Source organism: Cucurbita pepo, chromosome 14 (genome assembly GCF_057944985.1).
Source record: "Cucurbita pepo subsp. pepo isolate OVF chromosome 14, ASM5794498v1, whole genome shotgun sequence".
NCBI classification, from domain to species: domain Eukaryota; kingdom Viridiplantae; phylum Streptophyta; class Magnoliopsida; order Cucurbitales; family Cucurbitaceae; genus Cucurbita; species Cucurbita pepo.
Window position 1 is genome coordinate 11,374,553 of NC_141811.1, and position 140,273 is coordinate 11,514,825.

The following is a 140,273-nucleotide window of genomic DNA, read 5'->3' on the forward strand; positions in this document are numbered from 1 at the left end:
CCTGAAAGGGGTAGACACGAGGCGGTGTGCTAGTAAGGACATTGGGCCCTGAAAGGGGGTGGATTTGGTGAGGGTCCCACATCAATTGGTGGACTAGGCTAAGACACTAGGCCCTGAAGAGGGTGGATTGTGAGATCCCACATCGGTTGGGGAGGAGAACGAAACACTATTTATAAAGGTGTGAAAACCTCTCCCTAACAGACGCGTTTTAAAAACTTTAAGGGGAAACTCAAAAGACAATATCTACTAACGGTGGGTTTGGGCCGTTATACGTTCTCCTATCCAATTGATGTGAGATCTTACACAGACATTGTCTCGATTCATTCAGACGATATTCTTCCGTCACTCGACCATTACAATTATCATCATTATGAATATTATAAAGATTTTGTGGGAGAAAAAATTGGCCATGATGGTGCATGCATGCGTAAGAAAATCCACAAATGCAATTGAGAGTGAGGTGGGTTGTGGGCTACACTGCGCTTTGATAAGGCAGTGTTTGGACAAGAAAATACGTGCAATTACTTTTCACCATATAAGAAAAGGTTAGGTTTTTGTTTTCTTACTAACCCACAATAACTTAAAACTAACCATTTTTCTAATGTCCGAATAAATGAGGGATACATAAGTGAATTGAGACCACATACGACTGAGAATAATCGTGAGACCATGATAGTTAAGAAATACTTAAAAGAACCAATAATTTATTGTCTATACCGACAAAAACTTCATAACTAAACATACTTTACGTGAAGTAATCTTACCTGATCGTCTAGAAATTTTTCATAGAAGCATGAGTGAAGAAAAACATGTTAAAATGACTCATATTGATCTGTGAGGATAATTGTGACACTCGAGTAAAGGAGGAGTACATGAATGAATTGTGACTACGTCTGAATGAAAGTGATCCTAAGGGTAGGATGACTAAGAAAGACTTAAAAGAATTGAAAGTTACTACTTATACTAATAAGGTGCACCTTAGTTTTCGGTGGCTCAATTATAGAAACTTCAATGTTAAGTATGCTTTGCTTAGAGCAATTCTATATTGGTGACATCATATGAAATTTCGTACGATGCATGTGAGTGAAAACAAAATATGCTGGAATGAGTCAGGTTGGTCTGTCACACCGGTGCTATTGACCTCTTAATCGATGACACATGTCTTTATCAATTGAATTATGTTTAGATTAATATCCGTAAACAATTTTTTTTAATTTCTTATAAATTTTTCCATCTACAATATTGAATTGATTACTAATCTTATAAGGTTATACTTTCTTTTTTTTTTTTTTTTTTAATAATTAAAACAAAGTGTTGGTAAGGAAAAATTATTAATTAAGCTAAATAAGATTCTCAAGAATAAAGTAAAATACTTTAATGATTTGGTGTGAAAAGTCATTACACTTTAAATGAAAAAAAAAAAAAAAAAGTTTATTTTTATTGGTAAATAAAATATTGATTGGATTCTTTTCTTTATAATAATAATAATTATTATTATTATTTTGTTCTTTATTTTAGATAATTCTTTTGTTCATTCTTCTTCCTTTCCATCGAGTTTCCTTTCACTCTAAAAAAATAAAAATAAATAAATTTATAAATTCTTGATTGTTTTATTTATTTTATTATTTAAATTTTAAAATTAAAAAAAAAACTTAGGTTTAAAAGTAAAAAATAAATGTAAAAATTAGTTAAAAACCAAATGTTTATCTGAAAAAATGAAAATTATTGTAAAGAAATTGTGAAAAACAGCTATACGTAACGGACCAAAGTGGACAATATTTGTTAGAAGTTGCTTTGGCTACTACAAATGATATCAAAGTCAGTCATCGAGCAGTGTGCTAGCGAGGACACTGGCCCTCAAGGGAGTGGATTGTGAGATCTCACATAGACTGGAGAGGGAAACGAATCATTTCTTATAAGGGTGTGAAAATTTCTTTCTCGTAGATGCGTTTTAAAAACCATGAGGTTGACAGCGATATGTAACGAGTTAAGACGAGGAATATGAGTACAAGTTGAGAGTGTGAAACTCAAACACCTAAAAAGCATATCGCAAATAGGCAAAATTCCATTGGGTTTTATTATATAAATGTGTGGAAGTAATGATTATGACACTATTGGATTAGACCAATTAGCATCCACATTATGATCTTAATATTGTTGATTTTGTTAGGTTTTTGTCAACTTTTTTGGATTAAATGATGTTAAACCTAATACATAGTTATATAAGACAAATCTAAGTGCCTTTTGGAAAATATGGGTAATGCCTCAACATGTCTTAATAATCCAAGATTGCTTACTCATAATGTGCACTTAAATAGTTTATAATGTATCATTTTGATCTCTTCGATAAAAGGGTCGTTAAATATTTGAATGTTTCGACCTTTCAGAACATTTTCTTCGATTTAAAATGTTCGAGTTGTGCTCAAGTTGTTTGAAAAGGAAATATGTACGTTGGTATTGTTTTCGAAGAACAATTATAATTATAATTTTTTATTTTAGGTAAAGAACGTTTTTATTCTCGAATTAATGTGACACTCGAGTAAATAAGGGAAACGTGAATAAAACGAAGACCAGGTTTGAATGAGAACGTTCTGAAGATAGGATGGATGATGCATGTGAGTGAGGACACAAGCATGCTAGAAGTAACATGACCGTGCGATAATTACTATTCATGTAACAGACTAAACCCACTGCTAGTAGATATTGTCCTCTTTCGGACTTTCCCTTTCGAGCTTCCTCTCAAGCTCTTTGCTCTCCTCTCCAACCGATGTGGAATCTCACAATTCATCCCCCTTCAGGGCCCAGCGTTCTCGTTGGCACTTGTTCTCTTCTCCAATCAATGTGGGATCCCTCATTTCACCGCCCTTTCAAGCCCAGTGTCCTTGCTGGCACACCACCTCTTTTCCACCCCCTTCAAGATTCACCCTTCACAATGGCACATCGCACAATGTCTAGCTGTGATACCGTTTGTAACGGTCAAAATCCACTTCTAGCCGATATTGTCCTCTTTGGACTTTCTTTTACGGGTTTTCTCTCAAGGTTTTTAAAATGTGTCCGTTAGGGAGAAGTTTTCACATCATTATAAAAAATGTTTCGGTCTCGAAGTAGGATCGCACAATTTATACTGAAATGAATGGTTATCTTGATTCATCAGAAATTAGACAAGTAAGTTTACGTCCTTACCCCCTTTAAAAGAAGCTATTTAGGAACAAGTTATCTTAATTCATTAGAAATTATAAGTCTTTTGAAAGTAGCCACTTACTTACTTACGCCCTTTTGAAAGAAGCTATTCACGAACCAAAAAGCTGCTCATGAACACATGGAACATTCTCTAGACCAATTATAAAAGAAAATAAGTAAAGTATATACAATTAAGAATTTTTTTTAATAAAATAGTTAAAAGTGAAAATTATATTATACTTCTACATAGGGAACGTAGGGGAATGTCGAGACCATTAGGTGTCAAATCTAGATTTAAAATCCTAGGTGCGGGTTGTTACAAATAGTATTACAACGATACCTCTCTTAATAAGATATGGTTTGGAGACGAATCAAGGCGGAAGCTTGTAGGCACACCCAAGTAAAAAAGGAGTACATGAATAAATCGAAAACCACATCCGAATAAGAATGATACTAAGGATAAGATAGCTAATAAATGTTTAAAAGAATTGAACGTTACTAACTTTACCAACAACAAGGTATATATTTCTCTTAAGTAACTCAATCTATAGGAATAGATTTCACTCTTAGAAACGAAGAGTAAGTAACATGGCATGTTTTATGGGATGCAGACGAATGTTTGAGCTATCAAGTACAAAATCCAAAATTTCGAATCCTAATTTGAATTCTCGACACATGTCATTAAATTCGAATTCTCGGGTTCCCTCACCCGCACCATCAACTCTCCCTCCCTCACTCTCCCTTTGATAGCTTTCTCTTATGAATTTGACTAGAAGGAGTCATTCCAACAATGAACGTACCCCATCAATTGTGCCTTGTTGATCATCTCTACGCGATCATACGGTTGCAATGTTTGTTGCCAAAATTCCTATCATCCACTTGCAACATTGTATGTTTGATATTGTTCGTCTGATCATGTTGTTGTCGTGTTGCAATCCTCGTCGATACATTTTCAATGAGAAGTCGTTATCTTCTTATGCAACGAGTCATTGTGTGTAATAATCCAAAATTAAAAAAGAATAAATAAAATAAAAGTTGTCCAATATTTATTAAGTTGAAAAAGTGGGGACTTGGAATTCATTACAAAAGGGAGGTCGTTCGGTTTACTAAGTTACAACAATTCTTCCCTTTCATCTTACTCGAGTGGTACGTGACTAGTCAGAGAATATATTTTCTAATAGCTCCAAGTCGGCTTCTCGAATGATCTACCTCAAAACTGACACGCTTGAATCCTTCCCAAAGTTGTTCATGTTATGTTATACTATGCCCTGTTGTGCTATATTATGTCATGTTATGTCTGGTTGTGCAATGTTATACCATGTTGTGTCACGTCATACTATGATAAGTTATGTCATGTAATAAAGCTATACTATTTCATGATCATGTTATAAAATTGTTATAAAATTGTTATAAAATCGTTATAAAATCGATAATCTATGATACATAAACCTCCATAGACATCATGAAAGTTATGCTATGTATTACAAAATGTACGGGATGTAAGCATAATTTGCAGATTTATTATGTTATAGTTAAATTGAGGTTTGTCTTGCATCATACATTATATCATGATTATAAGCTACGGGGACCTCATGCATATTTGTGTGTCATGTGTATCGGGATACTTTTTCAATATAATGAGTACGGACGCATACGTTACGACTTCTGATTTTTTGACATTTATGTTCGTCATGATGTTAGTAGGCTCTTTCCCTTTGTGGTATTCAACAAAAGCTCGTTAGTAAGTGCTAGCCCGATGAACCAGGCCTAGAGAGTGTGTGAGCTTGCTTGGTGGGTCCATGCTCGCACGTGTGGGGTCAGGTGTAGAAAACTACTACATATCCAACCTTCTTCGAACTAGAAAGCTGCCAAAGGCCATGCTATGATACATTAAAATGATAGATCCCACCATGTTGAATGTGTTTGCATTTTTCGACTCCAACAGTGGGGTTACGGCGTATTTCTTAAAATACTCCTATCAAGATAAGACACCCTTGTATCTTGTATGGATGATGGTGTCACGACCAAGACCATGGGACTAATGTTAGGTTAGGGCATTATGTCTTTTATAGCCCTTACGTTGGATTAGGGTATTGTTTTATTCCTTTCTTTATTTTATTTAAATTTCACGTTCTTTTTTCTCTCTCTATAGCGCAATCTCGTGCACCTCCGTCATCGAACGATGTCATTTTAAGTCATTGTCACGTCTTCATTCTCGATATGATGTTGATGGTGCAAGGAGAAACACACGACTCACAACGAAGGGTGAGACGATTTCTCCTTGGTGTCGGTAGTGTATGGCGGTGGCCGATTTACCTATAGATACTTGGAAAATTTGGAACATTGTAAGTTCTTTAATATCCATTTGATCAAACCATTGTAAGTTCTTTAATATATTAAGAGGTAGGGTCTATCCGAGTAATGATTTTCATTTATTATTGTATAACTTTGTAATTAGTTTTCATTCCTTGTAGTGAAGCTTAGTCAAATTATTTTTGAACTAATGAAATATAAAGAATTTGCACCAATTTGAGATAAAAAAAAAAAGCTTAATTAAAGAAAGTTTTAACGGATCTAAACAATGGTTCTAGAAGGGAACGAAACATTTTTTATTACGGTGTGGAAACCTCTCTCTAATAGACGTGTTTTAAAATCTTGAGGCTGACGGCAATACGTAACGAGTCAAAGCAGACAATGTCTACTAGCGGTGAGTTTTGCTTGTTACAAATGGTATTAGAGCCAAACACTGGACAATGCGCCAACGAGGACGATGGGCCACTTAGGGGAGTGGATTGTGAGGTCTCACATTGGTTGGAGAGGGAAACGAAACATTCCTTATGAGGGTGTGGAAATCTCTCCCTGGTAGACGTGTTTTAAAATCGTGAGGCTGACGGCGATACGTAACAAGTCAAAAGGGACAATGTCTACGGCTGTGAGTTTCTCCTGTTACAAATGGTATCAGAGTCAAACACTGGACAATGTGCCAACAAGGATGCTAGGTCACTGGGGGAGTGGTTGTGAGGTCTCACATTGGTTCGAGAGGGAAACAAAACATTCCTTATGAGGGTGTGGAAATCTCTCCCTGGTAGACGTGTTTTAAAATCGTGAGGCTGACGGCGATACGTAACAAGTCAAAAGGGACAATGTCTACTGGTTGTGAGTTTCGCCTGTTACAAATGGTATCAGAGTCAAACACCGGACAATTTGCCAACAAGGATGCTGGGTCACTGAGCGAGTGGTTGTGAGGTCTCACATTGGTTGGAGGGAGAAACGAAACATTCGTTGCAAAAGTGTGAAAATCTCTCCCTAGTAGATGCGTTTTAAAACCGTGAGGCTGACGGTGATACGTAACCGGACATAACTAATAATATCTACTAGTGGTGGGTTTGGGTTGTTACAATTATGCACGTCGAGTTATTGAAATTACAAGACTTTTTTTTTTTTTTTTTTTTTTTTTTACAAAAAATCTTGATGCACGATCTTTTATTTATTTTATTGTTTTAAGTTCAACGTGTAGGAAGGAAGATTCGAACTTCAAAATTCTTGATCAACGATATATCGATCTAACAATTCGTGCTTCGAATTTTAGATCATAATTTGGAATTCAAGTTCAGCCACCTGACGGCACTAACCGTCATTCCTCTCTTTCTCACTCGTACGTCTCCTAAGAAAATTCTCAAGAGGTCGCCTAACATAAGATTGTTCCGGACAAAAAATGCTTAACTTTTTAGTTCCTATGATTGAGCGGAAAACGAATGTACATCTTATTAGTATATATAGTAATTTTCAGTTGTCCTAAATTTTTCTTAATCATCCTATCATAGATCACTCTCATTCGAATGTGATTACCATTCATTTATGGATCCCTCTTTTTACTCGGATGCCATAATTGAACTATATTTGAGTTGATTTTTGATTCTTCTACTTAAACAAGTAACTAAACAACATTCAATGAATGACTACCGAAATATAGATAGTATGACCGAACGAGCACGTTAATTCTTGACCTAAACATTGAAGCTTTATTAATGATCTATTAAATGTTTGACTTAGTTCTTATGTTTTTTTTATGTGGCTTTTAGATTTCATAGCTACAACTTTTAAGTGATTCATTAATTTCTTCGTATTTGTCAAGTTGGCTAGTTGATCTGATTTCACTTGAGTTTTCATCCTAGATTTTTTTGTTCGTTACGTTAACTGATATTATCTGCTTTAGTCCATTATGTATCGTTATCGCTTCACGATTTTAAAACATGTCTACGAGAGAGAGGTTTCCATGTCTATATAATGAATGTTTTGTTCCTCTCGCCAATCGATGTGAGATCTCACAAAAAAAATCTTTAACTCGTTCTCATTGATTGTAATAATTCTGTGTTAGTCCATAAGTAGGAGTCTGAAAGAATTTACCTCAACTTATAAAAATTGGCACCCAGTCTGGGAGGTCGAGTTTCACCAATCATAACGCCTCGTTATCACGATATAAAATAACTAATCATCACCATACTTATTATGATAATACATGCATGGAGATCCCATAACGAAATTTGTTTCATGATAAGCTACTCGGTCCACTTCTCTCTCTCTCTCTTGTCATTTTAACTGCTCGAGGAAGAATATGTCATTGCTCACGTGTTGGTCATGTGTTTCATCGTGCAAGGGTATCGTCACCAATGGTTTGAGGAGTCGTCGATGTCGTGGTCAGGGTAGACAACCACAGTTGCATGTAAGATAGGGAGGAAGAGAGAAGAGAAAAGCTCGAGACTTAACGATCCAATGAATGCTTAAATTTTTAAATTATGAATTTACCAAAAAATCTCGTAAAAGTTTATCTTCATAACAATATGCAGAGTGAGAGATTTGAATCTCGAACCTCTTGATCAATGGTATATACTATGTCAATTGAGCTATACTCGTATCACTAAATTCACTCAAACCTCTTAACCAAGGGTAAGATTTTATTTTAGTTGAGCTAGTCTCGTATCAGCAATATTCACTCGAACCCCTTAATCAATGGTATATATTTTATGTCAATTGAACTGTACTCATATCAGCTAATTCACTCGAACATCTTAACCAATGGAATAGATTGTATTTCAATTGGGCTAGACCCATATGGGCGAAATTCACTCGAACCTCTTAACCAATGGTACAAGTTTTTATTTTAATTGAACTGTACTCATATCAGCTAATTCACTCGAACATCTTTACCAATGGAATAGATTCTATTTCAATTGGGCTAGACCCATATGAACGAAATTCACTCGAACCTCTTAACAAATGCTACAAGTTTTTATTTTAATTGAACTATACTCATATCAGCTAATTCACTCGAACATCTTAACCAACGGAATAGATTTTTTTTTTCAATTGGGCTAGACCCATCTGAGCAAAATTACACTCGAACCTCTTAACCAATAATACAAGTTTTATTTCAATTGAACGAGACTCATATCCATGAAATTCACTCGAACCACTTAATCAACGGTACACATTTTATATCAGTTAAACTATACTCATATATCAGCAAAATTCATATGAAAGGTTTAATGAGTTTAGAATTTTTATGACGGAAAATATCAACGAGTTAGGTATGGACTCATCAGTCAATATTTTAACAAAATATATATATATATAAATTAATTAATTAATTAATTATGACGTTAAAGACCACTTCAATATATTACCACTTTATAACTAAATTTAAAAAAATAATAATAATAAAAAGCAATAACCAATCACAATATTATAATTATTTTTTTTCTTTTTTGCAATAATTTATGGATATTTTTTAATTTATAATTCATGGATTATTTGCGTAGCTGGAATGGGAGGGATGGCCCTTTAGACTTCTTAATAGTGAACCCAACTTCTTTTTTTTTTTTTTTTTTTTTTTTTTTTTTGAAAAAGAATAGTAAACCCAACTTTATACGCCAAATAAAATACCTAATTAAATTCCATTAATATTATTTATAGATGGAATTAAAATTAATAAAGAGAGTGGAAAAAGTTTTCTCGAGTTTTAACTTTGTCTAACCTAATCATGTCATTAAAGCTCGTAACGAAAGTACAGACACTCTAATCTACTAAACGGATGTTAATTCAATTAAAATATGTACTTTCGGTCAAGCGGTAGAAGATTCAAGATTCAAATCGTAAGTGACTAATTGAACTAAAATTTATAATCTCGATCCAGAGGTCAGAGATTCAAATCTGCTAGAAATAGAGACCAATCAAACTAAAATATGTAGTTTTGATCAGATTTAGATCTTAATCGGACTAAAATCAGTATTTGGATTAAGAGGTCAGAGATTCAAATTTCTGGACTCGGCTTAACAACGAGGAAGAAATAAAATTCTTTAATTTTTTTTTTAATAAATTATATCCCACACAAATTAAATGATGACCTTATATTAATCATTTTAACTTTTAAAATTAATGTTATTTACACTCATAGTTCCTAGTGGATTTCGAGGGACCCAATAGAAAATTTTGAATAGTAACCCAACTAAAAATGTAACGAGAAAAATAACTCGAAAACGGTGAGCTTGTGAATGTGGCGGTTATATCGTGGCAGTCTCTTCTAATAATTTTGAAGAATAAATTATTAAAAATATTATTATTATACTAACATAATTTCTTCACCACGGAGAGGGTTCCCGGAAGATCAAGTTGGTGAGAGGTGACAAGATTCCTATGACCCTCGGCTCTTCAGGCTTTACAATATGCTTCAGTTAGGAAACCGCATGGATCAATCACGCGGTTCTGCAGGGTCCTCCAACTTGTTGCCCACTCCCCCCTTCACTTTATTTATTGTACACGAAAATGCGAATAACAAAGGCCTTCCTACCGAGCGAAGTTCAAACCTCACCGGAGAGAGAAGCAAATTGAAAGTCGGTCTGAAATCCCTTCACAATCGAAGGTGAAAGTGGGAAAATGACGACGAAACCCTTTTTCCTTGCTTGTCTCTAGTAACCGATCGAGTTTCCTCGTCCGTCTCCCACGTATTGATTAGGGAGAGGAATGAGTGCTAAAGGACTCAAGGGACGAAGAAACTCGATCGGCTACTAGAAACGAGCAAGAGGTGAGCTACTCAAGATATGTAGCAGAAGGCCGGAATAGAAAAACAACTTAGCTTATGGCACAAGGTGAGCAGCCCCTTTCCTTCCTGGGCTCACCGTGGTACAACAACTCTTTATTTTGGCTCGTTTTATAGTTAATCTTCATCTGTTTTCTTAAAATCGAAAGGTTGTCGATTGATAGGAAACCTCCGATAGGGGTTAATTTAAAATTTATTAAAAATAGAGGGACTAAACAGCAATTTTTATAGAAAGAGAGAGGGACAAATATTCATATAATTGTTTAATCCAAACATGTATTAGATGATGATTTAGGCCAAGTGGGTTGTCCCACCTTTTATTACCCACAAAATCTCCACCGTTGGATCAATCCTTCTTGTGCTTATTTATACTCTCTTCTCCCTCTCCTTCTCCTCTCAAACACTTCCTCCCCTCCACTTTTTTGGTGATTTCCAACATCATTTTGCATTATACTTCCATCCATGGCTTCCCTTCCATCGTTCGAGGATCAGGTGCGTTCGATCTCGTCCATCGTTACCCAAAACCCGTCTCTTCGTCCTCTTTCCTAAGCTTCCTTCTTGTTTTTTGTGAACGTGACGGTCTTTCATAAAACAAAATGAATAACAGTTTCGTTTTGTAATTGTTAGGGTAAGTTGAAGGAAGAGATTGCTGCAGTAGAAGAGTTCACTCTAGACGGAACGGTCGATTATCATGGTCGTCCTGCAGTTCGATCAAAATCCGGCTCGTGGGTTGCAGGAATTATAATTCTTCGTGAGTTACCTCTTATCATTTGATACTTTTTTTCGTTTAGTATAATGATAGTAGGAGGTGGGAATCGAGAATCAACGACTTTAGGAATGATTTTTTAAATTATACTTAAAAAGATGTGACAAGATACGAAGATATAACCAATAGAAAGAATCAATAATGTCCCGAACCTTAGGTTAGATCGATGTATTTAATTTACGTGTTTATGTTTACGTGTGAAAAAGGTCACGTAATGAAATTGAAGGCTGAAATTTGGCGACCAGATTGATTGAATATTTTTTAAATTAAAAAAAAAAAAAAAAAACATTTATGATATTGAAAAGAGACTCAACAAACAAAGTCTTGTCTTGAAAGTGTGTTTTTTTGAGAGTGATTCATTCTCTTTTGGACAAAGCCATAAATGCCAATTATTATATTAAATATTTTTTATTATTTATTTTTTAATTAAAAAATAAAATTTAAATTTTGGGCTAAATTTATTATTATTATTATTATTTCATTTTTAATGCTATATAATATTTGAAAATATATTATTAAATAAGATAATTATATAAATAATTATAAGGTTTAAATTAAATAAATTTGTTTTTGTCCTATTGTACGGACTGAAAGCAGAGGGCTAAATTTTTCTCTTGGTCCAAAACGCTGCCACGTGGCAGCATTGGATGGTGGGGAAAAGACTTGAGCCCTAAATTTTGGGCCTAAAGGGAAATGGGCCCCAGCCCACATTATTTGACGTTGAGTTTCGGATGAAAAGGGTATTTAGGTGGCAGCTTGTGAGTGGTGGGTGACGGCTTTTTAATGACAGCCTGATCAAGTTGTTAAATACAAGAAAAATTAAATAAAAATTAAAAAAATATTGATAAACTGTACCATCCATTTTGAACCACAGTGCACTTGCCTGTCCTAGCTTGGAATCTCAACTTGGGCAATGGAAAATAGACTATTTGATACGTTCACGTTCACGTCTACGTCCACGTTTTTTTTTAACCGAACACAGTTGTCTGGTGCTATGACAAGACGTTTCGTGTTTACGACGTCTTTGCTTTTCCTTTTTCTCGAGTGATCTAAGTATTCAGAGAACTGATAAAAGTCGTGTAAAATTTAAGGCTGTCTTGTTGTTCGAATATCTGACTTTGTTTAAACCAATTGAAATACGTCCACGTTTTTTTTTATCTGGGCTGGGCTTGGTTGACTTTATCTCGTGTAAAGCCCAATGATACTTCAATTGTTTATCTTGTGCATAAATTACGATTATATTGATTATATAAAGTTTTCTAACTATGGTTCGTTCATGCCAGTGAACCAAGGGTTGGCAACGTTGGCATTTTTTGGAGTTGGAGTAAACTTGGTGCTATTTCTAACTCGGGTTTTGCAACAAAGCAACGTTGATGCGGCTAATAACGTCAGCAAATGGACTGGAACTGTTTATATCTTCTCTCTCGTTGGAGCATTCCTCAGTGATTCTTATTGGGGCAGATACAAAACCTGTGCCATCTTTCAGATCATTTTCGTCATCGTGAGTTTTTCTTAAAACCAATTTGAGCATAATTCAACCAACCGATATAGCCCGTTTTTTAAAATTTTTGTGCTAACTTGGTCCGAAAATGGCAGGGCCTAGTGTCATTATCGCTCTCCTCCTACCTCTTCTTGATCAGACCCAAAGGCTGTGGCGATGAACATACGCCCTGTGGAAGTCATTCCAAGACCGAAATTTCCCTCTTCTACCTTTCCATATACCTCACAGCTCTTGGCAATGGCGGCTATCAGCCCAACATCGCCACCTTTGGCGCCGATCAGTTCGACGAAGAGGATCAGAAAGAGGGCCACTATAAGGTCGCTTTCTTCAGCTACTTCTACCTTGCTCTAAACCTTGGATCGCTCTTCTCCAACACAATTTTAGGGTTTTTTGAAGATGAGGGCATGTGGGCTCTTGGGTTCTGGGTCTCCGCCGGATCCGCCATTGCTGCTCTGCTCTTGTTTCTTGCCGGAACTCCACGGTACAGGCATTTCAAACCCTCTGGAAACCCTCTTACGAGGGTTTGTCAAGTCGTTGTCTCCGCCGCGAAGAAATGGCGGGTTAGGGTTCCGTCTGGAGGAGAGGGGTTGTTTGAGGATAATGAGAAGCAAAACCCTAACAATGGCTGCCGGAAGATTCTACACACTAATGGATTCAAGTAAGTGAGAGATTTTTCCATTGCTGAAGTGAAATTTGTGTTTCTGTCCAATTCATATCAGATTTTTAATAAGCATTCCATTAAAAATGTGAATATAATATGAAATCTATCTAAACATAGGTTGGGGATAGTATAGCTTAACTTGGCTTTAGCTGAACTTTGGATCCTGAGTTTTAAGCACTCTGTTTTGTGTTCTTGTTCTGTTGTTTTGCAAAAGCTTTTCTGAAGATAACAAAACAGAACAATCTCTTAAGAATTGTATTTCCTTAGTTTGTTGTCATAGCATTTTGGGGACGTAAATTGTAACCGTCCAGGCCACCGCCAGTAGATATTGTCCTCTTTAGGTTCTCCTTCAAGGTTGTAAAAACCCCACACCCCAATCCACTCTCCTTTGGAGCTCAGTGTTCTTGCTAGCACACCGCCCCATGTCCACCCCCTTCGAGACTGAGCCTCCTCGCTGGCACATCGCTCGGTGTCTGGCTTTGATACCATTTGTAGCCGTCCAAGCCCACCGCTAGCAAATATTGTCACCCCCTTTGGGGCTAGTGTCCCCACTGGCACTCGTTCGCTTCTCCAACTAATGTGGGACACCCCAATCCACCCTCTGGAGCCCAGTGTTCTTGCTGGCACACTACCCCATGTCCACCCCCTTCGAGACTGAGCCTCCTCGTTGGCACATCGAACCGGTGTCTAGCTTTGATACCATTTGTAACCGTCCAAGCCCACCGCTAGCAAATATTGTCCTCTTTGGGCTTCCCTTCAAAGTTTTTAAAACGCGTCTGCTAGGGAGAGGTTTCCACACCCTTATAAAGAATGTTTCGTTCTCCTACCCAACTGAATTGGGATTTCACATAAATAGGTCTTCCTCCTTGTTCTTAACTACTGCAAAAATCACAGGTTCTTGGATAAAGCAGCCTACATTTCCTCAAGGGATTCAAGTGATAAAGAGCAAGGAATGATCAACCCATGGCGCCTCTGCCCAATCACACAAGTAGAAGAAGTAAAATGCATTCTAAAACTGATGCCAATCTGGCTCTGCACCATCATCTACTCAGTTGTCTTCACCCAAATGGCCTCTCTCTTCGTCGAGCAAGGAGCAGCCATGAAAACCACCATCTCGAACTTCCACATCCCACCTGCAAGCATGTCAAGCTTCGACATTCTCAGTGTCGCCCTCTTCATCTTCCTCTACCGTCGTGTCCTCGACCCATTTGTTGGAAAACTGAAAAAATCCAGCTCCAAAGGCCTGACCGAGCTGCAACGGATGGGGGTCGGACTAATCATAGCTGTAATGGCAATGGTCTCAGCAGGCATTGTCGAGTGCTATAGACTCAAATATGCCCAAGCTGACTGCACACACTGTGAAGGATCAAGCTCCTTGAGCATCTTTTGGCAAGTTCCACAATATGCACTGATTGGAGCCTCTGAAGTTTTCATGTATGTGGGTCAGCTTGAATTCTTCAATGCACAAGCTCCTGATGGCCTCAAGAGCTTTGGGAGTGCGCTATGCATGACATCAATCTCTTTAGGGAACTATGTGAGCAGCTTGTTGGTAACAATGGTGATGAAGATTTCAACAGAGGATGACATGCCTGGTTGGATCCCTGGCAACCTCAACAAGGGTCATTTGGACAGGTTCTACTTTCTTCTAGCTGCCTTGACTGTCATTGATTTTGTGATTTACGTTGCCTGTGCTAAATGGTATAAATGCATCAAATTGGAAGACAAATATGAACAAAATGAAGAACTAGAAAGCTTCAAAGTCTGAATATGAACTTTTAAGGGGGGGGGGGGGGGGGGGGGGGGCTTCACTGCTTCCATTTTGGCTTGTTCTTCTGCTATAGCTCTGTTAAAATGCCTTGATGGAGAATTGATTGGCTTGTGAAAAGTGTTGGGGGTTTCCTTACTGTTCATTAACTAATTCTTGTATAGGGTTTCCTTCTTTTCTTGATTGAAAAGGCTATTTCTATACGATAATCTCATATGTTGTGCGATCTGAAGTGTATGGTGTTTATTTTGTTGTTATTGCTTATGAGAATATGTGAGATTGGCATTGTATGGGGTTTGAACGCCATGTCTTAATCTTTTTTTTCCTTCGGTTCAACGAGAGATTCGAATCTTTGATTTCTTGGTCGATGATGTATATGTGACGCTCTGAACTTTAGAAAAGTATGTGTAACGCCCTCCTAGAGGTGAGATCCCACCAGTTGGAGAAGGGACCAAAGCATTCTTTATAAGGGTGTGGAAACATGTTTTAAAAACTTTGAGGGGTAGCCCGAAAGGGAAAACCCAAGGTGGACAATATCTGTTAGAGAGGGAATGCCAACAAGAACATTGGGCTGTTACAAATAGTATCAGAGCCAGACACTGGGTGGTGTGCCAGCGAGAACGTTGGGCCCTAAAGGGGGTGGATTTTGAGATCCTACATCGATTGGAGAGGGAATGAGTGTCAACGAGGACGTTGGGCCCAGAAGGGAGGTGGATTGTGAGATCCCACATTAGTTGGAGAGAAGAACACACATTCTGTATAAAGGTGTAGAAACCTCTCCCTAGCATATGCGTTTTAAAAACCACGAACGGAAGCCCAAAACGAAAAGCCCAAAAAGGATCATATCTACTAGCAATGGACTTGAGCTGTTACAGTATGTCTTAACAATAAAGATTTTTGTAATATTATATCAATAATGGAAATGGTTATAAAAAGATTAGTAAAATATAATCAAGGTTAAAATTATTATAGGCGTGAATAGAACGAGCATGAATGTTTGAAGACTACTATAGCATTTAGATCTACGGTTCAAACATTAAAAATTTATTAAAATAATTAAAAAAATGACAGAGTCTCACTTTCTCTTTTCTCGTGAGAAATATATATTTAAGGTTCATGTTTGCAAAGTTTTAAGATCGAATCATCTGAATTTGATTAATAGTAAATAGAGATGTTCATTTAACCCGTGGAAACGCACCGTAAACAGAAACAGCATCGAGAGAGGGGAGTGAGGGACCCACCTTAAACAAGGTGAGGAATCCTCATTTAAACGGGAACGAGAGAGGTTAAAGACAGATTATATCTCCGCCCCCACCCAAATTCCCGTCCCACCTTAAAATTTGAATTTTTAAAAATGATGTTTAATATTATATTATATTTTTGTTTTTGAATAAAAATTGAAAAAAAAATTGAAATAAAACCCTAATAGTAAATGTGAAGGAAAAGGAATAGGCTTGCATTCAACGGTCCAATTGAAACGGATAAAGAAGGGGAAAAAATAAATATAAATAGCAGACAAAAAAAGCACTCAGAAATTCTGCACCATTCCTTCACTTCCTTTCAATGGCTTCCCTATTTCTCAACACGAGCCCAGAAATTCATCATCCCCTTTGATCATATCTTCTTCAAATTCCCCGATTCTTCTTCATCTTCTTCCTTTTCTGGTCATCAATCATGAAATTCTCTCTGAAACTCCCCGATAATCAAGACCACAAATCCCCAATCGTGAAGGGGAAACTCCCCATCACCATGTTCAATCAACCCTTCACTTCCTCCTTCACTTCCGCCATTAATTCCTCTTCCGACCTCTCCTTTTCCCTTTCCACTAATTTCCCTTCCGGCCCTTGTTTGAAGCTCACTTACTCTCCTCTACCGCCCTCTCCTTCCGCCGCCGCCGCCTCCACGACTTGTCCGTTTACTCTCTCTCTCAAATCTGGGTTAGGGCTTTTTGGCTCACCGGAGGATTCTCCTCTTGTGTTTTCGTCTCGATTTTCTCTTTCCCTTACGAAACCCTTTGTTCCCACTTTCTCTCTTCTCTTCAAACCCCAATTTGGTCATTTTTGTCTCAAGAAGAGTACTGTTTCGAGCGTTAATGATCGGTTTTCTGTGTTGCAACCCAACGATGGGGTTCGATTGGATTCTGGGTCGGATTCGAATCCGAAATTTGGTAATGGGTTTGCTGTAGATGAATCGATGGGATGGCAGGAGCTGAAGCTTGAGAGTAGTAGTAGTAGCCATGGTTCTCAGGAGGAGTTTGGAGGAATTCAGAAACGTTTGGCTGAGACGAAAAGCATTAGTGATAGTGTTTTGTCTGGTGTTGCTGTAATGGCAAGAACGGCCATTCCTGTTTCTAACCGGATAGCTGTGAATTTCCGGTGGGGGATGAATTTTCCGACGAATCCGGTGCTGAAAATGCCATTTCTGACTGTGAATAAGATATCAGTGGAGAGAGTGGAGGAGGAGAAGGAAGAGAAGAAGAAGAAGAAAACAGGGGAGGACCAAGGGGGAGATGTGGAATTGTTGAAGGGTATGTTGTTTTGGATGAAAAATGATGTGGAAAGTTTGGAGAAAGAGAATAGAGAGATGAAGCAACTTCTAGAGGAGATAAAGCTTGGAAGTGTGGCTAATAGGGCTGCAACATCTTCTGGTTCGAGCTACGGCGAGGTCGTCGAGCCATGGAGGAGGGAAGAAAACAAGCCCAAGAACAGTAGGAATGGTGGACAGGAAAATGATTGGAGGAAAAAGAAGAGTTCTGAAGAAGAGAATGAGGGTAAGAACAGCAGGAAAGGCCATCGTTCCACGAATCGAGTGAACGAAGTTGAATCGGAATTGGAGAGAGCTATCAAGGCTGCTTCCCAAGCCAAGGCTTGAAGTAGTGTTTGCAGTATATGATGTTCTTGGAATGTATATAGTTCCATTTCATTTAACGACCGACCCTCTGGTGTTCGAGGACGATAACACGGAAGGTTAGCAAGAATATTGCAGTTTCTTTACATTCTCCATTGTTTCTTGATGGTAAACTGTTTGAAAATGTGGATATGAATTGCTTTTTTACATGCTTAATATACCTATGCAGTTTTACTTTGAAGTATGAGTGTGCATTTGATTAGATATGCATTTGGATTCATGAACTGTACTGGAGTTTAGCGAATTGTAGAATACGTACTTCGTCGAGTCTCGTGTATACGGGACTTTGCTGGATAGGAAACTATTTCATTGATGGTATGAAGTATATACGAGAAGGGAAGGAGAAGACGGCCTCGTCTTCGGCTAAGGATGTTACATAAGAGAACACTTTATCATTTCTCTTTAGGTGAAAGGGTAAAAGGAAAGCTATGGTAACTTAACTTAACGAGTCTTGTTCGGGAGAAGAATAGTTAGGGAGAAGCCCACGTCCTCTAGGTGTATACCATTGTTGTAACAGCCCAAGCCTCCCACTAGTAGATATTGTCCTTTTTAGGTTTTCCCTTTTGGGCTTTCCTTCGAGGTTGTAAAATGTGTAAGGGAGAGGTTTCCACACCCGTATAAAGAATGTTTCATTATCCTCTCCAACTGATGTGGGATCTCACAATCCACCCCCTTTAGAGCCCAGCGTCCTTGCTAGCACACCTGGCCGGTGTCTTGCTCTGATACCATTTGTAACAGCCCAAGCCCACCGCTTGTAAATATTGTCCTGTTTCGGCTTTCCCTCAAGGTTTTAAAACGTGTATGATAGGGAGAGGTTTCCACACCCTTATAAAGAATACTTTGTTCTCCTCTCCAACCGATGTGGGATCTCACAATCCACCCCCCTTAGTGGCCCAGTGTCCTTGTTGGCATACCACCCGGTGTCCACCCCCCTTCGGGCTCAGTGTCCTCGTTGGCACACCGCCCGGTGTCTTGCTCTGATACCGTTTGTAACAACCCAAGTTCACCGCTTGCAGATATTGTCCTCTTTGGACTTTTTCTTCCAAGCTTCTCCTCAAGATTTTAAAATGTGTATGCTAGGAAGAGGTTTCCACACTCCTATAAGACACAATTGTGAGATCCCACATCGGTTGGAGAGGAGAACGGACCTAAACCAAGACGTTTTTATTGGATTTGGCATACACCAATGCATGCCAAAAGAACAATGGGAAACCCATCCTGTCCCACTGTCCTTTGATTTTAGTTTATGAATACCTAGAATAGAAGTCTGTATTCAATTTGAAGCTGCGATAGACAAGTTCTCTAAGGTTATGCTGGTTTCCCATTATAAGCAGAGGTTATTAAAAAATTCGTAAATTTGGTTCGTATCACTTTTCTGTAATTGGAACGAGCTAGACCCTCCACCTCAACCGAGACATCCACCAACTATGCTAAGGAAATGTCGTTGGTTAACTAGGTTCCCTAACTTTTCCGGAACTAAAAGCAACTCCCCCAACTTACCGATGAAAAGGGTTCCTATAAGTGGTGTCGAAAAAGATATCCAAAAGGCTAAAGGAAGAACCAGTCGCTTTATGGAGAAATAGGATAGGAAGATCTCGAGTAAAGCTGGCACAACTCCGTGAAACTCAAGTAAGATAGATTCACTCTCACCATCCTTCTGTGCTTGATTCTTCCGTTCGTCTAGTGTACGCCCGAGCTGTATTTAAAGAGAGGCGTGATAAGTGGAATTGTCGGAAAGGAGGTGGATTGGGTTCAGTATTTCCAAGGCTCTATGTTTTACAATTTAGCTCTCGATCGTTATAAACATGGGTCGATATATGGCGACATTACCAAAACTGAGCCTCCCCTCACTATTATTAGCCTTCGGTTTTCGTCTCCCATTTGCCACGACTCGGCCGAACCAACCTTTAGGATTGCTTCAACGCCCCCTGTCATGACACTAAGTCCAACCGTCACTCAGGCCAGCAACTTTGCTTTGCATCGTCTATTGAGTGTCGACTTGTTTAGTTAACCTCGGAGAATTCCGAACACCGAGCATAGCATGTTTGTTCTTGTCGGAGTCGACAGGTCGACTCCATTGATTAAGAAGAAGCTTGTGACTGCATCAGTGAATTTGTGGTTCCTGCTTTTCTTGTTTTATCTTGTTCATGATTTCTGGAGTAACCTTGTATTGTTGGCGGCTGATTTTTGGTTCAAAGTAGAATGTATGATATCTGCAGTTCGATATTGTCAACGTCGAATGAGGAAAAATATTTATTATGCTCGGTTACCTGTTTCCTCTCGGACCGAGCATAATTCATCTCCAATCGACCATCATAAAACACACGAATCGACTGTTAGCAGCGAGACGAATCCAAGGGGAGGTAATATACATCCAATGAACTACGAAATTCAGGGTAATATACATCAAGTTAGATGGGGTCGGGTTTAGGTTAGTTGGATTGTCGGTTTATTTTTTTTTAATGATTTAAAAAATCCTACCGGACATTTATATCAATAACTAAAATCTTATAGAGCTCAAATATCAAATATTCACAAATCACAACGCATCTTTAATACATCAGTTACAAACTTCACATTAGGGTTTAGTTGTCAAAATTTTTTATTTTTTAAAAATTTAACCCGACCCAAACTGAGGAAAAAAAAAATCTAACCGAACCCAACACTCGTAGTTTGGGCCGGATAGTCTAGATCGGTGAGAACACTCTTACTTTTCAAAACCTTTTAAAATTCGACCATAAATTTAAATAGAATTTAATGAAAATTAAAATAAGAAATACAATGTTGTGCCCAAGCACTGTCATATCGAACCGACCTAAAATTAAAATTATTATTCTTTTAAAGCTGCATTATTAAAAGAATTGGAACCCGAAACTATGACGGTGACCTAAAACGAAAATTGGGACCTAAACACCGTCACATCGTGCTAGAACACTATTACATCAGTTTCGAGTCTGAATTTTCATTTTTTTTATTTTTTTTATTTTTTAATTTGGTAATATAGTCACCATTTTTACCCTCAAATATTTATCATCGACTTCGAACTCTCAATCAGAGGTGTGTTAATGGCGGAGGATCATCGCCATAGATAATCACCTCGAGCTCGATCTCAAACTCCATCAACTCCTTACTCACTCCCTTCTCTTCCATCTAATCTGCCAATTCCTTCGCCCTACCTCCCTTTGCCGGTGGACATGGCCGCCTACCTCGTTATTCCCTCCTGTCCCTCCTCTTCTTACTCCTCTATGTCCTCGCGCCGCACCTCCTTCCTCACCCGCAGAGATTCTTTCTCCGACTACTCTCGCTCTAGAAATTGCATTCGTTACAGCTTCGTACGTCTCTCTTTCTCTCTACCTCTCATTGCATTCATTTCTCACTGGGGTTTATTTCGAACTACAATTTGTGCAACGTTTTGATTCTGGATGTTTGAGAATTCCGACATGCGTGGTGGATGGATCGAATTTCTAATTTCTTCGATTAGCTGTTTTTTGCAATTAATTTGTGCTGCTTTTATCTGATTTTTTTTAATGAAATTCTGCTGCGACTTCCTTGTTGTGATTGGGCTAATTGTGTTTATGTGCGGTTTTCATGTTGTGTAGAAGAGTAGTCTGCCTGAACCGAGCAGATTTGGTAATGGGAAACCAATTGTTCCTATTCTTAATGAGCGCAGTCTGCCGGAGTTCTTGGAATCCGCTAGAATGGGGAAACCAGTCAACAGAAGCAGTAACCGTTTGAAGTTGTTTTCTGGGACGGCGAATCTTGCACTGTCTCAGGTAAGTAGAACTATATCCCGGCTCGCTTCTAAGTATTGTATTCAAACGATTTATGGTTTTATTTTTGGCTAGCATGCAGACATACGTTTATATCATCAATGATGCTCAAAATTCACACCTCTAAACTTCCTTTTGAAGAAAATCATGAGCACAAAGAACTTGTTCTAATTAACACATGTTATGCGCATGCCATGATCTTTTCACTCTCCTAGATTGCTTATGCTTTTGCTTGTATAGGATCCCATCTACCCGTTCATTGAATTTTGGCAGCCATTTTCTAAAGGAAGCCGTTCTATTGGAACAATAATCTATGGTGTACGAGTTTCGATTTCTATGGCACGTAAAAGAAATCCTCTTCAGAATTTCAATACATGATATAGGAAAATATATTTGTGGATAAATTACTTAGTCTTGATTTTCTGTCAACTTGTTTTGGATTGTTGGTCTTATTTTGTTGCACTTCGGTATTTGAAACTTGATTAATCCTCTTTGAAGTTTTCAATTTCCTCGATTATTTGTTTCTGTTCTTCCATTCCCCTATACTTCTCTTGGAAGTTTGAATTATGTATGCCTGTGCTTTCTAATCTCTTGGTTTTTATTTTTAGGAAATTTCTAGGTATATGGGCTTGGAACTTTCAAAGATTAACATCAAGCGATTTGCTGATGGAGAAATATATGTCCAGTTGAAAGAGAGTGTGAGAGGATGTGATGTTTACCTAATACAGCCCACTTGTCCCCCTGCAAATGAGAATCTCATGGAGCTTCTTGTTATGGTAGATGCATGTCGGAGAGCGTCTGCCAAAAATATCACTGCAGTTATCCCATATTTTGGATACGCCAGAGCCGATAGAAAGGCAAGTTCAATCTTCAGAATAGTTAGTTGAACCTATTAATTAAATTACATGGCTTGGATATGCCTACTAGAGAATTTTGATGATACAAAGTGACATGCTGAAATCTCAACATCGTCTAGTGATGTTCTTGATTGAATTTCAACTTAAATGCGAACCATGAAAATGTAGAGTACAATGTAAGATTTTATTGAATATTGAAACTGAACTTTTTTGTCTTTTTTTTTTTTATTCTGATCTGGGAGCATATAATTCAAGGTGTAGTTTATCTGGTTGTAAAATTATCTCTCTTGGAACTGTTTTGCCTTCCAGACTCAAGGTCGTGAGTCAATTGCAGCCAAACTTGTCGCTAATCTTATAACAGAGGCAGGTGCCAATCGTGTTCTTGCTTGTGACCTCCATTCTGGACAGTCAATGGGCTACTTTGATATACCAGTTGATCACGTGTACTGTGAGGTATTTAATACTTAACTCGCTTCTTCCATTCGTTACGCTGGGTTTTTAATAGCATTAATTTTGTATATGGACACCAGCCTGTGATTCTAGATTATCTTGCCAGCAAGACAATTTCTTACAATGATCTGGTTGTGGTCTCTCCTGATGTTGGTGGTGTGGCAAGAGCTCGTGCTTTTGCCAAAAAGTTATCTGATGCTCCTTTAGCAATCGTGGACAAAAGGCGCCAAGCTCACAACGTTGCTGAGGTAAACACCCACAGAATCCCTCTCCCGTCCTCATAATCTTGGTGGTCTATTCGAAATTTGGATAAGAATGTAGTTGTTTACATTTGAATCACTAATAATAATCTTAAGAAGCTTTAGAAGGCTGTCATTTTTTAGATGCTTATAATGCAGAACAGAAAATAATCAAGATATAGTTTTTAGATTGGCAAATCGGCACAATGGATTCTTTCTTCTAAAATTGGATGTGGCGGTTTTCGGGTCCTTGGTGATTGATATCCAGACCAAGTATTAAATATGCTTTCAAAGTTCTATAAGGGCATTCTCAGATTTAAAGACTCTGCGTATTACTTCTATGACATCCCAATACCAATGATTGTCATTTACCTTGCAGGTGATGAACCTTATTGGTGACGTTAAAGGAAAAGTTGCTGTCATGGTAGATGACATGATTGACACTGCCGGTAAGAAGTCATGGATACATTTGGATGTTATGTTGTTTAATAGTTTCTTTTAGTATGCAATGTTTGAAAATGTTTAAAACATAACTAGAAAGAACACAGATCGAAACTAGGCATTGAAGTTTCATGAAGAATGAAGTAAAAAAAAAAAAAAAAAAAAAGTTTTTCTTGACCCAGAATGAGAGTGGCCCAAATCCACCGCTAACAGATATTGTCCTTTTTGGGCTTTCCCTTCCGGGTTTCCCCTCAAGGTTTTAAAACGCGTCTACTAGAGAAAGGTTTCCACACCCTTATAAAGAATGTTTCCTTCTCCTCCCCAACCGATGTTGGATCTCACAATCCACCCCCCTTCGGGGCCCAGCGTCCTCGCTAGCACTCGTTCCTTTCTCTAATCGATGTGAGACCCCTCAATCCACCCCCTTTGAGGCTGAGCCCGAAGGGGGTGGACACGAGCCTCAAAAGGGGTGGACACGAGGCGGTGTGCCAGTAAGGATGCTGGACCTCCTAATCCACCCCCTTCGAGGTCCAACGTCCTTGCTGGCACATCGCCTCGAATCCCCCCTTCGGGGTCAACCTCCTCATTGGCACATCTTTCGATGTTTGGCTCTGATACCATTTGTAATGTCTCAAGCCTACCGTTAGCAGATATTGTCCTCTTTAGGCTTTTCCTTTCGGGCTTCCCCTCAAGGTTTTTAAAACGTGTCTACTAGGGAGAGGTTTCCACAGTTTTATAAAGAATGTTCCGTTCCTCCCCAACCGTCGTGGGATCTCACATAAAACTTCCATGTTCCATGAAAAATGCTTGGTCCCCATGAATCTTTCTATCTGGTTGAAGTTTGAAGTTCTCTCTTGTTTTACACTCTGATTCAGAAAAGTTGTGTATACCTTGTATATATCTTTTGCATTTTTGGTTTTCTGGGTGCAGGGACTATTTCAAAAGGTGCAGCTCTTCTACATCAAGAGGGTGCCAGAGAAGTTTATGCTTGCTGCACTCATGCTGTATTTAGGTAATAGTCTCTATGCTTTGGCTTTCTATAAAGTTTTGTGCTTCATATTTTTAATTATAACAACTTAGTCCTACTCTTAGAAATGTAATGGTTAAAGCTTGAGGAAAAATGTTAAAAACAATACAACCTAGGCATTAAATATGGGCAAGTCAATGAAGCTAACAGAAGTTAATACAGTCCAAAATTAAAGGTGGTTCAATTATTCGTCCATTCAAATGACTCGATTACAATAAATTTCTTAACATTGGGAACTTTAGGTTATCATTACATTTTTTCTAACACAGACTAAATCATTACAAAAAGCATGTACAAGTTCAAACATGTTACAGAAGCAAAAGTACAAAGATTAAAAATATGTTTTAACCTTAAAACTTCGATATAAAGTTCTTTTCTGTCTAGAATTTGGATGATCAGGATCATGGAAAACTTTCTTCTTAACCTAAGTCCACCGCTATCAGATATTGTCCTCTTTAGGTTTTTCTTTTTAGACTTTCCCTCAACGTTTTTAAAATGCATCTGCTAGGGAGAGCTTTTCACACCCTTATAAAGAATGTTATGTTCTCCTCCCCAACCGATGTGAGATCTCACAATCCACCCCCTTCGGGGCCCAGCATCCTCGCTGACACTCATTCCCTTCTCCAATCGATGTAGGACCACCCCATTCCACCCCCTTTGCGGCTCAGCCTCCTTGCTGGCACATCGCCCGGTGTTTGGCTTTGACCATTTGTAATAGTCCAAGCTCACCGCTAGTAGATATTGTGCTCTTTGGGCTTTTCCTTTCAAGCTTCCCTTCAAAGTTTTTAAAACGCGTTTGCTAGGGAGAGGTTTCTACGCTCTTATAAAGAAGAATGCTACGTTCTTCTCCCCAACCGATGTGGGATCTCATACATAATTGGGTCATTTCACTTTTTTGAAATGTAAGTTAGTTTCGAAACTGTTTGATTTCTCCACTTCTTTTATGTTCATCACCCTGCAGCCCCCCGGCGATCGAGAGGTTATCGAGCGGCCTATTTCAAGAGGTGATAGTTACAAACACGATCCCAGCAATAACAGAGAACTACTTCCCTCAGTTGACTGTTCTTTCAGTAGCAAATCTGTTGGGTGAAACCATTTGGCGAGTTCACGACGATTGCTCTGTAAGTAGCATTTTTAAATAACTCCAAATTGAAGTAATCCTTAGAACACAGCCTTCTGAAACAATTCTAAAGGATTCTTACTGCTTTTGTTTTGTTAGTTTGATATTCTTAGATCATCCATTCTTAATTATTCCTCCTACTTCACTATTAGAATAATTTCTTTCAGTAATTCCCACTGGGAGTTTCACTCTGACTTTATAAAATTTTGTAATTTTACATTTATAACAATTTCATATCATTCATAGAATATAGTATAATGTTTCATTGTTTTGGTACATCATATGTGATGTATTATTTTGGGTTCTTTCCAAAAAATTAAGGGAAAGCAGTAATACACCTGGTTCTATTGATCCTTGTGCACATAACTTGAATGATTTCATGTCATATGACATATGGCTGACACGACCTCTTTAATAACTCAATTCTAGGACGTATATGGACCTTGTCAATCAAGACAATTCACTACTAGGAATTGGCTCTTTCGTAAACCCATATAATTATAATCACGTGGGTGTGTAAACCTGCTAACTATCTTCATATTGTGTGGACTCCTGTCCCTCGATATGTTTATTACTAGAGAATAACATGATGATACCAATAACGATTAGGGAGCAACCCTGCAACAAACTATACTAATTAGGGAGCAACCTACAATACAATATAACACTTAGGGTTCGACCCAACAATACGATACAACAAGTAGGGTCACGACCCTATTATATGGTATAATAATTAGGGCACGACCTTACAATACAACATAACAATTAGATTACAAACCTACAATTCAATATAACAACTAGGATTCAATCTTACAATATGATATAACAATTAGGGCTCGACCATACAATACGATATAACAGTAAGGCTGCAAACCTACAATTCGATATAACAATTAGGACTCGACCCTACAATATGATATAACAATTCGGGTACAAATCTACCATTCGAAATAACAATTAGGCGCTACCCTATTAGAATCCGCAAATACCGGGAGTGACCCTATATTAAAAAAAATATTAAAAATATAGAATAAAAAAAGTGAGATTTGAAACATAAATAGAAACTAAATTCAAAATTAAAGAAATTTAGTAAAAATGTTTTTTTTTTTTCCTAAATTAAACTATTTATTTGGAATTAAAAGCTGAGGACCGAGATGCAATAAGTACAGAAGTTAGGGGCAAAAGAATAATATTATTGAAATATTTTAAATTTCAAAACTAATTAGGGTTTTGTATTGGGAGCCTATAAAAACCCCTCTTTCTCTCATTCATTCATCGCTTCAAATTCCCCTTAGGGTTTCCGTTTTGCACTGCATCGTTCTTCTGCCGCGCTTTATCAATTTGTTTTTCGTTTCAAGAAATTGTTTCTTCAATCGTCTTCTTCTCTTTGATACTGAAGCTGTGATGAAAATCTTCTGTTCTATAGCCGGCCTCTCACGAGCGGTCGTCGGTGATGGCTACACAACCCTCTAAGAAGTTCTGAGCTTTGTTTACTTTACATTTGATTTCGCTAATGAATGTTTCTTCTGCGATTTCTGTGGCTGTTTTTGTTTGAATTTGTTTTGGTGTTCTGATACTGGAAATGCGAGGTGACGATAGAAATTCATGTCTGTCAATCCACTGACTAATTACAGTGTGATGTTAATGTGAATCCCGACAGGTTCCGATCGCTTTTGAATCTTCTCATCTGTTTTCCTTCCTACATATTTCTTTTCAACTCTTTTTCGTTGGATTTCTTATGAACTATGGTTTAGAAAACGATTACACTTGAATTGTTTTTTTGGATTGGGATGACTGATTTTTGGGCATATGATGAATCTCATATAATCAAATGGGTAATTTGCGTCTGAAGCATTCATTGATGCTATATCACCTTGGAGAACTGATGCCTCTTTCATGTTTGTTCCGAATTTATGTAATTTCAAATGGGATTTTGACCATATTTGCTTTCATTGTTCTAAAATTCCATTCCTGAATTTGAATTGGAATTTTAGTATATTTAGCCTGAAAACCTTTTAAAAAATAATTTGGTGTTATCTTTGATATTTATGTATTTTGATAGTTTGTTTTTTTATCGAAACTTGTTAAATTTAAAATATAATTACATGTTTGTAGTATAATGAGGATTTAACTGAGGAAGTAGTAGAGTGGTCGGTCTAACTCCACTTGAAGCTGATTTAATGCGTAAAAAGCTTGATATCAAAGATCTTCTATTCAATGGTGTTCATAACATCTCCTGTTCAAGTATTTAATGATACATTTGAAGAATTTAAAAGAACTTCGAATGAAATCGAAGTTGTTTTGGTAGGAAATGGAGCTGTTTTGGGTTGAAGAAATTCTATGCCAACTTAATGGATCTGTAATGAATATACACTTATCTTATATTGGTTTAGGTTTAGAGATTTTTATTCTCATGGATCATGATTTCAGAGTTTAATATATGATGATTACAAAGCATATTTAGAGCTTGTTTGACTAAACATCTTCTAGAGCATTTTAGAACATTTAATCGTTGTAATCTTTTAGAGCATTTTATAACTTTTTATCTTTGTAATCTCTATGAATATTTACACCTTTGTAGGCATTGATATGTGATAACTCCTCTTTATCAATAGTTATATACTGAGTGAGGTTGTTACTGCTTTCATATGAGGTGTGGTTACTCTCTTGCTTTCAAATTTAAAATCTCTTTTTAAAAAATCTCTCTATCCTCTTCTATAACCTTCTTAAATTGAAATTGAGGTAAAAAATTTGAGCATACGTTGCTTGGCTGTAGTTGCTGTAAGTCCAACAACAAATGAACTAAGCCAATTTGTTGCTAAAGCAAATTCGTTCTTACGTAGCCTAAAGCCAATTCGTTCTTACGTAGCCTAAAGCCAATTCGTTCTTACGTAGCCTAAAGCCAATTCGTTCTTACGTAGCCTACGGCCAATTCGTTCTTACGTAGCCTACGGCCAATTCGTTCTTACGTAGCCTACGGCCAATTCGTTCTTACGTAGCCTACGGCCAATTCGTTCTTACGTAGCCTACGGCCAATTCGTTCTTACGTAGCCTACGGCCAATTCGTTCTTACGTAGCCTACGGCCAATTCGTTCTTACCTCGCCTACGGCCAATTCGTTCTTAGGTCGCCTACGGCCAATTCGTTCTTATTTATATCTTAGTACAAAAGAGTTGAGATAAAATAGTTGGACTCTTATTATGTATGTAAATTTTGTTACAAAATGGTTAATAATTGTTGAAAAACACCACCAATGAACTTTGAACACTATATATTACCTTGATAAGGATATTATTTCAGGGAAAGAAACCAACCAGTAGAAATTTTGGTTGTTGCTGTTGCTGCTGCTGCTAGAAGTCTAAGTCATACTCCCCATTTTCATCGGCAAAAATCTCAGGATGAATAGCAGCAGTGTTGGTGTAATTCAGAGCTCTCTGCAGTTTCCTATGGTCCAAAACTTCAACTTCTACTTGGAACACAGAGCTCACAGGCCTATGATCCGACATCCTTATATCCGCGTTCTTATAACACATTTGCTTTATCCCTTTTCCCATCCATAATATCCGATCACACCTGTTCATGTTAATTCAGTCAATAACTCTACAATCTCCTTCTCTACACCTTAATGGTGGATTCTATCTAACAACTTACCATGCTGGAGACCTTTTCTTCTCTCCTTCTTTCGGGGTTTCGCCGATGTATCTATCCGAGTTGAATTCGTATTTATACGTTGGCGGGAAGTCTAATACCCCTTCTCTCCATCCATCAAATACGTGCCCCGTGTGCAGCTCTCTCGTAAGCTGTCACAATACATCCATCCATTCATTACTTGATCTTAAGTCATTCATTCATCTTAAAACATATAGAACTCGATATCTATCAGTTGTTCGTGTTCTAGACAGACGAGCTTTTTAAAAATTTTGGTCAAATTAGTCACCTGATCATAGTTGCTGAGTTCCTCCCACTTTTTTTGAGCTACAAGCCTCCTTACAACCGACTCCGACGTATTCAGACGATAATTCAAATCGCCAAACCAGAATACTTGACTGCTCGTAAAAACATTTCGTCACAATCATACTCCAAATGATATCAGACTAACAAAATTAAGACAGAGCGAGCAAAAATAGTCTCTTGATCCTTGAAATGCTCGGTTAGTATGAACAAAAATAGCAAACAGATTACTCGACAGCTCTCCGATTCGATATGAATTTTTTCCAGTTTCCAAAATCAATGGTTAAATGCACATGTTATGAATGGTCAAGCAAAGCATGTTTAAAGATCAGAGTGCTTACTCATGCGAAGGTATTGTCTGTGGCTGTCCTGAATCAAACACGGACGAAAAACGTGTTCGTCGTATGATTTCGTTCACGTCTGCATTGCGCTTGTGTTCTTTTCCATCCTTCTGACCCGAGGTCAAATGAGAACAAACGAAACATAACCGCGACTGATAAAGAGTCATGCTGACAGAAACAGACCCCTGCATTCAAATTGGTAAACAACATGAGCCTACTAACAGACCCCTGCATTCAAATTGGTAAACAACATGAGCCTACTAACAGCAACACTGTAAGCGTATGAACAAGAAAAGACTTCCAAAATCTGTTCATGGTTTGATATTCTGGTGTCCTAGATGTATAAAAGTATTACCTTGTTTCCCATGTAGCCCATAAGACCAACACCAACCGGAGACACTTTCAAATTGTTAACGTGTCTCCGTAATCTCTTACGAACCCAAATCGACACATATATTCCTACCATCTGCTTGCTGACAATTCTCACGTATTTCGGATAAGATTTCGTGCTCTCCATTGGATCCCCGTCGACTTCTTGTTCTATAAGTTCTTCTGGGAAACCATCTTCTTCTTCTTCTTCAACAGAAATGTCAGATACATCAGAAAGGTTGTCCAGGACTTCTGAAGTTTCCTGTGTCGCTTTCCAGGCCGAGATCAGATTCCCAGAACTACAGAATGTCCTCTTCAACCCGTTTCCGTTTATCGAAAAACTCTGCGGAGGGAATATTAGAGGATTCTCCAAGCACCGGAAGCCAATTCGAGCAGAACTGCTAACTACTCGACGCAACTTCGTATTAGAAGAAACAACTTGAGGAGTTGCATCCAATGAATGTTCAGGCCAGTCTAGTCTATGGTCACAGTCAATGCCATAGATTCTACTTAACTGAAAATTCGAGTTCACTCGGTTTAACTTGTTGAGGGGATGTTGATCCAATTCAAACCCGACATTCCCAGAAAATTCATTGTCTATCAGTTCTAACTGTTCATCATTAACCTCACTTGCAAGTACATCAGCTAAGGACGAAGTCCTCAATACTGGGGACGGCGGGGCGCTATAGCTTTTATGTTTGTTCTCGGGTTCGGAAGACTTGTTCAGCGTTCTTCGAATGATTGCCTCCCATTTCGGAATTGGTTTGTTATCCTCTGCTCCCAGCACATTCCCAGCATTCAAAGGGACTACTTCTTGGAAACTGCAAGGATCAAATTTGACAAGCTTTTATCAACATCACAAGATATGTACTAATGGAACTATGAGCATAAGGACCTTCACTCACCCTATAATATAGATATCTCCTGGGTCTTCTGTACATAGCCAGTCATCTATCTCAAGGCTTTCATCTGGAACTCTTCCCGCAACGTTCCATGTAGCTATCGTCACCCTACAGATATCATATTTCCAAAAATCAGTGTGAATGAAAGTAATGTCTCCGGGATCATGATTCAAATAGTCGTCGTAGTTCACAGCCGAACCTCAGATCTTTCGTGTTTATGTACTGAACTCTAAGAGTTTCCGATTTCCCTCGTCGGTGTCTTAACTGGTTGCTACTAGGAATGTCTGGATCATTAAAATAAGTAATCATAAACTTTTAACCAGCTCAACAGATAAATGCAGGTTGAAACAATTCCTTGAAAAACAAGCCCATATTCAGCATTCCATTCGTAAGGAACCTTTGGCCTATATAATCCTAGCTAAGATGTCCTCTAGAACAGAATGAGCATTGGCAATACTTGATCCACGGTCAAGAGTTCGGAACATTTTAGTCCAATTCCAGCTTAATTAGAACACGATCCTCCCGGCAAAACTTTAATAGTTCGGGTGAGATAGGATTATTATCAAATACTAAACTTGTAACAGCCTAAGCCCACCGCTAGCAGATATTGTTCTCTTTGGGTTTTCCCTTTCGAGCTTCCTCTCGAGGTTTTTAAAACGCATTTGCTAGGGAGAGGTTTCTACACCCTTATAAAGAATGTTTTGTTCTCCTCCCCAACTACTTATAGACGAGGAAGTGGGTGATTTCTAAAAACATCAGAATACTGACATGGAGGTAGTACCTGAAATTCGATTTGAACATGTCGATAAATTCCTTTGTGCTCTACTAGCACGATCCTCTTGTTTATGCGTTCTTTCGTTCTTGAGAGAGCAAACTGAAAGGAAATCGTATAAAAAAAAGGTGAAATCGAAGAAAACGAAATGAAAATAGACAATTTTAGCAGTAACCCAATGACACATACCATCATCTTCACTCTCAGTTTCAGTATCAACTTCATCCTCACTAAAATCATACACCTTTGGCTTGATATTCAACCATTTCTTCATCACAATGGAAGGCCAAAAAGCCTGGAAAGAATTGCAAGATTAAGTTGGAATCCATCCTTGATGAACACAACAAGCTGTTCAAAAACTGTACACGAATTCGTTAAAACATACCTCGGAGCGTTTTTCTCTCCTTGTCCGCATAGCCTTTGCTTGAAACTATTCAACAGAAGATTGATGAGTTCAACGTCGATTTCTGGGAGGCGGGCAATTGTTTAATATGTGGCTTGTCAGAAATCAGGAGAACTACAAAACCAGGTTTGTGTTAGAAATCTATGTCGCCATTTATATGGAAGAAGAGCCAAATTGGGACCAAATAGGAAAGGACAGAATGTGTAGAAGCCATCCACAAACCCAACTTGTACAAAGAATGATCAATGGTCCATCTCCACACGTTCATATTGTTCAATATATTTTTATATTGGAAAAGTAAACAAGCTGAAAGCGAGATCCATTAAAATAAAATACAATCATTTTCATCATAAGAAATTTGCAGCACTATGAAGTAATTTATGCTACACTTAAAGATAAACCACCGTCGAAGCCCGTCTATTAGAGGTTTTCACACCCTTATAAGGAATGTTTCGTTTCCCTCTCTAACCGATGTGGGAGGGGGTAGACCCAGCATCCTCGCTGACACACCGTCCGGTGTCTGCCTTTGATACCATTTGTAACAGCCCAAGCCCACCGCTAGCAAATATTATCCTCTTTGGGCTTTCCCTTTCGAGCTTCCCCTCAAGATTTTTAAACTACGTCTACTAGGAAAGGTTTCCATACCCTTATAAGGAATATTTTGTTCTCCTCTCCAACCGATGTGGGATCTCACAATCCACCCCCCCTTGGAGACCCATCGTCCTGACTGACCCACTGACCCATCGCTAGCAAATATTATCCTCTTTGAGCTTTCCCCTTTGAGCTTCCCCTCAAGATTTTTAAACTACGTCTACTAGGAAAGCTTTCCACACCCTTGAAAGGAATATTTCATTCTCCTCTCCAACCGATGTGGGATCTCACAATCCACCTTCCCTGGAGACCCAGCGTCCTCGCTGACCCACCGCTCGGTGTCTACCTCTAATACCATCTGTAAGAGCTCAAGCCCACCACTAGCAAATACCTCTACCTCTTTGGGCTTTCCCTCAAGATCTTTAAAACGAGAATGTTTCGTTCCCCTCTCTAACCGATGTGGGATCTAACCCTTCAAAAAATTACAAAATCACCACAACAAAGTGATCAGATCCAAATCAAACTGTTCATATCACAAAAAAACAAATCAACTCAGTTAATCATGAAGAATGTTGAACAGGGTATTCTTTCACTAATCAAAATCTTCCAAAATTTCATCCATAAAAGAAGAATCAAGAACACTGAACTGGGAATGCCCTGTAAACCAAATTCCCCCACCAGCCTGCATTTTCTTTTTCCTCAAATCCAAAGCTCCATATGATAGAAACCCAACAATAGCAGACTTACCCCACCACAAACCAAACACCCAAATAGATCAGATCACATTAACCCAAACTCCAGACGCAAACACAGATTAAGACCTAGCCATTACCATATAAAGAATAAATTAAATTAGCATACCCATCAACGCCAAGATTTCCAGTGAGCCCACCTCAGGCAAAGTCGGCAGTGACATGAAAACAGACAAATCGTCAAAGGATGCTCCAGCCTAGAGTTGACATCATAATATAAAATCAAGTCAAACAAAGCGAACTAATCGGTTAAGTTAATATCCTTTTACAGCCAAATCCAAGACTCCCAGATCAAGTTCGAAGCATCGCTTACCGTAATCAAATAGTTAGGCGGATATGTAGGGCTACGAAGAACATCAATGGCGGATAAGAAATTGAAGGCCCCACGGCAATGGGACTCAGATCGCACTATGTGTGACTGTGAGAACCCCAAAACTTTCTCCGATTTTGGGCGTTGAATTCAAGAGGAGAGAATCTTGGCCATGCAATTAAAATAAACGAAATTAATTAAGAACAATAAAAGAGATGGATTAGATACAGTAATGACCATGATCGTCGTCATTGGAAGTGGGCCAATTTGCGAGGGTCGGTGGATTGGGGCATCGTTCACCACTGGAGAAACCCCATTTTTGTTCTAGTGGTCCGTGGAGGACAATCTTTTTAACTGATGGTTGACTCGAGCTCCGAAAATTTGAATTTAGTTTCTATTGACGTAATTGCTTATGGTTTGAATTAATTATCGAACTCAAATATAATTTAGTGGATAAGATAACAATTAAAGTAAAAAAAATAGGGATGACTTACGAGAATTGGAGCTCCTCCGAGTCAAAGAGATGGACAATTTCGTCCTTGTTCCACGTTTAATGTCACTCCTGATTTTAGCATACAGATATCTATTTTATCTGCACGGTTAGGACCAACCCTCGAACTAGGAGGAGATTTTCTGTTTAAACGGAGAATGAGGGAGGGAGTGGAAAACATTTTTTCTTTTTAGATAAATGAGGTCGGGGACCGAGACAATGAATATTATCCTCATCCTTTGTCCCATTTTATATAATATGGAGAAATCTCTCTCCGATCGAGGATAGAGACTGAGAATATAATTCTCATCCCCTGTCTCATTTTATCTATTAGGGAGAAATCTCTGTCTACTCACGAATAGACATAAGGACTGTCCCGTTTTATCTATTATGGGAAAATCTCTCTCTGCTTGGGGATAGACAGGGAATATAATCTTTCATCCCCTGTCCCGTTTTATCTACTAGGGAAAAATCTCTCTCCGCTTGGGGACAGTCAGGGAATATAATCTTCATCCCCTGTCCCGTTTTATCTACTGGAAAATCTCTCTCCACTTGGGGACAGACATGGAATATAATCCTCATCCCCTGTCCCGTTTTATCTATTAGGAAAAATCTCTCTCCGCTTGGGGACAGACAGGGGATATAATCTTTATCCCTGTCCCGTTTTATCTATTAGGGAAAAATCTCTCTCTACTTGGGAACAGACAGGGAATATAATCCTCATCCCATGTCTCGTTTTATCTATTAGGAAATAATCTCTCTGCTCCCTCGTTCATTGTTTAAACAGAGGTTTCTTCCCCATTTGATGTGGGTCATCATGGACCTCGACTCTATGGAGTAAACAGATATCTCCACATGCACAATTGAGAGAAACGAACCATTAATATCTTGATCGAGTATACAAGCCTTGCCCATTTAATATATACATAGATCGACTGTTAAACCCGACTTTCCACGTTATTTCATATCGATCAAAACCCTAAACCTTAAGAGCACGATTGAAATTACGGTTCGGTGCATTGACCCCATGCATCATAGCAAGTCAAAGGGGTGAATGATTCTAAATACAAAAGGAGGATTAGGGTTTGGCTTGTGTTCCAAGATGGATGAAATATCCCAATGTTTTCCTATGATTCATCATGATTTTTTTTTTTTTGGTGACATTATTTAAATTTTTTTAATGCACAATAATGTCACATATTCCTTTTTTTAATCATATGTTAAAATTTAATATTCTTTGAAGCAATAATTGTGCATGTCATATTAATTGATTTAATATATTTCCCTAAAAAATTAAATATTTAACAAATAAAGAATTCTTATTTATTTAATATTGCCTGTTAAAAAAAATTATTTTTCCAATATATAATTTAATTTTTAATTCTTATGCTTACAGCTAATTAAATTTAAATTAATCATAAGATTATAATTAATCACTATCATATAAGACAAATTTGTATCAATTACTATCATTAATCAAAATTGATTTATTTACTGAGGTTAAACTTATAATTTAACCTCTTTTAACCCAAAGAAGCTTTTTTTGCTCTAATTTAAGTGGTCCTCTTATCTTGAAAGCACGCCGCATATTTGACAAATCTCGACCATATATTACATTATAATGAACCTCGACCACTCTCTTTCTGTTATTATTCTTTATTATTATAGTTATGGTCTTTCTAGCTCTTAATTGACGTGAGATTCTCGATTGAAACCCTAACGATCGTTTTGAAAAGACCCAATTGGCTATGATAAAGAAACTACGTGAAAATTGGTGAAAACGTCCCAATTTAGGTGAGGCCAACTAGTACTCGAGCTTGAGTATTAGCATATGGATTTAATGGAATAAGATAGAATATAATCTTTCTAATGACAAGTTGCAGAAAAATGTTCGGGGCTATCAAATCAATTCTCTCATTTTCTGCTTTTTTTTTTCTTTTTTTCATCTTTATGTTATCGAGCGTGTAACGTAATTCGATACTTGATGACATCGACATTTTCTTGCATTTTCTGCAACACGATCACATTACCCACTTGTCTAGAAGTGACACTAAGAGTGAGACTATTTTCATAGATCAACACAGATCTTTTCAGTATGTTTTGTCCTCACTCACATGTTTTTTTAGGAAACTTCTCGTGAGGTCACCTAGCATAACATTGTTCAAACCTAAGCAAAGACACCCGGGTTAGTATATGCATGAAAATTATTGATACCACGTTTTGAAAAAATCTTTAAAGGTTCAAAAATTACATTAATACCCTTAATATTAGCTTATAAACCCGAACAATATATCTACCGCTCATAGATCTACCAGTTCTTTGATTTCATCGATACCCTTTTTATTTTTGGGTAAGTAAAAAAATAAATAAATAAATTGAGGAGCATTAAAAAGAGAGTGGTGCTTACGTGGCCATTCATGCATTTGGAAAAACCATATATTATTTGTACGCACAATCTTTAATTTTCTCAAACTATATTCGAAATAACTTTTTCTAATAATAGTGTCACAACCACTTTTGCATAAAAATATTAATTAAATATTTTTTTTCACAAATTTCAAAACAAAATTATATAATTAAAGTTAATACCTTCAAATTTAAATAAAATAAAATAAAAATTTGAAGATGACCTAACAATTTCGTAGACAATTATCATCCATATATTCTGTACAATTAAATTTTTATAGATAATTTTTTAAATAAAATTATTTTCTTTCAAAATTATCGTTAAGGGTATTTTTATTTTTTAATTTAAGGAGGTTATAGAATTTTTTTAAAATCTTAGAGTATTTTTTAGATAAAGTACCAAATTTATAACTATATTTACTCATTTAGTATATAATTACTCGAAAAATAGTATTTTTCATTATGAAGGTTTTCTTTTATTTATCTCCAACACCACTTTTATATAAAGCGGTATGGTCGAGAATAGAATTAAATTAATACTATTATTATAATTCTTACTTTAAAAAATAATAAATATTTTTACTTAGCTTAGTTAGCTAAGTCAAATTTAGGTGGAAAAAATTAATATTTTTCATTAATTAAGTTACTATGTTTCCTTTTTATTTTAAAAAATGAAAATGGATTAATTTATTAGTTGACTTGTTAATTGAAACTTTATAATTCAATTGGATTAGCTTAATATTTAAATATTAAAATAAATAAATAAATAAAAGCTAGAAAAGTTTAAGCACTTTCTATAAAAATAGTATATAAAAATATATAGTGGTAAAGATTCTTTTTTTTTTTTTCTTTTTTGGTGGGAAAATAATGGAAAAATATTCAATATCTACAAAATTAGGATTTAGATGTGACATTTATTATTCTAATTTAGTGGAGAAAAAAAAGTCACTTTTTTTTTTATAAATATATAAAAATAAATAATAAAAAAAAAAAAAGCGAAAAAATTAGGGTAAAATAGTCTAACAAAACCAAATTTAATTTCATTTTTAAAATTTGTATAAAATTTGTATTTTAGAGATTTTAACGAAATAAATGACCCATTATAATTTAGACGTTATATTTTATTTATTATTTATTTATTTATTTTTAGGTTATATATATATATATAATTATAATTATAATGTGGGTTAATATGATATTTATTAGGTTGAAAATATCTCAAACCATTTTCACTCCAAAATATCTAAATAAGAATCATTTATCCAAAATGTTTTTTAAAAAAAAGAATAATGTTTCCAAAAGAGAATGGCCAAATCATTTCTTAAATCTACTTTTTTTTTAAAAGAATAATAAGGAAATAATAATTAAATAAATCAAAACGTTTATTAATTATTTTTCTTGTAAAGTAAAATCTCTACCTACCTTATTTAACTATTAAATATTAAAAAAAATAGTATAAATATAATTTAATTATAATACATTTTCGAATGATTTATATATTTTTTCGAATATATAAAAATTAAATCTTTCCATATTTATTATATCTTTTTAAATTTTGTTTCCTTTTTATTTGTTTTAGTGTATTCTTTAATGTTACATATTTTTAAAAAATATTTTAGCTTAATTTTATAAATAAGAAGAAATAAAAAAAAAAAATAGGGAGAAGGGGAAAAATAAAATGAATATTTGAAATTGGAAGCATAATATAAAATGATATTATATAGAAAAAGAAAAAAGAAATAAAAAAAAGGCATAGTACAGAAAGGAGGACAGTGTGACAACAGCTGTGAGTCACCAACAAAAGTTGACTTTTTGTGAGGACATAAAATAAGTCCCTCTTCCCCCATTGGACTGTTCTTTCTTTAAATGAACCGCCATAGACTGCATGCCAATTCCTTACCCATCACCCAGTCATTCTCTCTCTCCTCCCACTCTAAAGTTATTGCCAAAAAATTATGTCCACCACTTTAATTTAGGGTTTTTTTTATAAAAAAACTAAAATAGAATTGTAAGGAATATTTTGTTCACCTCTACAACTAACTAACGTGAGATCTCACAATTCTGGAGAGCTCCCACACTATTATAAGAAATATTTCGTTCCCTCTCCGACCGATGTGGGACCGTTGTAAGAAATATTTCATTTCTCTCTCTCTCTAACTGACGTGAGATCTCAAAATCTACCCTTATCCTTTATGGGTTTACCCTTCTGAACACCCCTTCCACACTATTATAATAAATGTTTCGTTCCCCTCTCAAATTGACATAGGATCTCATAATCCACCTCTCGATATTGTCTTCTATGGGCTTTCCCTTAAAGTTTTACAACGCACCCACTAGAGATTTCTACACTCTTGTAAAAAATGTTTGTTCATCTTTCCAACCGATATGAGATTTCACAATCCACCTCCTCAGGGACCCAATGTTCTCTCTGACACATCATTGACACACAACCCGATGTTTGGTTATGATACTATTTGTAATAGCATAAGCCCACCGCTAACAACTATTATCTTTCTTGGGATTTTACTTCCGAGTTTCCTCTTAAGATTTTAAAATACGTTCACTAAGAGACGTGGGATCCGCCATTAGAATTTTTTTAAAATAATAAATCTAGTAATGCATAAGTTGATGACGTTTTAAGACCCAAATAAGGGAGAAAAAAAAAAAAATTAGTTGGTGGGTGGAATGGAAGTGACGTAGCTTCTGTCACGGCGGTTTGGCCTTTTTGCCAAAATCTTATACAAAATAATATCCACAAATCTCTATTATTAAATTAATCGGAAATTAGTGGACGTGTTGACATTTATAAACTAATTAAATTAACTTTATACTTAATTAAATTAATTTTCTATTTCATATAAAAATGTCTGTGAAAAATGACACGGGAATGCCTTCTATTTATTTTTCACCGATCGGGTTCCACCGAGGAAATATATAATCTATATTAAAAAATGTAAGACATTATAATAATTTAATAACATGTAATAACCTAAGTCCACTACTAGTCGATATTGTCTTTTTGGACTTCCCCTCATGGTTTTAAAAACATGTCTGTTATAGAGAGACTTTTACATTCTTATAAATAATGTTTCTGTAACAGCCCAGATTCATCTATTGTCCTATTTGGGCTTTCCCTTTCGAGCTTCCCCTCAAGGCTTTAAAGCGCGTCTGCTAGGGGAAGGGTTCCACACCCTTATTGTTTTGTTCTCCTCCCCAACCAAGGTGGGATATCACAGTTTCTTTCTTCTCTCCAACCGACGTGGGATCCACAATCCGCCCCTTTCGAGTCCACTCGTTGACACTCGTTCCTCTCTTCAATTGACGTGGGATCTTGCAATATAATTTTCAACATACTTACTCAAACAAAGGGAAGCAAGTGAGACGGAAATCCCGTCCTTGATCACGTTTAGCCTCCCTCGTTCCTCATCTAGCTAAAAAAGTAAATCTTTTATCGAGAAGAGAGATCACCCTTTTCAATCAACCGAGAATAGCTAGTGGGACCTGCACGAACATATCGGAGTAAGAAAACACGATGAGCATAAGCAAACGAGTGGGGGCAAGTTGTCGAGAAGAAAATACATAAATTACGAACAAATGGAAACAACGCTAAACAAACCCTAAAATTAAATTAATGTGAAAACATAATCTTTGAAATAAAATAAAAATGAAGAACAAATGAAGAGAGACAGGCAGCTCAATAATACAATTAGCAACAACATAAATAATATTGATTTGTCCTTATCAACGAATAATTTCAAATAGTTTAAATACCCAAACCATATGTTAAAATTAATATATGAAATTAAATTAAAATGAAAAGTTTAATAAATGAATAAAATAATATTAATTTTGTTTTTTTTTTAGGGTTTATTGGACTGTCGTGACTGTGGAGGCCAGCTTAGAACATTGAAAACGAGATGCACTCTATTTTTGTAGCTCTTTTATTATTAATTTTGGGGTGACAGGTCACTGCTGTACTGTCATCGTCTTGTCCAATAGCTGTTCGACACGTTTCGCATGTTCTGCAATTTGGAATTGGACGTGGTTTCAGATATTATCTTTTATATAAGATATTATAAGATATTATTCAACTTTGTACTTCATTATTACTAGTGGAAAAATGTTTATATGTTATAATTTTGAATGGAAATTAGAAGTCGGAATAGGTGTCGTGATGACCTGAAATGATGTTGTAATGTTCGGGTTCTAATTTTTTTTTTTAATATATCTTAAGTAAACGTGTGGTGACGACCTGAAATTTTGTTTGGACTAACTCAATTTTCAGTTAATTGGATTGATGATCCGACCCAATTAGAGCTCACAAACGAATCCAACTATTTTTGGGTTCGGTTGACGTGTTTGAGTTTTTTTTTTTTTTTTTTTTAATTGTTTAAAAAAATTATACTCATTTACGATATATGTTACATTAATAACTAAAATTTCGTAAAGTTCAAATATCGAATATTTACAAGTTAAATATTCTTAATTTTTTTAAAAAACGTAGGGTATCATTGATTGGGTTGTAACCCTATTCTGATGTTGGTGGGGTTGACCCGAACAAAAAAATTTTAACTCGTTAATCGAATCCAAAGTGGGTTTAGATAGTTCTAATTTGATCGAGTAATATGAACCTCCCTAATTTTTAATAATTTATTTAAATGTTTTTTTAATCACGTGTTTGATTTATTTATTTAATTTAATTTTTATATATTCCTTAATTCCACCATTTTGTTATACTCTATTATTGAGCTGTCTTATTTGTTTTTAGTGGAAAATTTAATTTTAAAATTATTGTTATTTTTATAAATTAATTAGATATTTCATAATTTTTATTTCCAATAATGCCCTAATCCATGGGGTATTTTAGTAATTTACTAAATTAAATTCAATATTAAAATATTATATTTTTTTTTCAATTTTCAATAACAAATATGTTGGGCCATGTTAACCCAAATTTATAAAAAAGGCCCATTTTTACGGTCATGAAAGCCCAACGACTTTAGGCCCAATAAGCGAGTCGTCCAACAAGGTTAGGCCCAAGAAGCGAGTCGCCTCATTTCTCAATTTCTCAGTCAAGCTATCTGCCTCCACTGATTTTGCCGTCAAACCAAATTCAGGGCTTCTGTGAGCATATTCGGCGTAGAGAAGAGATAGACGAACTGCAGCTGCTCGTGAGCGTTGAAGAAGTGGCCGCGAAGCCATCGAGAAGATGGCGGAGGAAGCAATTCTCGGTTACCTTGAGAAGAACGTCGAAATCTCCGATTCTGGACGGTTCGCCGATGAGTTTGGACTTGATCATAACGAGGTCGTCAACGTCATCAAGAGTCTCAATGGCTTCAGATATGTCGATGCTGAAGTACAATTGCTAATCATCATTTTTTTTTTAATCATTTATGTTTCTTTCTGCTTGGATGAATTTCTAGCATAGTAAGGTGATAACTAGCTTTAGATTGTTTGAGCTGGAAATGACTACTTGCCTGCCTGCCTTTGTACTTGTCATTGATTGCAGAATCGTTGACATTTGCTTGGTCCTCAACTCTCTGCGTCAATTCGAACGTGTCTGAACTTATTTTTGTAACTTCAAGCCTTGTCGTTGGTTTTGTATTTGTTTTGGTGTGTAGTAGATTAAAACTAGAATTCTTGAGGACTCGTGAGCCGGTCAACTTACCGAAACAATTATTTTGTTTGATTTTAATTGTATCTGATTGTTGCTGTAACATTTGATTGGTTTGCAGACGGTTGTTTGCTTTGAGTGGGCTTCCCTGTGTTTAATTTGTGGTCTTTGGTTGCTTCATATACTAATAGCTTCACATTTTCACGAATAGTTAAACTGCGAATTCATTTATTGATCACATCTCTCTTTTGGAGAGTTTTTCAGGACATTAAGAAGGAGAAATGGATTCTAACTGATGAGGGCGAGACATATACTGCTACAGGATCACCTGAGCTGCAGCTATTCTTGGCAATTCCACCCGAGGGAATTCCAAAGGAAGAACTACAGGTGATATTGCCGTCATGGATATTCATTTTGTTTTGACGTAGAGGATGAGGATTATTCCAATTTAAAACTTTTCATTCGAGGTTGATGATTTGAGAGTGTCAAGGATGGAAATTAGGCATTTTCCTTATTAGTTTTTGCCTTCATTTTCATATTTGTGGATATGAGTCTATATTAGTACTGAAGCTGTTTGTTGCCCATGTCCAACTGGTCTGGTTTTGCAGAAAAAGCTTGGTCCATCTATTTTCAAAATTGGCTGTGCTCAGGCAGCAAAGAACAAATGGGTTGAAATGGGGAAGCAATCGATATCCCGAAAGGTTAGAACTATTTTTTATTTTATTTTATTTTTTTTGTGGGAGTTCATTATTAAGATATTGATAAAAATGATCTCAATAGGCGTTAATTGTATGAATTGTTATACTACTGCAACCAGGATATGACATGGATTAACTTCACACCAGTTTTATTTTATAGCTTAGATATTATAATTAAAGCACCTTTATATTCTGTATGATTATTTACAAGTTTGTTTGGCTGTAGGTTCAACATGTTGAGGACAAGGTGAAAAATTCACTTCTGCAGATAAAAGATGGAAAGGTGATTATTGGTTTGCATGATTCATTTGTTTTGTATAACACAGGTTCTTGGATATTGAAGCTTCAATAATGAGTTTCATCCATTTCTGGTTCATGGTCATATTGTATCTCTAGGAAGCCGGTTGAAAAGTGGAAAGTGGCATCGGAATATTTAGTTACTATTAAATTATGGGAGTTTGCGAATAATGACTAATATGTTGTTAAGAACTAAATTGTCATTTCTCATTATGTTCACTATGCATCTTTGTTTTTCCAAGTTTAGCCTATTTATATGCATTGTTTCAAAATTTAGGTGACCAAATTGATAACATACTATATTGAACTCCACGTACATTTTAGAATATTTTCTCATGTTGCAAAGAAGTTTTGAGAGCACCATCAAAATGTTTCAAGATGTTATACTGTTTCTAGAAATTTTTGTATTTTCTCCGTTACACAAGTCAATTAGAGAGAGAAAAAGAAACTTGCCTGTCTCGTAGGGAGGTTATTTCTTCCTCCTATTTTGTAATCATGTTTTGAACTAATGCTACTATTTCTTTTAGGAAGACCCCCAAATTGACTCCAGTGTACTACCAAAGAGATTTGGATTATCGATCCTGATAATTTTTCATAGATAAGCAATTGTTAATGTACTACCAAACATGAGCATAACTCAACTGACATATAACATGTACTCTTAGTAAGCGGACACAGGGATTACCCAGAATATATTGTTAAAAATCAGTTAGGGTCAATGTAAAGAAAAAAAAAAAAAAATCTGTTGCTAATGTTTGGAGGGTTGGCTATCTACATCATTCCATTGTCTCCTGTCTGTTTGTTTTTTTCTTTAATAATTTTTTTTAATATCTTGGTGTCGATCATCATCAGCTAATTATTTTGAATCTTGAGTCCAGGAAGTTCATGATGATGACGTGAAGGCACTCAAAGCAAGAAAGCTGATTGTATCACAGTAATTCTCGTACCTCGCTTTCACTACTTATTAATTGGACATTTAAATATATATTTAAAAAAATTTGTGTTCCTCTTGTTTGGTGTGTTAGGCATGTGGACCTCTGTATTTGGTTTTCACCAGAGATGGGATGATATAATATTTCTTTGGATTGGTCAATATATCTTCTCTGTTTCTTTTATTCAAAAAAAAAAAAAAAAAAAAAAAAAAAAAAAGACTTTGGATTTGACGTTTTCATACTCTTTTGGATGAGGCTCAATTTCTATTCTGCTTTTGGTAAGAAATTGAGCATTCATTGAGTAAACAGAAGAATATACAGTATACGTGCATACAAAAAAAAAAAAAAGCTCACAACAGGAGTTCACAACAAACTACAAGAATGGACTCCAGTCTAAAAAAATTACACGAAGCTGAAAATTACAAATTACAAATTACAAAAAGCTGAGTTGTTTTATATTTTAAGAAGCTTTTATGACTCTATATGCTTTTAACACTTGATACGGGTTCAGTCTGTTTGTTATCTTAAAAATGTTTAATTTGACCTTCTCTAGAACATGGAAAGGCTATTCAGTGAAGAAGGGTCCTAGTTATGCTCCAAGAAGGAAAAAGGCTGCGACAGATTTGACACGAGAAAATCTTCAGAGGTTTCCTATTTGCCTATTCTTGTTTCGTGCGTGGATTTTATTTTATGACAGTGTGCATTTGGTAACACAATTGCTCTCCATTCAGCTGTTAAAAGTGTTTCTATTTTTGTATTTATATATTTTTTAAAAAAACTGTGTATGCATCCGAGGTCAGTTCTTGAGATGGTATACAGTTTGGCATTAAAACTCTCATTTTCTACTTTCATCAATCGTTTTCTGTTTATTGTGAGTTATTGTAGGCTAAAATATGTGTGTTGTTGTTGGAGGAATGGCATTGCAACTGAAACGTCAATTATCGTGTCTAGTTTGCTCATTTGTTTCTAGTTCGTGTATCTTGTATCAAACAGCCTTGGAAACTTATAGATTTATCTCATATTTTGCACTATCTAGGGGAGACTGGAGAGAACTAGAATTCAAGGAGTATAACTTTAATGCCAAAGGTCAGCCCCTTGAGGGTGGTCATCTTCATCCATTGCTGAAGGTAATAATACGTATATTTTGAAAAAAATGAAAACCCTTCATTTAAATAGAAAATTATTAGTTAACATTAAACACCTTTAAGTAAGGACATGCCTGAATGCTTATGGGTTAATAATTATGCCAGTATTGATGATCAAATTACCCAGAGCAAAAATTGCAATTATTTGTAGAATATGGAAAATGAATTCCTTAGTAGGAACTTGAATCTAGGGAATGTAGCACCTTTGATATTTTTTTGTTAGGCTCTTTTTAGTTCCTGTTTCATTCTCTCCCTTTGGGGAAGTGTATTTTTGAACAATTTTCTTCCTTCTGATTAATCAATGAAAAAGTTTATTTCTTGTTTTAAGAAACAGAACTTTGTGACCATTGGGCTTTGAAATTAGATATAGGCAGATTGATGGTTGACACTGCCTGATTCTACATCGATCATGTTTCTTACCTTCCAATGATCTTTAAACTAGTTAGAGTAGGTTGTAAATTTTTATTTCAGCACATATCGCGTTCAATTTTTTGATGCTTTCCCCCTTCTGTCTATGAATGCCTTATGTATCTGTTTATGTACTGAAATGGATTGCCTTTTGCTCTTAAAAAACTTTTAGGTCCGACAGCAATTAAAAAATATTTTTCGTCAAATGGGGTAAGTGATTTATCTTATTATACTTACGCTTATCTTCTGTATTACTTTGTTGTTTTAAATAAAAATTTACAGTTATAGGCCTGTGTTTTGGTTTCTGATTTCAGATTTGAAGAGATGCCTACCAATAACTTTGTCGAGAGCAGGTAGGAGTTCTCCCCTGCTCCCTTTTTCTTGAATGATACGTTTTACATGCATAGTTCTTTTTTAAAATTACTGAATATATGTCAGTACTATACAAAGTTCAATACATTTTTTTGTTTTTTCCACCTTGGTATAGCGTTATAATGGTCTTATTGTGATGTAAATCAAGAGGCTCCCCACAAACATTTTTAAGAGGCGGCACACTTGACTCAACCTCACTTGGCATGCACCATAGTGAGATAAATCTTTTACAAACGCTCTTCTTTTAGCTTTTCTATTCTTTAGGCTTTATTATTTTGATTATTATTTAAATTATTATTATCGGAGAACTGATAGCATATTCTTCTTTCTTTTTCTCTTTTCTTTTGTTTATATTTATATGGCCTCTCTTCATACATGATTATAACCTAACTCATCTTCACCAGTTGGACTTCTTTTTTGTAACCCTTGGATGAATGTGTGGGGGTATCTAATCTCTCCTTTTTTTAAAAAAAAAAAAATCTCTTGATAATGAAAGTTCTGTTTCTTATATTTTAAAAAGTTAACTGTATATGCATGTGCATTAACTTCGGAGCTTGCTCCTAGAACCCAAGGAGGGGTTCGATTGGGAAAAGAAATGTGGCTTGCCTAAATATCTTTTCAAAACCTTATTAGCTTTTCTTTCTCTTCTGTACCAACAGCTTCTGGAACTTTGATGCATTATTCCAACCACAACAACACCCTGCCCGTGATGCGCACGATACTTTCTTCTTGCAAGGTTTCTTCCGTGATTGCTGAACATCAAAAGTTTTTTTTTTAATTTTTTTCTGAATAGTTATTTGGTTTTACCTCTGTAGCTCCTGCCAGCACAAGGGAACTTCCTGAAGATTATGTGGAGCGGGTGAAACAGGTCCATGAGATTGGTGGTTTTGGATCCAAAGGGTGTGATATTCTGTTCTTCAAACTGTCACCTTTCTTTCTTTGCCTAGTATTTCCGAGATTTAATTTTTTCTTGTGAGTGATTATTTGTATTATTCTGCCTCTTTCAGATATGGATATGATTGGAAACGAGAGGAAGCAAATAAGAACCTACTGCGAACTCATACTACTGCTGTGTCCTCCAGGATGTTATATTTGCTTGCACAGGTTAGTCATTGTTTGGTTTATGTTCTATGTAGGCTTTGATAAATAATTTAATCAGTTCTGGTCAGCGTTCATGATTAAATACTGAAACAATGGGAGAACTGTTATGCATTCAAACATTCACAATTATTGGCTTTTGTTTTCAATCATATTTTCAAATTAAAACGTCCAAAAGCATTTGGATAAAATCATTGGAAAATAAGATTGAACTTGTCAAATTTTGAACTAAAGTTCAAGAGAATGTTAAACTCTCAAAATTTATTGATTTGAAACCGAAATAAAAATTATTAACTAAAAAAATTTGAGGGAGGTATGGCCTATATTCGACGAAGGAGAAAAACGAAACACTCCTCACCTAATGGAATTAGAGGTTTTACCATGAAGACACCACCTTGTTGAGGAATCTTATAAAGAATCGGTCGCCCACCTTCTCCTTAGGGGCCATGGAAGTTTGTGAAAAAGCACCATAACCTCATCACCAACGACATTCGCCATAGGATCAGTGAGGGAGGAAACACATCTTTATGGACCGACCCTTCTAACCCTTGGATTGTCAACACCATGCTAGCTATGATGTATCCTCTTTTCTATGGACTATCACAATGTAAGACAATCAAAGAAACATGGAAAGATGACAACAAATTTTAGGACTTGCAGCTCGATAGGAACCTGAAAGATAACAAGATACCGAATGAGCCAGATTAATTCACCTAAAAGATAGCAAAGATACAGAATGAGCCGATTTAACTCAATAGTGCTGTCTCAAGTAGCAAACTCATTGGAATAGCTTCCTAATGCTGACAAGGCCTTCTCATCCTTAATGATGGATATGGGAGAAAAGACAAAAGCCATAAAGCCCACACTAACCAAGACAGTATGGAAAATAAATCACCCAAAAAATCAGAAAATCGTGCACAAAATCATTAGCACAAAGGGAATCCTACGGAAAAAAAAAAAAAAGAAAGGGAAGAATGCCCTTCATGACCCAATTTCCCAATTGGTGCCCTTTATGCAATAGAGACAACAAATCACAAAACCACATATTTATGTAGTAACTTATGCTTATAACTTACGGATAAAGATTCTAGTACTTTCAGATGACACCTCACTTTCATGGAGAGGTGGATTTATTGGACTTGGTCTTAACATACCACTCCTTCAAAAGTGCAGAAGTTTTGTTATGTCCCAACCTCATTAGGGCTCTCTTTTGGAATCTCTAGAAAAAGCGAGATAAAAAGGTTCACGGAAAAGAAACAAACTTATATTGGATCTTCGACAATATTGTTTACCGTGACATTTCATGGTGTAAATTGTTTAATACTTTTGCTTCCTATTGTCATACCTCATTCATTGTTAATTGGGAAGGTCTTTTATAAGCTTCACGGATAGCACATCCCTTTTGTAAATTTCAAACGCCAATGAAATAATTCTCTCATTAAAAAAATTAAGAATATAATTATCTTAATTTAACCATGAATGTAATTTACCCAAATTAGATTTCAAGAAGTAATGTCAATTAAACCAAATTAAATCCATATTGACCTCCAAGATAAACGTAGTTTTACCTGATATGCATTACACTTATCCATTTTTCCTGATCCTCAATGTAACCACAACCGGGGGGGCTGTGTTCTTCCAGACGTTGGAGATTTAATAGTTTCTGGAAGCTAGTGGAAGAAAAAATATTCAGAATGAGGAAGGACCCTATGATTTATCTAATTTGCTGACGTATTTCCTACCTGAGTTAGAATTCCTATTAAGACGGACATTATGTCGCAAAAAATGGTGGATTATTTTGGGGTGATTCCTTGGGTGGCGAAACTAATCGTCTAAGTTGTCTGGTCAATTAAATTAAAAGAAAGGGATGGAGATTCGTATTGTCTATTTGTTAAGCCACTCAATTCTACTTCTATCGCAGATGATTTTTCCGATGCTTGTACTAACTCTTGGTCTTTTATCAGTTTCCAATTTCATTTCTTCTTTTTATTTTTTCGTTTCCCCCCAAATTATCTGGCGAGGTTGTTTCCTTGAAATATCTCTTTCTTTTCAATATTTGTCACAGAAACCATTTGCCCCCAAAAAGTACTTCTCGATAGACCGCGTTTTCAGAAATGAAGCAGTAGATCGAACCCATCTTGCTGAATTTCACCAGATAGAAGGTATTTATGATTAATACATTTGAACTTTTTGACAATTCTCATTTCTTAAATCTATCTATATTAAATTAAATACAATAAAATATATAAAAGTGTTAAGAAAGGAGAAGCTTTCTTTTCTATCTCCTCTTTCATCCACTGTCTTTAATTATTTTTAAAAACATTTTTTTCAATCTAATTTAGTATGTTGTCTTCATTTATTTTGTTTATTCAATTAAATAAATATCAATAAAAAAGATTTAATATGATAATGTAGACGATAAAACTTATGTTTTCATTTTTTTCATTTTCCTATATTCTTGTATTTTGTCTTTTATTTTTACATAAACGTAAGAACATTTATTTTAAGATTTATAAATGAAAGTAATATATAATTCAATATTTTAATTTTTTTTTCTTATGATCTTGACTCTTGAATGAATTTGTTTCGAGTTTCCAATAAAATCTTCAATAATTATAATGGTAGAAATAAGTTATATATATATATATATATATATTTTTAAATGTGATATGTCCATTTATCCTTGTTAAGTTAAGAATCTTATAACACCTATGTTTGGGATTTTGTTTTGAATTTGTTTTGTGACTATCAGTAAGTGTTGATCCTTTTGGATTGGAGTCCCATTTTCGTTCGATTGTCTTTTTGTATGCATTTTTCCATCCATCCTTCTCATTGAAAACTCAGTTTTTCATTTAAACAAAAAGACTGTTCGTTCAAATAATTTATAATGTTATTCTAATAAATCAATTACAAATGTGATAAAAACCGTGTCAAAACAATGAAGAGACTATTTGTTTATTAGTGTCCATTTAACACGTAATGTTCAATTATATACTGATTTATATAGATATTTTAATTGGAAAATTTTATTGAACTCATCAAACTTTATTTTTTCATATAAGCTAAATAGACTTTTACGGACCAGTATACTGAATTTCTCAGTTATATTTCAATAATCAATCGGAAATGTAAATATTTGCCTCTGGTTTTTAGGGTTGATATGTGATCGAGGACTTACTCTTGGAGACTTGATTGGAGTATTGTATGACTTCTTCTCTCGTCTAGGTAACCAATTAATAGTAGCACATTGTATGCCTAAATAATGTTTGAAAGAAAACAATTGGATTATTCATGTGCATATTCCATTTTCAGGCATGTCCAAGCTACGCTTCAAGCCTGCTTATAACCCATATACCGAACCCAGCATGGAAATTTTCAGGTGACTGAATAACTGAATCACTTTGAAATTGCTGTTGTTATGCTAGATTTGCTCTCCATGTGTTTGATGCATTATATTTTTCAGTTATCATGAAGGCTTTAAGAAATGGGTGGAAGTTGGAAATTCAGGAATGTTCAGACCCGAAATGCTGCTACCTATGGGGCTTCCAGAGGATGTCCGTGTTATTGCATGGGGTCTTTCACTCGAGAGGTAAGATTCTCATGTCTCATTAAATGCCAAATGCATTTGTTTTTTACTTGGTCCCAGAAGTGTGTTGGCCTCGTTCCTAACTTTTATGAGGTTTGCGCTCTGACATTAACGTTTAAATATAGTTTTGGTCATATTAAGTTTCCATGAATTTCCTAAGGTCTTGCACTTTTGAAATTGCGGTTTTTAAATGTATGGCCTTGTTTGCACATTTTGTTTTTTGAAAATTCTGCTTGTTTTTTGCTATTTGTTTACAGTAGTTTTCATCCTTTCTAAGGAACCATTTGATTTCATATAGTTAAATTTCAAATACGAAAAAAGGCTTTTTGAAAACTGGCTTGGATTTTGAAAACATCTCTAAAAGTGGATAACAAAATAGAGAAGCAAAAGGGGTGTTTATAAGCTTAATTTTCAAAAACCAAAAATAAAGTCAAATGATTATCAAACAATATCCAAATTATTTGTTTTTGTTATAGGAACTCTTCATGTTTTTAAACGATATACGATATAACACCATTGATTTTCAAAAGGTCAAATAAAGTTACATCTTTTTTTACTTAAAAGGATTAGTTTAGGTGTTTCAAAAGTTCGAAGGAGCAGAATTGAAAATGTATAGAATATTTAGAATCCAATTACTCTTTAGATGAATAATAAATTGATGATTATTTTCTCTTGCATCTGTCCATGAACCAGACCAACCATGATCTTGTACGGTGTTGATAACATTCGCGATCTCTTTGGCCACAAGGTATCCCTTATAACTCCGTCTTTACCACAACCTTGGAAAATCCATCATTATAATGTATCTGAACGAATCTCTGTTTGGTTGGCCCATATTCTTATATTTCTCCAGGTCGATCTTGGTCTAATGAAGAAAAATCCGATATGCCGCCTCGGCATCAATGCAAGTTGAGTGAATCAAGCCCAAGAAACACCCATTTGATCTTTCATTTTGGTTTGTGTTGACCAGCAGAAGGCTAAATTGATCGTTCAAATTCTCCTTCTTGCTTAAATTGGTAAGTACTCATTCATTTACTTGAAAAGCCTATTGCATCGACACCTCGTTTAATGAATTATTGAGCCAATGGTAATTCAATTGACAAAAACATGACCTGCTTGAATTGAGGTTCCATATTCTCTTTATATGTAAGTTTTGACTTTGATTAATTTATAATTGAGACGTAGATTGTTAATTGGGTGCAGCTTTTTCTAGCCTACTCTTCTCTTGAGATTGGATTTAATTATCGATGTTTATCGCTTAACTGCCGTAATAGAGGACAACTACTTGTGAACCCTTTTTCTTTGTGTTGACGTAGCCTTTTCGACTTTTTTTTTTTCCTATGTTTCCTTGGATTGATTGATAATACCTAATTTGAATGCGTTAAATGCCCTCTCTCAAAAACATGTGGTCGAGGTGTTGCACGAGGAAAATCGTGGTTGAATGGAACTGATATCTTTAGATGTTGAAGGGTGAAATCGAACTATTCATCAACGTGGATTGATTTAGTTTTGAGTTCTACTTATGTGGCTAATAAAATTTTCTTGCGCCACTAATATCATTATTGTTCATGTTAAATTAGAGTCTTGATTCGTATCTAATAGATTTGAATATCATTATTGTTCATGTTAAATTAGAGTCTTGATTCGTATCGAATAGATTTGAATATCATTATTGTTCATGTTAAATTAGAGTCTTGATTCGTATCTTCTAATAGATTTGATTTTTGTAATAAATTGTTGAACTTTTATTACATTTTTAAAATTCAATGACCGTAATAGACTCGAATATGAAAGTATAAAGATAAAAGTTCACGGACTAACATTGATTTTGAAATATTTTATAAACTACCCTACATTTATTGTGGCCCCTAAGCTGAACTGGACAAACAGAAATGGTACGATCTGATGTATAGTGCAGAAGAATGACTTTTTCCCTCTTATCCAGACAGGAAAAAAACTAAAGTAAGTATTGGGTTCTGTTTGATAATAGCTAAAAGACATGTTTGGTTTCCTTGTGATACTAAAAGGAAAAGAATAAGTACCAAAAATTTGGCTGTCATGTGTGTGGTAAAGGGAGGCCCTCTCTCTATATGACCTTGACTTCTCAATAATTGTCCTTTCCTACAGGATATTTGTCAGAGATCTCGCTAGGATGGAGAACAGAACTATCTTTTCATATAGGGTATTTGTGAGAGATCTCACGTTGATTAGAGAGAAGAACGAAATACCCTTTATAAGATTGAAACCTTCATAGTATACGCGTTTTAAAAATTTTAAGGGGAAGTCCGCAAGGGAAAGCCCAAAAAGGACAATATTTGCTAACGGTGGGCTTGGGTCGTTACAAATGGTATCAAAGCCAGACATCGTGTGATGTGCTAGTGAGGAAACTGTCCCCCGAAGGGGTGGATTTGGCGGGGGTAGGGTCCCACATCAATTGGAGAAAGGAACGAGTGACGAGGATGTTGGGCCGTGAAGGGGGGTGGATTGTGAGAGATCCCACATCGGTTGAAGAGGAGAACGAAACACCTTTTATAAGGGTGTGGAAACTTCTCTCTAGCATACGTGTTTTAAAAACCTTGAGGGGAAATCCGTAAGAAAAAACCCAAAAATGACAATATCCGGACGGGCTTGTGTTGGGACAATATTGGACTTAGAGAGCGTAGACGTATAAAGTCTGAAGTCTGCAGAGTTGCTTAGTTTAGGTTAAGGAAATCTTTGTTGGGGTGTAGACTTTAGAGCTCCTTCGAGTGGAATAGACAAATTAGGGTAAAAAAAACTCGACTAACCAAATGTAGAATCGGGTTAAAAATTCAACTCTACCCGGCTGAACTTAGTGGTCCGAGCACCCTAAACGTTTTGAGTTATTATCGTTGTACTCTTCAAACCTTCCAACTCTTCCTTCCTTTCTTATGTTAACATTTGGAGATGGGGAGACGAGGGAGGATTTTGCAATGAGATAACTATGAATTTCATTTTTTTTTTTTTAATTCTGTTTCTAAGAATAATAATTAAATGTCTTTGTATTTTTCAAAATTTGTAAAATTGTAGTAATTTAGTGCTTACTTACACCCCATATCCATATATTAAGAAGCTAATAGAATGGTAAGGCTCGTAGGCTTCGCTAAAAATATATATTTTTTAAAATCATTTTAAGAGTTTATGTACAAATAAGGTTGAATAGCAAACAAAAAGAAAAAAAAAAAAAATAATACGTTAAAATTTGAGGTGATTGATTGGACTTAGAACGAGTACGAATGACCCGAAACTATGTGGTGATGTTTGTTTCTCCATTTCCATTTTAGGTCGGTACAACTTTTTTAAATGTAGAGTCGTCTTGTGATTTAGCCTTTAAAATAATTGACGGTGGGACGAGGACCTAGTTTGAATCAAGTCAGAAATTCTCACCTTGTGTATTGTGCGTATCGACCTGACCTGAAAATTTGAGGAAATTTTTTTTTGTAGCTCTAGTTAAATTGTATGTGTCAGCTATAAAAAAATCCAAATATTCGAATATCTTATTTTTCATATATTTACATAATTTTAAGAAATTAAGTTAAGACGAGGATATGGTTTGAATAGGCTTTGAAACATGATTTTAAAATCAACTTTTATCTATAAACTTATTAATCAACGTTCGCTATGCACTTTCAACTTTTAAAAAAATCTCATACGGTACAAAGTTCATCAGATTTTATTAAGTCAATATTTTCGTTGAAATTTATTATTCGGTAATAATCTTAATTTTGTCCAAACTTATTTTATTGAAATTAGTAAATTTACAAAGCTCTTAGGATAAAAATTTCCACATTTATTTAACTTTATAGTCACGAAATTAAAACTTTATAATAAAATTTTAATAAAGTAATAAATTTAGGTATCTGTCACCTCCATAGGGTGGGCATCCATAGACCCTATATGGTAGAAAATTTATTTCACACGTGGCAATCATTTATTTTTTTCTAATTGTTTTTTTTTTCAAATAATCTATTAAATAAATATAAAGTTTTAATATTTTTTTCATATTTTTCTAGTTTTAGATAAGGAATAAATAGACAATTTTAGACAAAATTGTAAGCCTCACATTTGAAAATGATTGAAGCTTTTGAAAATTGTAATGTTTTTTTTTTTTTTTTTTATAATTAAAAAAAAAAAAGTGAGGAGACAAATATATGAAGATAATGATCTTGGTAATCTTGTGGGTCTTCAATAAAGTAATTTTAGGGGACATGAAACTATTCCTATACCTATTTACAAATTATTTTCAAATTAAAATAGATTATTTTACGTGTCGGGTCGTGTAATCATTTCTTATTATGTGTAGACATGTCAAAAGTATAATCTCTTTAATTCATGTTCTATTTTTAAGTTAGTTGAATAATTATTATCGGTATGGGAAAATATGTCAAGCTACATGATGACTCTAGTGCTCTCTTGCATTTTTACGATGTGGTTTGATTACAGTCCTACTGTGAAATCCCACATCGATTGGAGAGAGGAATAAGTGACAGCGAGGATGTTGAGCTTTGAAGGGGGTAGATTGTGAGATCCTACATCAATTGAAAAGGGGAACGACATCGATTGAAGAGGGGAATAGGTGCTAGTGAAGATGCTGGACCCTGAAGAAAGAGTGTGTTGTGAGATCCCACATTGGTTGGGGAGTAGAGCTTTTACGACCCAGATCCACCACCCCACATTAGGAGTATCTAAGTCGATTTCGTATGTGTCAGGTTTCTTGCTGTTCCCCGAAGGGAGGTAGACACGAGGCAGTGTGCCAATAAGAACGCTGGGCCTCGAAGGAGGGTAGATTTGGAGGGGTCCCACATCGATTGGAGGAAGGAAAGAGTGCTAGCGAGGATGCTGAGCTCCGAAGGGGGTGGATTGTGAGAGCCTACATCAATTGAAGAGGGGAATCACATCGATTGGAGAGAGGAACCGTTGCCAGCAAAGACGTTGGGCCCTGAAGGGGGAGTGGGTTATGAGATCCCACATTGGTTGGGTAGGAGAATGAAGCATTTAAGGGTGTTGAAATCTCTCCCTAACAGATGCGTTTTAAAAACTTTAAGGGGAAACCCGAAAGGAAAAGTCTAAAGAGAACGATATCTGCTAGTGGTGGGTTGGGTAGGAGAACCAATCATTTAAGGGTGTTGAAATCTCTCCCTAGCATACACGTTTTAAAAACTTTAAGGGAAAACCCGAAAGGAAAAGTCCAAAGAGAACAATATCTGCTAGTGGTGGGTTGGAGAGGAGAACGAAACATTTAAGGGCATGAAAATCTCTCCCTAGCATACACGTTTTAAAAACTTTAAGGGAAAACCCGAAAGAAAAAATCCAAAGAGAACAATATTTGCTAGTGGTGGGTTGGAGAGGAGAACGAAACATTTAAGGGCATGAAAATCTCTCCCTAGCATACACGTTTTAAAAACTTTAAGGGAAAACCTGAAAGAAAAAATCCAAAGAGAACAACATCTGCTAGTGGTGGGTTGGGGAGGAGAACGAAGCATTTAAGGGCATGAAAATCTCGTCCTACCATACGTGTTTTAAAAACTTTAACGGGAACCCAAAAGGGAAAAGTTCAAAAAGGACAATATCTATTAACGGTGGGTTTACGCTCTTACAATTAGGTCATGTCCTCACTCACATGCTTACTCGAAAAGCTTTCAAGAGGTCACTCAGTATAGGGTTACTTCAAGTAAAGCACGTTTAACTTTGGAGTTCCTACGATTGAGTTACCAATAAGTCTTTTTTAGTTATCATATCTTTATGATCGCTCTCATTCAGATGTGGTATCGACTTATGTCTGTACTCCTCTCTTGTTCGGGTGTCACACCGAACGAAAAAAATAATAATACCGAAAAAGCAAGTAGATCATATTCCTATCTTTATTGTTCATATTATTTTAAAAATGTTGGCCTTAGAAGAGTCTTGAATGCATTGTTGGCCACATGTTAGATACGTAGTCTAATCAAATTTGGAATGAGAGGAATTTACCATTATCCAAAGATTTTTATTTTTATTTTTATTTTATTATTTTATTATTTTATTATTTTATTATTATTATGTCCTTTTGCCTCAAAAATTTTAATTATTGCTATATGCATTTATTAATTTTGGTGTAAAAATAAAAATAAATCAAATAAATCATAATTTATTAATTCACAAATAGATTAAATACAAAATTGAAAGGGTAAAATCCATAATTTCGTAAATTTTAATGTAAATATTAAATAAGTTAAATATTTATTAAATAAAACTTATTAATTTTTTTTTTAAATTTAGTAATATTCAACATAATCGAGTAAATTTATTATTTCATTTGAAATATAAAATAAAATTGGAGAATAAAAATTATGAAAAATTTTAATATTTTGTTTCAACTTTTTCACCGAAAGTAAAAATCATGAGGTAAATTTTGTTAGGCTGTCAAAAAAATAAAATTACTCCAACTTTCAACTCAGTCATTTCCCATTTTACCCTTTTATTATCATGATTATTCATCATGGAATCTTAGAGATTAAAAAACTTTATATTTAACCTTTTCTTTTTGTTTTTTAAATATTAAAATATCATTTTAATTTATATCCTAATTTTAATATCTTTATTCCAATATTTCTTACCATTTAGTTTAAATTAATTTTTTTTTTTATCTAATTCCACTAAAAAAAATAGAACGTATGACGTGACTGATATCAATTTATCGAGTTCGATATTTCTATAAAGATGCTGCAGCTCAAGATCAATCTGACCTACTTGTATATCAAGATGTTGCAGATCAGTATGAAGTCAATGATGAAGCTTTAAAAATTCCGACCAAGCCTCGTGCACCAAACGATTTACTCTTGATATCGACTTCATAACGAGGAGAGTCAATCGTCAGATACTCGAGATCATAGACAAAATGTGAGATCCCACATTGATTCGAGAGGGAAACGAAACAATTCTTTATAAGGGTGTGGAGACCTCTTGATATGAACTAAGAGACATCAATCATACAATATACTTCAATGAAGATGTGAAGAAAATATTGTTGAAATTATCAAGAGATATTTCAATTCATGCCACGTTGAAGAAGAATGAAGTTTCGTGTTATAAATTTTGGGTGGATTACAATTTAGAGTAATTTAGAAGTTTCTTTGTGCCCAATGGTTGCCTGTAGAATCATTCAAACTTGACATGATCAATCTAGCTTGTAGAGTGATTCGAATTTCAAACAAGTGTTCTTGCATTGAGATATTTGATCAACAAGAATCATTCAAGCTAGACATGATCGATCTTGCTTGTGGAGTGATTCGAGAATCTCAAACAATGTTCTTGCCTTAAGATATTCAATCAACAAGGTAATCTGAATCTTACTTCCCTTGTAGTGATTTCCACCTATCACCTCTTCTTAACGGACACATTTTTAGACTATGAAGTTGATGGTGATACGTAATGGGTCAAAGCGGATAATGTTTGCTATAACGGTAGGGACACTAAGCAGTGTGTCAGTTAGGACGTTAGTCTCCAAGCAGGGTAGATATTAAATGAGTCTCTCGTTATTATTATTATTATTATTATTTGGGTTGAAGTATTTATTTACAATATTATTAAATGTTCATGGAACATGTCGGTTGAAATAATAAATGATGATTTAACACCCGACTTTAAAAATGAAAAAAATAAATAATTAATAATTAAAATTTATACAATACATTTGAGTTTAGTGTCAAATCCCAATGTAATATGTCGGCCTTTCAATCGGATATTAATTATACGAACAGAAATTAGATTTTTAATTTAAGGTTTGAATTTTTCGACTAATGTTCGATTATTGACGTGTTACATTTATAAATATGAATTTTTTATTTTATTTTATTTTTTCATTTTCACGTCGTTTCTTTCTTTTTTGTCGGTCTGTTGTCATCGAGGACGAACGAGGCACGAGAGGAGAGATAAAAAGAGAGAAATAATTAAAATTTTAATATTACTTTTTTTTATTTAAAAATAATAATTACTTAAAAATAATAAACATTTTACTCAATGGATAAAGGTCACAAAAGGCACGTGAATATCACGTGAGTGAAACTTTTTTTCCACGTGATGCATCCTTCGGCGCTAATTACTTTCTTTTTATTTTTTATTTTATTTTATTTTATTTTTTTAAATTTTGTCTATTTGGTTTTTCAAATTTCAAAAAAATTAATATAATAATAAATTTTTAATTTTATGTTTAAATTTTGAATTTTGAATTTTTACTTGTTTAAGTTCACCCATTTATTAAAATAATTAAAAATGATATATATTTATTAAATATTGAAAGTTAAAAACTTTATTAGATATTTGTAAAATTTTAAAGATTTATTTAAGAAAAAACAAAATTGTTGAATTTATACGGCATATTTTCGAGAATTGTCGTGAACATGGGCAGGTCTTTTACTCCTATTATCTCATAAATATGGGCAGGTTAGCTCGACCGAGCTTCATATCAAATCGGAATGACCTGAGTATTTGTCTTTTCCCTTAGTTCGACATAATATAGACTCGTACCCTGACACGTGTTCTGCGGTAGTTAGGTCAGATAGAAAGTCGTAATTCGACTCATAATATAATACAAAAACAATGATTTAATATGAAATTTATCTCTGAAATGTCTAAAATAATATTAATAAAAATAAAAATAAAAGCTTTTTTTTTAAGTAAATGATTAAATTGGATCATAAAGGATGAGGCTAAAAAAGGAAACTAATATTTTATGAGTTATTAAAAAAAATAAAATAATAAAAAACTGAGCAATAAACAAATATTTTAATTTTGTTTTGATAAAAACTAATAAATTAATTTTTTTTATTTGTTATTTTATCCATTTCCTTATTGGCCACTGAGGTAGGGTGTATCATAAGGAGATGGAGCTTCACACACCTGATAATTACGTTTAAAATACTTAAAATACAATTAACGAACTAACTACCAACTCAAGCTTGATTAACTTCCCAAACAATGAATTTACGAAAATACCCTCCATACATGAAATAACTCAAATACTTTATATTGTCTATTTATTAATTTTTAAAAAGCGTAATTAAATTACAATTAAGAAATCAAATATTTTATTTTCGAGAAAAAGAATATTATTAATTTGGAATAATTAAAACAATCATTGGATATTCATTTTATTATAGTATTTTCTTGTATATGTCTACAAAACATAATGATTTTTTTTATTTTTTAAAATAAAAAAATAGCATCCAACAAAATAAATAGAGCCCATAGTTTATTCATTTCTTTCTTTTTTATAATTCCAAAATGAGTTAAAATTTCACAATCATAAGAAAAATATAGACATCATGAACGACTCATTTATTCTTGTTTGTCTCGTGGAAATAGTTGAAAAATGTACGCCTTCTCACCAACTATTAAACTACATGTGGAGGAAAACTAAATATTTTTTATAACAATGTAGAAACCTAGGAAACACCTGAAAAGTCCAAAAAAGGACAGTATCAGTACGAGGACGCTAAGCCCTGAAGAGGGATGAATTGTGAGATCGCACGTTAGTTGAAGGGAAAACAAAACATCCTTTTATAAGAGTGTGGAAATCTCTCCCAGTAGACGAGTTTTTTTTTTTTTTTTTTTGAAGAGAATAAGAAATGGAGTGAAGTTATTTCTAGAAAAGAAATAGGAAATTTTTTTCTAACAGGGACGTTCAATGAAAAGAAAATAAGAATAAAAAAATGATAGTGATCGAGATTTATCACAACTATAGAAAATTTCAATATTTGATTCAACTCAAAGGTTGAGATTGTATGTACCTGATCTTATAACGGGGAAAAACACAACGTGAAAACTCAAAAAGACAATATCTGCTAGCACAGCCGTGAAGAGGGGTGAATTATGAGATTCTACATCGGTTGGAGAGGATAACAAAACATGTTTTATGACGGGAAATTCTCTCCCTAGCACACCCGTTTTAAAAAGCAGACATTTTTATGTAGAGAAACATTGTATTAGTTGTTGGGGTTGACTATTGAGAGGAGAAATGGGGAAAAAATGGATGGTCTAAAAGGAAATGAAGATGGGAAAAGTTTGATGCTTTAAATGGAAGAGAGGAATTACGGTTTTTTCTTAAAAAATTTGCGTATTTGGAGATGTTTATCTATAGGGAAGGCCACTAAGCCGGTGCCCTGAAAAAGCAATATTGATCTCTTGCATATTCCCTGGTCCGTGACGTTATATGTGAGCTGCTGGGGCTGCACCTGCTCTTCATATCCTTCGATCTCTCTCTCTCTCTCTCTCTCTCCCTCTCTCACTCCTCTCTAGTCAGGACCGGGAAGAACAAGGGCTCTGTTTCACAAGACCAGACCCATTGCCTCTCTCTGCAAACCTTGTAATGTTGTTTTCATAGCCTTATTTGTCTGTGTTTTTTGTGGGGTTTTTGTTCTTGTTGTTTGCATGAACGAGTTGGGATTATAGTGTTTTGCTCTGTTTTTTCCCCTTTGTTTGCCTTGGATTCACCCAAATGAGTGAAGAATCATAAACCCTTTTGTTTTTTTTTCTGTTTAATCGATGATTTTCTTGCATGTTCTTCCCTGTTTTGTGGAGATCTTCTCCATTCTTATGGAAAATCCTTTCCTCACCTCTAAAAAATGAATGGTTTCAATGTTAGATCTCAGCTGCTCAACCAGTCATGTCTGTTTAGCTTAGATCAATGGCTGATGAACATGATCCTGACAGTTCCAATGGACAACATGTTTTACCTGTCGGATCTTCGTGTTCTTTATACTTGTTGAGATAGAACAAGCAATGATTTGAAGTGTTTTGGGTTATGCAGAAGTTGCAGAGAGTTCATTTGGAGCTGAAAAGCGGCGATTCGAGAAACGATGCGCTACGAGCTATGGTTTGCACTGCTAGTGATTTACAGGGGTGGAAGGATTTTCCTAAGGGCCTTAGAGTTCTTCTCCTTGATGGAGATAGCAGTTCTTCAGCTGAGATAAGAACAAAGCTTGAGGAAATGGAGTATGTTGGTGAGACATTGCTTGCCTTCATCCTTGTTCTTCGCTAAAAAATCTTTCCCCATTTGGAATTTTTGCCTAATTTAACAATTGACTTGCTTGATTTAGTGTTTTTATGTCTTGGTCCCCATTTCCACTAAGCTTTCTTCCTCCTTTTTTTCACTTTTTCTCTCTTTTCGCTCTTTCGGGTTCGGTGAACTCGGTTGTTTTCGATGTTGCTTGGTGTATAATGGTAGAAAACATTCATAGATCAATCTTGGTTTTAGAAGCGAAACGTTACCAATCGAGTAATTCATGTCGAAACTATTGTGTTAAGTAGTAATGTAACCCGCCCGAGCCCACCGTTAGCAAGTATTGTCGTCTTTGAGCTTACCATTTTGGGTTTCCCTCAAAGTTTTTAAAATGCGTCTACTAGGGAGAGGTTTCCACAGCCTTATAAAGAATGTTTCGTTCTTCTCCCCAACTGATGTGGGATCTCACAATCCACCCATCTTCAAGGCTCAGCGTCCTCACTCGCATTCGTTCCCCTCTCGAACCTATTTTGAGATCTCACATCGGTTGGGGAGAAGAACGAAACATTCTTTATAAGTGTGTGAAAACCTCTCCCTAGTAGACGCATTTTGAAAACCTTGATAAGGAAACCCGGAAACCCGAAATGGAAAATCCAAAGAAGACAATATCTGCTAATCGCACGGCCATTTTTTGAGCTGTGAAGAGAGGTCTTCTCATTTAGATGTTTTTCTGCATATATCTGAAGCCTTTTAACACATATTCATTACAGTTGTGACTTACTGCAATGAGAATGATGCATTGTCAGCCATTTCGAGCAAACCCGATACCTTTCATGTCGCCATTGTGGAGGTAATGGTCGACAACTGATCTAAATACCTTAAGTTCATTCTATTTGCGCTGGAAGATGTGTCGAGCGGGTGGATCACCGTGGCATATTTATGAAACTTCTTTAGTTGATCAGGTCGTAGTTTCTTTTCTAATGGCACGATGTTGCATTTGGTTAGGTAACGACGAGCAGTCACGATGGGAATTTTAAGTTTCTTGAAGCTGCTAAGGACTTGCCTACCATTAGTATGTTCGGGAGACCCAATCTTGTTATTTTTATTAGGACTAAACTATGTTCGTTGCGTACGACTTCGTGGCTTCTAATGTGAAAGTTTCGTTTTGAACAGTGATTTCGAATATCCATTGCCTAAGCACGATGATGAAGTGCATAGCGGTAGTTTTACTCGAACTTTTAAGTGTTTCTGGCTTTTTACTTAAATTTAAACTTGATGTCGAATGTTTGTGATGGACTGTTTTCAGCTCGGTGCAATCGAGTTCCTTCAGAAACCGCTCTCGGAGGACAAACTGAGGAATATTTGGCAACATGTTGTTCATAAGGTCAGTTTAAACTATTTTCGAAACCATTATCAGTAGTGATGAATGCTTTAAGCTTCGAGTTTTTCTGATCCGTTAATCCTAAGCAGGCGTTCAATGCAGGCGGTAGCGCCATCCCCAGTTCTTTAAAACCTATCAAAGAATCTGTTGCCTCCATTCTGCATCTAGAATCAGAAAACAGTGAAAACGATAATCCAGTCCCGAAAGAGTTGGAAATATCGAGCGTTGATGATGACAATGATCGTGAACTACTAGAAGGAAGTGATAAGTATCCAGCTCCTTCAACTCCTCAGCAGAAGCACGGAATGCGGCTGGTGGACGATGGCGACTGCCAGGATCAATTGAACTGTTTGCTCGAAAAAGAGTGCGGGGAGCAAGACGGGGAATCTAAATCTGTCGAAACTACTTGTATCACTTCGCTTGGTGAAGGCATTTCCCAAGTGGAGAACACTCAGTTACCTGACAAAGAAGGAATAAAAGAGGAAGAGAACTCTGCTGATGGCTGTGGGGCTGCGAGTAACGACGATCACGAGATACATGATCAAGACATCATTAGCAGTTCCAAAGAAAACAAGAGCAAAGCATGTGGTCTCGGTAATTCGAGTGGGACGAAAGTTAGTAGGAAGAAGCTGAAGGTATTTACCCTCGAACTTCGATGGATATATCCTTTATTTCAATGTCTCCTTGGAAAGTTCTTTGGACTTCATGTTGTTTGTCTTGCGATCAGGTAGACTGGACGCCCGAACTGCACCGAAAGTTCGTACAGGCAGTGGAACAACTCGGAGTGAATCAAGCAATTCCTTCTCGAATTCTCGAGCTGATGAAAGTTGAAGGCTTGACAAGGCATAATGTAGCAAGTCATCTTCAGGTTAGCATCAAACTTGCTCTTGCAATTTCCGTTTATACTCTTGGTTTACGTCTCCCTTTGTGCAAAGACCTCTTTACTACTTGTGTAACAACCCAAACCCACCGCTAGCAAATACTGTCCACTTTGGCCTGTCATGTATCGTCGTCAGCCTAACGATTTTAAAACGCGTCTGTTAGGGAGAGGTTTCCATACTCTTATAACGAATGCTCTGTTCCCCTCTCCAGCCGATGTGGGATCTCACAATCCACACCTCCCTTGGGGGCCCAGCGTCCTCGCTGGCACACCGTTCGCTGTCTGGCTCTGATATCATTTGTAACGGGCCAGAGCGGACAATACCTGCTAGTGATGACTTGGAGTTGTTACTGCTTAAAGTTTAAGTTTTTTGCAATAGAACTTGGCTCCCGATATTTATTGTTTGTTCTCAAGCAGAAGTATCGGATGCACAAGAGACATATCTTGCCAAAACAAGACGACTCGAGTTGGTCTCATTCAAAGGATCCAATGAGGAAGAATTGCTATTCACAGAGACCTGTGATGGCCTTCCCTCCTCCTTATCATTCAAATCATGTAATGCCAGTGGCTCCGATCTACCCGCCGTGGGGTCATATGGCGTGCCCCTCGCCCAGTGTCCAAATGTGGGTGTCGCCCGGTTATCCGTCCTGGCAACCACAAGAAATTTGGCCATGGAAGTCATATCCTGGGGTAATATTCCTACTACAAAAAACTAGCACATGATCAGAAGTACTTTTGTAGGAATTTAAGCAATTTTTAGGTTCTAAACATGTGATCATATGCTTTTAGATGTATGCTGATGCATGGGGTTGCCCTGTGACACCACCTTCTCATCTTCCTCAAGTGGGTATACATTTATTTTCATATCCAACAAACATGTGCCTGTTGATTATTAGATTCATCTGATAAGCTCATGTTTTCCACATTCTTCCTGGAATCAGCAGCCTATTTTCAGATTTGAAAATGCCGACGCACACGATAAAAGCTATGGCATTGCGTTCAATCCAATCGAACTTCAACTGGTAATACAACATTGTTCTTATTCATCTCTTTGCACTTTTTTTTTTCCAAGACTTTTGTCTCTACTGTTCTCTCGTGAATCATTTGTCACGATTACATTTATGTGAACACGATTCAACGAGAGGTCGATTCCCAAGAATCCTGTAAAAAAGACATCAATACGAGAGTCGAAAACGAAATATCAGAGATAACTTTGTTTTTGTTGATATAGGCTGATGAAGAAATTGACAAAGTGGTGAGAGAGGCAATCAGTAAGCCATGGTTACCATTGCCTTTGGGGCTAAAGCCACCTTCAACAGAAAGTGTACTGTCTGAGCTCTCAAGACAAGGCATCTCAACCGTCCCTTCTCAAATCAACGGCTCTAAACTACTCCAATAACAGTCCATCAAAAGCTCATTTGGGCCCTTCCACTGTCTGAGCTGATTTGGACCATCTGATTTTCATCATCTGCAATAAAAAAAAAAAAAGAAAAAAAAAAGAAAAAAGAGAGGGAAGGGACAAGTGGAGCCCAAAATCAAGATTGGCACGTGCAGGGTCGTGTGGGGGTGTCCTTAAAAAGTGGGGCTGTGATCCACTGTTTCATCAGTCCATTGTGCAATGGACGACTGAGGAAGAGCCACGAAGGTGAGTTTGAGAACACAAGTTTGAGGTGTGGCTGTGAGGATAGCAGAAAAAGGAGGGGGGGTGGTGGGTTGGTGAGTGTTGGAGTAGTGGAGGATGAAATAATTGAATTCATTAGATTTTTTTAGAGAGAGAGAGAGAGAGGGAGAGAAGATCAGATGATGATGGTGATGTGTTCTTTTCTGATGGGACCATAATTTGAGACTTTCTTCAATAATGTAAAATGACTATGAACTTTTGGTGCCATACTGTTTGTTTCCTTTAGGATAATAAAGTTTTGATAGGAACTGTTTTGTTTTGTTTGTCCAAATTTTTTGTTGGCCACAAAGAAAAAGTTGGAACATCAACTGTCATCAACTGAATGATTCAGGAATGGGATGAAGATGATAGAGAGGAGGATTCAACTCGTTTAGACATGTTTTTTCTTACTAAAATGTTAGAAATTTAAAATTTGCAATTCACTGCTCGTGTTCAAATTCAACCAAACCTCAAGCAATTATTCAACTCTTTAGCTTGATTTGTCTTGTTTTTGTTTGAGTTTCTTGTTTTAATTGATCGGTTAAACTTTTCTCTTTCGTTGTAGGTCAGAATTGACATATTTTCTACCAGAGATATTATTTTTGTTAAACCTATTGTGAGATCCCATATCGGTTGGAGACATGAACGAAAACCTTTATAAAGGTGTGAAAACCTTTCCCTAGCAAACACGTTTGAAAATCTTGAGGGAAAGTCCAAAGAGGACAATATCTGCTAACGATGGGCTTGAGCTATACTCTAAGTGGTGTGCCAGCAGGATGCTGAGCCTCGAAAGAGAGTGGACTCCGAGCCGTGTGTCAACGAGGATGCTGATCCCTAAAGGGGGGTGGATTGTGAGATCTCACATTGGTTGGAGAGGGGAACGAAACATTCTTTATAAGGGTGTGAAAACTTCTCCCTAGCAAACACATTTTAAAACCTTAAGGAAAAGCTCAAAGAGGACAATATCTACTAATAGTGGGCTTGAGCTATTACAAATAGTATCAGAGGCAGACACCAAACAATGTGCCAACAAGGACACTGAGCTCCGAAAGGTGGTGGACACCAAGCCATGTGCTAACGAGGATGCTAAGCCCCAAAGGGGGTGGATAGGGGGTGGATTGTGAGATCTCACATCGGTTGGAGGGGGGAACTGAGCATTCTTTATAAGAGTGTGAAAATCTCTTCCTAGCAGACGCATTTTACAACCTTGAGGAAAAGTCCAAAAGGAAAGTCTAACAAAAGATAATATCTGCAACCAATAAATTTGGACTATGACACACGTAAGTAATAAATTGGAACTTAGGCACATGAAAACGACCAATCAAATGACAAACTCTGTGTTTGAACTAATGGTAATAAAGGCTCCAAAACTGTACTTGATGGAAAATGTTTATAACAGAGCATTTATGAAACGTTAACATGATTGTCCCACTTTGTTAAGAGAAACTCCAACTCTAATATGAAAGAGTCCTTCTAACTCAAGTAACTCTAGGTAGGTAGAAGAACAAAACGATGTAAACAAGATGCAAAGAATACAACATCAGAGAAGCTTTAATGCACCACAACAGGGGAAGTAAATGTGAACAAAATTTAGAGCCCTTTTGGTAATAACTTATGAATCATCAATATGCATCTCAGTTTCTTACATGTACTTTGATCACTTCAACATTCTTGACTAATTACTTGAGCAGATGAAACTAAATATCTTCCCTACCATCCCTGTGATCGATCTCAGTTTTTCTAGCTTGAACATAATTTTACAAGCTCTCTATTTTACCAACAACACTAGCTTACACGTGGATAGAATTCTAAAAACAAAAAGTACCTTTTGAGAAGCTGCTAAAAATCTAGCATTTATTCATCACTGGAAGTGCTGTTGTGTGGGCTGCTTACAACCCAGTACTGTTTAACAGCAACCATTATCTTCTCTGGCACAAGAGGCCCATCCTCGTGATCCATCAATTTCACATCCCATCTCATACCGGCAGCTATTTTCTTCACCTTATTCAGGACATCGACCCCGTCTCGGAGGATGACGATTCCCTCTGGCCTCAAAATACGGTCCATCTCTAAAAGGATGTCCTCGAGGTTGCACCTATTTTTAGTTTCAGAGGTGAAAGACAGCCAATAAGAGGGTGTTGTATAAGATGGATTAAGATATACTTAACCACTTTAGTTTAATATCAATACTCTTCTTCACTTGTGGGCTCAGAAAATTAACGTGAGATCCAACAAATCAATAAACAGTATCGATTGAGAAGGAATGGCACCATAGTGGTTTGAACACAAGACTTTATACTCCATGGTTATCATGGTTGGTTCTAAAAGCTAAAACTTATAGATCTCTCTAAGTGGCTCGGGAGTGGAGGATAGAGATTAGTATTTATAATGGCTCAAGCTCACCGCTAGCAGGTATTGTTCTCTTTGGGCTTTCCCTTTCGGGTTTCCCCTCAAGGTTTTTAAAACGTGTCTGCTAGGGAGGGTTTCCACATGTTTCGTTTCCCCTCCCCAACCGATGTGAGATCTCACAATTCACTCCATTTCGGGGCCCAATGTCCTCACTAGCCCTCGTTCCTCTCTCCAATCGATGTGGGATCTCACAATCCACCCTCCTTCCGGGCTCAGTGTCCTTGCTGGCAAACCGCTTGGTGTCTGGCTCTAATACCATTTGTGGGGTGATGTGCCAGCGAGGAGGCTGAGCCCCGAAAGGGGTGGATACGAAGCGGTGTGCCAGCAAGAACGCTGAGCCTTGAAAGGGGGCGAATTGGGGGTCTCACATCAATTGGAGAAGGGAACGAGTGCCAACGAGGACACTGGGCCCCGAAAGAGGGTGAACTGTGAGATCCCACATCGGTTGAGAAGGAGAACGAAGCATTCTTCGTAAGGGTATGGAAACTTCTCCCTAGCAGACGCGTTTTAAAAACCTTGAGGGGAAGCCCAAAGAGGACAATATGTGCTAACAGTGGATTTGGGCCGTTACAATATGCCCCTCCTAAGGTACGTTTTAAGGCATTTCTTCCTGAGCAATAGAGATATAAGGCATTTCTTCCCAAGCAATAGAGATATAAGGCATTTCTTCCCAAGCAATAGAGATATAAGGAAGAAGAACTTTTAGTGCCTAATGGTTTTTCATTATAAAGAGGAAGCCTTTCTTTGTACATGAATCATTTTGATAGTAGAGCCTGTTCTGTTTATTGACTACACTCTACTCTAATAAGCCTGTTCTTTTTCTCAACAAAGTTGAAGTGTAATTGTTGATGAAGAAGAAGATTAAAATACTTACGTGTTCTCATACAGGTTGAATACATCATTCCCATGAATGAAGTCGTACGTCCTCGGGTAAGTAGAGAAGCCCTCACACCTTGACAAAAGAAAAGCTCAAATTGAGACTAAAATGACAGAAATTTAAATTCAATCAAATGGCTTTAACTACATAAGGAAAGAGACAGAGGAACGTACCAATCATGATACATGCCAACAAGGCCTCTCTCGTAAATGGCTCCGAGAGTGTTCTTGGCAATTGTAGGCACAACATTCATCACCCAAGAATTTTTCGAGTGAACCGCAGCTGCAAATCCCCCGAGGTTTGCATTCATATCCATCACATTCCTATATCTTGGGCTGCCAATCAATTTATTTATTTTCTTGTAAACATTAACATGCTTTCGCCAAATTTTGTTGTCCTCTTCAAAAGATTCAACTGTAACCTCTGGAATTAGACCGTTCGATACTCGGGGAGGTACAGCAAAAAGCCTTGCTGGGAACTTTTTCAATTTCCCTCCTGCTACTTCTCCATCACTTGTTACCTCAGGAAAAGGGGTGATGCATGTTTCCATTTTCTGGTACCTGGACATAGAACACAAAAAGAGGAGAGATGTAAAAATGAGGGTCACAATTAGGAAATTATACATACCCAAGTATAGAAATAAAAATACATAATTAGATCGAGTTGGACTCGATGCCGAACGTAGCTATTTCCCAAATATTGTCAATCTCCAATCAAAGTGATCATTTCTAAACATAAAAAGACACTGTTCTTCAAAAGGAGATAGTCATAACTTTTCAAATTGAACATCAAATAAGATGACTTTTGTGACCATCCCCTATGCCATCCACAGATCAGATAGTATTTGGCGATCCTGGCTCACCTCGAAGTTATTATACTAACTCGATATGCCAAAGTTGAAGCTTAGATGCCAAATAATGAAAAAAACCACAATACTTTGCTTGCTTCCTAAGTGATTTATTTAGCCTTTAGCAGTAAGATATATCGAACAATATGTATAAGATCAGAGTGTTTCCGACGCAACTCACCAGACATCTTCTACATCATTTGCTTCACATATTTTTGCAGTCTTCTTCCTTTTGCAGGATTTGTCATTGTCCTTTTTCCTCCAGATCGCAATATCTCCCTTCTCGTATTTTTTCTCCCAACAAAGCTGCTCGGCTAACTCTTCGATTTTCTTCTGCTCTGCATTTAGATCCTTTTTAGAACGCTTCCATGTCTGATAATAGGTCTTCCAGTTGATTGGAGGGCCAGATAGGATCCAATAGCCACCAGGTCTGAGGACTCTGTCGACTTCCATCAGATACATACCATCTGTGTGCACAAGTTCATGGCTTAGAGACGAATCGATACTTCGATCAATGTAAAATAAAAAAATATCAGTAAAAATGGTGTTGGAAATTAGAATCTTGGAATCAAAATACAATTATAGCCACATGAAGCTCTCTTAATTTGACGTTAGGTACCATTTGATGTCATCCAAATGAGGCTTAAAACTTTGAGTTCAAATTAGTGAAACAGATAGGAAACTGTATAAAATTTTAAACAAGATATCATGAAATTTTATCGATCTGAGAGACTAACCATTTGCAGTCCATGGTATAAGGCATCTTGAACACTGCGCCATATCGAAGGCTCTAGATGGATATGGAAGGCGTATACTACCCAACACGCCAATAATAGCAGGTACACCACGCTCCAGTGCAAACTGTATCTGTGCTTCGTGATTGTCTCTTGGTGCAAACGACATGGCCAATACATTTCTCTTGAACAAATATGCACCCCAGCTAGCAACCTGTGTCAAATTTGGTGTAATTAGGGTGACATTAGATTATTTAATAACTATGATCTGGAAAATTCAGCAGCAGGTCAAAGATTAAAAAAATGGAATGCTATGGAACAATGTAAAGAAGTCATTAGACATTTATCGAATATTGCACAAGTATTCAAATGTAGCGAAGGAAGTCAGTAAAATCCCCTTGTACTCAATCATGCTAATGACACTTTCATGAAGGAAGATAGTTCGTTAGTTTTCGTCCAAAACATACCCCACAACCAGTATCCAGAGCTGTTCTAATGGAACCATCTGCAATTGGAATAACTGATGCTAGTTCATCGATATATGCATCGGCTCCTTGAGGAAACATCGTCCCACCACCAGGAAATTTAAATACATTGCCCTGAAACTCTACCCAATGCTGATTTGCCTTCTCAACTGTCAGGCTCTTATATGGAACATTAGCGTAATGAACATAATCACGGCCTTTGGGCCACGGAAATGGAGTCATATAACCTTTGGGAGCTGGAATGAGGCAGTGCAACTTTTCATCTACTGGAGGGCAATGCCTTTCCCTGTATATCATATTTTCCCTAGGGAATGTCATAGCTCGGTCTTGTTCCTGGCAAGGTGTATAATCTTTGTACTTTATGTCGCATGGTTTGAACACCTTTTTTTTTGGTTCAGAAGATTCGATAATCTCGATACTGTGATGAGTCTCAAAGTTCAAGTCTTTAACAACGTTGCAATTTGATAGCCTCGTAATTTCCATTGCTATGCTATCTCCTTTCCCAAATCCACTTCTCTGCCATGCTCCCAAAATGTAAAAGAAAAGGCATAGACCAATCACGGCAAATAGAGATATCGGACCTCGGTTTTTGTTCCCCGGAAAATTATGCTTCGATCCCATTATCTAAATGTGGCAAATCTTTTGAATCTGCAACAATTTGTCAAACGGTTAGAAGCATGGACTTGGACTAGATGCCATGATCAAGCAATCAACAATCATAATTCAAATGTAAAATTTTCACTTCATTAATGCAACCGCCTAAGCCCACCGCTAGCGGATATTGTCCGGTTTGACCCGTTATATATCACCTTCAGCCTCACGATTCTAAAACGCTTCTGCTAGGGAGAGGTTTCCACACCCTTATAAGGAATGCTTCATTTACCTCACCAACCGATGTGGGATCTCACAATCCACACCCCTCGGGGGCCCCGCGTCCTTCCTGGCATAACACCTAGTGTCTAGCTTTGATACCATTTGTAACAGCCCAAGCCCACCGCTAGTAGATATTGTCTGCTTTGACCCGTTACGTATCGCCGTCAGTCTCACGGTTTTAAAACGCGTCTACTAGGGAGAGGTTTCCACACCCTTATAAGGAATGCTTTGTTCTCCACTCCAACGGATGTGGGATCTCACAACTAGACATTCCAAGGTTATAACATACACTTATCAGATCATAACTCAAGAATCATCAAAAATCCAGAAATGAGAGGTGGAAGGAATTACGAAACTACAACACATAAACAGAATGCCATCGTCTACAAGTTGGACACTGAAATAAGTAAAACTGAAAACCACCATTGAAGCTACCAACCATGACTGCATTCATTTACATATTCATTCATACAGATTCACTTTTCCCTTCGACTTCTTTTTACTTCTGTCATAATCTCAAGGAAGAAAAAGATTCAAGAAAACTCAAACCCACTTTAAAAAAATCAGATCGAACAAGATTTTGTTCAACAGTACAAATCTGACAGCATCGGTCGAAATTTATACTCCCATCACTTTCATCACAGTACAATGGCTACGTAGAATCAAATCCATTTAACCAAAGATCATCAGAATGGGGAAAAATACAAATCCAGTAAGAAATCTGTAAAATGAAGCAGAAAATACGATGCTCAAACGAACGCATCGGGAAGAATTAAAGAAATACAAGGCAGTAACTAGCATCTAATCGATCGATGAACTTGAACTTGAACTTGCCAAAGTGCTAAGGATCTAGAAACTTCACAACCAAATGAAAATTACTTCAAAAAGGTACCTCCGGCAACGCTCCGGCGAGATTTCAGATTTGCTCCCACTGAGCTGAAGAGAGAGAGTTTGCGCTCGACAGTGGGATTGTAGGATCAGTGAGAGCGATGCATTAAAATATGAAACGAAAATGAAACTTTACAGCTACGAAGAAATGGTGGATTGAAATCTGAATCGAAAAATATCAATCTCAATCCACCGACAGGAATTTCTTGTCGAGATCTATTGATTAGGCGAGAACTGAAAAATTAAAACTCGTGTTATTAATTTTAATTACAAAATAGGTATTTAATCAATTTGTTATATGTTCTATAAATTTTATTTACTTAGCTTGTTCCAATTTTTTTCTTTATAATGATTTAAAAAATATTGAATTGTAAATTTAGGTTTTAGAAAAATTGCTCCTCCAATTTATTTGCATAAAAATGTCTATTTAATTTTCAGGGTTGGAAATCTCCATTTAAACCGGGAGTGGGAAGAAAATTCTCCCAATTAGCTAAACGGGGATCCCCCATCTCGACCCCACCCAAATTCCAGCCTTCGTCCCACCAAGCCACTGTCTATGTGTCTGTCTATGAATCCCCGACTCATTCTTCAATAGGCACACAATCAGAATCTTGGTCTCCTCCCACTGTTTGGAAACTTACGATTTCATGTTCTATTTCACTTTTCGATGGGGTTTTTTCACCTTTCTCGCATCCCACCTAGCCAATATCTATGAGTCCCTTAACCAAGTCACTGTTTATGAGTCCCCGACTCATTATTCAACGGGCACACAATCAGAGTCTTGGTCTCCTCCCACGGTTTAGAAACTTACAATTTCATGTTCTATTTCACTTTCCAACGGGGTTTTTTCACCTTTCCCTCACGGTACTACTTCACTATCGGTCACCCAGGAGTATTTAGCCTTACAAGATGGTCCCTGCTATTTCACATGGGATTCCACGTGCCTCATGCTACACAGGTCATAACATAAGCTAGTGATGCTTTTGGCTACTAGACTCTCACCATCTAGGTGCAGCACTCCACCGCTTTTCCCAGTAGCAAAGCTAAGATGGAAAAAAACTTATAGTCTGACCGTGCAAAAATAAATGAGAAGTTTCGCAGATATAAGAATTGAAATTGGAGGCGAGTACCGGGATGGTGAAGACTTTCCTATCCCCTCCCCACCTATGAATACACATATCTATGTCATACTATGTTGAATATTTACACCCGATTTATTATCGAGCTAAATAAATAAATAAATGTCGGGCTATATTTAAGAATATGTAATTATTTATACCATTTATTGGGTCATAAATAAATTGAATTTGAATTTAGAACGTGTATTTATTTATTTTATTATTTGCTAATTATTTTTTAAAAAATTGTAGAATTTAATTATTAGAAGAAAAAAATAGTTAATGAACATATAAGGAATCCGACATATCAGAGTGGCTTTCTATTGGCCTATTGTAGCCAGCATTTATTACGTCATAAATATGGTCACATGCTTATTTTCAAATAAATAATTATGTGTGAATAGAAATCTTTATTATTATTATTATTAATAGTAATAATAATGACGACGACCACAATTATCTATTACTATAAAATAATTGGTGGAAAATTAATTTGTATGATTCCGGGTTAAGTTAGGAGTATGAATGATTCAAATAACTGATCAACCCAACGTAATTTAATTCGTATGATATGAGTTGGCTAATCAACTGTCTTTTTCGTGTTGTAAAAGTTGAGCAATGAAAATAGATGGCGAGTGCCTAATCGAATTGATCGAGTCATATAGGCACAAGGTTCAAGTCTACCGGTCGGTTAGGACGTCACAGCTGCATACGTCACTACACTTACACTTGACACCTATCGTGATGATAAATGACTCATCTCGCCGTGACATTCCCTTGAATTGTAAAAATTTCAGTCGCTCCAATCTCTCAAGAGTAGAGAACCCACCGCTGTCTCGACTATGCTAGGAAGTCAGAATACGAGAGCACTCATATTGTGATGGACTTACTACTTAGATGCTTTCAGTAGTTATGCCGCTTCGCACTTGCCTGCCCACGTTTACTGTGGGCATGATAACTGATACATCGAAGGTGCGTCCTTCTTGCGAATTGAGTTTAATACGGGTTTAAATTTTAGGATTTTAAGCTCTAATCCTGTAATTTAAGACGGATTTAATTTTCGTTTTTACCCTAAAGTTAATTATTATTGAAATTATTTGCATAACAATAATAATATTTATAAAAAGAAATATTTTCAAATTTTAATGACCAAATTTAAGATTTTTTTTTTTCAAAAAATATATAAACTAAAACTGCTAAAATGATATTAGGGAATCTGCTGATATTTTTCCCAGAAAAAAAAAAAAAAAAACATATATTCATGTTCATCCCAATCCACATCCTTCGACGTCCTGCAATCGGCTTATTTTCGTGTTCGATAAACAAAATCGTGGGCTGAGACGCCGTTCCGGTGATCGGAATCGAACTGCGAGTCGGGGAAACGAGGAATTTTCTTCGCGAATCCCCCCATCAAAAGGTACCTGATCATCGGAATTTCTTTGCTTCGTAATCTACTTTTCTGAGAGAATTCGGTAATGTATCCGTCTGCCAACGCGCTTGATTTTACTGTTACGGAACGTTGGTGCTGAAATTTGGATAGTTTATCCGCCACTGCATGAAATTACTTGCGTTTGTGAGAAAAGAGGGTTGAGATTGAGAATCTTTCACTCCTTGCGATTGAGAAGTATCGGGAATTGTTCTGGTGGGAGGAGTTATTTCGATTTTTCTTTGTTCACGAAGCACATTTGATTTCTAAGAATATTAGTCTCTTCTTTACTTTATTTTTATTTAAGAAGGCTAGCAATTCAGTTATGAATGTTCATAGATCACATTTATATTCACCATTTTGATTTGGTGATTGGCATTCAATCTGAAGTTGGAAAATGGGGAAAATTATCCCATTATTGACTCAAATCTGCTTATGGGTGTTTGAGTAACAACATAACTCAATGAAGAATCCTACAGGAGCTCTTTTGTATAAGATAGAGGAGTTCTTTAATTGAATTCTTTTGGGAGGAGTTCTTTCAATTTTCATTGTTCACGAATCATTTTAGATTTCTAAGAATATTGATATGTTCTTTCATTTATTGTTATTTAAGAAAAGGCAAGTTATTCAGTTGCAAATGTTCATAAACCATATTTATATTCACTAGATTGGTTTGGTGATTTTGGCATTCGATTTGAAGCTGGGGAATTTTGCCTTGTTGGTTGTCAATGTCATAATTTTCCCATCGTCGAATCCCTTCTGCTAGTTTTACTATGTCCTTGTGACTTCGGGTACCTTTTGATGGGGGCCGATTTTCGAATGCTACATTTCGAAAATGCTAAAGTCACAAGGTACCCAAAATTCCAAAATCTTCATGGGGTACCCCCATCAAAAGGTACCCAAATTTGCCCCCCCCCCCCATGAAGAATTACTCGAAAGTACGAATTTAAATGTAAAACTAATTCGTCTATCATGATCAACTTGTTCGTTCTCACTTATCCTCCTGTGGATTTCTCATGTGGAGTTCTATTCTGTAGCTTTTTTCCTCGATCAGGTGAATCCAACCAATGGCAGACTTGCCAGGTTCTTTGCAAGCCTGTTTGAGTATGGGGAAGGTGGCATTCTTAGCAATTTTGGTTTCCGGAGGAATTGTGTTGCAGATATTGGTAAGTAAAATTCTCTTTGGAAACTTTTGATTCATTGAACAATATCTTTAAAATTCTTGGGTTTAGAACTCATTTTTGATATCTCGTTTATTATCTGCTATGGCAGGCATGTGCCTTGTACAATAATTGGTGGCCAATGCTAAGTGGTATATGACTAAAATTTCTCCTGGGCCCTCTTTTAGTGCTTTTTACAACATGAAATCTCTCTGCAGCTAAGTTTTTTTTTTTTTCATATCTTATTTGCTGGACTTACTATACTGATTTCTTTTCCACGAATATGTTTTTCCATCCACTAAACTTCTGTTTAAATACAGAATCTCTTAGTAATGGCTAGATAGAAGTGTTTTTCATCTCCACCATGCTCCACTCGAAACTTTATTTCTAGCATTTTTACTCGACATGACTCATATAATGAAAGAGTAAGGATTTTCAGTTCTTCATGTACGACCAGCCCCTCATCGAGAGATGTCGGTTGGAGGGTTGTGTGATGACCAAAGGACAACTCATTTTATATCCCGTCTCTCTTTTTTATCACAGACCGATTTCCTATTTTTCTTCTAAAATGTTGGCGGGGCCAAAAGTTACAATCAAAATTATTATAGCTTTTGATTGCTGCTTGTCACCACAATCTTTGTAGTGGTCGTATCGATGTCGGGCGTCTCTGTTTGATGAGGTTTACAATTTTTGCGTGCATTTTATATGGGACTTATTGTTCGATATTTGAATAAAGCTTGCAGAGCTTGTAGCTGTTCATGTAGTGTATAATGACCGTGGCTTAGAATCTGACATCCCCCTGTTCTTACCAGTTGATTTCTTTCTTCAGTATAAATGTAGATTTATCTTTTTGTACTAATATATATTTTTCTTGACTAATTTCATGGCACTATTCTTTGCAGTGATAATGTATGTACTTCTCCCCATGCCTTTACTATTCTTTGCGGGATCAGATAGCTCTTCATTATATACTGATTCGAGCGATAGGTTTGACTTTTGACTTTGTAACCCATTTGATAAGCGTTTTTAATCAGTCGAAACGTTACTTTTAAGATATTAAAAGATTATCCAAAACAAACTCTTGTATTCATAAAATTCACGTACTCTTCCTTTTCTCCCCACATATCATTATCATTGAGACAGCTGGATCAATGCGACGAAATTCTTGACCGGAGCCTCGACAATAGGAAGCATTGCCATCCCCATCATTCTGAAGCATGCCGGGATCATCGGCTGGGGGGCAATGGCAATGGACCTCTCGTCGTTCGTAGTGTTCGTGATTGCCATTTTGTGTTTTATGGGGATGAGCGAGGACGACGGCTACACCATGTTCTGAGATACTGCATCTCCATGGCAATGAAGCTGAAGCTGTGTGCTATCTCCATCTGGTGAGGCTTCTGGTTTTGTTCATTCTTGTCTGAGATTCTCCTACTACATCTGCACATGTTTAATGAAGATCATATATTTCTTCGTTGGTTTGTTGTTATCTTTGAAGATTTGTTGTTATACCAAAATTGAGATGAGTAAGAAGGGGGTTGACAGTGTGAATCCCAGGTTGTTGAGTGTACATGTATATTTGAAAAGGAATGGGCATTGAACCAGATGTGAATTGTGACTGTTCTTGCCCCATGCTTGAAATGGGATGTATGTGTCTATTTGGTTTATAAATTTTGTGTATGAAACTCTCAATTTTTTATCAAGTAGATACGTGAATCTTAAAAAGTATCGAAGATCGAGAAGAAATTTGTAGTTTTGAAAGTTTAAAGACTAAAAAGACAGTAAATCTCAAAGCTTGTAAATTAAATTTGTAGTATAATTATTGTATTTTGGCAGTTCTTTTATTTATATCTTTTATATTCTTCCATTTAGAGACCATCTGTCGGTATATATCTCAGCTAAGTTAGAGTTGAACATAATCAAACAACGTAAAAAGAGACACATGTCGATGATGAATTAATACATAAGAGAGATGCGTTGAGAAAATGATGAGAACCCACGTTATTTGTTGTAGTTAATTTAGAAGGTTTTCCAATTCTCGAAGAAAATATCTGTTTCGAAACGTTGTCGACCTAAAATTTGTGGGAAGATTTACTTGTATCTCTTTATTGGGAGTATTGTGAGTATGTGTTTTTAGATACGCATAATTTGATTTGCATGAACACGAACATATAGGCCAACAGGATTCGTCTAAAACGTGTTCATCACTAGTGATCAATGTTCGAATTTCCTTACCAAAAAGGGAACAATATATGCACAAATTACAGAATAGATAGCAATAAAAGACAATGAGTAGTCGCATATTCCCCATGCCGGATTCTCATTCTCTAGCTCCCCACGTCTCTATAAACCTGCATTTGCTCTGTTCTCCCAAAACCCATCTCCATTTTCGCTGCTTCTCAATACCCATTGCAAACAACACATACATTCCCACACACGGACACAAGCTTTTGCATCTTTTCATCGATCTCTGCCGGCGATGACGGCTTCAGAAGATGAACATTCCGTCGACAGGTAAATTCGCAGCCCGCAGATGTTTTCCTTTGTTGATTTCATGCTTTACTGTTTTCAATCTGAAACTTGTTCGTGATCGCAAACTATGACCTAATTTTCTGATGCATTTTGAAATGTGTCTCTGTATTCTTGTGATTCTTCTTGATCGTGCTCTTGATTTCTCGCGTTCTTTCTAATACTATATCTTAATTGAAATTAGGGTTCTTCTTTCTGCATTTGTGAAATTTTTAAGAGATTTGTTTGGTGGAGAAAAAGTGAAGTCATTGATCTTGACGCTTGAAGAAGTTGGTATTTGATTTAGATCATCATAGAGCCATCAATCTCTGGTAATTAGGTTCGATCAAATTTTGATGGCGTATGCCATGCATTTTGAGTTTGTGCTTTATTTCAATTTGGTGCCTGTAGTTTTGTAAGTTTTAGTTTGGTTTCATTGCATTACCAGTCTCCCTTTACCTGGAAACGCGCCCGACCCTCCGTTTCTCATATCGTCAACCAACTTCTAGATATATCTCGTACTATGAACGGTTTGTAATGACTTTTTAAGTGCTTAACAAAGTGATTCCAATCTGATCTTAAATGTCAGCTCATTGCCTCTTTTTGCCACGTCAAAAGAAAACATACATAGTAAATGTAACAGCTCAAGTTCACTGCTAACTAGCAGCTATGGTTCTCTTTGGGCTTTCCATTTCGGACTTCTTCTTAAAGTTTTTAAAACGTTTCTGCTAGGGAGAAGTCTCCACACCCTTATAAAGAATGTTTCGTTCTCTTCCCCAACTGATGTGGGATCTCACAGTAAAAGAGTATACAAAAATTGATATCGGGACAACAAACTTGAGAGACTTAACTAAAACCACTTTAGCTATATAACGGCTCAATCCCACTGCTAGCAGATATTGTTCTCTATGGGCTTTCCCTTCCGAGATTCCCCTCAAAGTTTTAAAACGCGTCACCTAGGGAGAGGTTTCCACACTCTTATAAAGAATGCTTTGTTCTCCTCCCCAATCGACGTGGTATCTCACAATTCACCCCCTTTTGGGGCCTAGCGTCTTTGCTGGCACATCGCCTCATGTCCACCCTCATTTGGGGCTCAACCTCCTCGCTGACACATTGTTCAGTGTCTGGCTCTGATATCATTTGTAATGGCCCAAGCCCACTGTTAGCAAATATTGTCCTCGTCCTCTTTGGGCTTTCTCTTTCGAGCTTCCCCTCAAGGTTTTTAAAATTTTAAAACGATGAGAACCAACTTGAAACAAAACGCAAACTATGGAGACTAAAGTGGAAATTAACCTAATAAATGTCGTAAAAGAAAGAAGTACGAGCACGAGATCGAAACATTTGTTTGTCACGACTCTAGTCAAACGTAAGACTAACAAAGTCCACCAAAGTCCTTTTTAGTTTTCCCTTCAGCTCTTACTGCTTTAAATGATTTGGTTTGCCTGTGCTATTCTGGCTTCCTTATTGCTTGTATTTTGTGGAGCCAGCAAAAGCTCTCTTGTCATGCTTGCTCCTGTGGAAGCAGTTCTTTTCGATGTAGATGGAACATTGTGTGATTCGGATCCCCTTCATTACTATGCCTTCCGTGAAATGCTTCAAGAGGTTAGATTCATTTTGTTTTGTTTAGAAGGAAAAGATCAACATCCCAAATTAGTTGGAGAGGGGAACGAAGCATTCCTTGTAAGGGTGTGGAAACCGCTCCCTAGTAGATGCATTTTAAAACCGTGAGGCTGACGGTGATACGTAACGGGCTAAAGTAGACAATATCTGCTAGCGGCGAGCTTGGGCTGTTACAAATGGTATAAGAGCCAAACGGACGGTGTGCTAGCGAGAACGCTGGATCCCAAGAGGATGGATTGTGAGATCCCACATTGGTTGGAGTGTTTGGAGAGGGGAACGAAGCATTCATCATAAGGTTGTGGAAACCTCTCCCTAGTAAACGCGTTTTAAAATCTTGAGGCTGACGGTGATACGTAACGGACTAAAACGGACAATATCTGCTAGCGGTGGGCATAGACTGTTATAAATGGTATCAGAGCCAGACACCGGGCGGCAGTGTGCCAACGAGGACATTGGGCCCCTAAGGGGGGTTGGAGTGTGAAATCCCACATTGGATGGAGAGGGGAACGAAGCATGCCTTATAAGGGTGTGGAAACCTCTCCTTAGTAGACGCATTTTAAAAGCGTGAGGCTGATGGTGATACATAACGGGCTAAAGTGGACAATATCTTCTAGCGGTGGGCTTGAGCTGTTACAGTATCATATGCTGATATGATTTGCAGATTGGTTTCAATGGTGGGGTTCCTATTGATGAGGAGTTTTTCATTAAAAATGTTGCTGGCAAGCATAACGATGATGTTGCCCGAGCAATATTCCCAGATGATTTCGAACGAGGTTTGAAATTTTGCGACGAGAAGGAGGCTATGTTTCGAAGGTAAATCTTTCTCTTCATACCTTAGAATGTCTTTATAGGTCTGATTAGACAATATAATCAAATAACTTGATGCAACAGATTGGTTACCGAACAATTAAAACCCGTGAACGGTTTGTATAAAGTGAAGAAATGGATAGAAGATCGCGGACTGAAACGTGCTGCAGTTACGAACGCCCCTCGACCGAACGCCGAGCTCATGATCTCCATGCTTGGTCTTACCGATTTCTTCGAGGCTGTTATTATAGGTGGTGAATGTGAGCATGCCAAACCACATCCAGAACCATATCTAAAGGCTCTGCAAGTACTCAAAGTGACAAAGGATCACACTTTCATCTTTGAGGTCTGCCTTCTTTGGAAGAACAATTTTTCTTTTCCATGAACGTTCAATGATGGAACTTGACACATCTTGACTGCTTTGCATTGCTAGGATTCTGTATCGGGGATCAAAGCCGGAGTGGCAGCCGAGATGCCTGTCGTCGGTATAGCTACGAGAAATCCCGAGCACTTATTGATGCAAGCAAAGCCTGCCCTCGTCGTAAAGGACTACGACGATCCGAGATTGTGGGCAGCTTTGGACGAACTCGATAAGAGAGGTGGTTCCGTTAAGAACGCATGAATGATCGTCAATGGACGGTATTGATGAAATGGTCTCTCAATTCATTGGTACTCTCTATCTTGTTCTTAAATAACTTAGCTGTAGAAATAAAGTTGCTTTGGCTCTCAATGCCAATCCTAATACAATCAATATACTACTTGTTGCCTTTCTTTCTTGTATTTGTTGGCAAAAATTTATCGGTAGATGAAAATGACCAAAATGCCCTCACACGCCAACCTCTCTAAACTGAAATACGATACACTTTCACTTCACACCACGGAAAAAAAGAAAGAGTGAAGCTCGGTGGGCCTTCCTACAATGATGCCTCTTTTCTCTTCTTTCAGTCTATAACAAACAAGTGGGAAAGGTAGGATTCGAACCTATATAGAAAAACTTCAACATATTTACCGTTGTCGCTTTTGACTGCTCGACCACTCTCCCCTTTTTGGGTCGAGGCCCCTCTCAATGGGTTCTAAGAAGGAGGACCGTGCCCTGAATCAATCAACTACCTTCACTTTTCCATGAACGTTTAGCTTGACGACCATCATTTATTATAAGTTTCGTTTTTAAAATTATAGATATATTTTTTTTATCGAGGGGAAATGGTTGAGAGATTGAAGAGAGATTTTTTTTCATCAACTAAGCAAAGTCATCTCGTCCTCTACTCTACCCTAACCCCGCCAAATTCCCACCCCACCCCTTTTCCATTCACCCTATTTAGTAAATAAATAAATAATATTTATTGATTTATGTTAAAATACTATTTTATAATATTGAAATTTGAGTTTTTATAAATTATTTTTTAATTTATTAGATATTTTTCATATTTTTTTAATAAAAAATAGGTTGAAAACGGATATTATCCATTAATTTTTTTAAAAAATTAATATTTTCTTAAAAATAGATATAAAAATTGAAAAAAAATTATGCACAAAGAATATGATCCTCCAAGTTCTACAAGTTCTACGTGGAAAGTCCCGACTTTGATTTCCACTAAAATAATTTAAAAATTTTGTCGGGATAAAGATTGAAATAGGAGGCAAGGACAGAGAAGCCTTCCCTATCTCTATTCCACTCACTATTCCACTCAGTAAATATCTCTAAATTATAACATATATTAAAACCTATATATACGTATACACAGTTGAATTGAATCAATACTAAGCTTAATCAATTGGGTGACTAGCTGAATCAAATATTATCCAAATTTCGATCTTCAAAATGGTGATTTCATATCGAATTCAATCAAATGATATATATGGTCAAAATTTAAAATTGGGCTGAACTTAAATAGAACATGGGCCGACAAATGGGCTTTGAGCCCATTGACGAGGCTGAAATTCCACGTGTGAAATTCATAAATAAAAATTGATTTTATTAAAAAAAAAAAAAAGATCTCCGTAGCCAAACACCGAGGGCACGCGCCACACGTGCGCTTTAACAGCGTACAGTATTTTCTTGACACGTCACGGTCGGATTCACGCGACTTTAACCAACCACTTCGGCGCGTGAACTACAAACACTCCAATTTTTAATTATTTATTTATTTATTATTATTTTGAAAAAAAAAAAACTCTCTTTTTACCTTTCCCAGTTTCCTGTTCCTGTTCCATTTTTGTGTCTCTCTCTTGTAATGCCAGGCCAAACCCTAACCCTAATTTTATTTCCATTTCTTCCGAACCTTGAACTCCAACCACCTAAATCCTGATTCTTCATCTTCTATTTCTAATTGGGATTGATATCATTGTTATTGGTCTTTGATTTCCATGGATTCGCAGCAGAACAATTTGTTTGAAACGGCATCTCAACCTGATACGGGGAACGACGCCTACACATTTCTTGAGTTCAACACACAGGGAGAAGACTTCGATTATCCTGAATTTCGCGACCCTATTAGGTCCCCTGTAGCGTGGCCGACTCCTTCCGATTCGTTAGCGGATCATACGGACCGTGGTGGTGGGTCGGATCATCAGTCTGATGCATCTCCGGTTTCGGCTGCACCGGGAAGTGCCACGAAGGGCCGGACTGGTGGAGGTTCAGGGAATAGCGGCGGTAATAATCAAATGGTTGACGCATTGGCTGCCGGGATGAGTGGGTTGACGTTTGAGGATACGGGGGATGATGATAATTATGAGTTTGGGAAGGGAAATTTCACGGAGCATGCTTGTAGGTATTGTGGGATTTCGAATCCGGCTTGCGTTGTGAGGTGTAACGTGCCGTCATGCCGTAAGTGGTTCTGCAATTCGCGAGGGAACACGTCTGGGTCCCATATTGTGAATCACCTGGTACGCTATTCTGTCTTTGTTATTTGTTTCCGCGTGTTCTTCCCGAGATTTTTCAGTGTGTGGAAATTTTATAATTTTAAAACTTTATTTTTCCTTCGTATGGCGGAAATTCGATGATGATCAATTGCCGATGAATGTTGAATAACATGTGACAGTGTTGCGCAATAGGCGTTTATTATGATACTCTCTTATCAGGATTTGTTTTGCCTCGTATGGAAATTGTGGACGTACTATGCCGTTTAGCCTAGGTGAAATTGACATGAGAAAGGGCTGTTATATTTCTCTGTTTGTCGGTCGATTTTTCAGTTGCACGAATGGGGAATGCTATTTGTACCACGTTGTATCTTTACGTTATTATGCTGTGTTCTGTATTTTTCTCATCCAAAATTCTTTGACGTGTAATGTCTTTTTGGATAGAATCACAGTTTTCTTGTGCAATGTCCATATTAGTTTACTTGTTGGTCAGGTTTTAATGGGACTTTAAAAGTTGATTAAATGTAGCCTTATTCTTATACAACTCTAGTAGTTAAATATTGGAAGTAACATGTAACGACCCGATTTTTGATACCTCGAATTACAGGTTGTCACTACACTCAAGGGTAAAAGGGGCTGTAAAATTTTCTTTTGTAAAATAGGAGACTCAAAGAAATTTAAAAGTTGCATTCAAAACCAACATAAAAATAGTTTAAAGGTAATATCTGTAGAGTCAAATCAAAACCGTTTACAAAATACACAAGTTTCAAGAATAGCTTTAAAATAATAGTAAAATGACAAGGAAGAAGACTCGATCTAAAAGGCACCCCTTGCAGCTACATGTCTCTGCATGCTCCCGCCTTCAACAATATAAAAATACTCTATAAGCAACCTACTTGTAGGCTCTTGTCTGACTTAATCCTATAAACAGAAACTTAGGCTATGTGCTCATAACTGTTTTTAACGATCGCCCAAACTATGGCTAAACGGCTATACCAAGCTTGGTAGGTCACTGTACAACTACCCTCAGAATACCTCCTTTATGGGGCACTCAATCCCTCTCAGGTTCACAACCTAGGGGTTTTCTGTTTTCTTGGCTTTAGGTTTCACGTATGTCTAGGTCCTTCATCGGTCTTACGCTAGGAGCGCCTCGAGTCACTGTGGCCCATGAAAAAAAGGCCTTACGGTAATACTCGTCGGTATAGAGGAGCCCTTTTCGCTCTTAACGGTGACCGCACGCCATACCTATCTACTTACCGATCTCTAATTAGTGGATTTTCCCTAATGGTGTCGGACAACATCTACCTGTTCCTAAGATAGTAAACTATTTGTCACTACGCCCATTCCATGTTAGAATAGTAACTACCTGCTCATGTACTCTTAGTGGGTTAGAATAGAAAAACTACCTGTCACTATGCCTTTTTTAAACTTTGTTAGACTGGGACAGTAAACTACCTGCTCATGTTCCCTTATTGGTTTAGAATAGTAAAACTACCTATCTTAGGAATAGTAATTACCTGTTACTTTACCTTTTTCAGGTTAGAACAGTAAACTACCTGTCATTACGCCCTTCCAGGCTAGAACAGTAAAACTACCTATCACTATGCCACTTGAGCTGGATCACTTAAAAGGCCATGACTCTCCCCATTAGGCACCACCGACATAAGCTGCAGTAGTATACTCTCCATGGCTACTGATTTCCTCTATGGGTGACAACTAAGTCATGTGTAACAAGTAGACCTTAACCTCTGTTGATTAGTTCACGAATAGGGGTTGCGCCTTATCCGTCCCTACAAGGTACTTGGTCAACCCAAGGAGGCTATGAAACTCATGACTAGGTGCTATGACCAAAATACGTGAAAGAGTAACTCATAGTCTATAGAACCATAATTAACACTCTATGACACATAACAATTAGTCCAACTCATAACTAGGCAATTACGGGCTATCCAAACCCTAAATCAATGCATAACAATGAATAAAGACATACAACATGCTTATCATGCTTATTAAGTGATAATAATCCAACCTCAGCACACTAGGAAGCATATAAGTCCAATTATCTATCAGAGTTCACAAGATCATGCATCCGAAAGCTATATGACGGTGCATATAATTAAGTTGTGAATTATTCACATCATCTAAGCGCAATTCTCATGGTACTGGGTTACTTACTTGATTGTAGACTTCTTGAGCTTATTTTGGGTCTTCGAGAATATTCCAAATTTCTCCGAAATTCCTCAATATACCCTACATTAAGTCAAAAGAATAAAATTGGTGAAAATGGCTAGCTTCAAATTTGTTAAGAAGAAGGTTGAGAAACTAACCGTTGACTATACGGTCATCTTCTCCAACTTGCGTGCGTGCTATTCTGCTTTCCCCTTTTTTTTTGAAAAAATATCTTTTATTTATTTTCATAAAATTCTAGACAGAACATGAATTTGGTTTTTTATGCATGTTGAAAATAAAGCGTATTTACTTTTTTTGATGGGCTATTACCTTATTAATTTTCTTACTAGAGAACTGTGATTTGTACATAATGAAATCAAATTGTTTCTTTTATTTATATATATAAAAAATATCTTATTGGAGAACTTACATTAGTTATTTATTGAATGATACTATGATTTTAGGTCCGGGCAAAACATAAAGAAGTTTGTCTTCACAAAGACAGTCCTCTGGGAGAAACAATTCTCGAGTGTTACAATTGTGGGTGCCGAAATGTATTCCTCCTTGGATTTATTTCTGCAAAGACAGAAAGTGTGGTTGTTCTACTCTGTAGGGAACCTTGCTTGAGTGTAAATGCTCTTAAGGATATGAATTGGGACTTGAGTCAGTGGTGCCCTCTAATCGACGATAGGTGCTTTTTGCAGTGGCTGGTTAAGGTTTGTGTATCTTGCTGTAGAATCTATATCTCTGATATGTGGTAATATGTATGCATTGTCACTGTCCTAGGAACATTTTGGTTTGTAGATTCCTTCTGAGCAAGAGCAGTTGAGGGCACGGCAAATTAGTGCCCAACAAATAAATAAAATTGAGGAACTTTGGAAGACAAACCCAGATGCATCTCTTGAAGATCTTGAAAAACCTGGTGTGGATGATGAACCACAGCCCGTAGCATTAAAATATGAAGATGCTTATCAGGTGTGCTTGTTGTATCTAACCTTTAGTTAGTAGCAATCCTGGTGAAGTTTCATTTTTCTTTGATGCATGTATATTGACAAGGTGGCATTTTGTCTTTCCTATTGCAGTATCAAAATGTATTTGCACCTCTTATCAAGCTTGAAGCCGACTACGATAAAGTATTGTACCAAGACTCCTTATCTCATTTGCCTTTCTCTTTTTCTTCTTATTTTTTAAAGGAAAATACTTCCAGTAGGTCTGGCAATATCTAACTTCATGACCCCATAATGGTAGATTTTCCTGTTTTTTTTCCTTAAATGAATGATGTAATATTAGTTTTTCATTTAAAGACCTGTATAATATGATTCTCCATTTTTGTATTAGATGATGAAAGAATCTCAAAGCAAGGATAATGTGACTGTACGTTGGGACATTGGTCTTAACAAGAAGAGAATAGCTTATTTTGTCTTTCCAAAGGTACTGATGGTATTTATTATTTGCTAAATGGATGCTTTATTTTGCTTTTTTTTCTTGATTTTTAAGCTGCTTGATTTGTTGGTATAGGAGGACAATGAATTGCGTCTTGTACCCGGAGATGAGTTGAGGTTACGCTATTCTGGTGATGCAGCTCATCCAGCTTGGCATTCTGTTGGACATGTGGTATGTCTCTTTATTTTTATTTTTTAATTTTATGAGAAAATGAAAGAATTGATAATGGTGTACAAAAATTTAGCCCAACGAAAAGATTCCCTCAAGTAGGTGTGGGTTTGAAATCTTTGATTGGGGGGGGGGGGGGGGGGGCGGTGCCTTGATGAATACTGCTCCACATTTTTCTTAATTTTCTAATGGACAATTCGTATTTTTCAAAATAGTGAACAGTGAGGTGCTGATTGTTTTTTTAATGCAATTTAGTCAGGAGTAGAAAATATGTGTATGGTTAATTTGTCGATAAATTCACCTCCAATGTGCTTGATGTTTTTGCAGCTGAAGTTATTTCGGTTCTTTCTATCAGAATTTTTATTTTATTTTTTATTTTTTTATTTTTTTATTTTTTGTGAATAACATGTCTTACATTTTAGTGATTATTATGCTTTAAAAAACTAAATTGTCTCACTTGAGTTGGTAATTAATTGTATTGACATAAACTTGTTCTGCTGTGTTAGATCAAGCTAACTGCACAGGAAGAGGTTGCACTCGAGCTACGTGCTAGCCAGGTAGCACTCAGTTTTGATGGTTATATTTATTTGCTGGGTTAAGTCGTTTGTTAGTGACTATTTTATATTATGGTACATAGGGGGTTCCAGTTGATGTGGTCCATGGTTTTAGTGTTGATTTTGTGTGGAAGAGTACTAGTTTCGACCGAATGCAGGGAGCTATGAAGACATTTGCTGTTGATGAGACCAGTGTTAGTGGGTAAGAACTGTCTGCACTGTATGGATCAAGAAGTTAATTTCTATCAGGATCAATGAGCCTTCTTTATGATCCAACATTCTTGAATAACCTGTCCCCACTTTAATAAATGTGCTACAGAGATTGTATTTATAATAAGAAATGCTGCTTGATATATGTATTTCAACTAGCTATGACAATGCATGTTCTTATGTGCAGTTATATCTACCATCACTTATTAGGACACGAAGTGGAGGTTCAGATGGTTCGCAATACACTTCCACGTCGTTTTGGTGCTCCTGGTCTCCCAGAACTCAATGCATCTCAAGTATGCAACTAGTCTTAGAAATAAAATGCATCATGTTTATTTGTTTGGATTTGAAATTTCGATGTCATATTGAGTTTGTTGAAATATACGTGTATTGATTATCAAGGAACAATATAATTTGGTTCTTGTTTTAATGCTGTAGGAGTTTACCTTGGGGGGGGGGGGGTCTTGTTGTCGTATGGAATGATTTGTAATGAGTTCTGGTTTTCTCTTCAATATGTTAATATCCTTTTGATGATGGAATGTACTCTATTTTTTGTTTATAGAAAAAATCGATTGCTTTACACGGGGTTTGCAAAGTATAGAGGCCTTTCTTTTGCTTTTGAGATCTGCACACTTCTTAAGAGCAGTGAATGAGCTTGTCAATTTGATTAGTTTTATGACTATTTTTTTAATTTCGTGCATTCTGATTTTTAACTTCAAGCCTTAATGCTCTTTTGTCGAACTAAGCTTTTATTAAAGAGAACAATGTCTTAAGATCTCTTGTCCTTTTACAACATTTCATAGTTATAGTGACTATTATTGTTTCCGCTAATGAAAGTTGGATCTATTCCAGGTTTGAGTCATGTTAATGATATAGCGGGAACTCTTACAGCCATAGTGTTTACATGTGTTTTTATGATTCTATTTGGTATTTGTTTTTATCCTTTAGGCAAGCTTAGAACAATGTCTCAAGTTCATGATTTTGGCCACATTTTTTTGATTGGAAGTTTTCTCTTTATTGGTAGGTTTTTGCTGTTAAAAGTGTTCTTCAGAAGCCAATAAGCTTGATTCAGGGCCCCCCGGGTACTGGGAAAACTGTAACTTCTGCTGCCATAGTGTATCATATGGCCAAACAAGGCCAAGGGCAGGTCTACATTTTGAATACACTCTTCTAGTTGCCTTGTTTATTTTAATATTCAGTTATCAGATTATGAACGTAAGGTGTTCTCACTCGGCAGGTGCTGGTCTGTGCCCCTAGTAATGTGGCTGTGGACCAACTGGCAGAGAAGATAAGTGCAACTGGGTTAAAGGTAAAATTAGCAGTTGCTCCTCCTTGGAAACCACTTTTCCTATTATGTTTGTCAGATGTAATAGTTTATCGTTTTATATGTCTTGTGTGACCTTGTGTTGTGACTGCTTGGTTTTATTTGAGGCTATTGCAATAAAAATTGAATACCACTCACAATTTCTCACCTGCTTTTTGAATCAAGGTTGTTAGGCTATGTGCAAAATCAAGAGAAGCTGTAAGTTCTCCTGTGGAACACTTGACCCTTCACTATCAGGTATTTGATCATTGTGGATTCGAGCCTCAGCTGCAATGTGACTAAGTTCTCATTTTCATGTTTTACCGCAAAGTTTGATAGATTAAAACTCTTAATAGGTTCGACATCTTGACACATCGGAAAGAAGTGAACTTCATAAGTTGCAACAATTGAAAGATGAACAAGGTATGGGTTTCTTTGTATTTTAAATGAGAAATCATTTTTGTAACTAATATTCTTATTAGGAGATTTTGCATCCTCTGATTTCTCTGAAATGCTTTTGTCCGTGAAATATCAAATAGTTGCATCTCTTTTTAAGCTTCAGTTCCTTCTTGGCTGCTTTTCCATCTCATGAAACAGAGTGCGTAGTTTTGAATCCTTTTGTGATAAGTTGATATTCTTGGGACTGGGCTTGTAAGCGCGCAGTTTGATGTATACAACACCATGTCCTTTTGGAAAGTGCTCCTTTTCCCTCTTTTTATTCTCTTTTTAACTAATGGTCCAAACAGTGTGAAGGCTACTAAAAGTGTGCTCGTTAGTCCAATTACATTTCACTTGAGGCGGGTGATTATTATTTTTGTTGTAGTACATATCTACCAAAATTATCTTTCAGCGAGTTGTTAAAAAATACTTGGTTTTTTAATTATTTATTCCCAAATACCCAGACCTACGAACTGGATATATAAAATAGTGACAGTTAAACATCCTAATTGGTGTCTGATGGACCCAACTGTTAGATTTCATAACATCGATGAAAAATCTGTTTCTTATGGAAAAAATGATGGGCCAAAATGTTTGCACTGTTCTCTATCTAACTTGACAGTTAACGAAGGGAGTCTGAAAATTACATGTCGTTGAAAGCCTGAAAGAGGCTTCAAAAGGAATGGTACATTAAATACCATCGTCGCCTGTCTAATTATTGCAATGGCTATATTTTATTCTAAGCGTATTTCTTGGTGAGTAGTTGTATTAGCTAGTGTTAGCACTATTTCTCTTGCTCCATTTAAGATTTAGGTGCTAGTTTGTTGTTTAATAGCAGTCTCATTGTTTAATCATCACAGGGGAGCTGTCTAGCAGTGATGAGAAAAAATATAAAGCCCTTAAGAGAGCAACAGAGAGGGAAATTTCCCAGAGTGCAGATGTTATTTGTTGCACATGTGTCGGTGCTGGAGATCCTCGCCTGTCAAATTTTAGATTTCGCCAGGTTAGAGCAGTCGTCTCTGTTGTTATACTAATGTGAAATTGAAAATAACTTAAAAACTTAAAAGATTTTACCTTGGTTTAGGTTCTTATTGATGAGTCTACTCAGGCAACAGAACCTGAATGTCTTATTCCTCTTGTTCTTGGAGCAAAGCAGGCATGTCGAGTTTTCAATTCACGGATGTCATCTATTTAAATTGTGCTTCCTTTCTCCTACTGACTTTTTCTTGTTTTAGGCTGTTCTTGTTGGTGACCATTGCCAACTGGGACCTGTCATTATGTGCAAAAAAGCAGCACGTGCAGGGCTGGCTCAATCCCTTTTTGAACGTCTTGTTCTTCTTGGTGTGAAGCCAATTAGATTGCAGGTATTTGGTTTTTTTTACTTGCATATGATTCAAGGGACGTATGAAATTTTATTTCTATTTTGACATCAATCGAGAAAAGTTTCCTATCTTAGAATGTTACTACTCACTCTTTTCAGTTTCAGTGCTGGATAATTAGAATAGTCTTTTCTTATATTATATATAGCATATTTCCCCCTGTTGGAAACATCTTTTGTTGGTTGAATAACACTTCAGCGCTTGCTATATTTAGAAAAAGTGACCACTGTGATCAGGCTCCAATTGGAACTTCCTTTTAGCTAAATTTATTTTTCAGATAGATGTGTATTCTGAGGTGATCGCCTTTTTGCGATTCTTTGGAATATATAAGTACCGAGAGTCCTTATGATAAAGTTTGGGATGTGGATCACTTTAATCTTCAGTATGGACCATGGTCCACACGACAATATTTCTGTAATCATTTTTTTTTAATTCTAGTTCTTGGAGCCTTTTGTTCTTAGTGCCCCTAGGTAGTGGTTTTGGTTTGCGTTTCTGTAGGACCTCGTTTGGTTTCTCTTGCATTGTTCTTAATGAAAGCCGTTTATTAGGCTAAAAGAACGGATTCCACGATTCAGGCCTTGTGGATGATGGAGTTGGTTTAGTAAAAGTAAAAAAGAAATAATTTGCGGTGGAAGGAACTTTGTCTTTCGATTTTCTAGATTTGTTTTCTTTTTTTGGGGTTAATGACCACCCTCCAATATTCAGCAAACGTGCTGATCCTTCCCTCCAAAACCACCCCCCCTTCAAAGAAAATTTCCAAGAATATTACTTCTCAATCTTGCTATCTTATGCACTTTGAATCTTACTAACCATTGTTTACAACCAAACACCATGCGTTGGCCTGAACACACAAAAAGGACCACTTTAAGAAGGGGATTCCTAAGGCTACTATTATTGTGCACCATGATATTCGTATGACAGGTTCTAAGCTAGAATTTGAAGAAAGAGAAGAAGTATGTGGTGGTTTTAGAAGGAATTAAATGAAGCCAGATCATTCCTTTTTTTTTTTTTTTTTTTTGATGAGTTTGTTTTGATCCATTTTGATAACTTCTTAAAAGTTCTCTCATTTTGGGGTTCCATAATTTGAAGGAATAGGGAGTCTCCTGATGAATTCTTTGAGTTGCTTTATTTTATTTCTTGGCCTGTAATTTACGTACGTACTAGAATCCAAGAAGTTTTCATTTTTTTTAACTCTGCTTCTGGTATTTTACCTTTATTTTATATCTAGTCTTATTTTTACTATTAAAATAGTAAAGCACATCTAATTGTATCAGAATGTTGATGATATGTTCTCCTTTCTCTTTTATTGTAGGTCCAATATCGTATGCACCCATCCCTTTCTGAATTTCCTTCCAACAGCTTCTATGAGGGCACACTACAAAATGGAGTTACAATCAATGAAAGGCAATCGGCAGGCATCGACTTTCCATGGCCAGTTCCCAACCGTCCAATGTTCTTCTATGTTCAGGTATTAATGGATTCACGTATCTTTTAGAATTTGAATAGCAGAATAAAGAAAAAGGATCCTCCAGGGATGGTGGGGTTGTCCTAGTTTTGAAGCTACAAACCAATCTCTAATTATAAAGGAGATACTAGTCTTAGCACTCTTGAAAGGAGGAGCCCATGCTCTGAGTTTTGAGATGTACACGTTCAAAGAAAACTTGAATTGTATGCAACGTATATTCAGTTTCAAAGCTTTTAAATGTATCTTCTTTGGAATAATCATCAATTGGACATTTTGAATGTATATTCTTTCGTGGAAAAAAAAAGAGTGAATTTCAGTTTTGACATAGCTTATGTTATGCTAACTTGCCCCATGTGTATGGTGTTTCTAAGTAGTCTTCAGTTTTGCTTGCATTCATGTTCTCAATTTTAACATCGAACATTTTTTAGATGGGACAAGAGGAGATAAGTGCCAGTGGAACTTCCTACCTAAATAGGACCGAGGCAGCAAATGTAGAAAAAATTGTGACCACTTTCTTAAGAAGTGGTGTAGTCCCTAGTCAGGTACAATTTAGTTGTCATCTTCGGTTGTCAGGATGATATTTCCTTCTTTTTTTTTTAATATATGTTATTATCCTGTTTGCTACAGATTGGAGTTATTACACCATATGAGGGTCAACGAGCTTACATTGTGAACTATATGTCAAGAAATGGTGCTCTCAGACAGCAACTTTACAAGGAAATTGAGGTAATGCTTATAAAGAGTTTGTGGATGTCCTCGTTACTAGCTGCTGCAATTCTGCACTCTTTCTGTTGACAGGTTGCAAGTGTGGATTCATTTCAAGGAAGGGAAAAAGATTACATCATATTGTCATGTGTAAGGAGTAACGAACATCAGGTGGGTTACATTTTCAGGTGTAGTTACTGTCTTTTTCAAGCTTTTTTTAACTATCTATCACCGATTCACTTGAAAATTTAAAAGTGTACCCTTTCTGATGCTGTACATATATCCTAGAAAGCAAAGGCTAGAGTTTAAGGTGTTGGACATTTTAATTGCCTTGTGCATTAACTATTTTGTTTGTTAACCTTTTCATTTCCTTTTCAAATAAGGTTATCATTTTGGAGTAACTGATAAAACCTGTTCCTTTTAGGGCATTGGATTCCTTAACGATCCTCGCAGGCTCAATGTGGCTTTAACACGAGCTCGATATGGTATTGTCATTCTTGGAAACCCAAAGGTTTTGAGTAAACAACCTCTGTGGAATAGCTTGTTGACACATTACAAGGTATTTTGTGCTCAAGTAGAATATTTATATGGATTTTCAGTGAGTTGTGACCTTCTGATACAATATATTTGAAGCTAAGATCCCTGATTTATTATGATATATTTTTATTTCCCGATGAAAGTTCATTCTTATAAAATAAAATTGTGATATTTTTTCATCTTTCATCTAAGCTAAGTATTTGCTGTATTTCTGGCTTACTTCACTATCAATGTCCGGCAGGAACATGAATGCTTGGTTGAGGGTCCCTTGAATAACTTGAAACAAAGCATGATACAGTTTCAGAAGCCTAAAAAGGTAGACCACTGGATCAACAGGGGGGTGGGAGGACTTTTAAATTGATTGTTCTTCGCTGATTATTTTTATGCTTCAGATATACAATGATCGGCGTCTTTTCTTTGCTGGTGGGCCTGGAGTTGTCCCCAATGATAATTTTGGGCCTGTTGCCCCATCTGGTCCTAATGCCGATAGAAGAAGTAGTCGTGGTAGAGGTATGTTTTTTCCCCGGATGTTCTACAATTTTCATAAGTTCCCAACTCCGTTTTGCGGAAGTTGTTCTTAAGGATGCATATGCTACTTATGGCTCATTTCATGACCACGTAGATTGATCGTGCCCTTCCTTTTTTTTTTTTTTTTTTAATTGACAACTCAAATCTCCTAATTCAGGTTCGTACTTTCCTCCTCACCTGCCGAATGGTGCGCAAAAGCCTGGAGTGCATGCATCTGGTTATCCCATGCCACGAGTTCCTCTTCCCTCGTTTCATGGTGGTCCCCCGCATCCATATGGAATTCCAACTCGTGGAGCTGTACATGGACCAGTTGGTGCTGTTCCTCATGTTCCTCAACCAGGAAGTAGAGGTTTTGGGGCAGGGCGGGGAAATGTTGGTGCTCCTATTGGTAGTCAGCTTCCAAATCAGCAAGGCTCTCAACAAAATATTGGAAATCTTGGCTCCACTTTTAACTTTCCTGGTTTGGAGAGTCCCAATAGCCAACCATCCGTGGGTGGTCCGTTGTCTCAACTTGGGTTTGTTAACAATGTGTGTATTCTCTCTCCCTTCTCAGTATCCGTCTTGAGGGTTACCTTACTAAAAGTATCTTCGTTTGTTCAACCAATAGATGCCTGTTCAGCCGCCTACTCAAACATTTCGTGATGGATACTCCATGGGAGGAATTTCTCAGGTACTTAATTGGTGTATAATATGCTTAGTTTTTGCTATATTTGTCCTTAATCCACTTTTCTGAAGTAATTTGATGATTAATCAGGACTTCTTGGGCGATGACTTTAAAAGCCAGGGATCACATGTTCCATACAATGTTACTGATTTCTCCACTCAGGTACTTTTCTGCGAGAATGTAATTCGTGATTGCTAGCACTAGGGCCCAAGTTTAATTTTAAGGATATAAGTCAGATGCTTAAGTAGAAGATATAGAGCAATTGATACTAGAAATTATTTGCTCTATTTTTCTGAAGTAACAAGATTGAACATTCTTATGTTTCAAGGCACGTTAGGCATATCTTATTTTCATTGTGTGATACTCTCTTTTGGTTTATTTGTAGGCCTCTCAAACTGGATATCCCATTGATTATGTTAGTCAAGGAGCACAGGGTGGCTTTCCAGGGAGCTTCCTGAACCAGAATTCTCAATCTGGATATAACCGTTTCGGAACAGGAAATGATTTCATGTCGCAGGTTTTCTACTACTCTTTTGCTTTCCTTGACTTGATTTCTGAAGTATCTATTGGCATTTAACCTCCATCTGTCTCACAGGACTACATGAACCATGGTTCACAAGGTTTATTTACTCAAGTTGGTTTCAGCGATCCCTCACTAGATGAAGCCTCCCAAAGTCACTATAACGTGACAAATACAAACTCACTACAGTCTCAGGTTTCTCTTAATGCTCAGTATATTTGATAGTTTATTGTCAAGTTTTACTGAATGATAGGGTGTGGGAACAATTGGCTTGTTATATCTTCTCACATATATTACCATCAAGTGGGGGGTGGGGGGTCAATTCGATACGACTAACGCCAACTGTTGCATTTTAATCCTTCGGTTATATTTTCTCTGTTTTTTTTTTTTTTTTTTGTTGCTGAATAAAGAATAATAATTTTACATCAGGGCATGATGAATTCTCTCTACTCCCAGCCCTTTGCACATTACAATACACAGCCTTCGACCCAGCAGGCCCCACCACAGCAGCAGCAGCCTCAGCAGGGCCAGAGCTCTCAAAATCAGAAAATTCACTTTAGTGGTTGAAAGAGTGTAGGATTCACGGCGGTGATGGGTAGTCTTTGCATCCGGCAACTTGGTGTGCTATCTGTATGCAACTGTCTGCCTCTTGACTGCAAGCTTGCCATTTTTTGGTCAATATGATTGTTCTATCCTCAACCATTGTTGGTAACATGGGATTTGGCAATCTACTAATACTCAAGAGTGGACAGAAGACGGAAGTGCTGTCTTTCAGCAAAACAAGGGCGGCACATCCAGGGCTGAGAAAGAAAAGATAACCCATATTCCTGCTTGAGGTTTTGTGTTAATGAATAAAACTACCAATGTTATTTTGTGCAATGGAGCACTGCATGGCACGGTTTCGGCAAAAGGGTTCCATAATACGTAGGATCGGCTATACATTTTGTGTGATATAACCCTGGCAACTGATTCATTTGAAAAAAAAAAAAAAAAAACACAGAAGCAGCAGTCAAATGGACATTTTTGTACAGCAGCAGCTGGTGAAAGTTGCCTTATCTCATCCCTTCACCTCCCCGTGACATGTACCTGTACTCTGCTTTATCATTTCATCAAGTAGAGGATGGCTATAGACTATAGGAAGTATTAATATAATTTTCTTTTGCTTAGTGAGTGCTGCTACTACCCCATACAGGAATGAATGTATTTTGATATGGTATATATCTTTTGGTCTTGTTAGGATATATAATATCAGACTCAGCTCTATTGTGAAGTTGCCATATTTAATGCCATTTTGTTTGCCTTATCTTCATTGAGGGATGGTAATATGGAAAGAATTATTAAAGGCAATTGAACAGTTTATCTCATATCAAGCATGCCAATTAACATTCTTTTTTTATTAGGAGTTCCTTTCTTCATCAGGTGGTTGGAGATGGAAAATAGAAAACGAGTCTAAAATGGTGTGGTCGTCGTCTTCCTCACGAGGTTCATCTAGTTGAACTTGTGACTCTTCGACCTTGAATCCTTCATTCGTGAACTCTGTAAGGCACTCGACTGTCCATGGTCGAATCTCAGAAGCTGCCCAGATTTTGCTATGTTTCCCAGAGATGATCTTTAGGATGTGTGCTAGAGGGGCCATGTCCTCTGAGTCATAGAACAAATCCGACATCAAAATCAGGTCGAACTCACCGAACTCGTTTGCTCGACTCACCGATTCATCTAAGCCCCAGACGAGTTCCCTTACTTCAACTCGATCCTCGAGTCCATTGGCATCTACATTCCTCAACAACCCAGGAAGCAATGGTTCTACATCAGTAAGTACAACACGACGAGCACCAAGTAAAGCTGCCATCAAACCAGGGAGTCCAGCCCCAGCTCCGAGCTCAATCACGGTCTTGTCCCGGAAGTCGAAGTCGAATAACTTGCACTGAGTTGCCATCCATTCGGCTAGGACGAAGGCCGAGTTCCAGACCCAGGAACCGGTGAGAACTCTACCGGTTGTGGAATCATAGAGGTCGTCAAGCTCATGGATTACAACGTTTCTATCACTGATTTGGAATTCTCTAACGCCCATAGTAATCTCCTTGCCCTTTTCCTTTGCTGCTTCAATTTTCTTTGTGCCTTCTTTTATAGCAAAAACCATCCCCCCTTTTTTTCTTTTGTCATTTTTGAAGAATCCTATACCGTTCTCTCTCTCTCCCTCTTTTTCGAGAGTATCATTTAGGGATAAGATACCTCGAAGTTGAAGGAAAAAAAAGAGGGCAAGGATTATGAACGTATAATTTACTTTGAAAGGGGAATGCAATTCTCACTCCATCACATCTTACTTTGAGAACGGAATCGCTAAATCTTTCGTTTCAAGACTTTTGTTTTTCCAAATTCTTGAGATTCTTCGATGAGAGTTATTGGTAGGAAGTTTTAGGCATGGGAATTATTATAGATGGAGGATTTTTTTTTTTTTTTTAATAATCAAGAGCATCTTTTGTCATGTCAATTTATTACTTTGAAGGTAAGATGACTCTTAATAGCACTTTGAGTGGTGCTTTCTAAAGTGATTACTCAAAACAGTAATTTTAGTAGAGATAAAAGGCAATAACAAAGTTTCATTGGACCCATGGGTTTAGGGTTTAGGGTTTTTTAGTTCTCTTGAAATTTATAATTCTAATATTATGTTTTGTTGGTGCAGAGGTCAAAAATCTATTGTTTTGTTGGTGTGGAGGTCAAAAATCTATTGTTGATCATCAAATAATTTTCCAACACTTGCCCTAAAGGGATTTGAATCATTTATGGGCGAAACCAACCCTATATAAGAATATGCCCAAATAAATTCTATATATATTTGAGACCGAGTATCATCTCAGTCAAAACTCTATTGCCTTGTATTTCTTGTAAAAGTGATTCGATTGATATTCCAATCTTTCTTTTTCGAACTTATTGATTTGACCCATAAGCAAGACCGCCACACCATAACATATTGCCACTAGAAACTTTTGCAACTCAATTATGTAGGATGGAATTATCAAAGAACTCACTATAGGCTCAAGAAACAAACAGAAGATGGTTACGACAAGAAGAAGGAAAATGATTGAATAGCGAAACTCCTAAACATTTGGTGATCTCAGATGTGTCGACATCGATTGTGCCTCATTATCTCAATGAATCATTTTTTCAGACAGAAGAGGATTATGTAAACACTTACTCGAAATCTCAGTTATCAGGGAATTCCTTCCTAAATGATCCAATAAAGCGATAATGACAAAGTAGAGAAATAGAGCGATAATGACAAAGAAGTAGAGAAATTAGTGAAGTAAAAAGTTGATTACATATGAAATAAAATAGGTGAAAAGAACAAGCAGTATTCAGTTAGACTAGTGTTTATACATCAGTATACCCTTCCTTTCTTTCAGAACAGCCCCAAACCTGTGATAGTTAAAAACAGTTACACTTAAAAAGACTAAATATGTTTTGTTTATATATAAATACAGAATTATTTTCATAATTACAGGGAAAATAATCACGAGAAGGAAGAACCGCAGTTGACGATGATGAGCGTAGACTCGATGAAAGATGAAAGATGAAAGAACATCACATACCATTTTTATGCATACCAATTGAAACTTTCTGCAGCAAATTGGGTGACTTCCTTCTTGCACAAGAATAATGAGCAGAACTTGATTAGGCAGAGCCAGCTCCGACCAAATCGATAGCGTTTTTATCCGATGGACACAGCAATGTGCTAATATTCGATGACGGGTTCTAGACGATAATCATGCCATGTGTGCTTGTCATAACTTGGGGTGTAGCCTCCATGGACACCCACCTTCAAAAGCCTGTTCCAGGACGTCTTCCATCCGCTTAGCTAGTAATATCTAAATTGTGAAGAAAACAAGTCAAAAACATTGCAAATCTTGATACTAATCAGATCAGAGAAAGCATCTTTAATCTTCTTACCTCCAAACTAGCAAGCACGGCTGAAGGAACTTCCGCTAAATCTTTCAAATTTCTCTCTGGGAGAATAACCCTCTTTATCCCATAACGATGTGCAGCTAATATCTGCAAAATATCTCGCTTGCGTTAACATGAATGCTTCCTATTATATAAACACGGTTAAATTACATGTTTAGACCCTGAACTTTGAAGTTTGTGTCTATTTGATTCTTCGGTTTTCAAAAGTATATAATAAGATTCTAAACTCTCAATTATGCGTCTAATAGGACCGTAAAAAATTTGAACGTTCTAAACATCATAAATTTTGATTTTATGTCTAACGAAGAACTTTTAATTGAAGCTAAACTTTTAATTTTGTATCCAGATTTCAAAGACTAAATCTATAATAAAATATGAGATATGAGATGATATACCTTGTCCTTGATGCCACCAACAGGTAGAACAAGACCCCTCAGAGTCATCTCTCCTGTCATTGCAGTATCAGCCCTAACTCTTTTCTTACCAAACAGTGAGACCAGAGCTGTTACAAGAGTCACACCAGCTGAAGGCCCATCCTTAGGCACCGCACCAGCGGGAAAATGTATATGAATATCACGACCCTCCAAAAGATTAGATTCACAAGCTGCTGCCAGTTTCAGATCTGTTGCCCTCGCTCGTACCTGTAATTATGCAATGGCGAAGAGAGGTTTCATTCATTTGAAGCGATAAAATTATATTTATGAAAGCACGCAAGTATCAAGATGAATAAGATACCCACCCAGGTAAGGGCTATCTGAGCTGATTCTTTAATGACGTCACCGAGCTGGCCAGTGAGATGTAATTCTCCCTTTCCAGACATTACTGTAGCCTCCACGAACTGAACCTCTCCCCCAAAGGCAGTCCAAACCAATCCAACCGATATCCCAGGTGATATAACCCGCTCGGCTGCTTCTCTGTCGTCAAACCTAGGAGGCTGCAGTACAGTAACAAGAATTAACAATATGTGGAAGATGCTTTCTGGAAATTCCAACTGAGAAGAAGAAAGAATTAGAAAAGCTTTCTATTTCGGTAGCTCAATTATATGCCAACAAACCGATAAAGATATGCTCACCCACATATAGGACATCGGTCACATAGTCGCTCAAAGATCAAGAACTATTCATTTAGCTCGGCAGCAATAGACTTTGAATTGAATATCTAACTTAGGGTAGAAAGATTCATTAACTAATTGATAATAAACTAGCATGTATATTAGTGAAGCAGAAAAAAACTGTACACAGCACAATTACAAACTCCAGTAACAGTTTCAAGTAATTGGCACACATTAACAACATTAGCAAGAAGGGCACAGGAACTATTACCCCAAGCACTTTTTCAAGCATAGCCTCATCAACAACCAATGGAGAGGCCATCCTCAATGGGTTTGGCATCTCATGATCCGCTCCGATTGGGATGACCTCCATATCTACTTCAGCTCCATCAGAAAGTCTGTTTTCCAACAGAGGAGAAGAAACCTGATGCACATCTTTATTCAACGGGGCAGTTTGATCTCTTTCCACAACTCTAACAGCAGCAGCACGAGCCAAGGCAGCCAAATTTCTTTCAAGGTTTCGTACACCAGCCTCTCTAGTGTATCTTTGAATAACAAGTTTAACCATAGCCTTTCACAAATAACAGGTACGTATAAATTGTTTTCATATATAATAAGAGTAACTAAATTATATAACAGCTATGAAACAACACGGCCTTGATGATGCATTTCCATAGATAAAAAGAAACCCACTTTTGAGATGAAGACACAGACAGTTACACATTAAATGCTGTAGGATCACGTGAAACAAACAAGCCTAGGAGAATTATTATTATTTAATATTTATTGATTTTTAAAGGAAAACAGATATTTTCATTGATGAAGAAAATAGTGCAGGAGAGAATCCAAACAGCCCGGCTGAAGAGAGAAAAACCAAAAAATAAGAAAATAAAAAACAGAAATTACCCAAATAAAATAAGAGCAGATAAGACATAAAGCTACAAAAATGCCCCCCAATTGTTACAAATATCTTGGAAATCTCCAAACGATCGGACCATGAATGGTAAAAATCATGAATTTCTCATAATCATACGGCATCACATGCAGACCTAGCCTTGAGATGAAGAGAAAGAAATCCTGTAAAGCAGTAAAATTGGAACTGGAAATACACCCAGAAACAGGAATTATGAGACAGCAAAGACAACGGTTCTGTAGAATGTTTTTAGTTGCAGTAAATAGGTGCTTAAAGAATTCATACTATTGCAACAGGCCCCTGATCATAAATATGAACTTGTGCAAGAAGAAGGAAAGGGTAAATATTGAATAATGGGCATGGTAATTACACAAGGCTATTATGTGGGAGGGCAGAAACTCGATTCAGGATGTATGTAGGAACCAGAGTAAGGAGAATTACAGTACAAGGTAGGAATAACAAGAAAAGAGCGAGCAGAAGATGATCAATAGACTCTTGAAACTTCTTCAGGTTTGTAAAGATAGAACAATTAATTGTAATCATCATTATATTAAGAGTTAACTACCTCTGGAATTTGAAGAAATTCAGCGCTTAGTCCATGTTGTTCCAAAACTCGAGGAATCAAATGGTGCATTGCAATCTTAAGTTTTTCCTCTGGTGTGTATCCAGGCAGCTCAATGACTTCCATCCTATCTAAAAGAGGAGGAGGTATGGGCTGCATTCTGTTAGCAGTGGCCACAAATACGACATTTGAAAGGTCAAATGGGACATTCAAATAACTATTGATCATTAGTTAAGGAATCACTTCGAGTACCTTAAGGATAAAAAAGCAGTTTTAGAATTTCAACAACACTAAGCATTAAATATGTAGAAAACTTAGAGGCAACTCATGTATGGAAACAGTATACACACCAATTACGCTTAACCAGCAAAACCCCTACCTCAAAACAGCAAAAAGAAAAAAAGCTAAACCTACAGAGGCATCATTACCGCAGCTCACTCGTCCTTTCCAACCTCATCCTCAGTAAGTATCATATTTCTTTCCAACCATGAAACCTAGACATTCAAACATTATTTGGTTCCTTAAGCACCTTCTATTTCTTTCTATTCATTTACAAAAACAAATTTCACAAACAGAAGAGCAAAACTTAATGCCTCGAGAGAGACATTTCCAAGGACACTAATGTTTTGATCTGTTTAAAACCTTTTAAATAATCTTCCTCACCTTCATTCTTGCCTTCATAAAAACATACAGAATCTAAACATCATAGCACGCTCTATAACCAATACGAGTGCAGTGTACAAATAAGTTAATAAAAACCATTAGATTAGGATACTGATCATTGAACTTCTTGTTCTGTTCAGGGTCAAGAACCTCCAGTAGAGCTGAAGCTGGATCGCCTCGCACATCAGAGCCTGTCTTGTCAATCTCATCTAATAGCATGACTGGGTTGCAAACAGCTACTCTCTGTAAAATGTTAAAGAAGAAATTTCAAGGGTAGATAAAGCATCAAACCAAGTCACCCATAATCTGCATTTAGATGAGAGCAATAACAAGAACAAGTTTTCCTATTCCTTCCTAACCGCAACTCTCAAAGGATTCTTACCATTGATAAGCACCTTAACCTTCTTGAAAGGAAAAACACCCAAGTCTAAAGTTTCATAAGGTGAAAAGGAAAAATGATAATAAATAAAAATGGATTGGATAAGAAGCATCAAACACTAAAGACAATTATCAACAAAACAATAGTTTAATCTACCAAGAACCTGCTGCAAACAAACGCTGAAGCTTTAGATAATAGTATTCTGAAAGAGCAATTAAATTTGGACCAATAGGAGGCGAGGGGAAGGCTACCTTCAGTCCATCAATAAGACGCCCTGGCATGCTTCCAATGTAGGTCCTCCTATGTCCTCTAATGTCAGCCTCATCTTTAACACCACCCAGGGATATGCGTACAAATTTTCTGCCCAGAGCAGCAGCAATAGATGATGCCAAAGATGTCTTTCCCACACCTGGTGGCCCAACAAAGCACAGCACAGGCCCTCTTGCATCTGGCTTAAGCTGATCATGTTGGATGGAGTCAAATAATACCGAGTTTAAACTCAAATGTGAAAATACTGAGCGTTGAAAAAAATATTTGATGATAAGTTACCTTCCGAACAGCAAGATATTCAATAATTCGTTGCTTGACCTTGACCAAACCATAGTGGTCACTATCAAGACGTTCCTTGGCAGCTTTCAAGTCTAATTCATGTTCTTCAGTAGCCTTTTTCCATGGAAGGTCAGCAAGAAGCTCAAGGTAAACTCGCAAGCTGTTATATCCCGGTTGTTGAGGTTGCATCTTTTTAAGGCTCCTGTGAAGATTATACAAATAGAGGTGTAAAATTAGCTAATATATAAAAATCTCATCTGATCAGAGATTCACAATGTAGCTAGGATAATTAGCCAGCCATGATACGGTACATCCAAATAAAAAATGTGCTAATGTCATCAATAATTTCCTGTAAACCATTAATGCTTCTAGCAAGCTATTAAGATTGGTTGTGCATGTTTGATAGTGTATAGCAACACAAATCTACTTCCTAAAGTACATGTCAATATAATCTTTAGGACAACACGTATCATATCAGATAACAATATTCAAAGCTGTAATTTCAGAAAAAGTTCGTTAATCATCTGTGCTTATGGGGCTGTAAAACCAAGCATCATACTACATTTCCCACCACAAGATTAGATATAACCACCATATCAACAATAAAAACAAACACAAAGAAGAATTATTTCACTATCTTTTTTCCCTGTGTTTTGCAAGTGCTAACTATGAGAACAAATCAAAACTTTAGCTGCACGAAAACAAAACCTATACTATGTCTTTTCAGAAAGTCATACCTCAGCTCCCTCTGGGCATGCTTCCAGATATTGGCAGGCATTTCAGCACTTTGCATCTTTCTTTCCAGGGCAACCAAATCATCTTCATCGTGATCATCACCAAGCTCCTCCTTTATGGCCCTCATCTGCACATCATACAATAAATGACAAGGGTCGGGTGGTCTAAAATGATAGTCACGATGAACCAGCAAAACCAGTCACCAGATTAAACAACCTACATGGTGAAAGTGGAAACCTGACCTCTGTCAGAGGCACTTTTCTATAACATTAGATATCTCACAATTTTGAAATTATTCTCAACAATAACCGCAGTAATTAGCTCACTTGAGAATGACATAATATTGGATCAAACACGCAATCAGTACCACAATCAATTTATATTTAAGTTGAACATAGCAATTTCAATAAAGTAATAAAATCAGCTAAAATTGTTAAGGGTACCCAATTATTAGAAAGATTGTGAGTTGTTCCTTACGTAAAAGCGATATGCATCAAATATTTGAATCACACAATAGAACTCAACATATTTGGTTGTAAATAACGTAAAACTATATGCATTAATAGCTAAAATAGCAGGTTAACAGCCAAAATGGAATTCACCATATGTATGGATTTTCACAATTACGTAAAATCACATGCCATTAGGCATGACACCATTGATTAAGCATCCAAGCATCCAAACCGATGCCCATGCTTTCATCATTTAGTGATAATGAATACAAACTCAGTCACACCATAAAATAACAAAAATCTTGGACATAAGTGATGTTCCTACTGTCTGACTACAGGGTGAAAAAAAACTATTATAATTGCTGTGTGAAAGCTAACCTGCTGGCGCAAAAGGAATTCTTTCTGTGATTTTGACAACTGTCCTTCTACTTTTTGCGTAATCTTCTCAGCTACACGTATTGACTGTTGCAAGTAATAACAACATGACTTTACAATAAGAAAAGGGAATATTGAAGTGACGTTCACTATTATTGACTCTTTGATAAAAGACTTGCCTGCAAATGCCTGTCAACTAACTCCATTGCTTTTGAAAGCCTTACTCTTAAGTCAACTGAATCCAGCATAGATAATTGCTCTTCAAAACTCATCTCAAAGCTGGCGACAAATATATCAGCCAGTTTATGAACTGGAACTGTCTCCAAAAGAACCTTAATCCTTCCTCCAGTTTTTTGTTTCTAGAAGCGGAAAAAGGTGTGAATTACTGTTCCAAAGGTTGACTTAGATGTACATAGTAATAACAGAAGTGGTGAAAAATTGAATGGACTTGATTTTAAAAGAGAAAAGAATTAATGTAGTCTAGAAAAGTAAAATCTCCGTTGATAAAGAAACGAAATTTTCCATTATCATTGAGGACCAGCAACAAATATCTTCCTTCAAGTGAAGTTATAAGAATTCCCCAACAGAAAACAGATTTAAACCCACATTACAAAAAGTACCCCCCCAAAGTAACTGAAACTAAAACTGTTACCCATTAACCGTTTATTGAAAACCCAAGAAACACTAAGGATCCTGAAAGTGTGGGCCCAACATTTGCTGCTGTAAGAACACTAAAATTCTCGACTTTACTACGCCATAAAACAAAATGACAGAATGAAAGGTAGACTTATGGGATGGCATTTCTTTTATAACCTATTTGCAATATATAAACCACCCAGCGTACCAACCAAACTAAAACATAAGCTTTCCCTGGACATCTTGATTTACAAAAAGCATTTAACCACACCTTGTTAACTTTGGAGAAAATAGAATTTACATTCACTAAAGAGTTAAAAAAGAAAAACAACCCCTGAAACTGCCTTCCATTTATTGTTTTGAGAAGAGAAAGAAACACCTTCCAATAAGTTCATCACCTCTAACAAAAGCAAATCGTTTGCCGAACCAATTCTAGGAATAATAACCAATTGGATTTTTCCAACAAAAAATTTAGCAGTAGTCTTGTTGGAAAGAACTCTAGCATTAATCTTGTCTCCATGCACTTGAATTGGCCACAAAGTTAATGATTTTATCTTGCTTTCATGAAACACATGCCATCTTTCAACACCCTGAATAAAGGTAATAACCATGTAATAAAATAAAAGAGATAGCATCACTGGATACCTGTTCAAGAACCGATATAAGCTCCATTGCAGTAGCTTTGAATTGTCGAGATAATGAAACAAATTCAGGGTCTTGCTCCACTTGCTCCATCTCTAAGTAAGATGATAAATAAAGAAGCAACTAACAAGGTCAGCAGATGAGTTGAAAAGGCAACCTATTTGTTTAATCAACGAACTCAAAAAGTCTGTACAGAAAACCACTTCCAAAAAAATCATATCCTTTCACCAATTTATGAAATATAAGAACGCAATCAACCACCAACCTTCCTTTGTCATTTCTGAATGTGATATTCGTGCAGTATAATATGTTCCCCTGGTGCTAAGTTCCTGGACAGTAAATCTACATAAACCTTCTAGCACAACTGTATATGTCACTCTTCCACTCGGTTTCTCCACTCCTCTAGAAAGTTGCAAGGCACGAGCGGCAACACCCCTGACAAAAAGGATTCCAGACAACCAGCCTCTCAACTATTACCCCATCTTGCATTTTGTAACATTATACAAACATAACGAAAAAATTGTATGTTGAGTTATATGGAGAAAGATATCGATTACAATGAGAAAAGGTCGAGAAAAAACTTCATAGGTACTTCTGCTATCTTATGGTTGGATAAACAGAAACGACTAGATTATGGAATGACAAAATACAAATAGACATCATACCTTGAATGCCATTGAATAACTTCCTGATGATTTTTCCCATCTACCCTTTGCGAGTCAGAGGTACCAGATTGAACCCTCGAGCTACGATCTCCAGAATCACTTCCCACACCTAACCATTATTTTTGTTTTTCTGAAACAGTTAAATTGTTTTTTTCCTCGTCCCATAACCAACATTACAAACATACATCACACCAACAAAACTTCTTCGTACAATAAAACATCCAATCAAAATGCAGCTGCTTAACCCTTAATTGATTATAAAATAAGCAGCAAGCTAACTACCTTGAGATAACACAGGACCTATCGCTGAGGCGTCAGCATCATCTCGAACTGGAAGAATACCAATCAATCCCTTCTCTTCTCGCTGCCACAACTCTTGCTCCACCAGTTTCACACTGCGTCCATAGTAAAACATTTTACACGTCAACCTTTTGTCAACGTCCATAAACTGTGCACAATCTCACAACAAATGCAAATTGCAATTAGGAACAAGAATATTAGATTTTCGTGTGAAAAAACATTTCAAAAATCCGAAAAGTTTGAAATGAGTTCCAACATGAACTGAAAACTGATTATCAAAACATAAAGACAGAAGTCAAACACAACCAAAAATCTCCCACAAGACGCCGTACAGACGAAAAAGCTAAAAAAAAATTGGCCTCCCTCTATCGCCAAAAAAAAGAACAAAATTCAAGTTACACACAAATTCAGCTATATAATTTCAACAACAACAAAAAAAAAAGTCCGAATACCACGATCAGGCGAGTTAAGTGATGATCCAAAGCTACAAGCTCCAAATTACCGAAGAAAAAAAAAAAAGTCAAAATCACTCAGAACAAAATCAAGTTAATCAGAATTTCCTTGACGCTCAAGAAAAACAGCATGATTTTGCATTAAAGTCAAATTACCGGTGAACAGGAAGAAGAAGAAGAAAACAGAGCTGTAATCACTAGTATTTCTTGACACGTACCTGCTGGAAGAAGTGCATCGAATCCGAATAATGGCGCCTGGTAACAGAACCTTGTTTCTGAAGGGAAGAATTCCGAGTCGACTCGGTAACTCCACCGATTCCACCATGATTGCAGTCGATGAAGAAGAGAGAGAGAGAGAGAGAGAGAGAGACGTCTGTGGCAGAGGTGGGGAAGACGAGAGTGGGTTTTAACAGACCAAAACGACGACGTTGAATCTTCGCATCAACAGCAACAAACCTTCTGAATCTCTTACTTCTCCTTTCCTTCTGGTGGAGTATTTAAAACAAAAACATTTTTGTGAAAAAGCCCCTTGAATTTTCATAATTAGATTTTCGCCTCGGTTGTTTTGAAAATTTGCTTTATGGACCCCACAAAATGCAATTATCTTGATAAGTCGGTTGAAGAGTTCGGATAGAAATTGAATGCTGCCTCACCTAATTTCTTTTCTATTATTATTATTTTATTAAAAAAAAAAAACAAAACTTTATTTTATTTTCCTATAAATAAATTTAAATCGTGGAATAAAATAAAAATTTAAACTAAATATATCCCGTCCGTTGTAACTAGAGATGTCCACAAGACGACGACGGAAAAGTTTCTCCATACCTATTTCCCCGTCTATTTCATTCACTGTTCCCATCTGTGTCATTTAAAAAAAAAACATTTTTATTTTATGTATACTTTTCATTTTTTTCGAATAAAAACTATTAATATAATACGCTTAAATTATTAAAAAACATTTTTATAATTATTATTGGTTAATTTTAAAATTTAAGAAGAGTATTAGTTTTTTCAATCCATAATTTAATAATTAATTCTAAAATTGGAATAAATTTAAAAAATTTCTAAAATTGAATTATTAAAAAATTGAATAGTAAAAACTAGCATTGGTATTGAGACTCGAACTCATAGGGAAGAAAATTTATGGATGTAATCAAATCAAATATGCAGTCCGTTATAGGAGAAAAATCAATGTACTTTTAATGTCGGATCGGGATCAACTAGGACAAAAATAAAGCATTGGGTCGAACTCTTCTTTGGTGTCAAGGTAATAGCTATGAATAGTCCTCGACTCCCGGGAAAGAGTAGAAGAATGGGACCATGCTAATGCTAGTCAAACACTTACCCGTGCTTCCTTAAAACAAACAGAAAAAATAGATTAAAATTGTGAATATAATTAAAAGAAAGACGGAGGGAAAAAGATTAAGAAAAAACAAGAAAAGACAGAGAGGGAAGATTGTGAATGAGAATGAGATATGGAAGATTATAAATATAATTAAAAGGAAGATTTAACGGTAAGAGACCCGAAGATTATGAATATAATTAAAATGAAGAAAAAAAAATGGAAACATTATAAACTAAAAGAAAATATCTCAGAAATGTTAAAGGATATTAAACATCAAAACAGAATATATGAAAAAATGCTGAAGGGTATTAAATGGTTCGTATAAAAATAATACTATAACACACATATATATTTCCAGACTTACCTCATACAAAGACTCTAACGTTCGCATGAAGTATAACACATGGACGAATGTAAATTAAAGAAACATGTCACTGGCTCACATAGGTTGACTTGGATTTCAATGGACAGAATCAAACTTTCATTACGGATAATTTCGTGACATCCGTCTAAGCTAATCAGATAAGTGACCTTACTATCAGCATAATTTATTTGATGTTGACACGTGTCCCGTGGTTTTGCATGTGTCATATATATTGATATGTGTGAATTGTTTATGGATCGATATGCTTGTGATATGTATATGTTATAATATGTGAAGTGTATGATAATACTTACGGTATGATGTGTTCAATGATATGTTTGAGATAGGATACGAGAAGGATGCACTAAACGTTATGTAATGATAAGTGTAAGATATGTTTATGAAATGTTAAAGTTAGGTTACGTAATGAAGTACTATGGATATGAGAGATTGATAAAAACGATAGGGTCACTATCGATTGATAAAAGAATATGGTTAGGTTATGGGTAGAAAGAAATAAGATTATGATAGATTGATAGAACAATAGCGTCAGGACACGTTCCTATAACAATATAACTATGATAGATATAAGAAGGTTAAGACTATGATAAGTTAGGGAACGATATGACCACGAAGTGTTTACGGTATGATATGATTATGATACGACATGTGAATGACGTATAATATATATATATATATATATATATATATATATATATATATATATATATATATATATATATATACTATTTATTTATTTATTGTGATATGATATGAAAATGATATGAAATATGTTATGGTACGAGACATATGATAATTGACATGTTTACGATATGTTATGGTATGATATGTATACGATGAAAATTGTTATGTCTGGAAGCATAGAATGTTATGATATGATATATTTATGTAATTTGAATGATATGATGCGATTGACATGCAAAACGACGAACTAGCATGAACTACAACCCCGGAGTATGCATGAAAGATATGATAAACGATATGAAAAATGATATGATATGTACGGAACACTAGCGGCGTTATATTAAATAATAATGAAAATGGAAAGATGTTGGGACCTTATGCATTATTGTGTGCTCATGCATTGGGGGATACCCCTTACATTTCATGATAGTACGGACGCGTACGTTACGAGGCAAGAAAACAATCATTATGGTTAACCTAATGTTGTCATGACAGTTACTAGTTCTAACGGGTGTCCAGCCTAAGGAGCTTCTAGAGTATGCTCGCCCGACAAGAAAAGTGACCCAACAGTGTGGGAACTGACTGGTGAGTCTATACTCGCACGCATGGGTTGTGTGTAGAGTATATGATATACATCCAAGTTACTTGTTAGGATAGTACTGTAGGAAAATAGACGGTTATGATAGGTCCCATCATTGCATCTGCATTTTCTTGCATTTAACCCCAATAGTGGGGTCACTTACTGATTATTTCTTTAAATACTCAAGTTACGTGTCACTTCTATTTCAGGTTAAGGTAAAACATTCATGTACAGCTGACGACGACTTTGCAACTCGAGACCATGACACATGCATATGATAATCGTATTTATTTTCTTAAACTTAGACCAGAGTATAAAGTTTTTAATTTAAACGTTTATTTATTTTATTTAGTCTTTCGTTGTGTCGTTTTTAAAGGTGTTTTCAAAACACGCAAGTCTGTGACTATGTTTAAAGATGAAAGTGACGTTTTATGAAAATTATTTCCGCATTCAATGTTCATGATATGTATACAGTGACAACCTTAAGCCACTTAAATTTTTTTTTTATAAAGTCATGGACAATTCTAAATAAATAACCTAAAACATCAATTAATTTTATATTTAATAATCTTTTATTAACTTTAAAAATAAATTTTAATTTTTTTTGGTACATTATTAAAAAAAATTAAAAATTATTTTGTGGGTCCTCAATTTTCAATTTTTTTTTCTTGGTATAATTTAAACTTTTTAATATGTCAAAATAAAAAAAATATATATTTATCTATACAAAATAAATTAAAAAGTTCAAATTTTTATTTAAAAATAATACGGAAAAAGTTCCAACCTTTATTAAATATTTTTTTATTTTTTATTACTAAATTAATTTTAGAATTTTATTATTATTATTATTATATTTCTAGATAATTGATATGGGAAATTTCTTAGACATTTTTTTGAGATTTAAATTTTAAATAACGTGAAACAGGCGACAATCGCCGCCATGTTCACACCTGACCTCCGTATAATATGGTCGGAGAATCTGACATGATTACGTGGCATTACCAGAGTCGATGACGTAGCAATTACCACGTCATTGTAGGACCCATAAACTATATTCCCTTCCCTTGTGAGACAAATTTAAATCGTTTTTAATAATTAGTTAAACATTTAAATTATATGCTTGGTCGAGTGAATTGCTTGATGTATCGGGATACTATTATTGTACGAATGCTAGCTATGATTTTAAGTCGAGCATATATGTTAGCTATGCGATTGATATTGTAACAGCTTAAACCTACCGCTAGTAGATATTGTTCGCTTTGACTCGTTACGTATCGTTGTCCGTCTCACGGTTTTAAAATGTGTTTGCTAAGGAGATGTTTCTACACCCTTCTAAGAAATGTTTTGTTTCCCTCTCTAACGGATGTGAGATCTCACAATCCATTCCTTTCAAGGTCAAACGTCCTTGTCGGCACTTGTTTCTCTCTCTAATCGATGTGGGATCTCATAATCCACCTTATTAAGTGTCCAACGTCCTCATTGGCACACCCCACCCGATGTCCACCCCCTTCGAAGTCCAATGGTCCCGCTAGCACATATAAATACAATTCATACAATTATTTTAAAATTTCAAATTTACCCACCATCTAAATTTGAAGCAGATATTGTTCGCTTTGGCTCGTTACGTATCGTCGTCAGCCTCACGGTTTTAAAACGCGTTTGCTAAGAAGATGTTTCTACACCCTTATAAGAAATGCTCGTTTCCCTCTCTAACCGATGTGAGATCTCACAATCCACCTCTTTCGAGGTCCAGAGTCCTTGTCGGCACTTGTTTCTCTCTCTAATCAATATGGGATCTCATAATCCACCCCCTTCAGTGTCCAACGTCCTCACTGGCACACCCCGCCCGGTGTCCACCCCCTTCGAAGTCCAACGGTCTCGCTAGCACATATAAATACTATTCAAACAATTATTTTAAAATTTCAAATTTACCCACCATCTAAATTTGAAGCAGATATTGTTCGCTTTGGCTCGTTACGTATCGTCGTCAGTCTCACGATTTTAAAACGCGTTTGCTAAGAAGAGGTTTCCACACCCTTATGAGAAATGTTTCGTCCCCTTCTCTAACCGATGTGAGATCTCACAATCCATCCCTTTCAAGGTCCAACATCCTTGTTGGCACTCGTTTCTCTCTCTAATCGATGTGGGATCTCATAATCCACCCCTTTTAGTGTCCAACGTCCTCGCTGGCACACCGCCCGGTGTCCACCCCCTTCGAAGTCCAACGGTCTCGCTAGCACCTATAAATATTATTCAAACAATTATTTTAAAATTTCAAATTTACCCACCACCTAAATTTAATAATTTTGTAACACATTTTTCAAACCTACTTTAGAAAAATATATTTTATTTGTTTCTTTTTCACTAAGTATCTCCTAGAAATTAGTGAATGTACACATGGAAAAATACAACCTAACTTCAATGGTCAATTATTTGGTTCTATAAAAAATTATTTGTAACATAATTATTTTAATGATCAATCAAATAAATTAATATTTTAAATTATAATCTTTTTAAAATAATTATCTTAAAATTAAATATTCATATAATATTAGATCAAGTACCAAATATTAATTTATTTCATATTATTATTATTTAAAAAATAATAATATTAACACGACCACGTCTTAAGTCTTAATTATAAAAAATTATTTGTAACATAATTATTTTAATGATCAATCAAATAAATTAATATTTTAAATTATAATCTTTTTAAAATAATTATCTTAAAATTAAATATTCATATAATATTAGATCAAGTACCAAATATTAATTTATTTCATATTATTATTATTTAAAAAATAATAATATTAACACGACCACGTCTTAAGTCTTAATTATAAAAAATTATTTGTAACATAATTATTTTAATGATCAATCAAATAAATTAATATTTTAAATTATAATCTTTTTAAAATAATTATCTTAAAATTAAATATTCATATAATATTAGATCAAGTACCAAATATTAATTTATTTCATATTATTATTATTTAAAAAATAATAATATTAACACGACCACGTCTTAAGTCTTAATTAAAGAAGATATTTGAGACATAAGTCAATATTTCATCCATAAATAAGTTCAATTTCCCATTCATTCACATCTATTGTTGTACTATTGTTGTACTATTTGTAACGGCCCAGACCCGTTGAGAGCAGATATTGTCCTATTTGAGTTTTCCCTAGTTTCCAGGCTTTAAAACACGTCTACTAAGAGAAGGTTTCTACACTCTTATATAAATGACGTTTTGTTCTCGTCCCTAACCAATGTGGGACATCACAATCCAACTCTCTTCAGGGCTTAGCATCCTCGCTGGCAGTCTTTCCTTCCTCTAATCGATGTGGGCCCCTTCCCAAATTCACTCCCCTTTGAGGCCCAGCGTTCTTATTGACACATTGACTCGTGTCTACCCCCTTCGGGGAATAGCAAAAAGGCTAACACATCGTCCGGTGTCTGGCTCTGATACCATTTCTCGATTTGTGCGTGTCATCCTTGCGCAGGGGCCATGCTAATCTTCTCTTATTGGATGTCCCATTTTAAAAACGATAAAAATAAAAATAAAAACTTGGAATATTTTATGTCGTGGGTTAGGTAGGGTCGGGTTTGGACATTTTTAAGACTCAACTCAATTGTTCGGATTGTAAAATTTTCAACTTAAACCATCTTTATTAAATAATGAACTGAACCCTCATTTTTTTAAGTTGGGTTGGTTCGAGTTGTTTGGATCATTTATTTAAATTTTTATTTTAATTAAGAGTAAAAGGTTATTTTGTTTCATTAATTTATTTCTTTTAAAAAATTTAATTAAATTTTGAATATTTTCAAATATTACCTTCTAAATAGTAAAATATTATTTTTGAGAATAAATAATAAAAAATTAATTATGAAATTAAATAAAAATAAAATAAATATACGAAGATATAAATGTATGGTACTGAAATTACAATACAGTAGGATTGTTTCGGTTCAACTCAATCTATTTTAACGGGAATTCATGAACCAACCTAATTCCCTAACTTAAATGGTACGAATTAAATTGGATTAATTGAATTTTTTTAATGTAAATATATAAGTTTTTTTTTTTTTTTGTTTATTTTATGGGATTAATTTTAACTCTTAATTCTTAAATGAATTGATTATGAAAAATATAATTCACTTAATTTGGTAGGTAATCCAATCATATATAATAAAGTAATATTTAATTATAATTATTCTACCATAAAAGTTTAAATTCAATTATTTCAACTCATTAACCATATTAAATATTAGGAATTAAGTTTGACACGTGGCAATTACAATTAGGGTTAAAATCCTAACATGAGTTTGAACCACAGTTTCAATGCCCAGATCATTTGAGCCAAGGTTTGTGATCGAATCTCACCCGGCTTGGATGCCTACTAGTCCGTGTTAAAGGATGAAAGTCTCACATCAGCTAATTTATGGCCTAAAACAAAGTCATGAAAGCTTATGCTCAAATTCGACAATATCATACCATTATGGAGAGTCGTGTTCGTTTAGCAGTCCGCGACTTAGATTTGGGTTATTGTCAAAAAAACTCTAGTGAAATAAATTGTTGTACTATTTGGGCTTTCCGTCAAGGTTTTAAAACAGTCCAAGCTAGCCGATATTTTCCTATTTGGGCTTTTTTTATGGGCTTTCCTCAAAGTTTTAAACCGTGTCTACTGGTAAAAGGTTTACACATCCTTAAGAAATGCTTTGTTCCCCCTCTCCAATCGATGTAGGATCTCATATATATCGTCGTTTATTTTTTCTGTACCTCTTATCATCATGAATGCAATTAGGACGTGTTCAACAATAAAACAATTAACGAAGAAAGAAAAACCAAAATAATGGGAGAACATTCTATGAAGATATCAGGAAGATAATCCCAACATAGAAATATGAAAAACGAATAAAAGGAGGAAGATTACGGGAAAGAAAATCAATGGAGGTGCGTGTAGGGGTAGAAGTGGAATATAATTAAAAAAAAAAGATCGATCGTGTCGACTTTAGGTCATTAGGAGACTTCCCTCCTCTATATTTAAATGCATGGAACGTCAAAATTTCCATTTACAATCTTTATATAAATTTTCAGCGACCGACTCCAAAGATCACCTCTACCTTTATTGACGACCATTAAAGCACAATTGAGAGCGAAACCCGTCAACGTCAACCGAGGAGATTCAAGGTTTTTTTTTTTTTTTTTAGTGGTTAAGTTAATAGCCAAATATATATAAAGATTTTGCATAAATATTTTGTGGAAAAATTAAATATTAATTAAACCATGGAGGAAGGGAATAAATAAATAAATAAATAAATAAATAAATAAATAAATAAATGAAAATAAAATAAAAGAAAAAGCCCAGCCCAAAGGCCCAATTGAGGAAGCCCAAAAGGTAAGGGTTGGGCCAGTTTACCATATATTTATTTTTCATTTATTCAGAAATGCCACGGAAACCCGTTTAGGGAAGGGGACTGGTGGATGCTCGCCGTATCTCTTTCTTTACAGCTTTCGCCGTCGCCGTCGCCGATTTCCCGATCTGTTGCCGCCAAACTAAAACACAAATACTCAATTTCCCGCCCTTCAACAATTTTTCAAAAATTCTTCGCCAATTTCCCAATTCTCTTACTCCTTCCCACCTTTTTCCTCTCGGATTTTACACTTCCGCCTCCAATTTTTCGCCTCGTTTCCTTGCATGGCGGCTCCGTCGCCAACCGTTAGCAACAATAGCTCCGACACCGCCACCACCACTGCCAGCGCAGTCACGGTTAACGCCGCTGTTTCCTCCAACCATTTGGCCAACCGTACCGCAACGCCGCCGAAGACCCTTCGCGGACTCAACAAACCCAAGTGTAGGGTTTGTGGCAATGTTGCTCGTTCCAGGTTTAATAATCTCTTCTCCTGCTGCTTCCTCTCCTTTTGACTTGAATTTTTTTTTTTTTTTAGTGCGCTTGAAACCCTAGATTTGTTTTGTTTGTGGTGAAGGTAGCGTTCTTCTGTCAAATATTGTTTTTTGTAGATTGATTTTTTGCTAATATGTATAATATGGCACTTGGAAAGTGTTTTTTTTGCTACTTATCTTCATAATTAGATCAGATATATTATTTGGTCCCGGTTTAAGCTGATTAGCTGATTTTGATATTTTCTTTGCAAGCCATTGTTTAGAATCTTCGACAATCTTATCCTAAACTGAAACATTGCGCGCAGGTGTCCTTATGAATCATGCAAGAGCTGTTGTGCGAGAAATCAAAACCCGTGCCATATCCACGGTATGAAAGTGATATCTCTATTGGCTGTACTATTATAGTTAATTTTTATTTGCCATGGCATGTCCATTATCCAACCCTTGTAGCCTCATACAATACAATTATGGCCTGTTGCCCTCCTTGGGTACACCGGAGCTGAAAAAGGAACTAGTGATTCTCAGAAAACAACCCTTGTAGCCTATGATTCTTTTCTTAAAATTCTTTTTATTTTATTTTATTATTACTATTATTTTAAGAAACAAGAGTAAATGTGTTGCTAGCAAGAAGATCATACAAAAAAGGGGGATATGAGATATCCCCAAAAGGCTAAAGAGTTAAAAGAAGACTCTCAGGGTAGTAATTACAAAATAAAGTTAGTAAGAGAATGCCAGATGGAGGCAAAGAATTTAATAGACTCCCGCAGATCATCAATACTAGTTCTTTTTTCTATGAAGACCCTCTGGTTCCTCTCAAGCCAAAGTTTCCACAATGTTGCTGAAATAGCATTAAATCACAAAATACGACCTTTGTCCTCGAAGGAAGATCCAAAAATAAGTTGGAAAAGAGCCTCATAGTTTATTGTAGGGAAGCACCAACTAATACCAAATTGTCCATAAGGAACAATCCCAAAAGCACAAAAAGAAGAGGTCACTCTGACTTTCTTCATTCGATCTAGTCATATCGAAAAAGGCGCTGGGAGTAGAGAAAACAGAAACAATTCATGTTGCATAGTTTATTTATTTATTTATTTTTATTGAAAACAGAAACAATTCATTGATATGATGAGATAGATTGAACATAGAAACAATTCATTGGTATGATGAGAAGGATACAAAATAAGATCCTATTGATAAATAAATTACAAAAAGAAAAAAAGAAACCTCTATCGATAACCAAGGGTAGATAAACTATTATACAGAAAGAGGAGACAATTTGCTTCATAAGATAGCCAAAAGAGACGTGTATTCAATAGACCAATTGATGTAGCGATTCTTGTCTTAGAAAATCCAAGTGCTCGGTTCCAATCTTAAGTTCCAAAAAGACTGGACATGACTAAATTGAACGGTCTTTAATCTTTTTATACTTCTTAAGAAGCCCTCAATATTGCATTTAGCCACTAAAAACATGGAGTACATTGTAAGATGACTATAATTTTTAGAGGGGTTGAGAGTCCTGGAGAGAATGTTTGGTTCCTTGTCTCTCTTTGACTTTGGTGTACAGGGATTTTTGTAAATTCTCTTTAGGTCGTATTTTGATAGATTAAAGCCATTTTTGTTTTAGTTTTGACTTCTTTTGCTGGACTATTTTTTGAAAGTGTGATTTCTTATAAAAAGAAACTGAAACTTTTTGCATGCTTAGAGGCAATACTTGCTTGATGTAAAATTGGAGAAGTATAATTATATGTTTTAACTAGGAAATAAGAATCCGTGATAAATAAATTTTTTATATTTCTATTCCATAGATTTACTTTTGTGCACTTTTGTATCTTCAAGCGATGAACTGAGAAAAAGAGTGGATATTATAGTCCAAAGTACTAAAAAATGAGTAAAATCTCCTTTTTCTTCTTTATTGCCAAATCCTGAAGTGCAACAGGTGACCAAAGAGAGACCAAGTCAATTGTAGGAGTGATGGTGCTGGCCATTTTTTCTTTTCAAGTTTTTGTTGTTGCCACCTTTGGCTTGACATTTTTTGTACTGTCATTTCTTAGTGATGACAGGTTTCGCATTTAAGACCCAAGTGCACCTAGTGCTTCCTGTTTTGCTTGTCTTCGTAGACAGTTACCTAAGCTTGCCTTGAAAACATTTAAAGCAACCTAATGATATAATCAATTGGGTGGAGATATAGGCGTGCTCTCTTTCTCTCTCGTGAAAAGAAAAATATCAATGTGCGCTACCCAAAAAAAATAAAAGATAGAGAGAACTCTACAAAGACAACTAATGAAACTAAATTACCAAGAAGGGCTCCAATTGTTTAGAATTGGTGATAATGCATAACCCATGAACTCCTTAGTTATTGACACCTGAAGAGAGGTGTCAAACTTAGCCAAGACCTGCCACTCTTCCATGGACTTCGAACCCCTTGAATTCTCATATCTCAAATTGAACTTGCAAATTGATATCTTTATATGGTTTGCAGTCTTTGAGTAACACCTACTCAAAGGTTCCATGTTTAGATTTTCGAGTGAGTTCTGTAAGAAAAATCTCTTGATGTCAGAGCACCCTTACATTACATTAGAGGCACTAGTGAGGTCCTAGAAACAAAATAAGGCCTAAAGAAAAATTACAAATGTCTTACCAACCTAAACCCAAAGAGAAGTATGAAATCTAATAAGGAACCACAACTCCCCTACAAGTTTTTTCCCTTCTAAAATTCTATTGCTCTTTTCCCCCAAAGCCCCCACAGAATAGCACAAAGATAAGCAAACCAAAGCCTGTTGCCTTTATCATTAAAAGGGGAGAAGGAAGACACTCATCAAGTAAATCTCTACTGCTCTTAGGCTACACCAAACCAAAGAAATAACTCCATCAATCTAGTGAACTGACAAGAGCAACGGAGATGGTCCAAGTCCTTGACTGCTTCCCTGCAAATTATACAATATTGGGTCCAAATCAACTTGGGTGAGAAACTTTGAACGCGATCCAAAATATTCATCCCATCGAGAAGAACCTGCCACACATAAAATTTGACCTTTGGAATTTTAACCTTTCAAAGCTAAGAAAACATGGGAGAACTCCAAGTAGAAGAGGAGAGCTAAGAAAACATGTTTTGACGATCCAAAACATGGGAGAACTCCAAGACACCAAAAGAATGACTGATAGGAGAACCTGTTCAAAGGACTAGGACTCAAGACCTGGTAGTCGTCTCTCCACCCGAGAGGAAAATCACCGATTAAAGCGGGGGGGGGGGGGGGGGGGGATCACATCGTGTGCCTCTCTGTCAGTAAGGGGTCGACTGAGACCAAGAGAAATAAAGTAAGAGTTTCAAAAAGAGGGAAGTATGGAGGCCACAAGGGAGGATGTTGAGTTGGATAAATGGTAAAGGCAAGGAAACAAGGTGCAAAGAGGGCTATCCCCCAATCAAATATCTTCCCAGAAATAAGTACTTATCTGGTTGCCTCCAAAACAAAAAAATTGGGAAATGAAATGGACTCCATGCGAGATACCCTTCCAAGGATGTTTGGTAGTACCTCCTCACACCCTTTTAAAGACCAACCAAATGGGTGAGGGCCATATACTCTCAGTAACGTTATGCCACAAACGGTTAGACTCGCAAGAAAAATGCACAGCCACTTAGCCAACAAGGCATCGTTACACATCCTAGATTCCCTATACCCAGTTCCCCAAGCTCCACTAGATTATCCACAACCTCCTAACTAACCAAGTGCATGCTCTTCCCTTCCTCCACCCCTTCCCATAAAAAATTACACAAGTTCTCCAGGTTACTGCAAGCGTTCACCCATCATAAACTGAGATAAGCAGTAACCTGGAGTACCACTGAGGATTGGCTGAATCAGAGCGAGTCTCCCTCCCTCCCTTGGTCTTGGGATTATGACCAAGGAGTAGACCCAAGTAAGAGGAAGGGAATGATCCCACCCAACGCCCATCTTGTTAGCTAGGGTCGCACTGGACATTGATTATTGAACATTTGTTTTTGTTGATATATAACTGTTTCAATTTTATCAATTTAAACTCCATATTTAGACAATGTTTCAATTTGTATCAAATTCAATTTTCACCAGACTCACCCACTAATTTAAAAAAAAAAAAAAAACCAGTACAAAAATATCAACAAAAATCAAACATCATACTACTATGCTCAATTGATGTACAAGATTGACCGTTGAACAAATCTCCCAAAACTCTCAAATTTCAACAAAAATCCAATTTTTATGTTGTTTTCTTTAAAAGTCTACACAATTTTGTGCCTGATTATGTTTTATAATTCAGTAAATGCACATTCAAATATGTTTTAAATTTTTTAAAAAGAAAGTCAACTAGAAGGTAACAATTGCAACATTCGTTACAGTTTAAGGTACAATTTAAAGAAATTGAATGTTTAGGGTAAAAATTGGTATAACACGTCTAGAGGTAAAAAAAATTTCTCCGTAGATTTTATCTTATGTTTATATTTGTCGTTGACCTGTCTGCACTTTTTCCCGGTAGCTTGCTGTGAGGTTGTGAAGGACTTCTGATTTTGTCAGTTTGAAGGTTTGGTTTGTGATTTTGATATTGTTGATTTTATCTTGCAGTGTTAAAAGCAAATGCGACTTTTACGGACAAGACGCCTACTTCGAGCTCTCCTCTATTTGACAAGCAATCGGCAGATCCATCATCATCTGGGTAAGTATGTGAGTTCTAGACTCCATATGATTTTACTTTACACCTATATTTATTTTGTTCCGACTACCAATAGATAATTATATTCAGGATATTGGTTTCCCTGCACCAATCTTGCGTCTCTTATATTATTTATATACGTGAAATCTGTCGGTCATATTCTTCAATGGTATATTTGTTAATGTTTTTGGTTGAAGGTTGGAAGTTATTAATTTTAGCCTCAAGTATTCTCATCTGAAATTGAACATTAGGCTCTTCAATGAATCAATACATCATTGGTTTAAGATTAAGGAAATTTCCGTTACTCTTTCTAACGTTTTGTGAACTCCTTTAAAGTTAATTTGATACTTTTCTTCCCCTGAAGATGATCAGATTATTTCTCTGGGATCCATCCCCCGCTACAGCCAACAGTTCAACATGTACTAATCCATCATAATAATGCTTAATTAGGCTACTGTTACTGGAGTCTGAATGTTCCAAGTTTCGCAGTTCAAAGCTATATTTAGGCTTTTCTTTGGGCTGTGTGTTGAGATTTTCATTTTTGTTGGTTGTGTGCTTCAGGGCTTCCCATAGAGTAGCTTCACTTCGACAACTTTCTAGCAACTTTTCCCAGTTCAACAATGTGCAAATCCCTCTCCGTTCACGGAAGCCACTGACTAGAAAGGTGTTCATAATTAGTCAATTTATCTTCTGCTTTGTAGTTTTTGAACACAAGTACACTGCCCTGTTCTAATTCGAGATGGTTTTTAGGATGCCGCTGCAATTAATGAATGGAGATTTTCCAAGTTGAGGGAATTTCGGGAGAGACATATTGAAGCAGAAAATGAAGCTTTTGATCGATACATGAAGAATGTTAATCTATTGGAGGAGGTATTTTCCATGAAATCTATGGTTGATGGGTCTCTCAAGGACGGACCCTCAAACTTTGCTACAGAAGGCACTGAGGAAGTGATACCTGGATTGAAGTTATCTTTAGGATCAGGATCAGACGACTCTAGAAAGAGGATACGGGAAATTGTTGAAGATGGACTAATGAAGCTTCAAAAAGTCGAGGCAACTGATAACGTCGATGAGGTTACTGACCAGGTTGAATCTGGTAAGGTTGCTGACCAGACAAATCGTAACGATGGATGCACAACAGTAAAAGGTTGGCATGCCAAAAGAGCTCGAGCTTTAGGTGACCTCATTGACAAGCTAAACAAAGCCCGGAATGAGGAGGATTTAAAATCTTGCTTGGCAATGAAACACCAGCTATTTAACCAGCACATAACATCCAGTCTAACAGAATCTGCAGAGACTGACATGCCCAAGGAGCAAGTTATAAAGAAAGATTTAGACTCAAGGAAAGAATTGGGTTATTCATTGCCAAAGTTGATTAATAAAACTATTATTGATCAAGAAACTCTTAACCGAATCGATGCTCACTTTTCTTCCCTTAAGCAGATAGACAATCTATGATTTGATGCAGATTTTTTTTCCTCTATTGACTTTAGGTCAAGGTCTCCAAACATGATGCTGTTATGTCCTTGTGTAATTTGTTCGCTCAACAGCCATTGATGTTCATATGGCAACAGCATTAAATGTGCATTATCTTTCCACAGATTCCTCACCTCATTTGTCTGTTCCTTCTTATCTGTGATGAAATGATCAGTTAAATCATGAACCTTGAACTGAGATTAGGATTGGGCATTGGGGTGTCATCTTTTTAGCAGCAAGTGTGATTGAAAATTTTCAGGGAAAGATCTGGTAGATGCTTGTGAAATGCATGCATGTTGAAAAGGAAAAGTTTCCAACATGGGCTGTCTTTTATTCATTCTTTGTTCTTTATTTTTATCTTGGGCCAGATGATTGCAATAAATGGGCCTAAAATAGGTTAATCATTGAGCTTTCTTTTCAAAAGCTATAATTGCTGGAAAAAATCAAGCTGCAACATGTGGTCTTCTTCTTCTTCTGCAGGATGGTGGGCAGGAGAATGAAGCATTTAAGGGTGTGAAAACCTCTCCTCAACAGATGCGTTTTAACAACTTTGTTAGTGGTAGACTTGGGTCATTACAAATGGTATTAGAGTCACATTCCAAGCCGATGTGCGCGCTCCGAAAGGGGGTGGACATGAGGCAGTGTGCCAGCAAGGATGCTGGGCTCCGAAGGGAGAAAGAGGAAAGAAAAGGGAATTGGTCGGGTTTCTTTTTTCCGTTCCCACTAATGGGTGCGTAATGTTTTGCTTCATTCCAATGGCTAAAGACAAAGAATTGAAATGAGGAAGTGTACATAATGGGGACTGCCAAACCCAACCATACATCTCATTCATTATTTATGTTTGAATCAAAGTGATTTGCTTGAGATGGGTTATTTGCACATTCCCACCACTCAACAACCAACGCCAAAAAGAAAAGAAAAGAAAAGGAGAAAACCAAATGGGTTCCATTGGGAACATTGATCTAATTATGACAAAGAATCCCATCTTAAACCTTTTCCTCTCCTATTATGTGCATCGAGAACATTCCTTTATTCTTCGCTCTCGAATGTAACAGCTCAAGTCTACCGCTAGCAAATATTATCCATTTTGATTCGTTATGTATTGCCGTTAACCTCACGCTTTTAAAATAATTTGATAGGGAGAGGTTTCCACACGTTTATAAGAAATACTTCGCTCCCCTCTTCAACCGATGTGAGATCTCACACTTAAACTTTAAAACATGTTTAATAAGCTTTTAAACTTTCAATTTTTGTGTCGATAGATTTAATTGTGTTCGTAAGTCTCAGAGATTAAATAGATAAATTTCAAATTGCATATTATATTGTATACATAATTACAGGTCTCGTCTACTCATCTCAACCCCATTATGATGGCATTATATGATTCTATATTTATGAGTCATGATTTAGATTCATTACCCAATAAATAAATGAATAAATAAAACCCTTTGAAGAACAAATACATAATTATGTTTGGATTATAGCCTACAATAGATTTTCTTTTAATAATATTGTAACACTTATTATTAATATATAATACTTTTTGAAGAAATATTATCGTACGTGTCTTCGTCCCTCGAACATGTTTTCATTTGGGACGAGAATACTTTAGATATTTTTTAATTTTTTTTTTTTGCGTCAAGTTCACTGTAGCAAATATAGTCTGCTATCAGTCTCACAATTTTAAAATGTGTCTCTTAGGAAGACGTTTCCACACTCTTATAAAGAATATTTCGTTCTCAAATCGATGGTCATAAGACATTTCTAAACTAGAAGTTCTTCGTTTCTTCAAAGAGAATTTTAACGAAGAATTTAAGATTTCTTTCTTTTCAGACCGATGGTCATAATTTTTCTTAATAAAAATTTCAATGATCCTCCTCTCATCGGATCTTCCTGTGTCGTCTTTTTATTATTTAATACATTCTCATCCCTTTAGTAAAAAACTATTCATCGACTCGAGAACGCTCGTATAGATTAAAAATTACAATATTTCAATAATAAGTTTCAAAAACTACAATATTATTAATGAAAAAAGAGCCAACAAGTAATGCATAAACAATCCCACATTAAATATATGTTTGTATATTACCTAAAATTCAAATTTTTTTATTGGGAAAGTAGCTTTTTTGAAATTTGTAAATATAATATAGTTTGTGTATGATTGTGTGATTGTATTATTAGGGTTTCTTATACTTAATTCATTCCATTCATAGCCCACAAATGGGTTACAATTCCAAGAAACCCATTATTGTTTATGTTGACATTGTTCAAAATTTCATGAACAAAAAGCCTTAGCTTGGATGGAAAGGCTACTTTGATGCCTCATATTAGCTATAAAACGACATAATTTGTGTAACCGTCTGAGTCCATCGTTAGTAGATATTGTTCTTTTTGGATTTTTACGGATTTTCCTTTTCGGACTTCCCTTCAAAAAGTTCAAAACGTCTCTGCTAGTGAAAGGTTTACACACACTTATAAACAGTGTTTCGTTATCCTCTCCAATCAATATGTGATATCACAATTTTGGTGCTAAGCTTATTGGGAAAATGGATATCAATATCCATTTCTAAAGAGTATCTATTTCAAATCATTTTTCGGCAAGAGAACTAATTTAACTATAGTTCTACTCGTTTCAATATATATCTTTGAAGAGATTATAGGTTTGAATTCTTAGTCCCCTAAAATGCGTTGATTCTTATAATAATAACGTGTGAGATCCCACGTTTGTTGGAGAGGGAAACGAAACATTCCTTATTAGAGTGTAAAAACCTCTTCCTAGCAGACACGTTTTAAAATCGTAAGGCTGACAGTGATACGTAACGGGTTAAAATGGACAATATCTGCTAGTGGTGGGCTTGAATTGTTACAAATGGTATAAGAGCCAGTCACTTGGTGATGTGCCAGCGAGGATGTTGGGCCTCAAATGGTGGATTGTGAGTCTCACGTCGGTTGGAGAGAAGAACAAAACATTCCTTATAAGGGTGTGGAAACCTCTCCCTAGTAGACGCATTTTAAAACTGTGAGACTGATGATGATACGTAACGGGTCAAAGCGGACAATATTTGTTAGTGGTGGGCTTAAAGCTCTTACAAACCCAATTTTTTTTACAACGATCTTACAAGAAAAAAAAGGTTAAAATATAGTTTTAGTTGAGAGTTTCGTTTTGTTTTAGTCCTTATACTTTCAATTGTCTAGTTTTAGTCTATATAGTTTTAGTTCTATATAAATGGCACTACGTTTTAGTTCTAAATCATAGACATGAAACATCACGATTCAACCGTGAATATACGTTTAAACGAACCGTCACGTCCTTTGCTCCATTACAATAGATCAAAATAGATATACATGATGAAATGGTGTATCAGTTCGTGTATAAGTGTGATCTAAATCATAGATATCATATTTGTTTAAACGAAGAATCACGTCGTTTTCCATAATTTTTATAGTTGAACGAACACATTAGCAACTCAAGGGTATGGCCCCTACATGAAATGAATCAAAATTTGGCCTAAAAAAATGCAAAATTTGGTCTCCATACAAGTGTGTGTGTGAGAGAGAGTGTGTGTATATGTCATTATTAGTTCTTATCCTTAGAAGATTGAAGACAATGTATTAAGCTTCGTTCACAAGGCATTTGTGATATCTATTAATTAATTCAAGGATTAGGTTAAAAGAGACATTTGTGATATCTTCAAACTTTTTGTCCAACGATCGATTTTTTTTCTGGGTTTCTTTGATATGTTTCGATGGCTAATTAATAAGAACAGTTACTCGACTTGCACGTTGTCTAAAAAAAATGTACCTAAACTTTTAAAAGTTTCAATATTACCAATTTTTGTTCGATATTTGAGAATTCTATTGTCATGGCTAAGTTTAGGGCATGACTTTGATACCATGTACGGAGCTCTCGAACAACCTCCCCTTAATCGAGGCTCGTAATCTTTGTTCGATATTTGAGGATTCTATTGTCATGGATAAGTTTAGGGTATGACTCTGATACTATGTTAGGAATCACGACTCTCCATAATGGTATGATATTGTCCACTTTAAGCATAAGCTCTCGTGACTTTGTTTTAGGGAATTTTTTTTTTTTTTTAAAAATTAAAAGTATTATTGAAACATTTGAAGATTAGGTTAATATTATAATTTTTAAAATATAATGGCAATTTTGTAACGTCAAATATCTCGGATTTGTAATTTGGATTCAACATTTGATGGCCCAAACATTCTCACGAATTCGAATGAAGGCTATCTCTACAAACTAACACGTGTTGGGATGTCATGTACTCACTCACATGATTTCTCATACAACTTCTAAAACGTCGCCCAAAAAGGAAGGTGCACCTTGTTGATATAAACAGTAACTTTCAATTTGTAAAGTCTTTCTTAGCTATTCTTTCACCAGGGTTGTTCTCATTCAGATATGATCTCGGCTCATTCATATACACCTTTACTCGGTGTCATATTAATGATTTATTAAACCCAAAATTCACCTCCAATAATTTTTTTTAATTGACATTCAAACAAATATGGAACCATAAAAAATCTTCCTCTCTAATTTGTCATTAGCTCAAATTGGTTATTTTTATGATATGGAAAACTAAAATTAAATATATTTCAAAAAAATTATTAATCATAATAAGCTTATTCATTTATTGGGTTGGGTCGAGTTGGATCCTGTTTATACCCAACCAAATTGTTCGGATTATAAATTTTTTCAACCAAAACAACTCTTATTTCAACAATGAACCGAACAGTGAGATCCCACATTAATTCAAATGGACACGAATTTTAGAGAACTTAAACGACCAAATCGAGCTGATTTAAAAGATGAATCTTGAATTAGATTCTCCCGACCTCATTTTTCTCGTTTTGTAGCTCATGATTTAAAAGTTGTAGGGGGCCATGTGTAGCACATGATGTGCTTGATATCACAAATCTTCTCCTCTTAAAATGGTCCATTGGATTGGTAAGTGAGAATTTGAAAATCCTTTAATTTCACCTCCCATAGAGTGGGTGTGACAAGGACAATTTATATCTAATTTAATGGAATAATAATAATAATAATAAATAAATAAATAAATAATTAATTAATTAAATAATTAAAATGGGATTTTGTTGTTTGTTTGCTAAAAAATAATAATACCCCTAGTGGACCAAAACCCTCTTATAATTTTGTCCCTTTTTTCAAAATTTCAAAAAAAATTTAAAACAACCAAATCCACAAATGGGTCATATTAAAATTCAATTTCATTTTGATTTTTCTTCTATTTATATTAAATAACCGACTAAATTAATAAAAATATCATTGAACGTGCTGGAACCAGAACCAGAAACGCTACTAAATTTTTACGTGCTCACGTGTAACTTGTAAAGTTTTTAAAAAAATCTAACTTAAAAAAATACCCTTACCATTAATTTTGAAGGTAAATTTTAATACCGTACTATTTAATCTTACTTTCTTTTTTAAAATCACGTTTAAAAAAATATTTATGATTTTAAAAGAGATAATTTTAGGGGTTGGTAGACAGTTTCCGTCCTTTTTTAAAACGTTTTCTCACAAATTAATGGTAAAAATATTTTTATGTTAAATATGTTAAAGGCCAAATATTAGGTATTAAAGTGATTTTGAGAATATTTTTAAAAGTGGAAATTAATATAATAATAAAATTATTGATTTATTGACAAGATAGATGAATAAATTTAGTAAAATATTTGAAAAGTAGGGTACTTATAATGTTGCATTCATTTGGATGATAGAAAATTAAATGAAAAAATTGATTTTTTTTTTCATTTTTTAAATTCAAAAATTGAATTTCAAAATCTTTGATTTGATATATCAAACAAAGATTTTTTTTTTGGGGATATTTTAGATATAAATTAGTTTAAATGGAATTTTAATTTAGGTTTTGTATCTTTAATTGATGTGACATTTTGATTTTATAAGAAAGGTTTAATTTAAGTTTAAAACGCGTCTATTAGAGAGAAGTTTCTACACCCTTGTAAGAAAGGTTTCTTACCCTCTCCAATCGATGTGAGATTTCACAATCCACCCTCTTTAGGGACAAGTGACCTAACTGGTGTCTAGTGACACAATCGCGCTTTCGAAGGCAGCGGACTAGCGATTGTGCGGCACTCACTTTCTAGCGACAAGTGAGCTTAAGCCAATTTGTTCTTGCGTCGCCTCCGGCCAAGCGACGTACGATCGAGCCTCTAGCCTCGATTTTAAAAGAAGATTTTAGAAAACGAGGAGAGAGAGATTTTAGAAAGAGAGATTTTGGAAAGAGACGTTATATAAGCCAGCAAGAGAAAGATAACAACTGCTTAGCATATATAACCTTGGGTAGGGAGAAGTTGACAACTACTCATATCCCCTATAATACATTCTGAGCCATTTTAAGTCTGGCATGCCTAGACATGATATTTTTGAATTACAAAGGGAAAAACACTAGAATGAAAAGACATGACAAGGGTTGGCTTGTCATGGGCATGCGGCCATGGGCAACATGCCCTGGATGAGCATGACCGTGACATCTAGCTCTTATGTCATTTGTAACCGTTCAAACTCACTGCTTGCAAATATTGTCCATTTTGGCTCGTTATATAACGTTGTTAGCCTTACGGTTTTAAAACGTGTTTACTAGGGAGAGATTTTTAGATCCTTACGAGTCTAATCGATGTGAGATCTCACAATTGTCAATGCATAATTTTTATATGGTATAAGATTTCTTTAAATGTATCATTAATGTAACGAATCTACTTTTTTTTTTCTTTCTTTCTTTCTTTAAAAGTAACAATTTGGGTAGATTCAATGAAAGGAGAAAATTATGCATTGACACTTGTGAGATCTCACATCGATTGGACTCATAAGGGTGTAAAAATTTCTCTCTAGTAGACATGTTTTAAAACCGTAAAGCTAACGACGTTATATAACGAGCCAAAACGGACAATATCTGCAAGCAGTGAGTTTGAACCGTTACAAATGACATCAGAGTTAAGACACTAGTGAGGTCACTGGTCCCTAAGGAGGGTGGATTGTAAGATCTCACATCGGTTGAAGAGGGGAACGAAACATTTCTTATAAGGGTGTGGAAACCTCTCACTGATAGACGTATTTCAAAATCGTGAAGATACAGAACCTAAATTAAACCTTTCTTATAAAATCAAAATGTCATATCAATTTAACATACAAAACCTAAATTAAAATTCCATTTCAACTAATTTATATTTAAAATATTCCAAAAAAAAAAATCTTTGTTTGATATATCAAATCAAAGATTTTGAAATGAAACCACCCTTCGAATTGAGACCGTTCGAATGAGGGTGATCATGAAGATAGTATGACTAAGAATATTTAAAAGAATTGAAAGTCACTACTTATACCTTCCTTCCTTTTCACCAACTCAATTATAGAAATTTCATGGTTAAACGTGAAGGGCTCGTGTTGATTGTAGGGATTTGTAACGGCACAAGCCCACCGCTAGTAGATATTGTCCTCTTTGGGCTTTTCTTTTCGGGCTTATCCTCAAGGTTTTTATAAAAGGTGTTTCGTTCTCCTCCCCAACCGATGTGGGATCTCACAATCTACCCTTTCAGGGACCAGCGTGCTCACTGACACTCATTCCTTTCTCCAAACGATGTGAGATCCTCACCAAATCCACTCCCCTTTGGGGCCCAACGTCCTTACTGGTACAATGCCTCATGTCTACCCCCCTTCGGTGAACAACCTCCTCGCTAGCACATCGCCTAGTGTCTGGCTCTGATACCATTTATAACGATACAAACCCATTGTTAATAGATATTGTCTTCTTTGGGCTTTCCCTAACTTACCCTAAGGTTTTTAAAACACATCTGCTATTTTAATCCATTGTTAACAGATATTTGAATAGTATTGTGAGATCCCACATCGGTTAAAGAGGAGAAACATCTCCCCATTAGACGCGTTTTAAAACCATGAGACTAACGGTAATACGTAACGAGCTAAAGCAAACAATATCTACTAGCGGTAGACTTAAGCAGCTCCAAATATGATAGGACTAACATACAAAACCGAGAGGTGAAGAAGCGAGAAAACAACTTCGAGGGGGAAGGAAAGAAAATCATTGACAAAATTTATTGCTTTGAAATGGGTGTGAGAAAAGGGGATGATGTTGGGAAGGTTTCAAAGGCAAAGACTTTGTTTTATTACCAAAATATGAATGTTAATAAGGATGGTTGAGATTTATGTGTTCAAAATTAAAGGAAAATTGGCCAAATCAATCCATTCATATGCCTTCGCCTCTCTTCTTTCCCTAAAATATCATATCATTCAATAAAATTGTACCAAGTTCCATGAATCCACAACTAAAAAAAATTATTGTGGGACCTATAGAGAAAGAAAATCGAGTTTATAGATGCCATATATTTATTTATTTTTTACCTAAATCATATTAAAATTAATTGAAAATGGTAAGATCCGAGATTGGTCGGAGAGGTGAACGAAACATTCCTTGTAAGGGTGTGAAAACCTCTCCTTAGTAGACGTGTTTAAAAACTGTGGAGCTGACAATGATACGTGCACTGGGCAGGGGAACAAAACATTCGTGGAAATCTCTCTATAGTTTTAAAATCGTGAGTTGATAGTTATACGTAATGGGTTAAAGCAGACAATATCTACTAATGGTGGGCTTGGACTATTACATTAAAACTTTTATTTCTATCGTCCCCTGAACTTTAGGCTAAATTTGCATCTGTACTTCAGTGGTCGTTGGGATCGAACCATTATTATTTTATATATTGAACTACGTGCCGACCCAAAAAAAATCGATCTTAGATTAAATAGAAAAATGGAGCGTTTTTATAGTTTTTTGTTTAAAAAAATAAATGTCTCTCTCAAGAATAGAGAAATTGATTAGGAAGGTTTCAATTGAATAGAATTTTTGGGAATTAATTTACACATTACATAAGGAATGACAAGTTGTGACATAGAATACACATAAAAAAAAATGGAAAATGCATTTTTTTTTTTCATTTAATTATATCAATCTAAGTTGGCATTGAATAATATTTTTATGACTATTAATTTTTCAAATTCCTTTGTTTCCTACATTAATTAATTCATAATTGAGTTGAAATATTATTAACATTTGAGATAATAACGAGTGTTTTTTTGTTTACTGAGTTATGTTCGAATTGGTCATCTTTAGATGTAAAATTATATATAAATCATACCGGTTACTCTCGAGTCATTAGTGTTCCTCTCTACAAACACATGGCATTTCTATGCGACGTTGGATTCGGAATCCAATATGGGTCAACATGCTTTGTCCTCATTGGTCGTCTTTAGATGTAAAATTATATATAAATCTTACCCGTTACTCTCAAACACATGACATTCCCCTGCGATGTGGATTCGATATCCAACAGGAGTTTTTCCAACATGTTTTGTACTCACTCACATGCATCCTAGGAATCGTGTTTTGTCCTCATTGATCATCTTTAGATATAAAATTATATATAAATCTTACCCATTGCTCTCGAACACATGACATTCCCCTGTGGCGTGGATTCGAAATCCAACAGGAGTTTTTCCAACATGTTTTGTACTCACTCACATGCATCCTAGGAATCGTGTTTTGTCCTCATTGATCATCTTTAGATATAAAATTATATATAAATCTTACCCATTGCTCTCGAACGCATGACATTCCCCTGTGACGTGGATTCGAAATCCAACAGGAGTCTTTCCAACATGTTTTGTCTTCACTCACATGCATCCTAGGAATCGTGCTTTGTCCTCATTGATCATCTTTAGATGTAAAATTATATATAAATCTGACCCATTGCTCATTCTCCTCTGACGTGGATTCGAAATCCAATACGAGTCCTTCCAACATGTTTTGTCCTCACTCACATGCATCCTAGAATTTTTTTTTATATAATTGCTTCAAGCAAAACACGTTCAACTATAAAGTTTCTATAACTGAGCTACCGAAAAGAAAGATACACATTTTTCGTATAGGTAGTAACTTTCATTTCCTCTAAGAATCGCTCTCATTCAGATGTGGTCTCAGTTCATTCATATATATCTCTCATTTACTCGATGTCGAGAGAATATGAAAGTGACAATTGCTTCACTCAACGTGAAAAAGATAGATTAAAATAAAGCTAAGAATGTGAAATATTGAATTATGAAATTAATGGGTGTGTTGGCATACATCTTTGTAAGATGGGAAAGAGAGGACTTATCATTTATTATGATTTGTATATTCAAAACTTTATAATATAAATATGAACATAATGTATACAAAGTCAATTGGGTTTGGCAATCAACATTACCACTCAATTCATTTCAAAAACATAATGCCAACCCTTCTTGTCTTTGATTCCCTTTCCATATGGTCCCCAATGACGTCCAAAACTCCTTTTTCCAAAACGAAATCTATAGCCATCGAGCTCGGCCTAAAATTTTTGACCTTTTAAAACGATTGATAGTGAATGGAATTGGTGTAACGACTACTGCCCAGGATTTTAAATTTGAATACGATACTTGATTGCCCCGACATTCACTGGCATAGATCCTTTTTGTGAGATCCCACGTTGGTTGGAGAGGGGAATGAAACATTTCTTATAAGCGTGTGTAAACTTCTCCCTAGTTGACGCGTTTTAAAATTGTGAGACTAACAGAGATACATAACGGCCAAAGTGGACTGCCCATAATTTTAAATTTGAATACGATACTTGATTGTCTCGACATTCACTTGCATAGATTCCTTTTGTGAGATCCCACGTTGGTTGGATAGGGGAACAAAACATTTCTTATAAGCGTGTGGAAACTTCTCCCAAGTTGACTCATTTTAAAATTGTGAGACTAACAGCGATACATAACGACCAAAGTGGACTGCACATAATTTTAAATTTGAATACGATACTTGATTGTCTCGACATTCACTTGCATAGATCCTTTTTGTGAGATCCCACGTTGGTTGGAGAGGGGAACAAAACATTTCTTATAAGCGTATGGAAACTTCTCCCTAGTTGACGCGTTTTAAAATTGTGAGACTAACAGCGATACATAACGGGCCAAAGTGGACAATATTTGTTAGCAGTGACCTTGGGCGAGTGTTACACTTTTAACCATCAATACTCAATGGAATTGGTGTAACGTTCACTGTTTAGGATTTGAAATTTGAATCCGCCACTTGATTGTCTCGACATTTCCTTACATTCCTTGCAACATGACCACATTTTTTATTTATCTTGAAGTGTTTTTAAGAGTAAAGACTATCCCCACAGACCAACACACGTCTTTTTAGTATGTTTTTTCTCCCACACATATTTTCCCGGAAAATTCTTAGGAGATCACTCAAAAAAATAGGTCCAACCTAAGCACACATAATTTTAGAGTTCTTCATGTTCGAATCACAAAAAATGAATGTTCATCTTGTTGGTATAGATAATAACTCCAAAATTAAGTGTGTTTAGCTTCGAGCAATGCTATGTTCAATGACCTCCTGCATGTAACAGTCCAAATCCACCGCTCGTAAATATTATTCCCCCAAGGTTTTAAAACGCATTTACTAGGGAGAGGTTTCCACACCCTTATAAGAAATGTTTCGTTCCTCTCTCCAACTGACGTGAGATCTCACAAAACAAGTAAGTAATGTGATCATTGTCGATAATTGCCGATTTTCGGAATTTAATAAAATAAAATAAAATAAAGAGAGTAAAGGCCATATTCAAACCTAAATTATATTAAATTTATTTATATCTCCTTCATATTAGCTCATTTTCATGGACAAGTAGGCTTAAAGAAAAACACCTCAAATACTATATAATATATAATAAATAACATTTGTTTTTGTTGGAGAAAATAAATGCGTATGATGTGATGGGGGCAGTACCATCATAAATGCCATGAGACCTATGCTGTGATCCGTTTGATCAATAGGGTCCACTCTTTTCGTGCAATTATGACCCTTCATTTATACTCTCTTAAACTGTGATGAGAATTAAAATTTGATCCTCTTTTTTGGAGTTTTTTGATTGATGACTTCAACGGTGGTGATCTTTTAGTCAGATGGCTCCTCATGTGGTGGTGGACCATAGAAACAATCCCATTTTAATCCACATTCACATCATTATTTCCTTCTAAATAATTTTTAGGTTAAAATATAAAAACACGTAACAGCTCGATGTCGGGCTCAGATATCATTTGTAAGAGCTCAAGTCCACCACTAGTAGATATTATCCGCTTTGATCCGTTACATATCTCCATCAGCCTCTCGGTTCTAAAACGTCATTAGGGAGAAGTTTCCATATCGTTATAAAAAATGTATCATTCCTCTCTCCAACCAACGTGGGATCTCTCAATGAGCGAGGATCAAAATAAAATTATTAAAAGTTTAGAGGTAGGAATTACGTCAAAGTTATTTGAATTGGGTAACCAAAACATGAGTAATTTAACGGGTTTTAGTGGTTGAACTCAAAAAAATTTAAAATCTATTTCTTTTTAATTAATTAAGTTTCATAGTAGAACTCCGGTAGAATTAGATTTCAAGGGGCAGTTTTAAGCTAATATCGAAGGACTATAGTGAGTTCAGCTTAGGCCAACCAAATAAGTTTTTCAACTATTGACTTGATTGAATGAATTATATAAAGTATGAACGACGCGTGCACTGTAGCCCTTCCACGCACCGTACTCTGTGGCCCCTCCAACTTAGGTCAACTATATTTTACTCATTGCACTATTTACGGTTCGAACATTTTCGTATGAATCAAACCTGTTTTTGTTCTTTATCGTTTAGTAGCGATCCATTGATTAGGTACAAGTCGTTAAGTCTTTTAAGTGGCTAATCAATCGTTAAACTTCGTACCTTTCGGGTGATGGCTCAGTAGCTAATACACGAAATAGATAAGATAATTTGTTTGGTATTTTGGTTAGGCTTAAGAATTTGTAATTAGGACCAAATCTTGCTTTTGGGTAATGGAAAACAAAATGGATATAGAGGATGGTGGTGGAGGATAGGGATGAGTGAGCATCTAGGCTACACAAAGTCAAATATTTCAAACTAATTTAATCATAATTAAAGAGAAAGGGATAGTGAAGCTAAAATTAATAATTTATGGTTACCGGTTTGTCCGCTTTAGCTCGTTATATATCGTCGTCTGTCTCATGTTTTGTTTCGTTCTCCTCTCCAACCGATGTAGGATTTCACAATTCAACCCCCTTGAGGGCCCAACGTCCTCGTTGGCACGCTGCCCGATGACTAACAGATATTGTCTACTTTATACCGTTACGTATAGTCGTCAACCTCATGTTATGCTTCGTTCCCTTCCTCGATCGATGTGAGATTTCACTATCCACCCCCTTAGGTGCCCAGCGTCTTCGTTGGCACACTGCCCAATATTTGGCTCTGACACCAAAATCTAAGATTTATGGAAAGTACGCTAAAGTAGGGAGACCAGAATGATATTTTAACATTTAATGAAACTTCTTGCACGTGTAGATCTATAAACTGATCGACGATTAAATTTGTTTATGAACTATAGAGACTAAAACGTTATGTATTAAGAATTGAAACTTAATTTTGGTGACATTTTTCACCGTAAGTACAGATCACCAATTGCCAGTCACCAAAATGGTTGCGGGTCATTAGTCCTTGGATTTGGTCGTAATCCCCAATCTAATCGTCAAGGATGATGGCAAACAAGAAAGATGAGAGAGCGGTGATTAGTGAACAACAGTCGAGACCCGAAGACTACAACCATTGACCGTGGTAGTCACTGGTGGGTAGTGGTCTCGATTATTGATTCTCGGTCTCGTTCACTACTCACAATCTCCGGTCACCAATTGCATTTGTTGAAGTGGTTGGTGGTTACCTGTCCGTAACTCGATCATCAGCACTAATCCTCGACCATCAAATGCTAGTACTAGTCCCCATTCAGCAATCATATTCGTTGAAGTGGTTGGTGGTTATCGACCCCCGACTCAATCATTGGCTCTAGTCATCAACCTCTAGATGTTGGTCTCGATCCTCATTCATCGATTGCATTCATCGAAGTGGTCGGTGGTTATCCGTCTCCGACTCAATCATTGGCCCTAGTTATTGGGCACCAAATGTTGCTCCCAATTCCTAGTCCTCGATCCTCAATCTTGGCATCAACCACGACTAGTGGTTAGCAACTAGAGTTGAAGACTAGTAACCAACGGCCACTTCGACGATCCATCGCTGAAGTCATTATAAACGATTACATTACACATCTCGTTAAACGAATTCTTTTTCAAAACTAAACAATTGAAAAGTCAATTCAAACACACCGGGCCATGCCATTTCTCGTATCATAGATAACTTCAAAACATGGCTCAATATTCTTATTCGTTGTTCAAATTTCTCATTCACATTCAACCTCATTTTTCTCGTCGATTCCTTTTGATTTGATGATGATTCATGAGGATTTGTCTTTTTTTGTTTTTCTATTTGTTTCTTTATGGACGGAATATGGGATAATCTATCACTTATCAACCATATATTCTAATAGATCACGAGAATCAATCTTTATTTTTAGAATGATTAAACGTTTGTTTGCGTTCATGATAATCATGATTATTAAACTCACTCAGACATCTAATCTCGATTAAATTAGAGGTTTAACGTTCGAATTCTCATTTTCCCGTCTTTTTTTATTTAAAAATAAATAAATAATATCAATTTTTAAAAGGTCAACCAATTGGGCAGGTTCATCCAAAACTTAATTAATTATTAATTCTATCAAATAAATTTATAATTATGAATTTATTGCATTTTCCATCCATTATTATTATCTCGAGGTTTTCGTATGACCTAATAACCCGATCAACTCACACAACCCAACTAGAATTTTTAGAAAATAAAAAACTCGAGTCAGTATGCGGGTTGACATTGTCTTGGTTGGGTCAACCCGACCGACCTGAAAAAATAGGGTTACAATTGAACCTAACGTTGTAACCGATGTTAGTGATATATTGTGTCTTGTGAATGTTTGATATTTCAGTTTTATGAGATTTTAGTTATTAATATAACATGTTTTTCGGGTCAATCCTCCCAGCTCTAAAATAGAGGGTTCGGTTGTGAACTCTATTCAGGTTGTTCGAGCCAGCAACCCAACCAACTTGAAATTTCGAGTTGGTTGAAAAGATTTCTCCGACTCAACCCATATACACCCGAGAAAATAGCTTACAGTATAGGTAGAGAGAACGAAAAAAAGGGTTTTTATGATTTATTTAAAAATAATAATAAACAAAAACTTGTCTCCAATTGAGTGAGTTGGAATTGAATAAATCTTTCAATGCTACTAATAATACCTACCTCAATTTTTGTCCTACTTACCTAAATTTATTTATTTGTTGTATATTATAGAAAAAGAAAATAGAGTTTTCAAAAAAAAAAAAAAGTTAGGATTACATCGAGGCTAGATGAGAATAAGTAAGCCTTCTTCATCCCGACCCTACACGGAATTTCATTATTTGTCCTCGAAAAGAAAATTCTAGTATTCTACATCTTTTTCAATTATTTATTATTTTTTAATATATCGAGATAGCTGATATTTAAAACTATTTATTATTTATGAATTTCACTAAAAAAAAAAAAATCAAACATGGGTCAGATAGACATCTTGTGATATCCGAGTTGGGGAGGAGAACGAAACACCCTTTATAAGGGAAAGTCCAAAGATGACAATATCTGCTAGCGGTGGGTCTGGACTGTTACACATCTACAATTTTTGAAATAGACGCTTCAAAAGAAAGATAGAAACGTTCTCCTCCGTCCTAGCTGTTCGTAGTTATAGGCAGAATTTGTCATGTCTATATGAAAGTAACTAGGCGTGGGGAGAAAGTTAAGAGGTCGTTTCTTAGCCCTTTAAAACTTTGACGTTTTAATATGATAGGAAAAAAAGGGGTAGAAAGCATTAAAGAGAAAAGGCAAAAGAGAGGATGCATAAGAGGAGAAAATGAAAGGTTGTCTTGTGGTGTGAAAGAGAATGGAAGAAGAAAACAAAAGGGTTAATAGAGAAAGAAAGAGAGAGGGTTTGCTTTT

At 36.1% G+C, this 140,273-nt stretch overlaps 13 protein-coding genes and 4 non-coding genes across 26 annotated transcripts; 12 read left to right on the forward strand and 5 right to left on the reverse strand.

The window, feature by feature from the left end:
• Positions 1-10,629: 10,629 nt before the first annotated feature.
• LOC111810745 (protein NRT1/ PTR FAMILY 7.3) lies at positions 10,630-14,988 on the forward strand. Its single transcript, XM_023697514.2, has 5 exons — positions 10,630-10,768; positions 10,904-11,027; positions 12,326-12,543; positions 12,639-13,201; positions 14,099-14,988. The coding sequence occupies exons 1-5, from the start codon at positions 10,739-10,741 to the stop codon at positions 14,967-14,969; spliced, it is 1,806 nt and encodes a 601-aa protein (XP_023553282.2). The 5' UTR covers positions 10,630-10,738; the 3' UTR covers positions 14,970-14,988.
• A 1,498-nt stretch (positions 14,989-16,486) lies between these two features.
• On the forward strand, positions 16,487-18,057 carry LOC111810501 (uncharacterized). Its single transcript, XM_023697208.2, has one exon. It carries the CDS (start codon positions 16,644-16,646, stop codon positions 17,838-17,840), a length of 1,197 nt encoding a protein of 398 aa, XP_023552976.2. The 5' UTR covers positions 16,487-16,643; the 3' UTR covers positions 17,841-18,057.
• Positions 18,058-20,892: 2,835 nt separating this feature from the next.
• Positions 20,893-26,056, forward strand: LOC111810583 (ribose-phosphate pyrophosphokinase 1). Its single transcript, XM_023697312.2, has 8 exons — positions 20,893-21,208; positions 21,476-21,649; positions 22,255-22,503; positions 22,813-22,956; positions 23,034-23,201; positions 23,572-23,641; positions 24,564-24,645; positions 25,622-26,056. The coding sequence occupies exons 1-8, from the start codon at positions 21,071-21,073 to the stop codon at positions 25,800-25,802; spliced, it is 1,206 nt and encodes a 401-aa protein (XP_023553080.1). The 5' UTR covers positions 20,893-21,070; the 3' UTR covers positions 25,803-26,056.
• A 1,120-nt stretch (positions 26,057-27,176) lies between these two features.
• Positions 27,177-27,267, forward strand: LOC111810963 (small nucleolar RNA U61). Its single transcript, XR_002817478.2, has one exon. It is a non-coding gene; the product is annotated as a small nucleolar RNA U61 (small nucleolar RNA).
• A 97-nt stretch (positions 27,268-27,364) lies between these two features.
• On the forward strand, positions 27,365-27,451 carry LOC111810964 (small nucleolar RNA snoR14). Its single transcript, XR_002817479.1, has one exon. It is a non-coding gene; the product is annotated as a small nucleolar RNA snoR14 (small nucleolar RNA).
• Positions 27,452-27,580: 129 nt separating this feature from the next.
• On the forward strand, positions 27,581-27,674 carry LOC111810961 (small nucleolar RNA Z101). The gene has a single exon (XR_002817476.2). It is a non-coding gene; the product is annotated as a small nucleolar RNA Z101 (small nucleolar RNA).
• Positions 27,675-28,952: 1,278 nt separating this feature from the next.
• On the reverse strand, positions 28,953-34,493 carry IP5PII (myo-inositol polyphosphate 5-phosphatase 2). Of its 3 annotated transcripts, XM_023696811.2 has the most exons (12): positions 34,174-34,490; positions 33,970-34,057; positions 32,500-32,631; positions 32,304-32,409; positions 32,124-32,216; positions 31,542-31,626; positions 31,346-31,450; positions 30,427-31,261; positions 30,072-30,256; positions 29,717-29,825; positions 29,431-29,579; positions 28,953-29,352 (listed from the first exon to the last, which is right to left on the reverse strand). In XM_023696811.2, the coding sequence occupies exons 3-12, from the start codon at positions 32,527-32,529 to the stop codon at positions 29,130-29,132; spliced, it is 1,920 nt and encodes a 639-aa protein (XP_023552579.1). In that variant the 5' UTR covers positions 32,530-32,631; positions 33,970-34,057; positions 34,174-34,490; the 3' UTR covers positions 28,953-29,129. The 3 variants fall into 3 exon arrangements, with proteins under 3 accessions (XP_023552579.1, XP_086973668.1, XP_086973667.1); XM_087117542.1 differs by having other exon boundaries at positions 32,124-32,409; positions 34,001-34,057; positions 34,174-34,493; XM_087117541.1 differs by having other exon boundaries at positions 32,124-32,409; positions 34,174-34,493.
• A 7,648-nt stretch (positions 34,494-42,141) lies between these two features.
• LOC111810552 (phenylalanine--tRNA ligase alpha subunit, cytoplasmic) lies at positions 42,142-52,418 on the forward strand. Its single transcript, XM_023697269.2, has 18 exons — positions 42,142-42,422; positions 42,945-43,067; positions 43,289-43,381; positions 43,605-43,661; positions 44,554-44,609; positions 45,161-45,253; positions 45,644-45,734; positions 46,333-46,370; positions 46,475-46,513; positions 47,192-47,268; positions 47,348-47,432; positions 47,540-47,636; positions 49,696-49,792; positions 50,784-50,855; positions 50,943-51,009; positions 51,094-51,219; positions 51,910-51,964; positions 52,070-52,418. The coding sequence occupies exons 1-18, from the start codon at positions 42,276-42,278 to the stop codon at positions 52,127-52,129; spliced, it is 1,473 nt and encodes a 490-aa protein (XP_023553037.1). The 5' UTR covers positions 42,142-42,275; the 3' UTR covers positions 52,130-52,418.
• Positions 52,419-61,320: 8,902 nt separating this feature from the next.
• APRR2 (CheY-like two-component responsive regulator family protein) lies at positions 61,321-66,425 on the forward strand. Of its 3 annotated transcripts, none has more exons than XM_087117368.1 (12): positions 61,321-61,581; positions 62,021-62,213; positions 62,983-63,062; positions 63,218-63,284; positions 63,386-63,432; positions 63,519-63,596; positions 63,683-64,228; positions 64,321-64,461; positions 64,891-65,163; positions 65,263-65,316; positions 65,415-65,495; positions 65,705-66,425. In XM_087117368.1, exons 2-12 carry the CDS (start codon positions 62,084-62,086, stop codon positions 65,870-65,872), a joined length of 1,665 nt encoding a protein of 554 aa, XP_086973494.1. In that variant the 5' UTR covers positions 61,321-61,581; positions 62,021-62,083; the 3' UTR covers positions 65,873-66,425. The 3 variants fall into 3 exon arrangements, with proteins under 3 accessions (XP_086973494.1, XP_023552996.2, XP_023552997.2); XM_023697228.2 differs by having other exon boundaries at positions 61,321-61,576; XM_023697229.2 differs by having other exon boundaries at positions 61,321-61,576; positions 65,418-65,495.
• A 1,288-nt stretch (positions 66,426-67,713) lies between these two features.
• On the reverse strand, positions 67,714-73,493 carry LOC111809982 (S-adenosyl-L-methionine-dependent methyltransferases superfamily protein). 2 transcript variants are annotated; one of them, XM_023696493.2, is made up of 7 exons: positions 73,238-73,493; positions 71,468-72,133; positions 71,004-71,214; positions 70,448-70,733; positions 69,593-69,979; positions 69,417-69,494; positions 67,714-68,228 (listed from the first exon to the last, which is right to left on the reverse strand). In XM_023696493.2, the coding sequence occupies exons 2-7, from the start codon at positions 72,104-72,106 to the stop codon at positions 67,988-67,990; spliced, it is 1,842 nt and encodes a 613-aa protein (XP_023552261.1). In that variant the 5' UTR covers positions 72,107-72,133; positions 73,238-73,493; the 3' UTR covers positions 67,714-67,987. The 2 variants fall into 2 exon arrangements, with proteins under 2 accessions (XP_023552261.1, XP_023552259.1); XM_023696491.2 differs by having other exon boundaries at positions 73,251-73,492.
• A 2,088-nt stretch (positions 73,494-75,581) lies between these two features.
• On the forward strand, positions 75,582-78,650 carry LOC111810637 (Vacuolar protein sorting 55 (VPS55) family protein). Of its 3 annotated transcripts, none has more exons than XM_087117483.1 (5): positions 75,582-75,781; positions 76,845-76,956; positions 77,063-77,102; positions 77,853-77,937; positions 78,094-78,650. In XM_087117483.1, the coding sequence occupies exons 2-5, from the start codon at positions 76,858-76,860 to the stop codon at positions 78,284-78,286; spliced, it is 417 nt and encodes a 138-aa protein (XP_086973609.1). In that variant the 5' UTR covers positions 75,582-75,781; positions 76,845-76,857; the 3' UTR covers positions 78,287-78,650. The 3 variants fall into 3 exon arrangements, with proteins under 3 accessions (XP_086973609.1, XP_023553141.1, XP_023553142.1); XM_023697373.2 differs by having other exon boundaries at positions 75,584-75,781; positions 76,828-76,956; XM_023697374.2 differs by lacking the exon at positions 75,582-75,781 and adding an exon at positions 76,665-76,685 and having other exon boundaries at positions 76,828-76,956.
• Positions 78,651-79,218: 568 nt separating this feature from the next.
• LOC111810635 (haloacid dehalogenase-like hydrolase domain-containing protein Sgpp) lies at positions 79,219-82,653 on the forward strand. Of its 2 annotated transcripts, XM_023697370.2 has the most exons (6): positions 79,219-79,461; positions 79,661-79,787; positions 80,943-81,057; positions 81,737-81,888; positions 81,967-82,228; positions 82,316-82,653. In XM_023697370.2, the coding sequence occupies exons 3-6, from the start codon at positions 80,959-80,961 to the stop codon at positions 82,502-82,504; spliced, it is 702 nt and encodes a 233-aa protein (XP_023553138.1). In that variant the 5' UTR covers positions 79,219-79,461; positions 79,661-79,787; positions 80,943-80,958; the 3' UTR covers positions 82,505-82,653. The 2 variants fall into 2 exon arrangements, with proteins under 2 accessions (XP_023553138.1, XP_023553137.1); XM_023697369.2 differs by lacking the exon at positions 79,661-79,787 and having other exon boundaries at positions 79,220-79,461.
• A 1,410-nt stretch (positions 82,654-84,063) lies between these two features.
• Positions 84,064-98,133, forward strand: LOC111810634 (regulator of nonsense transcripts 1 homolog). The gene is made up of 29 exons (XM_023697368.2): positions 84,064-84,768; positions 87,375-87,626; positions 87,715-87,885; positions 87,993-88,043; positions 88,249-88,341; positions 88,429-88,524; positions 89,028-89,078; positions 89,159-89,277; positions 89,473-89,581; positions 90,310-90,432; positions 90,523-90,594; positions 90,775-90,846; positions 90,945-91,011; positions 91,887-92,029; positions 92,111-92,182; positions 92,262-92,390; positions 93,718-93,873; positions 94,299-94,412; positions 94,498-94,596; positions 94,669-94,746; positions 95,000-95,134; positions 95,354-95,428; positions 95,505-95,622; positions 95,798-96,168; positions 96,248-96,310; positions 96,395-96,466; positions 96,690-96,821; positions 96,900-97,019; positions 97,254-98,133. The coding sequence occupies exons 1-29, from the start codon at positions 84,250-84,252 to the stop codon at positions 97,389-97,391; spliced, it is 3,810 nt and encodes a 1,269-aa protein (XP_023553136.1). The 5' UTR covers positions 84,064-84,249; the 3' UTR covers positions 97,392-98,133.
• On the reverse strand, positions 97,806-98,895 carry LOC111810636 (uncharacterized). The gene has a single exon (XM_023697372.2). It carries the CDS (start codon positions 98,893-98,895, stop codon positions 98,221-98,223), a length of 675 nt encoding a protein of 224 aa, XP_023553140.2. The 3' UTR covers positions 97,806-98,220.
• A 1,229-nt stretch (positions 98,896-100,124) lies between these two features.
• LOC111809969 (lon protease homolog 2, peroxisomal) lies at positions 100,125-109,654 on the reverse strand. 2 transcript variants are annotated; one of them, XR_002817342.2, is made up of 18 exons: positions 109,380-109,654; positions 108,692-108,804; positions 108,410-108,518; positions 108,010-108,179; positions 107,748-107,839; positions 106,646-106,825; positions 106,470-106,553; positions 105,642-105,766; positions 104,905-105,106; positions 104,607-104,813; positions 104,089-104,219; positions 103,317-103,530; positions 102,110-102,409; positions 101,527-101,721; positions 101,183-101,428; positions 100,773-100,874; positions 100,415-100,690; positions 100,125-100,241 (listed from the first exon to the last, which is right to left on the reverse strand). XR_002817342.2 is itself a non-coding variant. In XM_023696473.2 (17 exons), the coding sequence occupies exons 1-17, from the start codon at positions 109,484-109,486 to the stop codon at positions 100,607-100,609; spliced, it is 2,661 nt and encodes an 886-aa protein (XP_023552241.1). In that variant the 5' UTR covers positions 109,487-109,654; the 3' UTR covers positions 100,125-100,606. The 2 variants fall into 2 exon arrangements, 1 of the variants encoding a protein (XP_023552241.1); XM_023696473.2 differs by having other exon boundaries at positions 100,125-100,690.
• Positions 109,655-115,613: 5,959 nt separating this feature from the next.
• LOC111810952 (U6 spliceosomal RNA) lies at positions 115,614-115,721 on the reverse strand. The gene has a single exon (XR_002817468.2). It is a non-coding gene; the product is annotated as a U6 spliceosomal RNA (small nuclear RNA).
• A 1,889-nt stretch (positions 115,722-117,610) lies between these two features.
• LOC111809642 (uncharacterized) lies at positions 117,611-124,416 on the forward strand. The gene is made up of 5 exons (XM_023696016.2): positions 117,611-118,043; positions 118,368-118,429; positions 122,655-122,745; positions 123,304-123,406; positions 123,493-124,416. Exons 1-5 carry the CDS (start codon positions 117,856-117,858, stop codon positions 124,198-124,200), a joined length of 1,152 nt encoding a protein of 383 aa, XP_023551784.1. The 5' UTR covers positions 117,611-117,855; the 3' UTR covers positions 124,201-124,416.
• Positions 124,417-140,273: the final 15,857 nt, after the last annotated feature.

Coding starts and splice junctions, on each gene's coding strand:
- LOC111810583 (XM_023697312.2), top strand. CDS start 21,071: ATGGCCGCCTACCTCGTTATTCCCTCCTGTCCCTCCTCTTCTTACTCC. Junction 23,202..23,571: donor AAGCTCACAACGTTGCTGAG/GTAAACACCCAC, acceptor TTTACCTTGCAG/GTGATGAACCTTATTGGTGA. Junction 23,642..24,563: donor TGACATGATTGACACTGCCG/GTAAGAAGTCAT, acceptor TTCTGGGTGCAG/GGACTATTTCAAAAGGTGCA.
- LOC111810637 (XM_087117483.1), top strand. CDS start 76,858: ATGGCAGACTTGCCAGGTTCTTTGCAAGCCTGTTTGAGTATGGGGAAG. Junction 76,957..77,062: donor GAATTGTGTTGCAGATATTG/GTAAGTAAAATT, acceptor CTGCTATGGCAG/GCATGTGCCTTGTACAATAA. Junction 77,938..78,093: donor TATACTGATTCGAGCGATAG/GTTTGACTTTTG, acceptor TCATTGAGACAG/CTGGATCAATGCGACGAAAT.
- LOC111809982 (XM_023696493.2), bottom strand. CDS start 72,106: ATGGGATCGAAGCATAATTTTCCGGGGAACAAAAACCGAGGTCCGATA. Junction 70,734..71,003: donor TATACCATGGACTGCAAATG/GTTAGTCTCTCA, acceptor TTGTGCACACAG/ATGGTATGTATCTGATGGAA. Junction 69,980..70,447: donor AATGATGTAGAAGATGTCTG/GTGAGTTGCGTC, acceptor TTCTATGTCCAG/GTACCAGAAAATGGAAACAT.
- LOC111809642 (XM_023696016.2), top strand. CDS start 117,856: ATGGCGGCTCCGTCGCCAACCGTTAGCAACAATAGCTCCGACACCGCC. Junction 118,044..118,367: donor GGCAATGTTGCTCGTTCCAG/GTTTAATAATCT, acceptor CATTGCGCGCAG/GTGTCCTTATGAATCATGCA. Junction 122,746..123,303: donor GCAGATCCATCATCATCTGG/GTAAGTATGTGA, acceptor TGTGTGCTTCAG/GGCTTCCCATAGAGTAGCTT.
- APRR2 (XM_087117368.1), top strand. CDS start 62,084: ATGGTTTGCACTGCTAGTGATTTACAGGGGTGGAAGGATTTTCCTAAG. Junction 63,063..63,217: donor TTCATGTCGCCATTGTGGAG/GTAATGGTCGAC, acceptor GCATTTGGTTAG/GTAACGACGAGCAGTCACGA. Junction 64,462..64,890: donor ATGTAGCAAGTCATCTTCAG/GTTAGCATCAAA, acceptor GTTCTCAAGCAG/AAGTATCGGATGCACAAGAG.
- LOC111809969 (XM_023696473.2), bottom strand. CDS start 109,486: ATGGTGGAATCGGTGGAGTTACCGAGTCGACTCGGAATTCTTCCCTTC. Junction 107,840..108,009: donor TTCAGAAATGACAAAGGAAG/GTTGGTGGTTGA, acceptor CATCTTACTTAG/AGATGGAGCAAGTGGAGCAA. Junction 102,410..103,316: donor AATTTCTTCAAATTCCAGAG/GTAGTTAACTCT, acceptor TATTTGTGAAAG/GCTATGGTTAAACTTGTTAT.
- LOC111810634 (XM_023697368.2), top strand. CDS start 84,250: ATGGATTCGCAGCAGAACAATTTGTTTGAAACGGCATCTCAACCTGAT. Junction 88,044..88,248: donor TTGAAGCCGACTACGATAAA/GTATTGTACCAA, acceptor TTTTTGTATTAG/ATGATGAAAGAATCTCAAAG. Junction 89,582..90,309: donor CAGAACTCAATGCATCTCAA/GTATGCAACTAG, acceptor CTTTATTGGTAG/GTTTTTGCTGTTAAAAGTGT.
- LOC111810552 (XM_023697269.2), top strand. CDS start 42,276: ATGGCGGAGGAAGCAATTCTCGGTTACCTTGAGAAGAACGTCGAAATC. Junction 47,269..47,347: donor CGATACTTTCTTCTTGCAAG/GTTTCTTCCGTG, acceptor TTACCTCTGTAG/CTCCTGCCAGCACAAGGGAA. Junction 51,010..51,093: donor CCCAGCATGGAAATTTTCAG/GTGACTGAATAA, acceptor TATATTTTTCAG/TTATCATGAAGGCTTTAAGA.
- LOC111810635 (XM_023697369.2), top strand. CDS start 79,427: ATGACGGCTTCAGAAGATGAACATTCCGTCGACAG. Junction 81,889..81,966: donor AAGGAGGCTATGTTTCGAAG/GTAAATCTTTCT, acceptor TTGATGCAACAG/ATTGGTTACCGAACAATTAA. Junction 82,229..82,315: donor ATCACACTTTCATCTTTGAG/GTCTGCCTTCTT, acceptor TTGCATTGCTAG/GATTCTGTATCGGGGATCAA.
- IP5PII (XM_087117542.1), bottom strand. CDS start 32,529: ATGCGGACAAGGAGAGAAAAACGCTCCGAG. Junction 31,451..31,541: donor ATAAACACGAAAGATCTGAG/GTTCGGCTGTGA, acceptor TGATATCTGTAG/GGTGACGATAGCTACATGGA. Junction 29,353..29,430: donor AAGAAAAGGTCTCCAGCATG/GTAAGTTGTTAG, acceptor TAACATGAACAG/GTGTGATCGGATATTATGGA.
- LOC111810501 (XM_023697208.2), top strand. CDS start 16,644: ATGAAATTCTCTCTGAAACTCCCCGATAATCAAGACCACAAATCCCCA.
- LOC111810745 (XM_023697514.2), top strand. CDS start 10,739: ATGGCTTCCCTTCCATCGTTCGAGGATCAG. Junction 12,544..12,638: donor TTCAGATCATTTTCGTCATC/GTGAGTTTTTCT, acceptor CGAAAATGGCAG/GGCCTAGTGTCATTATCGCT. Junction 13,202..14,098: donor CTACACACTAATGGATTCAA/GTAAGTGAGAGA, acceptor CAAAAATCACAG/GTTCTTGGATAAAGCAGCCT.
- LOC111810636 (XM_023697372.2), bottom strand. CDS start 98,895: ATGGGCGTTAGAGAATTCCAAATCAGTGATAGAAACGTTGTAATCCAT.